Here is a 121,896-nt window from a genome sequence, read left to right as displayed (position 1 = left end):
ATATAATGATATAATAGCTCATATAATATGAAATCAATCTTGTCTTAAACGTCTGAGAGGCATTGCGAGATGGAGGCTGGAAATATGGCTCAGTTCTTAAGGGTTCTGGCCTCTCTTCTAAAGGACCTGGATTTGATTCCTAGCATCCACACGGTGGTTTATAACCACCTAGAACTCCACTTCCAGAGGATCCGACATCCTTTTCTGGCCTTCACGGGCACCAGACATGCATGGTATGTGAACATATACACCAGCAAAATACCCATACATATACTTTTGTTTTTTGAGACGAGGTTTTTCTTTGTATAACCACCCTGGTTTCCTACAGCTCACTCTGTAGACCAGGCGGGCCCCTGAACTCAAGAGACCTGGCTGTCTCTGCCTCCTGAGTCCTAGAATTAAGGCACGCGCCACTACTCCCTGGCATAAAATTTTTAAATAATAATAAAAGAAGACCCGGGGAGGGCAGGTGGGAGAGAGCGAGAATGAGTGTGAGAGTGAAAGAGGGATAGAAATGATAGATAGATAGATAGTCTTAAGTTCAAGTGTATCACTAGTTACTTTGTGTCTCTGTGACGGCACACCCCACAGACAGCTTAAAATAAAGATTTACTTGGGTTTGTGCTTTCAGCAGGTGTAGCCAGCCCATCAGGGCTGGGAAGGCCTGGCAGAGTTCCCAGCAGCTGGATGGTGGTAGCTGAGGCTTGTTCACACTGAGGCCATGGATCAGGAAACAGAGTAATCTTGAACTAGAAGCTGGCATAATGTTTAAGGCCTTGCTTGCTGACCTACCTTTGCCAGCTGGGTCCCACAACCTCCCAAAGTAGTGTCACCAGCCATGGACCAAGTGTTCAAATACAGGAACCTGTGGGGTACCACAACATTACATAATTCAAATAGAGAAACACATACATCAATAAGAGTTTATGGCTAAAATCTGTATCATTTATTTGTTCAACAGTTGAGTTTCTTTTGTGGTTCACGTCATGTCCTTGGCACTGAGAATAAAGATAAATCCTGGCCCTCAAGGAGCTCACAGTCTAGTGGGGTAAACACACAAAAATAAATATAATGCAATGTAACTAGAGTACTACTAGAAAGACAGTGAGCAGAGGAATCTAAATCCTTTGTGAATGTCTGTAGGTGAGAAAAGACCGCCTAGTGGACATTTTCATAAGAGACAAGGTGATGGCTCACAAAAGCTCACGAATTACCCACATCAGAATTACCTAGTACATACATACTAAAATGTAGGTTGTCAGGGCTTTCTGCATACTTCAGTCAGCCGGCCAGCACCCAGGAATTACATCTTTAAGTGCTCTTAAGTGATTCCACTGCATCTCAAGTTGGGAACCAGTGAGATAGAATTTGTTGTGATCTCTGCATTTGAAATGCTGACTTAACTTTTTTCCTGTCTGGTGCTGGGAACCAAACGCAGGGCCTGATACATGCTAGAAACATAGTTCCACCATTGAGCTATTCCGAGCCCCTGTGTTGGTCTTTAATGAAGAACTAAAGAAGAAGGGATCCAGCATGTACTGAATTCTATTGTAGTCTATATAGAAGCTCAAAATAATCCAATGAGGTAGATATTGTCCCCATGTTCAGAAGAAAGGTAAGAATTAGAGTTTAAGTAATTTATCATTAACAAGCTAAGAAAAGTAACGCTGCTATGTGAACCCAATTCAATGAGCTCCAAAGCCCACCTTAGAAACAGTATGCTGGAATCAGGGAATGCATTTACAGACTAACTGCTACGGTTTTCATTTATCTGTTAGATCTCTTTGGTAAAATAAATATTAACAACAGTCAGATGACATCCTTCTTTGGCAAGATGGGATTGAGGGTAAAGCTGGGAGGAGCTATGACATGAACAGCTAGTTCTTTACTTTTTTCATCATCATCTTTTTTTTTACCCACTAGTAGTGGTGTCATGAAAATGTTCTATGACTAAGAACTGGGCCTTTCTAGAGAAAAACAAACATAGCTAGATACCCACAAAAGCAGCCCCACCCAAGGCCGAGTCTCCAGACTTATATCACCCAGAAGCGTGGAAGGCATTTAAGGAAAACTGCAGAGTTGATAGCATTCAAGTTCTTAAAATGTGGACTATTGTGACCATGGCAGGTCTAGAAGCTGCATCAGAAAACACTCAACCTTCAGAGAAACTGAAAGCACAGCACAGCTTCTCCAGGTTAAAGAAACACTATCTGTTTCTCCATCCAGAAAATAATGGGATGGCCAATCCTACTGTCTTAGTTACATTTTACTGTTGTGAAGAGACACCATGACAAGGCATATTTCATAACAGAAAGCATTTAATTGGGGCTTGCTTACAGTTTCAGAGGCTCAGTCCATTATCATCACAGCAGAGAGCATGGTAGCAGGCAGGAATGATACAGGAGAAGTAGCTGAGAGCTACATCCTGACCTGCATGCTGGGAGGGAGGGAGAGAGGAAGAGGGAGAGAGACACACTCTGGACCTGGCACAGGCTTTTAACCTCAAAGCCCCTCCCCCTTCCTCCAAAGCCACACCTCTTAATCTTCCTAATCCTTTCAAATGGTTCTACTCCTTCCTTGGTGACTAAGCATTCAAATATATGAGCCTATGGGAGCCATTCTTATTCAAACCACCATACCTACTTTGAGAAACCCACCCTAAAAAAACCTGTAATGAATAATATATAGACATAAACTGAAACTACTACTTAACTTTCTATTGACCATGTCTGGTGGCATCTAACAACATCAGACTGAGGTTGATTAAAGTGGAGCACATTAGATAAGATGAGGTGTGGTACAGGGACTGGCTACACTGGGAGACACCTGAGGCTGAGTTCATAAGGCTGGTCTGGACCCACCATTCTTTTTCACCAGTGAACCTGGAGCTAGAGAGAGACATGTACTTCTGGTGGAGAATAACTTGCTTATTTGTGGCATTTCAAGAAATCACTGAGCCCCAAGAAGAGTTCTGATAAAATTAGCCCACAGCTGATGCCATCAACAGCACACAGCTGAGTTTCCACTGTTCTGTGAGCAAAGACTGAAAACCAGACTTTCTGCTACATTCTCCACACTCAGTCTGGGAACATGTGCTCTACCACATTTTCATATAACTTTTCAAATCATGCAAATCTGGAATGATCTTCTAAAAAGGTTTTATTTACACTGAACTGATTCATTAGCTTCTCACAGGCAGAGTTCAGGGAGTAGGGCCAAAAGCAACGGTTTAACAGTGTGCAGGCGTTCTATTTGTTTATTATTGCAGGCACTTGTACCTGCAATCGCTGAGTTACACGGAAGGCAACTCTGGAGGGGCAGCCAGAAGTCTTTATTTTGAGGAGAATAGCAAGTTGTGTTGAATCTGGCCAGGATTCTTGGGTTGTTTTTAGCCAGTTCACTGGTGCATGGAAAGAATGCATAAAGCCGACATCTCTTAAGATCCTCAAGCTTATTGCTACAGGTTTAGAAAGACAAAGAACTGGGAGCTATGAAGTCAAAATGGCCAGAATGCAACTTCACTGTTACACTGAAAAAAACCCTGTCAATAGTCTTGCAGATCCCTGAATATTTCTTGTTTAAATGCCCAGAAACACATAAAAGGAACCGTTAGAGTGAGAGGTAATTATCAAAGTATTTGTATACCTTCGTTCTGAATATCAAGTATTAGGGCTCATGCCCATTATCTCTTCTTGTAGTAGCATACATGGTAACTCTTTACAGACTGCGTGTTGCGTTGAACTCTGGAGGTCAAGGGTTTGGGTGGACTTCAGGCTGTCCAGGACTGAGTCAACTCTGCGAAGGGTCAATTCAGATATCTCTAAGTCTTATCCTGGTTCTGGGCACATTTCAGTTCTGCTCCAAGTCCACTTTGTTCCAATTCAGCGATGACAGACATATATTTGAACTCATTTGGTCTGAAGTTAAAGGTTTCTACTATCCCAAAGATCTCCTTCCGATCAGTGGCATAGAAGAGTTGAACCTGATTGGCGATGCACTGTGCCTCAGCAACATTCTGCAAGGCAATGAGAGGAGTGAGGCACCTTCCCACAGAGGACCAAAGCCCTGTGCCTGAGTTCGTGGTGGAGGCGCTGTTCTTAGCTTCTCTGACTCCCTGACTTCTCAAGTCTCGGCTAGACGTTCCTTCCTCATGTAAGCAAGGCATTTTGTACACCTGTCATCCCTTTTTCTTACTTGTCACTTTTGGTCTGTACTCTCTAATTTAAATTCCTCAAAGATACAGACATCGAGGCTTGTTTGTATTTTCCTGTACATAGTGACATGATGTTTGCTAGGTAAGTTAGTTCATATGTTCACAGTTTCTCTTTTTATTTAGTTCTTAAATAGCTATTACATCCATCTGAGGAAGAGGGGAAAAAGCTACCCAGCTCAAAGAATCAATTTGTAAGTACTAAGTTTCTGGCTAATTAGATACCCTTGAATAAAACCTATTATTGATGGTACCCCAGTCAGGAACACAGTATCAAAGCCAGTTGTGATAGTTATAAAATGTCCACATTTTGAGAGGTGTGGTACAGGGACCAGCAATAATACTGAGGGACACCGATGGCTTTGAGTTCATAAGGCTTGTATGGCCACCATTCTTTTTCACCAATGAACTTGAGCTACAGAGTCATACACATACTTGTGTATGTATCACTTTGGTACATATACCTCCTTTGGCGAGTCCAACCTCCATTCTGAGTGTGAGGCTGTACTTAACGAGTTGCTTCTAACAACTGAATCATTAAAGAATATGTCTTGAATCACTTGTCTGGGGAAAGTTATCGTATTAAAAAGACATTCAAGTAGGCCTGCGGAAAAGCCAATGTGTTCAGGAAAAAAATGGACCCTTAAGCTCAGTCAATCTTCAGATGACTACATTCCTACCAACATCCCGACAGCAACCTCATTAGACTGAGCAGGATCACCCAGCTAAGCTGCTTCTGAGTTCTTGTCCCATAGAAACTGTGGGACTCTTTGTTATACAACCATTAATAACCAGTTCCAAGGTACAGAAATTGCACTATCAGGAAATGGGGAACATATTACATGACAGGTGAATATACAGGAGAATGCATGGGCAACATCCTTGGAACCTCATGGAAGAACTGGTTGAGGGCTGGAAAAGGGCCTTGCCTCGGACCTGAGCTTGATCCCTGGAGCCCAAATAAAGATGGAGGGAAGAAACTGACTCCACAGAGCTGTCCTCCGATCTCCACACACGTGATGTGGTTGTAACCTCTCTCCATCATACATGTGTATACACGTGCAATAATAAGTCTGCCCTCTGATCTCCACACAGGTGGTGTAGTTGTAACCTCTCTCCATCATACATGTATATACACGTGCAATAATAAGTCTGTCCTCTGATCTCCACACAGGTGGTGTAGTTGTAACCTCTCCATCATACATGTGTATACACGTGCAATAATAAGTCTGCCCTCTGATCTCCACACAGGTGGTGTAGTTGTAACCTCTCTCCATCATACATGTGTATACAGTGCAATAATAAGTCTGTCCTCTGATCTCCACACACATGTGACGTGGTTGTAACCTCTATCACATACGTGTATACACGTATAATAACAGTAAATAAAATGAAAGGAAAACAAAGAACTGAAATAACTATTGTTTTCTACATATTCTGTAGATCTAGCTGGCCAGAAATATTTATCTATTATTACTCAAACGTGGAAAAAATCACTTGAAAAATGACTGCCTAAAGTATGCTATGTGAATGTGAACTTAACTCAGTGGTAGGACACTTGCCTTAACAAATGCAAGGTCTAAGTTCAACTCTTAGCACTGGAAGAAGAAAAGTATGCTATGCCTAGCTATAGAATGATGTGCTATGGGATAATGCTATTATTGAGACCTTTAACAGACTCTTGTGGGTTCACATAACAACGATGCAGATGAATTTATAAACACCAGAGGCTGTGCTTCTTGTCTCTGTATGCTGCACTTCTTCCTATAAAGCTTTCAGCTAAACCTCTATTTTTTAAATTGGGGCTGGTGAGGTGGCTTGGTGGCTAAGAGCATGTATTACTTTTGCAGAGGACTTGAGTTCAATTTCTAGTATCCATGCTGAGTGGATAACTCTAGCTCTAAGGATATCCAATGAGGGCACTTGCACATACTCATACTCAAACCCACATATATACACATAATTAAAAATAATAAGGTATATCTTTGAAAATTGCATTTTATTATGTGTATATATTAGTAGGTATGCCATGGTTTATCCAGTGAAGGTCAGGAACAAGTTCCAAGAGTTAGTTCTTCTCTTCTACCACGTGGGTCCTGGGGGACTGAACTCAGGCCATTAGGCTTGGTGATGGGTGCCTTTATCTGCTGAGCCAAGTGCACAGGGATCTCACAGTCAATGTGGTTTATACAAGGCAAATGAATATTGTCTGATATGTTGTCAAATGTTATAAAGCCAGAAAAAAAAAGCTAAAAAAGAAAACTCCCAACCTCCAAAATCTTAATGATGCTAAAACTGCATCAGTTTGAGCCTACCAGAGTGAACCAAGAAAATGTTTCTTTCCTCTGACCTCTAGAGTTCACTGAAACATGGTTAGACACCGTGTTTTGCTAAAGACCAAAAAATATAGAACAGTCTGTATGTCCTATTTCTGTTTCTTTGCCATCAACAATGATAACCTCCCTAAATCTCAGTCTGAAACATTTGCACTGTCTATTATTTTTACCTTCCTAGTTCACTGCAAACTCTAACAGCCTGCAGCTGAACTCCACAATTCTTAGTGTGTCTGTCTTCTCACTTCTCCTTTATCCAGCCTTATTCTCTGGCCAACGAGTGTAAGCAAGCGTCTTTTTGTATTCATTCTAAGCTTCTTTGCCCCTCATTACACCACATGGCTGACCAGTTAAATCCGACATCCTCTCTGTGCATGTATTTACACACATTCTCTTTTCCATCTCCCTAGACTATGGTTTATAAACACTTTCTGTAAACATTTTAGGCTCTAGGGGCCATAAAGTCAAACTACTCAACTCTGTTACAGAAATAAAGCAATATTTTTTTTTTATGTATACGATATTCTGTCTGCATGTATGCGTGCAGGCCAGAAGAGGGCACCAGACCTCATTCCAGATGGTTGTGAGCCACCATGTGGTTGCTGGGAATTGAACTCAGGACCTTTGGAAGAGTAGGCAGTGCTCTTAACCGCTGAGCCATCTCTCCAGCCCCAACTAAAGCAATCTTAAGTGATATGTAAGTAAAGCTTCCTTTTTCTTTTTGGCTTGAGACAGGGATTCTTTATGTAGTTCTCAGCTGTCCTGGATCTTGATATTTAGACCCACCTGTCTCTGCCTCCCAAGTGCTGGGATTAAAGGTGTGTATCACCATGGCTGGCATACTATTTCTTTTTGACTCAAATATCTAACTCTATTCTTACATGTTTACTTCAAGCTGATGGCCTTTCTATATATATATATACAATAATGTATCTAATACACAAGCTGCCACTAACCATTCATCTAACTTTCTATACCTATGTCCTCATAACCTAACTTCTTTCAGTTACTATACTCCAGGCAAAGATTAAACCCTCATTTCCAGACTTGTCTATCCAGAATATTACTCCTTTTCCTATATGACCAATATTTTTCCCTACCATATTTTTCCATATATTTACTGGATATTTAAAATAAAATACATCCTTGTTCCCACTTCTTTCCTCCATCTAACACTATTCTTTCCCCTGAAAGCGTTAATGCATACCCTTCCTAATTTTTCTTCCCATCATTCTTAAATTTAATTATGTTTATTTATAGTGTTACCATTCCTCTGAAACTGTTCCTATAAAGGTCACTAAATAGTTTCATGTTTATAAAATCTAGTGCACTTTCAGTCTTTATTTCATTTGCCCTATAAGCAAGTTAGAGTGACCAACTAAACACCCCCTTTTGCTTTTAGAATACTTTATTTTTATTTCCAGGCATTCTACCATCTTAATCTCACTCATATCACAACTGTTTTTTGTTTTGCTTTTTTAAAAAATTTTCTGATGTTTCTTCATCTGTCAAGGACTTAGTTCTTATATATTTTCTCTTCTACATCCTCATTTATTTTCTTGGTATTTCATTCAATCCACAGCTTTAAATACAACCCACATACTAGACCTGGGTCACTTTTTTGAACACCAGGCTCAGGTATCTAACTGTCTACACTACAAAGATAACTAATGGGCATCTCAGACTTAACAGTCTAAAAGTGAGGTCTTCTCAAAACTATTTTTTTCTGCAGCCTTACCTCAATTAATGGTAAATATATATTTATAAATAAGATTCTGGATCAGTGACTTCCGGTTGAGTATGATACAAAAACAGTTTAGGAGGAAGGAAAATGGGAGAAATAAAACTGAGTAGTTTAGGAATAACAGTCAGGGAGGCAGAGTCCCCACTGTGTTCCAGGTTTGGAGTCTACTGTTACTACAAGACAGTAGCTGGCTGAAATCACTTCTGTCTCACTATGTATCTGATAAAGATGAAGAAAAAATATAAGTGGGTGTTGGAATGGAGGAAGAGGCTTTGAAATGCCCAGTCCTCTGAGGGCATTCTAAACAGTCTCTGTCAGACAAATGTCTCTGGTACCTAGATGCACAGGGAAACACAATGGGCATCATTAGTTATGGGTATGTGGTTGATAGTCTCCCTAGCAACACAACTGGGAATGGAAAAGGAGAAAAGGAAATCCAATGGTGAATGTTCCCATGAACAAGGTAGAGGAAGAAAAAGACACAACTATTACTCTAGATTTTGAACTCATCTTACATTTCAGAAGTCAGCTATATGCCCATAACCTTGTTTGAAATCTCCAGGGCCAGATGTGTCTTGGTTTTGGCATTACTGGATTTAAAAAAGCCATAGGTGAAGATAATATGTAACTACATTATGCCCCATAATCAAACACATTCATATTTCCTTAATAAAATATATAGTATTCTGTATTACATGATAATAATGACTATAAATGACCTCACATCAGTTTAAATGAAAATTTAGCTTCAAAAAAATTTAACACAGGGAAAATTTGTGATCAAATGAGGATGTGAAACTATTTTCACCATCAGCCTCTAGCCCAGCTGTTGTAATAAGCTGCGGGGCTGTGTCCAGCCACCCGGCTAACTTTACCTGAAATAATTACACGGAAACTGTATTCTTTTAATCACTGCCTGGCCTATTAGTTTCAGCCTTTTATTGACTAGCTCTTACATATTGATCTAACCCATTTCTAATAATCTGTGTAGCCCACGAGGTGGCTTACCAGGGAAGATCTTAACCTGTTTCTGTCTGGAGCGGGAGAATCATGGTGACTCCTGACTTGGCTTCTTTCTCCTAGAATTCTGTTCTGTTTACTCCACCCACCTAAGGCTTGGCCTATCAAATGGGCCAAGCAGTTTCTTTATTAATTAACCAATGAAAGCAACAGATTAGAAAGAAGTCACTCCCACATCACCCAGCACTCAGCAGGTCTCTGATTCTAAGGCCAGCCTCATCTGCTTAGTGAGATCCAGGACAGCCAGGGCTACATAGTGAGTCCCTGTCTCAAATAAAATAAAACAACCTATTTCTAGGGCCAGTGAGGTAGTTCAGTGGGTTAAGGTGCTTGCTGCAAGTTTGATGACCTGAGTTTGACCCCTGGAACCTGGATGGTGGAAGGAGTAAACGGGCTTCCAGAAATTATTTTTTGACTTTCATACATGCACTTGGCATTTGCCCCATACCCACAATTTATGCGTGCACACACACACACTTAAAAAGTAAAATGAAACAAACTAGCACCAACAAAGGAAACCATCCATTTATCTGTAGCTAACTGTACTTCAACTTAAATGTATACAAGCAAGACAAAATTATTTTCAACCATGAGAAACAAAATACACAAAGGTATCTTTCTCTAATCTAGACCTGAGGCATTGACAAGAGTTAACACCTGCAGAACTACGAGGTAAACCCAAAGAGACAAATGTAGATTCTTACCAGAAATGTGGAATCCATTTCAGCTGTCATCAGCACTATACCCTTTTCTTCCTTAAGTTCAGGATAGTGATATAAAATCAGCTGGCTGGCTGCTGCATCCCCTCGGGTCTACACGGAGAAACACTTATCAAAGCTCAATAAGGTACCACCACAACAAACTGCAGTTTCAAAGCAACAGAGTCTGGAGGAAATTCTAGCTCTTAATAGCCCTCTGGGTAGCTAGTGAATTAGAGGACTGGTATGTATGGGCAAGGTCAGGCCTGCAAAGGCATGGTGAACTGACAGTTTTCACGGTGTTATTTGTGTCTTCAATTGGAAAAGATCTGGCTTTTTTCCCAGAGAATGTTTACGAAGGCAGTGAATCCTTCATTGTGGTCATACATTTAAAAACAAAATGGTACAGGCAGCTACCAAGTCAAGTTCTAAAGAAAGCGATGTGCCTGTGTAATTGCCACTTCTATGGACTAGTGCATTTCATCTACTCCCTGTGGTGGCTCTGAAAACGGAGCTCTTTTACGCTATGGCAAAGCACTGTAGAGTCTGTGAGCCAGATTTTTGCTGTTTTGCTTCGAAATATTATCTGGTTGTGGCAGGAAGGAGACAAAAAAAAAAATAGGAATTGTATAACTTCATGAAGAATGATCAGTGAGGTCACCAGATTTTAAGTCTAGTCTAGGAAGAGAAGCTGAATTTAAAGCCAATGCCTTCATGTAGAATGACAGAAAACAGCTCCCAGGGCTTCATCTCTGAAGCTTCAGCAAGCATCCTTTAATTATTGTACCTAACTATTGCTAAGGCAATCTTAACAGTTCATCCTCTTCTAATATACTAATAATTCTACTTATAAGATAGTAGGATACTATACAACATGCTAATATACAATATACAATAGTATACTATACAATATACTAATAGTTTATTATGAAATACACATGATAATATCATAGACAGACATACACTTCTCAATCCATGTAAGAAAGAAAGCATTAGAGACTGGTAGTTTAAATGAAAATGTCTCCTCAAGGCTTGCTCTGCAGTTGGTGGCACTATTTGGGGAAAGTTATGGAACCTTGAAGAGGTAGAGCCTTGCTGGAGGAAGAACATCTTGGAGGCAGAGGGAGGCCGTGAGAGTTTATAGCTTCACCTATTTCCAGTTTGCTCTGCACTTTATTTCTGTGGATGAAGAGTGATCTCTCAGCTTTTGGCTCTTACCACTTGCTATCATACCTCCCCATCCACTGTGGAGTCTCCCTCTGGAACTGTAAGCCTAAATAAACCCTCTCTTCCATGAGTTGTTTCTAGAATGGTATTTTATCACAGCAACAGAAAGCAAACAAGGACAGAGATACAATTAGAGGATCCTTCTGTATCCCTTTCCAATCCCATTTTAGAGTTAACATCTACTCTGTATTTGGTATATATTTCTCTATAAACTCCTCCCTCCCTCTTCCCTCCCTTCCTTTTTTCACAGATCTATAGGACCTAGCAGAGTTTTCAAGACAATGGTAAATATTTAAGTTTATAGACTTTGGAGTCAGACAACCTGCACTCAACATAGCTTATTAACTTCCCTAAGTTCACTCTCTTCTTTATAAATAAAAATAATAACAGTAATCGATTCATTTGAGGATATTAAATGACAAGTAAAATGTTGGATGTACGTAGGCTTGGGAGAGAAGAAAAAGCATATAGACAGTTATAAAAAGAAGTAAATGGTTTTTAAAAAGGGTAAAGTCTTTAAAGAGAAAGAGTACAGACAGTCACAGATTAAAGGAGTAAAGTAAATATAATAAAATAAATACGAAAAAGTAATAGATTTAAAACAAATAAGCCACGTAAAGATGGAGAATATGCAGAGAGTCTGGATTATGTATATTATTGTGTTTTCTTTGAAGTTTTTGACTGTGAAGACGCTAAGTAACCAACATATATACTTTAAAGGTATCTTGTCTTCAAAATTTGGGTCTAAGGATATGTTGCTTTAGAAAAGAGGTTCTTCTTTTGTTTACACAGAAGATGAGAACCTGTGGATTGCTTCTAGTCTAATATGGTTTGATGGACCAAGACACCCTGAAAAGTTTCCGTGAACACCCCCCAAAAATTACTTTGCCCAACTGCTGACTGAGATGAAACTAGCACACAGGACATACCATGAAAGACCTGATTAACAGTGCCCCCATTCAGCAGGAAGTAGTCTAGAGAACTACGCCCAAATTCTCAAATATTGTTTATAAATAAACAATATTTGCTATATGTTTAATATGCAATAAAGATTTGCATTGGTATGGATCTTGGTTTACTGATACAAATTTAAGATCAATTTTGTTATACTGTGTATTGATGTGGGAGTGTCATATATCAATCTGTTGATTTCATTGGTTAAGCAATAAAGAAAACTGCTTGGCCCTGATAGGTTAAAACATAGGTGGGAGGAGTAAACAGAACAGAATGCTGGGAGGAAGAGGAACTGAGCTCAGACTCAACAGCTCTGCTCTCTGGAGCAGAGACGCCATGCTCCCCTCTCCCGGGTAGACGTGATAGCTCTGCTCTCTGAGGCACACGCGATGAAGCTCCAACCCAGGATGGACGTAGGCTAGAATCTTCCTGGTAAGCGCACCTAGCGGTGCTACACAGATGATTAGAAATGGGCTAAATTAATATGTGAGAATTAAGAGGCTAGATAGAAATGAATACAGTTTGTGTGTTGTTATTTCGGGCATAAGCTAGCAGGAGGCTGGGGTGCTGGGGACGCAGCCCCGCCGCTCCTATTACTACAGTGTATATATATTATATATATGTATATATACATATTTCTGCTCTTGATTAAGGTATTATGTTTGTACAGCTCATTAAAAAATGTAATGTATAATTAAGAAATATAGGTTAATAGTCAGTCATCTATAATAGTCAAGCTTGTAGTCATGCTAGTTAGATTTTCTAGATGTACAGAGATGTATTGCAGATGGATAAGCATTCTTCAAACCTTTCAAAGATTAGAGAATATGGCACTTAAAATGTTTAAGAATTTAGGACTTTTCATGACAATAAGACACATCTGCTCCTGGTAACACCAATCTTCATCAAGAGGAAGATAGGCATCGAAGAGGCTTCTTATAGAGTTGGTTAGCCATTTGGGCAAGAAACTGCTCTTGCCTGGACTGCTTTATGAACTGGACATGCAGGACCTGCAGAGAAATGACTGTTGAACTTGCCTAAAGGTGATACCATCCTTCAGGGTTCCTGCTTCTTGAAAGAGTCTGCTACATATTCTGTAGGACACAGAAAAATGTGACTGACAAACTACCAATATAGGCAGAACTGTCTTTGAAATTTCCTGCTTTGTGGAAAAGTCTGCTGGATACTATGAGCCTGTAGACTGAAGATGGATGCCCCAATGGTACAGAAGAACTTTGGGTGACTGTCCAGGCAGTGAGATGTCTCTGTCATTTCTAGAGTTTTGGAAGTTGCTTACAATGCATGTCCTGTTTACTTAGGTAATATTATATCCTTCTGTGGTCTTTGATGAAGTTGAAGAATTGATAGTTATAATTTTTCTTAGTTATGATAAAAGATGAGTAGAAATAAATATTGTAACTTTATTTATTATGTATACAATATTCTTTGTATGTATGTGCCTGCAGGCCAGAAGAGGGCACCAGACCTCATTGCAGATGGTTGTGAGCCACCATGTGGTTGCTGGGAGTTGAACTCAGGACTTTGGAGGAGCAGGCAATGCTCTTAACCACTGAGCCATCTCTCCAGCCCTGTAACTGTAATTCTTGCTTGATACCTGTTGTTATATGTAATTTTACTATGTTAAAGTTAAAACCTTCCTTTTTCATTTAAACAGAAAAGGGGAGGTGATATGGGATTCTCCTCTGTATGCTGTGAATACCATCAGTGAAAAAAGAAACTGTTGATAGAGCAGAACTAAGGTAGGCAGGGAAAACTAAACTGAATGCTGGGAGAAAAGAGTCAGAGTCAGAGAGAAGCTATGTACCCCATTGGATACAGATGCTGGAACTTTACCTGGTAAGCCCCAGCCTCATGGCAATACACAGATGAATAGAAATGGGTTAAATTGATATGTAAGAGTTAGCCAATGAGAAGCTAGAGCTAATGGGCCAAGCAGTGATTTAATTAATACAGTTTCCGTGTAATTATTTCGGGTCTGAGCTGTGAGCAGCCGGGAAACGAACAAGCAGCCTCTTCCAACACATTGTATAATATCTATCAAATGTTAACACAGTATATACTCAACAATTTATCAGACAAAAATATAAAAATTTCTCCTTATTCTATTCTGTGTCATCTGCCTTAACACTAAAGTCAAAACAATATATGATTTTTTTTATCAGCTGTGAACTCCAAATATAGAATGTCAATCCTAGTTACTGTGAACGAAAATACTGACTTCTTTTTGAAAGAGCTTTAAGTATATTTTGAGCTTATTTTTTTTTTACTATAATAAGCAATTTGGGAATAAAACAAAGAAAAGAAAGCAAATAAACTAATATTTATGAAATGAAAGCTATTCACCTAACAGTGTGGTTAATAAAACACAGGTAAGACATGGAGCCTTCCTCAAAGGGTGTACATCTGGGTTAAGAAGATAACATTTTAACTCATCCATGTCTATTCAGTATGCAAATGCAAGAGATGCCATAGAGTTCTAGGGAGAAGACAAAAGACAACAGTGAAGTGGGAGAAAAGTATACGGACTTCAAATTTCTGGTATTAAGTGAGGCCTAGAAAACTAGCCTAACTTGTCAACATATGACAGCTCATCAGTGCACAGCAAGTACTGCTGAAGTCAGAAGATACTGTACTCCAGCCCTGGGAAGGCTTCTAGTGCCTCCTGTGTTGTGTAGGGCATACATGACCTACCTGAATATTTATAAGAGCAGTGAAGTGGAGTTCAGTACCCGTCCACTGTCCTACAAAGAACTCATAACCATCTCTTCTTGGTAGTGCACAAAGGAACTGTGGGAAACAGAAAAACAAGCAGACAGATGGACAAATGAAGTCATTTTCAATGTCTAATCACTTGTACCACTCTATTTCTTCAATGTCTGGCTTTTTAATTTTTCCTACCTTCCTTTTTTCCCTTCCTTCCTTCCTTCCTTCCTTCCTTCCTTCCTTCCTTCCTTCCTTCCTTCCTTCCTTCCTTCCTTCCTTCCTTTATCCCTTCTCCTCCTCCTTCATTCCTTCTTTTCTCTGCCTTTTTTTTTTTTTTTTTTTGTAAAAGCCAATGTTTCAAATATCCCAGGCTGGCCTCAAACTTCCATACAGCCAAGCAAGACCTGATTCCTAATTCTCCTGCCTCTATCTCTCAAGTACTTAGATTAAGCATGTGCTATCACACCCAGTCTATAGGGTGCTGGGGATTGAAGCTGGGGTTCTGTGCATGCTAGGTGAAGAAACCTGCCAACTGACTTATATCCCCATCCCATAATGCTTGGCTTTAAGAACATTTTTTAAATTATGAAATTAATTATGTGATAGTATAACAAACATACACATTTCTCATTCTACCTTTCTCAAACCTATCTAAGAAGAAAAGCATTAGAGATGAAATTTGAGGAGAGCTGACATTAAGTGATATTGCTGTCCAACACGCAAAAATTATAATATACATATACATATATACATACATACATACATATATATATATATATATATATCCAGTTTACTTGGGTATTTTTTTTTCTGCAAGTAATGTTTGGAAAAAACCCTAGCAACCATTGCTGACAAGTTGGCTGTCACATCAGCTATCCATTCCCTTTCCCTGGAGCCTTCTGGTGGTTCACTACTTCAGCAACAAATAATCATTTGGTTTTGGCACATACTATCAGAATAGCATGGGCAAAACTGTAAAGAGAAATTCTAATACAGGAACCTGAAGGAGGCAGCAAAGATTAAAGTCTAGTATCATTCATTTTTGTTGTTGTTTTGTTTTTCAAGATAAGGTTTCTCTGTAGCTTTGCTGCCTGTCCTGGAACTCATTCTGTAAACCAGGCTGGCCTCAAACTTAGAGAGATCTGCTTGCCTCTGCCTCCCGAGTGCTGGGATTAAAGGTGTGCACCACCCTTGCCTGGCTCATTCATTCATTTATTGAGGCAGGGTCTCTCTATATCCCTAGCAGGCCTGGAATTTGCTATATAGACCAGGCTGAATGGAATTAAAGGCACTGGGCTCTTAGGTGCCTTTTCCTATGGACGTACACTGAGAGATTAAGATCCAAATCAGAAAGGCCTAATGTGGTAGAGAGCTAAAACGCCATTTATAAGGATGAAAATATCACTTATCAAACAAATGACATGTGAGGACCTCTGTTCATAGAGCATTATATCATGAGGACTGGTTTGAAGCCAACTATTTGGCAGCATTTATAAACAATTCTACATGGTTACCACAGACTTACTGTTGGGCAGGACTGAGCCCGGTTCCAGATCAAATCAAACTTCTCTTTCTGGAAATTAGAAAAGAATAAAATTAACTCACAAATAGGAAAACATGAAAAGTCATGATCAACTGAGTTTTCCAAGGCTGAATTCTAGAACTCTATTATGGCTGAAACAGGCTTTTAAGTTCTATCATTTACAAATCATCCTATGACAAAAAGCAGGAAAAACCAGATGCATGCTTTGCTGCTCATTGCTACAAATTCCATGTGAAGATGAAGTGCTTCATGCTTCAAAGTCTCCACGGAACCGGCTGAATCCAAGAGAGACTTGTGAAAGCCTGTTCAAACAATGAGTTGGAACGAAAGATCTAAAACATAACGACAAGTACAGACTTTAGACTATGGAGTTCATGAAGGCAAGAGTATATAAGCGTAGGAAGTTAAAAAACAAAGGATAGGGATTTCTTCATAACCAAAAGGTCTGGCTTTTCCTTCTGTGTGCATTTTCCTCCTTATCTTACACATAAGCAAGTTGAAAATATAACTGTTCTTCAGTGTACTTTAAGGCTAGCCTCGAACTCACAGAGACCTATCTCTCAAGCACTGGGATTAAAGGTATGCACCACCATGCCTGGTGTAGAGTAAGATTTAATTTTAACTGGAGAAGATAGCTGTATCCTTTCTTAGTCATAGACCTTAAGGGTAAGGCAATGGCCAGTGATCATCTCTAAAGACAATTTCAACAAGGTAAAACCAAGAAAATGCCACTTGCTAAGGGGAAAACTGGAGAAAGGCCAGGAGGGAGCTCCAGGTCAGCTCAGGCATCTGCCGTTTCCAGACAAGAATGCTGGAGGCAGTGTCTTGAATACCAGCAGTTTGGTTGGAAAATGAGAAGGAAATAAAATGTATCTGGAAACCACTCAGAAACATGTACTTACACTAGCCTCCCTGGTCAGAGACTTGGAAACATTTCTGAACCAGAAGGAGGGAAAGCAAAAGTCATAAATATACCACATGGAACATCCAATCTCTGGTGCTCAGGGCATAATAAAAACTCTTAGAGCTGTAAAGTGTAAGTTCTCAAGATGTCATAAACACAGGAAAAGTACAGGCAACTGCCCGAGAGGGCTAGAGCGCTGACCTTCATGCTGTAATACTTCTACTTCCCCTTCAATTTACTTACAGGAATAACTGCGTAGACCGTGTCTTTTGCTGAAAAATACTGCTGCCAAATCTGTAATAAATAAATAAATACATAACTAATCTGTGACATATGGGTAATCTTTCCTTGTATGCCAAGGAATAGTGATAGCTTTCACTGGTCGAGGATTATTCTATCTGATAACAGGGAGGAAAACACACTGTAATGTTTTTACAACTAGTACATGATTATAACAAATTTAATAACACATGCTCTTCTGAATGATTAAACTGTTACTCTTTAAAAATACCTAAGATTCAGTTTTTAAAAACGTATATGTTTGTGTATACAGCACTATTTAGAAGCCCTTGGGTTCCCTGAAGCTGGAGTTAAAGGCAGTTGTGAGCCAGCTGATGTGGGTGCTGGAAGCTGAACTCAGGTCTCTGGAAGAGCAGAAAGTGCTCTTCACTTGTGAGTTATCTTTCCAAGCCCCAAACTGTACCTCTTAATAACTCTGGGGGCTGGAGAGATGGCCCAGTTAACAGCATCTACTGTTCTTGAAGAGAACCTGAGTTTGGTTCTTAGCATCCATCAGGCAACTTATGACTACCTGTAATTCCAGTGTCAGGAGACCAATGGGATCCCAACCCTCTGGCCTCTGCAGGCTCCTGCACTCATGTGTACATACCCCCAGACAAGCAGACAACTGAAAACAATAAAAAGGCCTGGAAAGATGGCTCAGCAGTTAAGAGCACTGGTTGTTCTTGCAGAAAACCTGGGTTCAATTCCTACTGCTTTTATGGCAGCTAACAACCATCTGTAACCTCAGTTCCAGGGGATCTGACACTCTTTTGGCCTCCACAGGTACTGCATGCAGATGGTGCACAGATCTACATGCAGGCAAAACACCTATTCACATAAAAAATAGTAATAAGATTAAAAAAATAACAAACTCTTGTCAAAGAAATTGCCTCTAGATTTCTGAAGTAATCGTTCTCAGGATAGATCTTGTTGGTGATAGGTTTTTAGTAGGTTCTTTATCCCTTCCCAAACCCACACCTCCCGAGTCAACTGTGGGCCTTCTCAGGGAGCAAGGATATGACCCTTTCAGAGTTTAGGGTCTATAGTCAACGGCCTGGGAGGCAAATGGTAGCCCTGATAATTTACTAGCTATTCTACCTTGGGTAAATCACTGAAACTTCTTAAATAATATCAATAAAACAGCAGTGATGCCAACCTCTCAGGGTTGTTATGAAGACTGACTGAACCAATAGAACCCCGAGACTGGCAGAATAGACACTAAAAATCACACCAGCTTTTATTGCTATATTTAGGCAGCTCTTAAAATTTTGCTTCCAGAAAGTGCTACATATCAGGAAGAGATAAAAGTCTGCTGGGTCTGACTAGACTACAGAGCGGCCACAAGTCCTACCCTTCCTCCTGGCATCAAAGAAGGCAGTGGGTATAGCTGACTTTCATGATGCAAATACCTAAAAGTAGTGAATAGGTTTACATAGTGTAAAATTAGAGAACAGAGAAAAGGAAAAAAATAAATCCAGTTTTATAAACCTAGATGAGTTATTCTGGTGTCTAAGAAATACGTTTTTACGATGTATTATACAGACATCGTAGCCATGCACTATTCCCCTTCAGCACATCATACGCACGTTTGCCTGTACTTTTCACTCCTATTGACTTTATTATCCCCCATGCCTTTTCACATTACTGGTTTTCACTGGAAAGCTTTCATTTTCCCATCTCTCATTTTCTTCTCCACCAATTCTTCCTAACATTCAAGGCTAAGTTTATATGCTCCCTCCCCCGCCATGTAATATTCCTTCATTTCGTCAGTCAGAAGTTTTCTTATGAAATGTTTGCACCTCATATCTCTCTAATGATTGTGCTGGCTAGTTCTGTGTCAACTTGACAGAAGAAAGTCATTTGGAAGAGAGAGCCTCAGTTGAGAAAATGCTCCCACCAGACTGGCTTGTGGACAAAGCTATGGTGCATTTATGTATATGACTCTTGTGCCTGCATATATGTATGTCACTGTATTTGTGCTAGGTTCCTAAGAAGTCAGAAGATTGTTGGATCCTCTGGAACTGGAGTTATAGATGGTTGTGAGACACCATGTGGATGCTGGAAATCAAACCTGGGTCTTCTACAAGAGCAGTAAGTGCTCTTAACTGCTGAGCCAACCCCCCAACATTTTCTTAATTTTCTTCGTGATTGATATGGAAGGATCCAGCCTATTGTGGATCTTGCCATCTGTCAGTAAAAAAAAAAAAAAAAAAACAACAAAAAACAAAACAAAAAAACCAACCAAAACCAAAACAAACCAAAACAAAATAAAAACAAACAACCAACAAAAAAAACCAGGCTGAGCGAGGAAGTAAGCAACCCAACAGTATTAGATGATTGTGATGCTGGGGTATAGCATGGGAGCAGAGAACTTGGTTAGCATGCATGAGGTCTTGGTTCAATTCCCAGAACTGCTGGAGGATTGAAGCAGGGCTTGCAAGGGGAGGGAATTTGATTTATACTTTTCCGCTTGTTACTTCCTTTTTGACTGAGAAATTTGAATATAGGTATATATAATAGAAAATAGGCATATAAATCAAACATTTACTGATAATAAATCATAAAGAAACATTCAAAATAATTCTCACATACGTATAATTGTATACTATTGAGAGGGGTATGCTTATTTTTAAACAAATAACTGAATCTTGGCTGGAATTTGATATTATAGGATATAAAGAATCTTCAGTATGCTTCTGGTTATATTTTAAATTTAAAATTGCCAATGTTGAGAACACTGCTTTGCATAAATATTCATTTTTTAACCCCATGTCTTTAAATTGAGAATAACAGCACGTATTTCCTAGGGTGGACATTTAACGAAGAAATACCAGTGAAGCAATAAGCATATGACTGCCTATTTATTATTCTTTTAGTACTATGCTGTTAATCAGCACATACACTTAAAATATGACTCTTGGAAGTATAAAGAATGCTCAAATAGTTTCATACAGGCTAGAGAGAAAAAAACCTATAGGTATAAAAAAAAAATGTAACAAACACCAGGCAGTGGTGGTACATGCCTTTAATCCCAGCATTTGGGAGGCAGAGGCAGGTGGATCTCTAAGTTTGAGGCCAGCCTGATCTACAGAGTGAGTTCCAGGACAGCCAGGGTTACACAGTGAAACCTGTCTCAAGAAGAAAAAAAACCCCAACAAACAAACAAACAACAACAACAAAACAAGCCATGCAAATCAAGGTACACAGAATGACGAAGAGGCAGGAGAGATCATGAGTGCTTCCAGGGTGAAGGTTCAGGAAGCTTCTAGAGAAGGTCCTTAGGACACAATGCTAAGGAAGTGAACACAGGGTTAGGGGAGTGGTTGTCACTGGACACCTGCAAACAAGCTCCCAACATAGTAATTTTTCATTTATTTTAAAACATAGCTATAGCACTTACTCTGTGCCAGGATTTGTTCTGAGTGCTTCACAAAAGTTAACTCTTAATTTTCAAATGGCTCAAGAAGTAGGTGTCCAGTAGTTATCACTTTATAGTGGGGAAACCGAGGCCCCCCAAAATTAACTTGTCTAGTCAAATAAGTGACAAAGCTAGGACTTAAAATGGCAGCTCATTTGGAAAGTCTCCGCTTTCACCAGCACACTATCTTCTCTGCAAGGCAAGCAGAACCTTAAGCACACTCAGCTACGAGAAGGTAAAGTGGGCGCAGGGAAGGTGACTTGCAGGGCAGCTCTGCTCACCACTATCCATCAGCACCGCCCCAGGGAGCCTGTTTGGAAAGGCAGTGCAGTGATCCAGGTATAGAGTTCTGATGATTTAAATAGTACATCGGCAACAGGAAGAAAAAACAAAGGGCAAGCCTAAGTTGACTAGACATGAAAGCATCTGGGATAGAAAATGGTGTCAGAAAAACGTGTGACCTTTTCTGTTCTCAGACTTGCTCAGAGCACATACTTCCAGGGAGTATACCTACTCATTTTCATTCATTACCTGTTTTATTTCCTCTGCAGTTTTGTCTTTCACCATATCAATGTTAAAGATTGAACTGAGAGTCTTGAAAGAAAAAAATAGCAATTAATATTTACAATTAACAACAACCCCAGCTTAATTCTGTCTAAAGCCTTGTAGAAAAGAATGTCAGCAGTGAAGTAGATTTTAGTAGGTACAGAATAAGCATCTGACACTCACATGCTCCGAGAATGTGAATCTCTGCTCCCACACAGACCTTCACAGTTCTATTCCTGGGGAGTAGCTATTAGGTCATCAAGTGCTCCCCAAATGCTTGTCTCACCAGTGAGTCCTGCAGCACTTTGCAGCTGGTGAGAAAGAAGAAACCCTGGCTGTTCTACCAGGAAGCTCCTTATCTGCTCGATAAAGGGCAGGCTACAAATAGTGTTTTGATTTTGAAAGTTCCTTTCTATAGAAAGGAGAGCACTCATTTCTTTCCATTTCTGGTAGCCTCCTTGGACTCACACTGAAGCTAGGGGTCATGTCAAGGACACAAAAATCTAGAAGTATTTCTCATCTCTACTGTTGGAAAAAAAAATCACCTTATACAAAAAAATCACTGAGCACAATAAATATGTTCAAATTTGCAGTCTCTTATTATAGATGTCCCATATGACTTCAGACTTGGATTTCGGTATTTAATTAGAAACCTACCTTGTCCTTAGTGAATCCTTTGCTCACAGGCTGTTTCCCTGAGGCATCTGTCTGAAATACATGATGAGACAGGCTATTAAACTATCTTTCATCATAAAAAAGGAAAAAAAAAGAAAACCAAGTCACAGAAGTACTCAATCTCATTAAGTAATTCTGTACCTAAGAATTCACTTCTATCCACTCTTTATAACACCGTACATACTATTCTAAGAGTTATTGTTTATAGATAATTTTCCTTCCACTAAGATCCTGAGATGCAAAGATGAGAAAGGGGTTGTTAGTAATCACTGAATCCCAGTACGAAAGTTCATTCTAATCCATGGGTTCCTTCCCATTTCTTTTTGGGCTTTCTATGCTTGGCCCTCTGACCTATTCCACACCAGCCATAGATCAGGTGGGAAATAGAGAGATGTATTTTCTAAAACTAATTATTTCTGATAGCATTTCTTGTGGTAGGTGTCGTCAACATTCTAGAGTTCTGCTGAGTTCTCACTCTCTCTATTAATTCAGCTTCTGGTGATGGCTAATAGTCCCTGTTACACTGACTGGACTGAAAGGTGCCCAGGGACTTGCAGAGCACACCCCTGGTCAGTGTGATGGCATTTCCTGAGATGATGAGGTCATGAGGACTCTGACCTGATGAATGGATTAATCTTCTGTCGGATTCATTGTATTATGAAATTGGGAAGTGATGAAGGATGGCTAACCTGAGGAAGTATGTCACTAGGGGCATGTCCTTAGAGGCCCTACCTTATCCTGGTCTCTTCTCATAGTCCCCTCTCTCTGATTCCTGAGCCCACATCTAGTTGACACGATGTGCTGACATGTTTGAAACCATGTCCTCATTAATTCACCCATCATTCTGTCACAGAAACTTGGTAACAACTAACACAGCCGGAAACGACTGAAAGTGGCCCAACCTGGCTGAAGTCGCTCCTGAATTTGTTCCATGCATCTCCCAGCTTGGAAGTTTTCAAATTATAGGTTGTAAAATCAATTCGGTGGATTGTCATCAGAATTATTCAGAAAATGAAACTAAGAATGGGCTCCCCAGGCATGATGGCTCACACCTGCAACACCTGCGATCTGAGCACATGGGAGGCCGAGGTGGGGAGGGCCCAGGTGAGACTGGTCTACAGGGTGAGAGCCAGCCTAAAAATAGAATAGGAATGTATTACATATCACAAGAGTGCTGTCCCATAAAAAATGTGTATGTTATACATGTGTATTCTAAGTAGCAGTGTAAATGTATTTCCTGGTGTGGGTTATGGTCAAAGAGTTTGGAAAGCCTTGTCCTGGGTAATTATAGACACAGCATTCCATGTGCTTTCTCCAGCGTTGACCGCTCAAGGGTCCCAATGGCTAATAATACATTAAGTTCTGATGATACTAGTTCACTCGATCTTTAGCATGATTTTGTGAGACAGGTGTTAATGATAGTATTTCTAATTCACAAATAGGCAGAACCGAGGCAGAGAGAAGTCACACAATCTGTCTATAATTACCGAGCTGGTAGCTAAAGGCTGTGATTGAGCCCCTGGCATTTGCTACCAGACCTGTCTTCTCAGCAGGGAAGTCATCTACCTCACTTCTTATACTCAATTGCCTCTGCAGTCATGTGTACATATTCACATGCACACACACCTACATACAGAAAAAAAAAACAAAACAAAACCAAAAAACAAAAAAAAAACTTGCTGGGTGTGGTGGTGTACGACTTTATTCCCAGCTACCAGAAAGCAGACACAAGAGAATCTATGAGTTCAAAGTCAGCCTTGTCTACATGGCAAGTTCCAGGCCAGATTGACAGTGAGACCCTGTCTTTAAACTCCGGACCTCTACTGTAAACACTTCCCTGCTCCCTATAGCCCAGTGCCATGTGTACCTTGATTTGATCACTAGACTGCATTCCTTGTGAGCAGAGGCCATCCTTTCATTCCTCTACATTCCATCATGACTACAGGATCTTGCCCAGAAAGAACAGAACATGCATTTATTGATGAAGATCAGATGTTCAGGTTACTACCATCTCACCCATCAATGAGATCACTTCAAGGGTAAGGGCTGAGAGGAATGCTAGTAAACTTATAACACACAAAAGGACCAGGCAGGCCTTACCTTCTGCTCCACACGTCTGATAAACTCACTTTGTTTGGAGTGCCCCACTGGTTGCTTTCGAAACTCACTGCGCTTCTCCAGGCGGGACTCAAAGGCAGCTGGGTCGGACCTGCCCAAAAGGAAATCAAAGGATTTTGAAATAACAAAGCATCATAGATCACATCCACAAAGACAGGACACAGGCATTATGAAGGTTTGCTTTCAGTTGTTAAGAACTGGGCATAAACCTGGAAGTCAAGAAAATGGAAAGCAAAGCCAGCTCATCAACCATTAAGCCTCAACATTTTTTATCTCTTGCAGATTATTCCCAGGTGATGCATGGGTTAGTTTCAGATACTTAAACATTGTAGATACTTATACTACTCAAGATAGAAAGAATACACCTTCACAGTCAAGACATATAGGGTACCCTCTCTTCCATTTGGATGTGACACCAAATGTCACTCTTTTCATTACTATGTAGATGGGCTGACCTTTTTCTTTCTGTCTGGAAGGACTAGGTAAGTGTGGCTAGCAGTCACAGATGTACCTGAGCTTGCCACAGTGGGGCACCCTGGGCAGAAGAACTCTTCCTAGGCTCCAGGGAAATATAGAAAATAACTAAGACACTGTCCTTACTTGAAACTTACTATCTAGTTGCAGAGACGTAAATATGTACATGAGCACTACTGATCATTAAAACAAAAAAGTGCACAAACAGCCCTAAATGACCGAGGTGGTTTCATGACTGTACTTTCGACTGTGTTGTTCTCCTATTTGGAGCACATCCCACCCTGCCCCTCCCTCCATTATCTGTGAGCTAGACCTAGACCATACTATTCGAAGTCTTGGTACTACATCAGGCGAGAGAGACTAGCAGGAGCTAGGGTGTGAAAGCTTTATGTGAACACTAAGCTGTTTGGACACAGCACAGAATTCAATGGGCCATGTTCTGGAGTATCAGTAGGTATAATTGTTGATGGGAATGACCTAGAGAAAGGAAAGAAATCATTATGGGCTCTTGAGTAAGTGTGAATGGAACCGCTAAGTATTCAGAGTGCGTGCAGACATCTCTTTGAAGATGCTGGTGGGTAAAAGATCAGAGAGAAACGGGTGGGGAGAACTGTGGGTCAAAAAACTATTTGAAAATAACAAATATTTGAAAATATCTAATGTTTGAAGGACAGTAAAAGTACCCATTCATTTGTTTCATCATTGCTTCAAAATGTGTGACAGATCATGATGTTCATGTAAAGGGGACGGGAGGAGGGTTCCAAGACTAGAAGGGGTGAACGCTAGTTAGTTAGAGGATGATGTTGTACACGTGAAGAAGAAGAAATTAAGGGAGTGGGACTAAAATGAGACAAAATGCAGAGAGTTTACAGTCCTTTCAAATTGCCTTCTGACACCACCAAACTCTCTCTCAAAGCCCCTTTCCATTTCGACCTTCAACTCATCCACCCGGAACTAGGCACCCACTATACCTATCTTAACAGCCATGACCCTACCCCATTTTTCCCCCTCAGTGCTGGGGATGCAATTCAAGGCCCTGTGCATCCTAAGCAAGTGCTCTTCCGCTCTAGGTTTTACCTTCTGGAAGCTGAAGCATTAGGAACCCTGGTTTGCGTCAGGCAAACCATAAGCAACTGTGTGACCTCCAGCAAGCCTTCACTTCTCTCCAGACCCTCTACATTTCCTTAGTGAACGGGTTCAATGGGCGATCCAAAAACTAGTCTTTGCAGCACTTTTCCCACTCCCAGTCTCCTCTCCGCTCAGCCAGGGACATCAGCTTGGAGCCTGGGAATCTGATCTCTTGGCCAGGTGTCTGCTCTGATTCAACATGTGACCTTGAGCAAACCAAGAGCCTTTTCTGAGGGCTTCATTTTCACATTTCTACAGAGGGGACAACTCTCTCGGAGCTGTCTTCCTCAAAGGGCTTTAATTAGAGTTCACGGGAGCGTTCTGAGAACCAAGCACAAGGACAACTGTGGGAAGATCCAAAGGCGCTGCAGAGACCAGCGATGTGACCTTAGGCAAGGGACCTGGCCTCTCTGAACTAGGAAACAAACTATTGGTATAGTGGGGACATTACAAGCCCACCAAGGAGGGTAGTTTAGTAGTAGATGACGGAAGCTCTCTGCCCGCGCGCCGCGAGTGCCCACCCCCAACGCCCCGCCGGTCAGTACCGCACCTGCGCAGCTGCTGGATCTTGTCCCGGTAGCGGTCGTAGAAGGGGTTAGCTTCCAACTCGCTGACCCCGCTGCCGTCTGCTCCCCCAGAGGGCAGGCCGGAGCCCCGGCGTACCGGGAACACGCGCAGCTGCGCTGGTGACACGAGCCCCAACCCCAGGGCGCGGCTGCGAACTGCACACAGACCCCGGTAGAGGCCGGCCACCTGCAGGACTGCGGGGCACGCTCCACCCGCAGCAGACACCACGGCCGCCATGGCCGCCCGCGCCTCCCCCTCCTCCTCCTCTGGGGCGTCAGCCTCGGCCCCCGGCCCGCGCGCCTGCTCCATCGCCTTCAAGGTCCGTGACGCCCGTGTTCCGCCACCGAGGTTCCGCGAGCGCAAGGTTCCGGGTGCCGGAGTGGAGAAGGGACAGCGACGCTAGGGGCTGGTGGTTCTCCTCTCTGCCCACCAGCTCTGTGGGTGTAGTGGTGCGTCTCCTCCTAGGAGTCTGCCGGGATTCACGTCCTTCCTCCCAGGACCAGCAGCCTCTGCGCCAAGCTTCTAGAAAACTGGCTTGGATCTTCGGGTTCTCTCTGGATTTGTCCCTTTTCTAAATTTACTTGGCTCTAGCTGTTAATAGTTCCTTTAGCAGCAGAGGATGTTTGAACATCACAGCTGAAGCTTCTCTTTTTTGGTTTCTATTTGCAGAAGGTCCCATTGGCCTCATACCCTATGAAGTAGGCACTACCCTCATTTTACAGACGGGGATGCTAAATTGGCTGTAACTCATTAAAGCATGAATTCCACCTAAGAGCTGAACTCTTTTTAAAACGCAGTGTCTCTGAAGTCTGGTTCCTTCTGTTTCTGGCATGTAATTAAACTACTCTCAGAGACGCTAGGCATTGTCCTTGACAAATCTTTATTCAGGCTCTGTTTTCATCCTTAGAATGTGTTGGTTCTCCCACTTCCACCCAACTAAAATGTCGCCATAGTCTTCTCCTGTTGAACAAGATGTGAGCTTGGGGACAATGACCTCATCTCCGTTTCACCTGCTGCCATCACGAGTGTACCCTATGTGAGGGCAGTCACATGGAAGTCCTTATCTGGGCCTCGGTTGATAGGAACTCTTCCTGTGGCAGGAGCAGAGCCTCCAAACTTCAATGCAGCCTGCTGTTAGACATGAGACGCCCAGTGCTGGGACATCGCAGTGTGATTATGAAAGTCTCGCTTTGCTGCTCTGCATCTGGCTCTGGATTCCTGGCTCAAATAAGGCAACCACTGCCTTCCTCCTCATCTAGAACTCCGTTCACATCTCAGCACCTCAGAGAGACTTCTCTTGATGAACCTCTCCACCACTGAAAAAAGTATGTGCGTCGGGGTTGGGGAGACAATTGTGTGGCAGGTAGAAGACAATTTTGAGGACAGTTTTCTCTCCTTCCTCCTTTCCATGGTTTCCAGGGATCCAGCACAGGTCACCAGGCTCACATGGCAAGTGCATTTAACTGTTGAGCCATATCACTCCCATTTCCCTTTAGAGTATTTTTACTTGACTTCACCCTGTTACCGCCCTCTCCTTTTTATAGAAGTTATCGCTAAAACTTTAGACCTATGGTGGTCTGAGGGAGGACTACCCCATAGACTCAGGTTTCTGAACACTTGTTCCCCTGTTGGGGAGGCTGTGAACCTTTAGGAGGCAGAGCCTTGCTGGTGGAAGTGTATCACAGCGGGCAGGCTTTGAGAGTTTGTAGGTTTGCCCCAATTCCAGTTACTGCATTCTGCTTCCTGCATTTGGATAAGGATGTGATCTTTCAGCTTCTTGCCCCATCCTCCTGCTGCCATGCTGCCTCTGGCATTACAGACCCTCTTTCTGGAACTCTAAGCCAAAAAGATCCTTGTTCTATAAATTGCCTCAGTCATGGTATCTTTTTTTATTTTTGTTTTTAATTTCTCCTATGGGCTTGATGTTAACACTAAAATAGATTCTGATTTTGACTCTTAATACAGTACATTGTTACACACATTTACATAATATTTGCAGAATCTCTCTTTACTAATTTTTTCATGCTGGCTGTGACCTGAAGGAAATTTCTTTTTAATTTTTTTATTAAAAAAGAAAACAAACTATCTTCTTTCATTTTGCATACAAATCCCAGTTCCCACTCCCTCCCTTCCTCCCATTCCCTTCACCCTCTTCCCCACCCTCACCCCCACCTCATCCACTCCTCAGAGAGGGTAATTTTTTTATTAGAGCAACAGAAAAGTAACTAATGCAAGCACGATGCTTACATAAATCCATGGAGTTTACGTTTTAGTGGGGGAAGGATAAGTGACAATGCTCGTATGTAGAAAAAACAAAGGGCGAGGAGAGACAACAAGGGGATTGCCCAAGCACAAGATCTGAGTGAGTGAGGAGACAGAGGCAGAGATGAGGCCCATGGGTGGCTTTGGAGGCTGTGGCTAACTGGCATTTATCCGAGCGAGATGGGAAATTGCCATAGGCTTTGAGCAGAGGAGTAACATGGCCTCCTTTCAAAGGGTCATCCTGATGGTGGAATTTGCTCCAGTATGTGGAGCAAATATGGAAACTTCTAAGGGTGAGTAATTTTCCTACTCTAAAACCAAGAGTAAGTATAACTCAATTGAAAGGTAAGGAAGGACGGCAACCAGGCTGTTGGGGATGTGACTCTAAAGTTCCAAGGTGTGTTCCAGGCTGGAGGTATGAAGTTGTGAATTATCGTGGTGTTTGTGTTCTTTAATGTTAGAAATGCGGATACGTTCCCTGAGGAGGGAATGTAGGTAGAATGCTAAGGGTTGAGCCCTGGAGCATGCTAACACTTAGAGACCAAGAGAAAAGGAAAGCACCAACAAGGAGGCGGAAAAGTGGGGGCAATAGGTAGAACAGAACTCTGTAAACAGTGCTGCTCTGGTTTGAATCTGAAATGACCTCAACGAGCTCAAAATACCACCTGGTGGCACTATTTTGGGAGGGAGGCTGTGGAAACTGTGAAGAGGTTGGCCAGAAGGTCGCAAAGGGCAGGACTTTGAAGGTTATGGCTCAGACCTGGGCTCTGGCCCTGCACTGAGCTTGCCGTTTGCTGTGATGTGAGCGCCATATGAGCAGCGGTCTTCTATCACACGTTCCCCTGTGGCTGTGTCTTCTGCCACATGTTCCTCTGTGGCTGTGTCTTCTATCACACGTTCCTCTGTGGCTGTGTCTTCTATCACACGTTCCCCTGTGGCTGTGTCTTCTGCCACACGTTCCTCTGTGGCTGTGTCTTCTGCCACATGTTCCTCTGCGGCTGTGTCTTCTACCACACATTCCTCTGCGGCTGTGTCTTCTGCCACACGTTCCTCTGCGGCTGTGTCTTCTACCACATGTTCCTCTGTGGCTGTGTCTTCTACCACATGTTCCTCTGTGGCTGTGTCTTCTGCCACACGTTCCTCTGTGGCTGTGTCTTCTGCCACACGTTCCTCTGCGGCTGTGTCTTCTACCACATGTTCCTCTGTGGCTGTGTCTTCTACCACACGTTCCCCTGTGGCTGTGTCTTCTGCCACACGTTCCTCTACGGCTGTGTCTTCTGCCACACGTTCCTCTACGGCTGTGTCTTCTGCCACATGTTCCTCTGCGGCTGTGTCTTCTGCCACACGTTCCTCTGTGGCTGTGTCTTCTGCCACACGTTCCTTCACGCTCCCCTGTGGCTGCATCTTCTACCACACGTTCCTCTGGAGTTGGGTCTTCTACCACATGTTCCTCCGAGGTGGGGATGTTCTGCCCATCCACATGGGATCAGGCAACTATGGACTGAACCCTCTGAACCAGGAGCTAAATGAAACCCTTCCTCTTTACATGGTTTCTGTCTGGTATTTAGGTCAGGGAAATACAAAAGCAACCAAGAGTGTCTCAAGGCACAATGGGGGCTATAATGAGAAAAACTAAATGGTAAGAATTCAAGTTAGGACAGGTTGGTATATCCTTCTGTAGGTTGATTTAGGCTTAACTCGCAAGGGCTTTCTAACTGAGCTGCCCATAAATAGATCAAGCTACCTTACAAAGTGATAAGCAAGGCCCTGGCTTCAATAAATTCTGGGAGATTGGTTGCTGGGTAGGTGAGCCTTGGCCTCCTCAGGGCTCAGGCAACCTGAAGGGAGTTGGACTAGACAACTCTAATGCTCTTCTGGGAAGAGAAGCTACTTATTATACTGCAGAGGATTAGGGGGGTACTCAGTGGGAAAATGAGAAGCATGAGCAAGACTCCCAAGGTGGTGTGTGTGTGTGTGTGTGTGTGTGTGTGTGTGTAGGGGAGGGGCTCTGTTGGGCTGGCCAGAAGGGAATGGAGTGTGAAGGACAAGGAGGGAGGTTAGGCTGGAGAAGGATGGAGGAGATTCCTGCAGGGCCCAAGACACTTGCCAGCACTTGTTGAAGAAATGAAACATAAATAAAAGAGACTGTAGGAGCCAAAGGAGGTGCTGACTACTTGGTTCCCTTGAGCCAGTTTTCTTCTGACAACTTCGCCCAAGATTTGTTGAGGGCAGGCATGCCCAGTGTTCTGTGTGCTCTCTGTCACAATCGGCATTGGGGAAGGTATCCAGAGATGTTTCCTTAATCACCAACCACGTGGTTAGCTCCTTGAGAGTGCCAGGGCCCTTTCCTGGGGGCTAGTTCTACTGGTTCACTGCAAGGGTGAGGGCAGACAACTCTCCTGGTGGCTCGGTCTTTGGTAGAAGCAGTAGGTAATGTTTATGAGATGCCACTGGATGGGTTCCTCCCGTCCATTAACAGGACTACTCCACAAACATGGCCCCTGGAATGCTCGGTGGACAGAACCCGGTGACCTTTCCTTTAGAGAACAATGAGGCCTGGGCCTTCTGAGGACTCCTATTGGTGGAGAGAATTTCTTCTCCCCAGAGCGATAGGCTGGACGCTAAGGCTGACCTTCATGGATTCCTAAAAGGAGGACCTGAGCTTCCCTGGCAGTAAGTAAGAGACCTCTAGTCCCTGCCCCTCACTTTGTGCCCTTAACATGGGGGACAAATAGGGAAAATATTTTGCATGGACAAAGGAGTAGTGGCTGCTTGGGGTGCTAAGCAATTAGATGGTAATCTTTCCTAGAAACATAGGACTCCTGAGATGCCGACTTAGCTCTTACGATTTCTAGACCTAGTGTTTCTTATCTGTAAATAGCTAAAATGGTCCTTTAAGTAACTTGGAAGTCTAGCAAGAGAATGAGGAGGGAGGGAAGGAGTTGAGAGAGTAATGGTGATGAGGGCAAGAGAGGCATGAGGCCTTACTTGAGCACATTGGATTTCTTTCTCACTGCCTTAGTGTGGATCTCCTTGTGCGTTGGATTCCTGGGGCTGTGTTCCTCGCTAGTAGGCAGCTGCATACTCTTTCTGCATTGGAAGAAGAACTTGCAGAGAGAAGAACACGCCCAGCAGTGGGTGGAAGTGATGAGAGCTGCCATGTTCACCTACAGCCCACTGTTGTACTGGATAAACAAGCGGCGTCACCATGGCATGAACACAGCCATTAATACTGGCCCTCCCTTTGCTGGCACCAAGACCGAGACCGAAGTTCAGAATTCAGATTCTTTATGGGAGCTGGAGATCTCTGAAGGTGGGAACTGTATTGTGCAAGACAGTAGTCCTAGAGGTGAAGCCGCTGGTCCCTTGCAACATGCTTTGGTGGTTCCAAAGCAGCCCCAGCCTTCAACAATGCCACAGCCTCGGACTGACTCCCCAATCCCATTACCCATTTTTCAAGAGGTGCCCTTTGCCCTGCCCCTCCGCAACCTGCCTCCCATGCTGAACCACTCTGTCTCCTACCCTTTGACCAACTACCCTGAGAAGAAAGTTCATTTCTGTTCCCTCCCCATACTGGCCCATGGAACAAACTGTTTTAATGCCAAGCCCTTTGCTTCAGAACTGTAGTCTCTTCTCATTGAGGCTCCTTTTTGGTAGAAAGCAGAAATAACCTCAAGGAGTTGGTATTGGCAAAGAGGTTAGAGCCATCTGGACATCACATCAATAAATTCTTTTTTTTAAAAGTCTAAGTCTCTCCCCTGTCTCATTAGTTCCTAGAAGGACAATGTCTTTAGCATGTGACTATAGCACTTTGCAAATCAATCTGGTCACGAGTTTCATTGTTGCATGTTCCGGGAACTGAATGAAGGTTAGCATTTGGGAGACATGCTGAACCAATACTTGTGGCTGGACTCAATATCCCTCCAGCCAGTATTCAAGCCCAAACGAGTGCTAGGCTCTGACCTAGGCAGGCCTCCAGACACTACTGCTCAGCAGGGTGGGAAGCACAGGGGCTATAAGAGGACATTGTTGGAGGCTGTGGTGACCCATGCTGGCTACGTCATAGGCCTAACAAATGCCATGACAGTATAGCTGGACTGTTATTTGCCATGTATTGATTCTTAGCTGGCTGTCTTTGTCCTGTATTTCTAATATCCCCAAGCACGGTGCCAACCAGCTGCTATTCAGATCCTCCTGTCAGGAGATGCAGACTCGGGTTCTCCGTGCATATGCCTTCACTGTTGCATGGCTAGCTCTCCAGTTCACATTTTTCTGGCATCTAACTTCCTAGTAATTCTACCAACCATACCCCACGGTGTATTTGCTTAGCCATGTCTTGTTAGAACACTGATTAAAAGCATTAGTGTGTGGAGGTTGTCATTAATTGACAGACTGGTTGGTCAGCACATCTTCTAGAATTACACCTAGTTTGTATCTTATCCTTTCTTTCCTCCTCTTCTCCCATCTTCTTTTTTTGAGATGGGGGTTCACTATATTCCAGGCTGGCTTGCGTAGGTAGGCTACCCTTAAACTCCTGCTCCTCCTGCCTCAGTTTTCTGAGTGCTGGATTTCAGGTTTGCATCCTCATACTTGGCTTAATTGCTTATATCTTTCTTTAAATTTTTCTTTAATTTTATGTGTATGGATGTTTTGTCTTCATGTATGTCTATGCGCATGGAAGCTAGAAGAGGACATTAGATCTCCTAGAACTGGAGTTACAGACAATTGTGGACCTCTATGTGGGCGCTGGGAATTGAATCTGGGTCCTCTGGAAAACCAACCAGTGCTCTTAACCACTAAGCCACTTCTATAGCACCATTTATATCTTTCCTAAAGATAAACATGGCTCCTCAGAAGTTAAGATCCGTTACATGGGAATGTTATACTATCTTCTGCAAACAACCCTTAAAAGACTGATGATTAACACTACCTATAACACTACCAGTTCTAGGATTAGGAGTGGCTCAGCCACAGAACAGGAATTTCTCCTTTTCATCCCCTGCTCCCCCCGACCCCAGCACTGGGGATTAAACATGGATTTGTGGATGCCTGGCAAGAGCTCTATCACTGAACTATGTATTCCCAGACACCCTTCCACTAGGGAAATGAGCCAAAGCCATGTTTGTGAACGGTGAGTGGAAGGTCTTCAGATTTTGTGTGTGTATGGTAAGGGAGAGAAGAGGCTTCCCAGAACTTGGTAAACATGTACTTACTTTTTTTGTGTGTATATAAAAGTCCCAGTCCTGTCAACACAAACTCTCTAGCAATGGGTTTTAGGCCCTTATCTTTCTTTTTTACTTCCTCCAATCCAATGGAACTTTTTTTTTTTAAACCACGTTCTTTGAATAGAATCTGAAAACATAAACAGGTCCACGTGGAGCTTCGGTTGGACACCAGTGCAGCCTCAGTCCTTGCCCCACCTTGCGCTCCCTCTCATCCTGAATCTGCCCAAAGCCTGAGCTCTGCAGCCTTCACTACTCAGGTCAAACACTGTAATCCTTTCACGTCTTCTTTGAAAAACAAAAAAGGCAAAGAAAAACCCAACAATGAATTTCATTAGGGTTGCTTACCAGTGGCTACACTAATTACTTAACAAAAATAAATGTCCCATCCAGGACAACCATGAACTGCATTTAAGTCCTCAGGGAGGGGTGGGGCCTCATGAGCTCCTTTCCTGACCTATGACCGGATGTTGGCAGGTCCAGTCTTGTGTAGGTGATCATAACTACAGTGGGTCTGAGAGCACAAAGCCACATCAAGTTCAATGTTAGTATTCTATCCCCTGCCCTACTTATTCCAGCTCGTGTATTCCGTCTACCCCTTCTACAATGGGCCCTGAGCCTGGAGAGGACATATGTCTCAATTATGGATGGACATTCAACCCTCACTTTGGGTGGTTCCCAGCCAGAGGCTTTTAGTTGGGCTTACGATACTAGTCCTGAATTCCCTGTTGTCACGTGGGCACATCTTGCCTGGCGGTCGGTAGCACGGTACACAGGATCCACAGCTGACTGCTGATGGCTTTTCTCTCCTGCAGCCTGGAGAGACCTCCATGCATTAGGAGGGCTACCTATCCATCAGGAAGGAAGCTTCCTGTCCAATTCCAACTTGATTTCTGTCCCGTGAACAGAGTATGTGGTGTCTTCAGCAAAGGAGTATTGCAGGCGGGTCCCACAAAGGGGTCTGGCAGATAGCCAACAGCAGAGACAATTCTTGCAGGGTTTTTTTTTTTTTTTTTTTTTTGCCTCAGGAACCTTCTTGACAAAACATGGTAATTCCTAAGGCAGAGTCTTGAATACTGTCTTGTGATACTAATAGCTTTTGATTTTAAGCGGAGGCAGAAAGCAGTTCACAAAAATTGGGATTAGGAAAGCAGGGAAGATTTTAGTCAGACACAGTGAGAGAAAGGAAATGTTTTATTTAAATTAAAATGGCTATACTGATAGGAAGTCAGTAAAGCTCAAATGAAGTCATGGAAACCTTGAATCCACTCCCTAAACAGAACCAAAATTGCTTATACATTGCCAAAATAGCTCCATTAATATAAAGTAGATTTACATTTCTTAATATGAGAAAACAACAAGGTAGGTTAGGTTCATATAACAAACAATACATGCTCTCTCCAGTCTCAGGAATACCCAAATGTATTCTGGCTTGACTATGAGAGAAGGGACCACATCTCGATGGCTGGTAAGCAAGCCAATGAGGTGTGCAGCAAACAAAAGCTGTCACTAGAAACAACTCAACAGGCCATTATGAGTGTGAGCCTATCACAGTCAAAATCTTCAACTGTGACCGCGGGCACCAGAGAGGGAGGCTGATAGGGCTGTGTCTAGAAACGACAAAAGAGAAGGCTACGCAGGAAGGGGAAAGAGCCGGCAGTGAAATGCGACTGTCCACTCCTCAGCTCTTTCGCATCAGACTCATTCTCAAGTGCCAAGCATTGTTCTGCTCCTTAAATGCCACTGCAGTCATCTCTAAGCTAGGTCCTTTTTTTGAGACAAGATCTCACTGTGTAACCCAGACTGGACTAGAACTCATTATTTTTCTGCCTCAGCCTCCCAAGGGCTGGAGTTATAGGCATGTACTACCATGAATAGCTTGAGGAAGATTATTCAGCAAATATAATGCTGGATGGTACACAGCAATGGAGCGAAGGGCCAGGGAGCAATGCTTGAAGAAACTAAGGTGGTAAGCACTCAAGAGCTGCTGATTGGCAAGGCCACAGGATTTAAACCCAAAGCCAAACTCACCGCCACCATCCGGTTCTTCTCCTAGAGGTGATCTGTGGCTGGTGAAGCCTGACTAACACAAGGCACCGATGCACAAGTTAACAGTATACAAATGAAAACCCCAGTCTGCACTGAGTGATAGGTGTCTGGGGCTCCTAAGCCAGTGAGCCTCTCCAATTTTTAGCAAAGGAGGATAAGATGCCTACCTCCACCTAGGAGATCTGGTAATGCCTCAGGCAGGATGAGTTATCATAGGCCAGAGGACAGTTATGGATACCTCTGGCCAACTTGGTAGGGTAGGGGAGGAGATAATGCATGGCTCAGGGGTAATGCTGGCAGACAAGCTTGAAGGAAGAAGAATAGAAGAAAGACCAAGAAACAAACCCTGCTTCCCCCCTGAAAGCATATACCACAAAGAGTTAAGGTGTCTTGAAAGTATCTGCCTACAAATAAAAACTTAAAACTAAAAAGGACAAGCTACATTACCCTCAGTATATATCATATAAATCAGTTCTCAAAAAAAAAAATACCTTCCAGGTACAGACATACTATTTATGTTACAATATATACAAATATAGCAGAATAATTCAATTTATTGCTAGAACTTTATTTGGTTATTACAAAATCTGTAAGGGTATATACCTATATATTAAAAAGAGGGGAGTACAGAAGGCAGCCAGAAGAGCAAGAGTTACCTTCGAGTTACTAAAGTGCCAGGTTAATGTTGAAGTGTATTTTCAACCTTTCCAAGAAAGTGACAGCATAGATGGGCAAGGCAAACGTTAAGGCAAAAACTTTAAAGAGGAAGAAACGTGCGATAAGAAGACAAATGCACAGGAAAACTTTATCTTGCCTTCACTGAGTTTTAATATGTCTAGGGAAAAGAAGCCAACACCAAGATGAATAGTATGTAAAGGAAATAAAATACAAAACCAAACCAAACCAAACTCAAACATCTTTAAAGGTTTAAGGGTACTAGACTATCCACAGCTGACAGGGCAACTGGAACACAATTACACAGGAATGATCAGTACTAAAGAGGCCTGCAGCACCGCAGCTTCTCCAGTGTTTCCCTGACTGGCTGCGGTGAAGCGAGGTTCTGTGTGGTCTTCCTCTCATGGTGCCGAGAGGCACCTAAGAACAACACCGGAAGTGCTCTCAACATATAGTGACATTGGTGACCTTCTAGTCAGACCTGTTGTGACTTGCCCACAAAGTATGCAAAGGAGGAAGCATTGTACTTGTTTTTTAGATCTGGAAAAACTGCCAACATCACCAGGAGGCCCCTGCTCCAAGCCTGCTTGGCACTGAGGCATCCTCTGGACAGAAAACCTACAGCTGCTTCTGAGTGGACAACCGTGAGCAGAGCATGGGATTTCACATTTCATTGGACTGCATTTGCCTTTCAGTGTCCTGCCAAGAAATAAAGCAAGTTCTTGGGTAGCTCAGAGGTAAAATTCCAGAGGGTGTTGTTTCCCGAGTCAAAACTCAGAGCTGTTCTCTAATGCTCTGGATAACTAATTTGATATAGTGACCAAGGACATGAGCCTTTGCCTTCCAGACTGGAGATGGTGCCACAGGTAGGCAGTTAGAACTTTAAGGTAGTCTTGAGTGTGTTGGTAGAGAAGACAAAATCTAGTTTGCTTGAGGGGAAAACATAATTCCCCACCGAATAACCTTTATGCTCATAAACCTTGAGAGATAATTAAAAATGAGGAAATCTCAACAAGACTTCTCTGGTGTTTATGTTAGGAATAGGAGCAATGACCTAGAATCTGATTTTCCTGCACCTGAAGCTGGCACCCTCTGCACAGCTTCCACTCAGTGAACTGATGCCCCAGCTCCCTGACCAAACAAACCCGATGGTGGCACCAAGGCCTTTGAGGGTTACCTGAAAGAGATGTGAACAGTTTCAGCCACCACCCAGAGCAGACTGTCAATCACACACAAATCATTTGTTCATCCGGTTCAAAGCCCTTCTTCCGACTCCCTATACAATATGCACAATCTTTCATTTTGTGTATTTATAAACAGAAAAGACTCATCTTTCAAAGAAAAGACATATTCTGAGGCTCCATAAAGTGCAGCTAATTTAAGGCAGATTCATATGAAATATAAACAGTGACTTATTATCTCTATATATACACTTTCCAACTTTAAAAGATAAAGTCTCTTCCCCTCAAAAACAGGAAAGAGATAGAGGGCTTTATTATTTTTCTCCTGGCAACTTTTAAGTTACAAGATATTTCTGGCTTCAGGAAATCATAGATTTCCAAACATCATAAGTAAATTTTTTTAAAAAAATAACTTTTTTAAATAGCATTTTCAAACAAGTTAAAAGGTGGCAATGTGTCTGCTACAATAGTGTGAAGGGCTGGAAGGCTGATGGATAAGTCAAGAGGTTTTTTCTTTTAGGTAAGTAGATTTTAGGTAGTCCAGGGTACACATCCATTTCAAAATATGCCTGTCAGTACTAGATACCTAAAGCTGCTCTTAGCTCTTGGAAGGAGTATCTCCCATCTCCACTGGAATCAAAGGCTCTCAAGCTCTCTGGTCTTGGCATGCCAGAACCTAGGGAACTCCAGATTTCTTGATAGGTCAGCATCCCATCCACCGTATCTTGACCAGCCTTGTGGAATAAATCCTGAAGGTCTGTTAAACAGGAATTAAAAAGCAGACATTAGATGTTTGTGCACACAGTTAAAAGTAGCTTCAGCTATCTCCAAAGCATTAAAAGAAAAGCTACTTTGCCAGGTGTGGTGTCAAATACATTTAATGGTAGCATTTGGGAGTGGGTGGGTAGAGGCAGGCAGATCTCTTTGGACTTGAGAATAGCCTACATAGTAAGTCAGGCCAGCCAAAGCTACATGGTGAGATCTTATCACCGTACAAACCTTTCCCCTACAAAACAAAATAGTTCTCCCAACTTTGCTTCAAAAAATGTTCTTTGGGGCTGGAGAGATGGATCAGAGTCAAGTTTCCCATTAGGTCCAGGGGAGCAAATGTCCTCTTTTAGCCTCCAGGTGCACCCCCTCCAATAACTAACAGTCAGTTTCCGTCCTCTTCTCCCCCTCATACATACACACCAGAACCAGTTGCAGATTTTGACTACAAAAGATAAGATTTTAAATCAGAATGACCAGGAGGGAAGATGACTCAGTGGTTAAAGTGCTTGGCATCATGCAAGAAGACCAGAGTTTGGATACCCAGAATAGAGGCAAGTGCTATGAGGGCATGATGGACTTTCTGTATTCCAGCCTCGAAAAATGGTCACAGGATCCCCAGAGCAAGCTGGTTATGGAGACTGGCACTACCGACCAGCTCTGGGTTTGGCAACAATAAATGATTTTTAAACATTTAGTGACCAAATGTTAAATAAGAGTCATATGCTTAATAAGTCTGAGGTGTTTTGGGGAGTGTTAGTCTGCAGGACACAATTGTACTGACACATAACATGCACACTTTGTGTGGATGTGCTGTGTTAGTCTGCAGGACACAATTGTACTGACACATAACATGTACACTTTGTGTGGATGTGCTGTGTTAGTCTGCAGGACACAATTGTACTGACACATAACATGTACACTTTGTGTGGATGTGCTGTGTTAGTCTGCAGGACACAATTGTACTGACACATAACGTGCACACTTTGTGTGGATGTGCTGTGTTAGTCTGCAGGACACAATTGACACATAACGTGTACACTTTGTGTGGATGTGCTGTGTTAGTCTGCAGGACACAATTGACACATAACGTGTACACTTTGTGTGGATGTGCTGTGTTAGTCTGCAGGACACAATTGTACTGACACATAACATGCACACTTTGTGTGGATGTGCTGTGTTAGTCTGCAGGACACAATTGACACATAACATGCACACTTTGTGTGGATGTGCTGTGTTAGTCTGCAGGACACAATTGACACATAACATGCACACTTTGTGTGGATGTGCTGTGTTAGTCTGCAGGACACAATTGACACATAACATGCACACTTTGTGTGGATGTGCTGTGTTAGTCTGCAGGACACAATTGACACATAACATGCACACTTTGTGTGGATGTGCTGTGTTAGTCTGCAGGACACAATTGACACATAACATGCACACTTTGCAGTGCATGTGTCCTTGTGCCACACACCACCAAATGCTGCACTTTGCTTTGGATTTGAGACTATTGTATGCTGTGAACTGCAGTGTTTTTATTGTATATAACCAAGTTTTCTCTTCTTATAGAAACATAATGGTTTGTAGAAAACAAAGGCTTTTAATGTTTTCTTGCCGTTATTCTTTAGCATGTATCAAATCAGTACATCTTTTGATTGTGTTGTGTTAGAATGTTTGATTTTTAAAATTGCTATTTGAGTTGCTGACTTGAGTTTCCAATTTCTGAAATGGTCCTAAAGATACTTTTGCTATATTGTACTACATATTTATGTGAGCTGCATTCTCAGTACTGCTGATTATAAAATACAAAGATCAACCAACTTTGAAAAACACTGAAGTGTATCAAATATGGTTGGGCACAAATTTTCATATTACCTAGTAGGGTTCTTTCTACTATGTAGCATTGTCTTTCTGGATCCAGAAATTGAGTAGCTCAAGAATCAGGGACTTGAGAGGGAAATAAACACAGGAGGGAGGAGGGTAAAATTGGTAAAGATATCTGAAAAAGTCAAAAGGAATCATACATACTATTAACTACTTACCTAAACAAACCCTATAATATACATATGTCTTGTGTAAATATACATATATAGTTTGAATGAAATTTTCTCATCTGGGCTGATAATGCTCTCTCCAAAAGCCAAAGACCACCCAGAAAAACCTCAACATCAGGCATAAGAAGTTCTCTTTTGGTTGGTCGAGTTAGAGAGCTGATGGTTACTGCCAAGGTATCCATGCCACTACTGCGCTCTTGAGGTTCTTGTGCCGTGCTGGTCATCATTGTGTTTCGTAGGCATCATAGCAGGGTAGCACTCTTGGTTGCTTCCTTCCCAAAACATATGGGCTACTGCCACTGCCCTTGGTTGCCCTCCCCCACCAGAGGTGGATGGTGGTAGTCCACATTGCTGAAAACATTGTGCACTTCAGGTGCAGACTTCAGAGGCCCTTGAGGTGGAACTGACCCAAAAGCCTCCTTCCTAAGGATTAGCTTTTTTGGTACCAGAGGTACCGATTAAGCTTCCAAAGGAAGGAAGCAACCAAGAGTGCTACCCTGCTATGATGCCTACGAAACACAATGATGACCAGCACGGCACAAGAACCTCAAGAGCGCAGTAGTGGCATGGATACCTTGGCAGTAACCATCAGCTCTCTAACTCGACTTAATAATACCTGCTTAAGTTAGGAGGGAAATTATGCCTAGTATTGGAAACTTAGTCAACTACCTAGACCTAGTAAAGTCACGGACTTTGGAGGAGAAACTCTAACCAGCATAATTCCTAACAATACTCTAAAAATGTTTGTCCTTATATCTACAGGTAAGGGTAGTAGAAATTTCCTTTATCAAGGATAGTTCTCTTGGCAACAAGCAGAAAACATTAGTGAAAACTGCAACCAATAAAAATGCAGAGTTGTGGAGCCCAGTCCCAGTGGGTACAAAACAACTCCCATATCTAAGGCTCAGGGAACACTGCAGAAGACACACCCATAAAGCCTTTTTTTTTCTTCTGGTTTTTCGAGACAGGGTTTCTCTGTAGCTTTGGAACCTTGGAACCTGTCCTGGAACTAGCTGTTGTAAACCAGGCTGGCCTCGAACTCACAGAGATCCGCCTGCCTCTGCCTCTTGAGTTCTGGGATTAAAGGTGTGAACCACCGCCCGGCTTTATAAAGTGTTACCAATAGACATGCTTAAATATGAACTGAACAGGATAACAACAATAGACATGCCAAAGTGGATGGGGAAAGCCCACGAAGCTTCAACCATACAAAAGAACTCCAGGCAACCAGGGAGTGCAAAGAGTAGGAGAAATAAACTTTCCAGGGACGAGCATACCAATTGGTTATTTTAGACCAAATGGTCACTCCTGAAAACACATACATATGAGTAACATTATACAGACTGAACAGGTTATATTTAGAAACACACACACACACACACACACATGCATGCAACAATTAATGAAAAAAAGAGGCCATAAAGTTGAAAGAGAGCAAGGAGGGAAATATGGGAGGTTTTGGAGGAAGGAAAGAAAGGGAGGAGTTGATGTAATTATAATCCAAAAATAAAAGAAATTAAAAAAAGGAGGGACTCAGGATCACAAACTGCTTTATGACCACTAGCACAGTCACCATCAAGAAACGTAGGGAAAGTGGATTGATTCATTATACATGGCTACTGGTAGACACATTTTCAACAATGGTTTGGCAGTTCAAGAATTATGTGACCTAGATGCTGAAAAAGCCTTTGACAAAATACAACAATCCTTCATGATAAAAGACTTGGAGAGAGCAGAGATATAAGGGACACACCTAAACATAATAATGACGATATACAGCAAGCCAACAGCCAATATCAAACTAAGTGGAGAGAAACTCCCAGCGATCCCAATGAAATCAGGAACAAGACATAGTTTATTCACTCTCTCCAAATCTATTCAATATAGTACTTGAAGTTCTAGCTAGAGTAATAAAAAAACAAAAGGAGATCAAGGGGATACAAATTGGAAAAGAAGAAGTCAAACTCTCACTATTTGCTGATAATATGATAGTTTACATAAGCGACCCCAAAAATTCTATCAAGGAACTTCTACAACTCATAAACACCTTCAGTAATGTAGCAGGATACAAGATTAACTAAAAAAAAAATCAGTAGCCCTCCTGTACACAGATGATAAATGGGCTGAGAAAGAAATCAGAGAAACATCACCCTTCACAATAGCTACTAATAGCATAAAATATCTTGGAGTAACTCTAACTAAACAAGTGGAAGACCTGTATGATGAGAACTTTAAATCTTTAAAGAAAGAAATTGAAGAAGATACCACAAAGTGGAAAGATCTCCCATGCTCTTGGGTAGGTAGAATTAACATAGTAAAAATGACAATCTTACAAAAAGCAATCTATAGATTCAATGCAATCCCAGAGAACCTAGACAACAAAGAGAACCCTAAGAGAGACATACACAGATCTAAACTACATGGGACGTAGAAAAAGACAAGATCTCCTGAATAAATTGGGACCATGGGGACCATGGGAGAGGGAAGAAAGGGAGGGGAGAAGTAGGGAGGAGAGTAGAGAAAAATATATAGCTCAATAAAAACAATAAAAACTAAAACAAACAAAAAACCAGAATGGTTAATTAGGACAAGTCAACATTTAAACAATCATTCTGGCTGATACATTATTCTATAGAACACATTTTCTATAGAAAACAGTAATTTCCTTCTTTTTTTTAATTTTTTAATTTTTTTAAGAGATGGGGTCTCGCTATGTTGGCCAGGCTGGAGTGCAGGTCCCAGGTGCGACCCCACTACTGATCAGCACGGGAGTTTTGACCTGAAAACAGTCATTTCTTGACTCAAAATGAAGAGGTTTGCTTTTGAATGTGATTGCTGTGTAAAGGCAATGATAAGTCACTGTGTTCCTCACAGACACCTGAGGACAGACAACTCATCAGAGCAGCTGAGCAGGTGACTGTGGGAATGATCAGGAGGCAGACTGTCTATACCTTGTTCATATAGAACTTACTTCGTTTAATGAATTCCCTGCTTTTCTCTTAGATTATTCTTTAAGACATCTGTTTTCTACTGGCCACTCTTATGAGTAAGTCCAAACTCTAGGAGTCACTGGTGTTTAAACATTTGTAGCATGCTGGAGGACATTATATCATATACATTTGTACTTAAAAGTATTATTTATGATGAAAATGTTAAATATGTGTTTTAATTGACAAATTGTATGATAAAATTTAAAATTATACCTATGAATAAAACATCAATTTAATTAAAACAAAATAAAGAATTATATGACCTAGCAATTTTATTCCTAGGCACTGAGTCAGGAGAAAAACATGTTTCTATAAAACTTATGCACTCATGTTCACAGCAGCATCAGTAATTGCACAAAAGTGGAAACAGCTCAACTATCTGGACGGATGAACCACACGTGAATACACCATAATGGACTATTACTCAGTCATAGGAAGTACTGCTTCATGCCACAACATGAAAAGAGCGCTCTGATGAAAGGGGCATACACGAGGCCATATATTGTATGATTCCACGTCTACGAATGAAACAACCCAAATACATAAATCCAAAGAGACAGTGCTTGCTAGGAACCAGAAGGTGGTAACTGGAGAACAATTTAAATATTTCTCTTACTTATTGATTTTCTATTTGTATGTGTGTATATGTATACGTATACACGGCAAAGCACACACGGAGAGCAGAGGACAACCCGTGGAAGTGGGTTTTCTTTTCCCCACCATGCGGATCCAACTTAAATGGCCAGAATTGATGCCAAGTATTGAAGCATCTGGCAGGTCTCGGGAGGAAGAGCTGAGTGTGAGGCTTCATTCTGGGGTGATGGAAACGCTATGGTATTCGACAGCGGTGACGGCTAAATAGCCTCGAGAATTACTAAGGCCCACAGATGATACAGTTTAAAAAAGAACCACAGGACTCTCTGTCTGCCTCTGTATTTATTTTTTGTTGGTTGATGCCACTAGTCAATTTGTGTTTAAAAAAATAACTAAGGTATCAGTTTCCAACAAAAGCCTTTAACATTTACAAAGGATCTGAGCCAGGTGTGATAGTGTATGCTGTAACCCAGAGTTCAAGACCAACCTTAGGTATATAGAGTGTTGAGGTCAACCTGGGCTACATGAGACTCTGTCCCAAAACAGACAGACAAAACCAAAAATAAACAAACAAACAAACAAACAAATAAAGTAAACCAACAAAAAATCCAAAAGGGGTTTAGAGGGATTGCTCAGTGGTCGGGAGTGTACTACTCTTCCAGAGGACCAGAGTTCAGTTTGCAGCATCCTTGTTGGGTGGCTCACAAATGCCTGCAGCTCCAGCGCCAGGAAGATCTTATGCCTCTGGACTTGGAGAGAGTACACACCATTAGGAATTGTGTAAAAATAAATAATGGAAAAATTTAGAAGTAAAAAAGAAAAAGGACTCGATTGAGTTCTTATGCTTACTTCATAATACTGAAGAAGTGAAGGTTTCTGGGCTGTGTTTCTTTAAAAGCCTTCCTGAATATTTTCCTTTAGTTATTCAAGATCACACTTGGACCCCACAGGCCTCTTGCCATTTGGTACTGGGGAGGAATGAAAATGTGCCAAAGGGAGGAGGAGCAGTTTCTGTGCAAGACCTGCTCCACCGAGGATTTCCTACAAACTTCCGACTGGCCCTCTCACTGCTGCCATAGGCCGGCAGTGCAGCTGGTGAGGCCTCAGAGGCTCCTGATCTACAGAGTGAGTTCCAGGATAGCAAGGGCTATTACACAGAGAATCTCACAAAACACAGAACAAAAAATGACTTATTTAACTTTATTGTATGTGCACTGGTGTGAAGGTGTAAGATCCTCTGGAACTGGAGTTACAGACAGTTGTGAGCTACCATGTGGGTGCTGGGAATTGAACCCTCGTCTTCCAGAAGAGCAGCCAGTGCTCTTAACCACTGAGCCATCTCTCAGCCCCAGAAATTCTTTTTGTTTTGTTTTGTTTTTTTTTTTTTTGTTTTTTCGAGACAGGGTTTCTCTGTGGTTTTGGAGCCTGTCCTGGAACTAGCTCTTGTAGACCAGGCTGGTCTCGAACTCACAGAGATCCGCCTGCCTCTGCCTCCCGAGTGCTGGGATTAAAGGCGTGCGCCACCACCGCCCGGCCCCAGAAATTCTTTTTAAAAGAGAGTAAATACAATGACTGCCCTTACTCGCCAGAAGACAAAGGAAAACCACCAGAGGCAGGGGAAAAGAAGAGCATTTAAGCGTTAATGAATTGCAGCACGTAAGCAACTCATTCATTCAGTCACACAATCATGTCTACCAGGCTCTGAGCTGCAGGTTAGGGAGTGAAGAGGACAGATACTTTACTCATGGAAGCTAAATTTTGTTTCTTCCCAGGGAATTTCCATAGAGTAGCATATGCAAAGTAGGAACAAACAAAACAAACCATAATGTATAGGAAGTGCCTACTCCAGACCTGGGACACAATGCACAGGGCACCTAAGGCAAAGTGAAGAGCCAGTGGAAGTATGTGACCAGAACTGGGTGATTTCCAGCCGGCCCAAGAACCGCAGGAGGCCTCAACCTTACAACGAAGAGTAGAAGGCCTTACTGGAAAGAAGCAAACGTCATCCTGTGAAACTCAGCATTTTATGGGTATTTATTTTGCTCATTGCCCTCCTAGAGGGTCATGAAAACAGTCAACTCTGACTTGTTTTGCTAATCTCACAGAATTGTTTTGGCTTTTTTCTGTTCTCTGCATTAGACAACATATCCACGAGCAAAGAAAAGACTTTCTTTGGAGACACACTCTTACTATATATAGCACAGGCTGGCCTCAATTTCTTTATCTTTGTGCCTCAGACCCCTGAGTGCTGGGATTAGAGGTGTGTGCCACTGTGTCTGGTTCAGACTGTATCTTACAGTGTATCCCCATTCTTTGACGGAACGCCTTAAAACACACTGAAAGACACTATGGAGGCTTTGGAGACAGCCTCAGTTTGAATTCTGTCTCAAGCAATCATCTACTGATCAGATTTCTGTAGCTGGCCCAATAATGTTGGCTGTAAAATGTGTGTAATATGTTCCTGTGTCCCATGTCACGTGTGAAGATCAGAGGACAACTCCGGAGTCATCTCTCTGCTCCACCTTAGTTGGTGCTGGGGCTTGCACTTAGGTCACCAGGCTACAAATGCTGTTACCCACTGAGCCATCTCTCTGATCCCTGTTCACCATTTTTGTTTTTGAGAAAGTATTTCTCACTAGCTTGGAACTCAACAAGTAGGTTAGGCTGGCCGGACACTGAGCCCCTAGGATCCGCTGTCTCCACATCCCCAGTGCTGGAATCAGAAGAGTGTGTGCCACCACACCTGTTTGTTGTTTTTTTTACACGAGTTCTGGGGACTGAACTCAGTCTTTACCACTCTCTGAGCCATCTCTCCAGTCCATTAGATAGGCTTTTGTTTTTAAACAAGAAACCATTAAAAAGCTATAACAGTTACAGTGTTGAACATTTCCATCATTAATGTTACCTTTGATACTAGAAATCCCTGGTAGGGAGATAGGTTTTAGCTGGGTCTCAATTTGATCTCCAAGAACGTGTGAAAATTTTGGCAGCGTTGATGGATCTGATGTGAAGTTGTGTACTTGCTCTGCAACAAACATACACACTTTTATTACAATCAATTCTAACACCAAATTAAACTAGTATTGAAGACCACCTTTTAGGACAACAGTACACATATCCAACTTCAGAGTAGCTGAGAGTTAAAGGCGTGGACTGAGGGACGTTTGTGGACAAGTCAGGAGGAATCAGTATTACATTAAGGTCTGAATCAGAACCCGTGCACCAGGTTGCATAGCCCTAATCTGAAATGCCCTCAAATTCAAAGCTTTCAGAGTACAGACACAGGCGGGAAATTCCACACGACTTCATGTGATGGTCACAGTCAATTAAAGGTGACCTAAAAATACAAATAAAATTAACACCAGGCCACATGTATATGGATAATGCATATATGAAATATGAATGATTTTTTTCAAGATGGTTTTTCTGGGTAGCCTTGGCTGTCCTGGAACTCACTCTATAGACCAGAACTAACAGAGATCTGCTTGCCTCTGTCTCTCGAGTACTGGGAATAAAGGCGTGCACCACCACTGTCGAGCATCAAAGATTTGTGTATTTAGACTTGAATACTAACTCAAAGAAAACCTGCTAATACCCTCCAAAAAGGAAAGAACCCCAAATTGATAATACTTTAGGCCTCATAAGTAATAATAAGGATATTATTGGAGCCGGGCGGTGGTGGCGCACGCCTTTAATCCCAGCACTCGGGAGGCAGAGGCAGGCGGATCTCTGTGAGTTCAAGACCAGCCCGGTCTACAAGAGCTAGTTCCAGGACAGGCTCCAAAACTACAGAGAAACCCTGTCTCGAAAAACCAAAAAAAAAAAAAAAAAGGTATTATTGGATAAGGAATACTCAAGCTATAGTACAGCTGCCATCATTTAAGCTAGATGCTAAGACTTTAGTTGGATAAGTCTTTTGACTTCTTGGGAAACAGGCTGTTAAGTCTGATATAGGGGCCTGAGCCATGTTACCATAAGATAATGTTAGGGGAAGGCCTTCAATGTACTTCTGTTTCTCACAGGAGAGAATCCGAGGGAATCTATCCTACGTCTCCAAAGCTGAAGAATGCTTGAGGCAGGGAGTTTAAAGCCAATACTGTCTAATACCGTGTTCTATCCTCACAGGGCCTAAATCAGTAGATGGTTAATTAATGCATCTGATAATATTGATTGTGTCCTTACCTACAGCCAAGTGGCCTATAAATGGAATAATTCCATCATTACATGTTAATGACTTTCAGGAGGACTAATATTTATTTTTAAGTAAATTTTAATGCACTCACAATAACAGAAACATAACATTTAGGGCTGGTTTAATATAAGCTATGACAGTAACATTTTTGCCTATAATTGGATGCAGACAGCATGGAGAAGTCTATTTCCAGCTAAACATTACCCGTTCTCCCCTTAATAGACTGGAGTACAAATCAAGTACAAAATGGGCTTTTGCTAAATGAAAGTGAAGTGCATCAGCCTCATCTCTGTGCGCTCAGGCATCACTCACTCGCTTTCATCAGTGCTGGCGGACACCGTCCCTACTCCCTGTGTGGGAGGCAGGCAGGCTGCCCAAGCCTGCGTGAAATATTCAGAAGCCAGCTGGCTGCTCACCTTCCTCTGCAGTCTCTGGAGGCCTGTTGCTTCCAGGTTTGTTTGTGAGAGCACTGATCAGCTGCAGTTTTTCTCGCAGCTTGGACACCTGAGAATTTGAATTATCTTCTTTCTGCCCAAAACAAAGATCAGAGAGGTTTAAGGTAGAAGTGACTCCTACCTGGAGACTCCGCTGTATTCCCAGAACACATTTTGCATGGAGAGTCTGGCCTTTACCAGGGTCCCTCTAAAGTCAATAATGGACGGGCAACTACTGGGCTGTCTTTGGGGCAGCACTGATGAGTGTGTAGCTGGATTTATGCTAGACCATTAAGGACACATTATGTTCTCCACGATCTGTTTCACCATGAACATCCCATTGATAGGGGAAGGCATGCACGTGTCAGCAGAAAAGAAAGATTTTCTTCTTTCAGTAAAGAAAATGTGCCCTTTCTCAGGTGCCCATGCTGCACCTGCTTCCTAGATGATGGGGACACTGTTTCCTGGAGCTATTTTACACTAACTAAAAAATGGCCTCAGATATCACCTTATGACCATGCCATCTGAAGCAAAACTTTAAAAAAAAGGCAGAGGAACTCAGTCAAACCACAAGCTTTTACAGGATCCAGCCAATGCCCCTACTGTAAAGATCCAGCTGGTGGCAGGAACTGTCAGAGACAAGAAAAAGAGTTGGGATAGTTCTAATTTAACTGTTACCAGAGTTTGCCTTCTTCCCAGCTATTTCTAGAATGGCATATAAAAAAACAGATTAATCGCAAAGAGAGAAGCCTGCTTTTCCTGTGGCTAGTGTCTGCTTACTGCATGAAAAGGCCTGGTCCTCTGTTTAGGAGTACCACTGCATCCCATTTCTCACACATCCCTTTCCTATCTTTACTCCTACCCTACTAGCTACTGTGCAGTGGATACTTAGCTTATTTAGGGAGATACAATAGGGACATATGAATGAAACTAGATGCTAAATGCTTACTGCCAGGAGAAAATGAGTCTGGCTAGGATGCTTTGATGAACTAACAATGAAGAAACTGATCAAGTGGCATAAGACGCAAAGGATCTAAAAGTAAAGCGGAGAGATTTAGGCAGAAATGCAGCGTGTCCTGACCTGACTGTTAAAGTGTGACTTACTATGGAAATCATGATGTGGGATGTCCTTCTGTACACTGTGTCCTGACCTGACTGTTAAAGTGTGACTTACTATGGAAATCATGATGTGAGATGTCCTTCTGTACATGTGTTGCTTTTATTGGTTGATGAATAAAGCTGTTTTGACCAATGGCTAAGCAGGGTAAAGTCAGGTGGGAAATCCGAACAAAGATATAGAAAGTAGGCGGAGCCAAAGAGACGCCATGTAGCTGCTGAAGGAGACAGACACTGCATCCTTACCAGTAAGCCACAACCTAATGCTGATGATATACAGATTAGTAAAAATGGGTTAATTTAAGAAGTAAGAGTTATTTAATAAGAAGCCTAAGCTAATAGGCCAAGCAGTGTTGTAATTAATATACTTTCTGTGTTACTATTGGGAAACAAGTGAGTAGTCTCTGCCTACAAATTGCATGCCAACTGTGAGGCAACTACATCCACATAAAAGCTGAGAGAGCTTGGGATGGAAATTCTAGACACAAAAGAACAGAATTAAGCACAGCTTCTTTGTAGCCGCAATTTTTTCAGATAGGCTCTGTTTGCTGGCAGCAAGCAGAGGCGCAGCTCCTCTAAGAGAAGGCTTCCTGACTCAGCATTAGCAATAAAAACTGCACGGCTTCCCACTCTTAGCATGAACTCTGTCTCCTTAATGAGGTCCTGCATTTAAATGGGGTTTGTAAGCATCATGCTACAACCTGCTTAATGATAACATAGACGTGCTGCGTCCCTGGAGCTGGGGCAATGAGCACAGCTTGCAGGAAGAGGCAGTGAACGTACTTCCACCATATTAAAAGGCCAAGAGAGGCAGAACCAGCATCCAGGACTGCCGTGATCACACTGCTTACCATTTTAAAATGTTACTTGTCAGAAAAGGATTTCAGATACATAACAGGACAAATTCAGACATAAAAGACCTCTAAATGAGACACAGTGTGTTTAAAAAATGTACATAGGTTTGAGAGAGAGAGGAAAAAGTATATTATATAGACAGTTATAAAAAGAAGTAAATAGTTTTAAAAAATGAAACAAAGTCTTTACAGTGACAGCAAAAGTAATATAAAAAGATTAAAGGAATAAAAAAATAAGCCACATTAAGATGGAATATATAGTCTGGATTATGCATATTATTGTATTTTCTTTGAATTTTTGGCTGCAGAAAGTTATATGATTGTGGGGGCTGCTAAATTAAACCAACACATATATTTTAAAAGTATCTTGACTTGGAAATTTGAGTCTGAAGAATATGTTGCTTTGGAAAAGAGGCTCTGCTTTTGTTTCTACAAAGGATGGGAACCTGTGGATTCCATCCAAACTAATGTGGTTTGATGGAACAAGACCCTCCTGACAGGTCTCCATGAACCCTAAAAATACTTCTCCCAACAAAGAACAGGAAGCAGTTTGGAGAGAACAACTCCCAAATTCCCAAAATTACTGTTTATAAATGTTTGTTTTCATTTAAAGGGGGTTGATTATAAGTGATTAATGTTCAGAGTCAATTTCTAAAAAAAAAGTGGGGAGATATAGAGATGAATACTTTGCATTGGTATGGATCTTGTCTATTGATACAAATTTAAGGTTGATTTGTTACACTGTGTTTATGTATTTTTGCTCTTGTTTAAGGTATTCTGTTTATGTAGCTCATTTAAAATGTATATTTAAAAATACAGAATAATAGATAGTTATCTGTAATAATCAAAATGGTAGTCATGTTAGTCAGGTTTTCTGGATGTACAGAGACATATTTCAAATGGATAGGCATTCTTCATATCTTTCAAATACCTATATAATATGGCATTTAAAATGTTTTAAGAATTTAGACTTTTTTTCAACAGTGAGACATGTCTGCTTCTGGCAGCACCAATTACTTCAGAGCGGTTGATAGGCATTGAAAAAACTCATTATGGAATTTGTCTTCAATGTGACAAGGCTAGCCATTTGGGTAAGAAACTGCTCTTGCCTGGACTTATTTATGGCATGCTGTATGAACTGGACATGCAGGACTCAAAGAAAAGTGACTGCTAAACATTACAAAAGATGGGATGGTCCTTCAGGGTTCCAGACTCACAGAAGAAACTGCTAGACACTCTTCTGCAGAATACAGAAGAAAGTGACTGATGAACTGCCAAGATAGGCGAAACAGCCTTTCAAATTTCCTGCTTCATGAAAAAAGTTTGCCAAGTACTATGGGCCTGTAGGTTGAAAAAATTGAGTGACCACCCAGGCAGCAAGATGTCCCTGCCAATTCTAGAACTTTGGAAGTTGCTTACAATGCACTTCCTGTTTACTTGGGTAATATTATACCCTTCTAGGGTCTTTGATGGAGTTGAAAAATAGACAGTTATAATTATAGTTTTCCTTAGTTATGATAAAAGATAAATTAGATATGAAACTTTAGACTCACAAAGATAGGATATTATTTTCCTTAATTTGACAAATGTATATGGACTAAATATTATAACTGTAATTCATGCTTGATACCTGTTTTGTTATATGTAATTTTACTATGTTAAAGTTAAAACCTTCCTTTTTATTTAGATAGAAAAGGGGAGACGATGTGGGATGTCCTTCTGTATGTGTTGCTTTTATTAGTTGATGAATAAAGCTGTTTTGGCCAATGGTTTAGTAGAGCAAGATAGGCAGGAAATCTGAACAGAAATACATATACAAAGAGTAGGAGGAGTCATGGAGATGCCACATAGCTGCTGAAGGAGACAGATGCTAGAACCTTACTGGTAGGCTACAGCCTCGGGGTGATACATAGATTAATAAATGGGTTGATTTAAGATGTAAGAGTTAATTAATAAGAAGCCCAGGCTAATAGGCCAAGTAGTGTTGTAATTAACATAGTTTCTGTGTGATTATTTGGATCTGAGCAGTCAGGAAATGAGCTAGCAGTCTCCATCTACACCTTAAGTTTACACATCCCTATCTTTACTCCTACCCTACTAACTACTATGCAGTGGATACTTAGCTTATTTAGGGAGATACAATAGGGACATATGAATGAAACTAGATGCTAAATGCTTTGATGAACTAATATGAAGAGACTGACCAAATAGCATGAAGTTATCAGACGCAAAGGATCTAAAAGTAAAGCAGAGAGATTTAGGCAGAAATGCAGTACTGTGTTCTGACCTGACTGTTAAAGTGTGACTTACTATGGAAATCACTACTAATTTCTAATAGTAACCATCTGTTATTTTGTGTGTGTGTTTAACCTTTAAATATGGCTCTTACAATCTTCTTGTCATTCTCTAAGTGAGGTTTGAAAAATGCATGGAAACAGTTTAAAAACTTAACAAAAGCCCAGCTTATAATGCATCAAAATCTTAAATATACACAACTTTATCTAGATAATTGCCAAGGATAAAACCGCTAGCTAAAATCACTAAGGATGAAAAAGTAGATAGAAAGCTTTCCATCAAAAGCTTCCATAAGATGACCAGCCAAGTTCATCTCCTCTGAACTCACACACTGTGTGCACCTCAGATGACGCTGTAGTCACTCACTCTTCCTGCTTTCCCTTCACCTCAGCAGGTCTTAAAAGGCCCACGAAAGTGTTGAGAATACAATCTAAATGTGAAATGAGTTTTAAGCTGGACACCATTTTTAGATTATCTATGCCTCTGTCCCTTACCATTGGTTTAGATAACTGTGCTAATTAATTTTTGTCAAGTAGATAGAAACTAGAGTTTCCTGGGAAGAGGGAACCTCAGCTGAGGAACTGCCTCCGTTAGACTGGCCTGTGAACAGTATACAGGGCATTTTCTTAATTGCTAATTGAGGAAGGAGAGCCCAACCCATTGAAGGTGGTGAAATCCCTAGGCAGGTGGGCCTGAACTGTATAGAAAAGGAGCTGAGCAAGCCAGAGGAAACAAGCCAGGAAGTGGTGTTCCTCTGCAGTTTCTGCTTCAAGCTCTTGCTTTGGCTTCCCTTGATAATGGACTGTAATCCATATGATGTAATACACCTTCCTCCTGTGTTGTTTTCAATCATGGTCACAGTAATAAAGCAGACTAGGATAATGACTGTCTTAGCTTAAAAGCTGTTTCCTTAGGAAAGCCCACCTGATCCCTACGCTTTCCCATGCTGCAGTACTTACTTGACTTGTGATTAAGAATCTGTTCAGTTCTGTGGGCTGTCCCACAAAAGGGGCCACATATCTGCCTTACTCACTGTGGCCATCCCAGCTCCCAGTAAAGTGCTGAGCACAAGGTAGGTGCCTGATGTCCTATTCATTCACTCACTAATATCCCAATGTACTAACCGCTCTGCCCTGGAATTTATCACAGGAGAAACGCTCCTCTTAGAGGGAACAGCTTACAGATTCTGATGCATTTGTTTTACTTTATGGGAGCTTCCTGTTTACTGTTATACTCTGGGCCTTTACAGACTCAATTCTGTTGCTCACAAAAGACTCCCTTTTCAGAGTGGCAGCCCTATTACTCATCTTAGAGGGTAACGAAAAGAGAAGAAAAGGTTAAGGAGAAACATTAAAACTTGAATGACATAAAATACTTTTGTGTGTTTGTATGGTGTATATATGTGTTCATATGAGTATGTGCATGCACACGTGTGTGTGCATAGGCAGAGGCTGATAATCATCAGTCACTGAACCTAGAGCTTGCCATTTTGAGTAGGGTAGCTGGCCAATGAGCTCCAGGAATCTGTCTGTCTCTGTTCCCCCCAGAACTAATGGGTTTCAGATTCATGCCACTGTGCCAGCTTTTATGTGGGTGCTGGGGGTCTGAACTCAGGCCTTCATGCTTGTATGGCAGGCACTTTATCAACTGAGCCATCTCTCCAACCCTGACACTTAACACTTCTTAAACAAATTGGTCAAGTTTATTGAAAGGATCGGAACCACTTTAAACGTAGACGGCAAAGGAGTAGGAGAACAGAAGAGAATGAAGACGGGCACAAGAAGACAGAGCGGAAATAGAGGCTTCCAAACATTTTAGTCACAAACTTTAAAACTGAAGTATAAAGGCAACAGAACTTCTGCCCAGATCCAGGCTTGGTCTGTTGCTATTGGAAGAAATAGCAGGACAGATGGCTACTGTTACCAACTATCTTTGCTGGATTAAAAATAAGAAGGGGGTTGGGGTGGTAAGTTTTCACAGTAAGCCTTGAAAACCCTGCAAGGCACATTATTCATCAAATCATTCAAAGTTCTCAGCTCCTACTTAGCTTAGCTGAGTTCAAAAGGGCTTTAAGAACTAGGACTCCTTTAATCTTCACAGCTTTGTAGTAAATTACACACTCTTGTAAAGCAGGCTGGCCAGGCGGAGGGGGACAGGTCTCCCTACCCCACCTTTCAAAGCCATACTCGGGCAGCTTGCCAAAGCTCGCTGTGGCAGAGCCAGCTCAAGCATTCCTTACCCTGTGCCAGGGCTCGACTTTACATGTGGGTTAGCTTCCAGCTTTGGCGGTTACTTGAATTTACACTATAGTTTCCTGGATTTGGTTTCCATCAAAAAAAAGTATCATGTCTTTGCTCTATTGTACTTTTAAAAGTGAGACCTATCACTGTTAACGAAACGATCCACATGAATCACATACAGATGAAAAACAAACACACTCTTTTCATGAGTATGAAAAGCAGTGACCCTCAGAGCCAGCAAGTGGGCACCACCACCACCTGGCCTGACTTCACCTCTTAAAAAATGTTTTAATTAGCAAATATTAGTTCTACATCATGATGGGTTTCATTCTATTTTTACCCATATACATAATATATTTATCAGCATCACCTCCATCCACTCCCCCATTAGCCCTTCTGTGTTCCTCCCACGCCTGCTAATCTCCTCCTCCCATCTAATTCCCCTTTCCTCTCATGTTTTTCCTGTGTGACCCAATTGGTTTCATTAGGGTTTGTTTATAGAAGCAAATTCATCTGTTTTAAATGATTTTCCTAATATTATATGCAAAAGGCTTCCTCTAATATGCAGACAGGAGCAGGATGAATCTGAAAGCCAAGTTCAAGGTTAAAAAAAATGGCACAAGATTGTTATATCTACCACTTTTACTACTTCTAACACCTGAAGAGAAGAGAAAAGAAAGGAAAGGGAAGGAAGGAAAAAGACTTCCTTTGGAAAAACATCAAGTTTCCCTACCTGATGGGCCATTGGCAACATTGTAAAAGACTTCATTCCTGCCAACAAGTTGTAGTAAGTTGAATGATTACACTGGCCCTCGATCTCACCCCTTTCAGACACACATGTCCTGTGCACTTCAGAGAGCTATTATACGGATTTAAGCAGACATAAGCACAAAACAAATGTATAGCCTCTTAAGTATGCCAGACACTGCTCACACAAGGAGGGGGGATATCATCTATGTACAGACAATGCACACCAACACAGAGCATGCCAAGCAGATCTGAAAAGGCTTACCATGCTGGAGGTCAGGTTTGCTCTTTTTTCTGCCTTGCTCAGTGCAACCACATCACTTTCTACCAGGCTGAGTCTCTGTGTCAGGCTACTGAGTGTCTCGTTCATCCCCTCGAATTTAAGGTCACTCTGTCTCTGGTATCCCACTACAGTACTGTTGATCTCTTCTAAGGAGTTTTGAAGGTACAGGATATCCTAGGGTGGAAATAAACAAATTTGGGATCCCAAATACTGCAGCTAGACAAGCAGGACAGGAGCAATGCAGCAACCGTTATTTGCATCAAGGAGTAAGGAACTTTTCCTGGCTGCGGAACTGCCTGAAACTGCTTTGCTCTTTCTTCTATCAACAGTTATGCCCTCTCTTGCACTGCTTGGCCTCAGCTAGGCAGGAAGGGGAAGAAGAGAAGTGACTGCAAACTCCCAGTCCAATCCCTCAAAGCGGTGAGTTTGGGAATTAATTTCCTGATGTTTACCTCACTTGCTGGCAGGAGAGCATATTGGGTTATTAACTGAAGTCCCATTAACTTAATTGGTCAGAACAAAACTACCTTAGGAACAATACCAATTACTGAATTGGCTCATGTAACAAAAGCACAGCAAGTAGTGCATTATTTAGTACAAGATTCAATTATTTTTATTGACATCGTCTAGTACTGATTGCTACTTAAAAAGGAATGATGACTATAGGTTTTGAAGGACATTAAACTCAGGACAGAAATTCTTCTTAGAGAAGCTTTCCTTTATTTTCTTTAATGTGATTCTGAACCCAGTATCCCTGCCTCTTCCTCTCCAGCCTTTTCTCTTTAGACTTCAGAAAACACCAGTTTCAAGGATATGTTTCTCAACATTCTTACCAGAGTTTTCTATGGCTCAAACCAGCCATCATTTTGGATTTTGCCTAGATTGCTATTTGCATATGTCTTTTCTGCTCAGTTCTCAGACAGGAGGGTGATGTATGAGGCACTGTATGCTAAGCCCACATTCCTCAGACTGCCTCTATAGCCCACCCAAGCAAAAGTACCTGTTTTGAACTTTCACTGTGGGTTTTATTGTCAAGTTCTGATGTAGCTGAAGATGATGGCATGATTTGGTTGCTTCCATTGGTCTCCTTTAAGAAATGTTAATACATATGAAAGTTAGTACATAGACAACAATTAACTACTAGGTTACTTAACCATCTTAGATGGTCCCCGAACAGTCTTGCCTCCCTAGGATGTAGCCATGGATTAATCTACAGTAGTTCCCCAAAGCTTATATTATGAGCCATATGAAAGGAGTCATGGCTATCATGGACTTTTGAGAGTGTTCAGCCTGAAGCAGAGGCTGGATAGCAGCACCCAGATTACTCCAGGAACCTGAGCTCCTCCTATTATGCCTCTCAGTTTCCTACTGGGATGAATTCTTTTGAAACTCCTCTCTCCTCTCCCCATTACCTGTAGCACAGCCAGTGAATGTGCACACGACTGCTTTCCTTTAACACACGCTGATGTCTGTGTCAGAGGTTGACTTGTCCCTCTCCTCCCCGCTGCTCTCGTCTCTCTTTGCAGACACTTAAGTATAACATGCTTAGATATATTTTCACCCTTTACTGGGGAAAAACTATAAAGCTGATTCTTTTGCAGCCCACAACTATGGTTTAGTACAGTGTGCTAGTAGGAAGATCACTATTGGCAGTCATGGGAAGTTAAAAGATGCTGATCCAATTACAATGATGTAATTGGCAAAACAGTGTTCCTTAAAATCTGAACTCCTAGGTATTTATTAACCTTGCTTTCATACAAATTGAAGGTAAAATTAAAAAGAAAAAGATGTAACATCCATGGTTCTAGGAAGCAGAAGGTATACAATTAGGAAAAAGTATTTTACGAAATGGGTCATTACTTGAGAGCACGTGCAAGATAAAGGAAATGGTGAGTTATGTCTTTATTACCATGGGTCACAGAGGTCCTCAGTTACCATATTTACCAAAGACCTAGTTTTCAATCCTATTTACCTTCACGGTTTGACGTACAGATGGCAGACCAATGAGTACACATTGCTTGTTGGAGAGTTTTTGTTTTGTTTTGTTTTTGTTTTTTTAAAGCAGGCAGAATAGGATCTGCTTAGTTCATTGGGATCATGACTCTGACACAGGAAACGGTGAGCAGGTGCATGGTGCCTTTCTCTCATGTTAACAGATCTTACCATACTGCTCTGCAGTGATTCCAAGGTTTTCTTGTGTTCATCCACAGTTTTCTGTATCGCCTCCACAGCCAGATGGACACTGTTTAAAGTATTGCCAATGGAAGCTACGCTCTGAATAGAAAAAGAAATGTAGGAATATCAGTTTTCCCTTTTAAGAGCTTTACTAGTAAGTATAACAGACATGCAATACATTCACATATTCAAAATGCATAATAAATCTGTGAAACTATTTCCATAATAGAAGCAATAGACATTACCCAACCTCAATTTCTTCATGCCTCTATGTAACTTCCCAAGACAACCATTTATATTCACTTTCTGTTATTATATATCAGTTTGTATTTTCTAGAACTTTACATAAATAAATACATACTTTAAAAAGCTTTTTTTTAGTTTGTCTTCTTTTACTAAGTGCAACTGAGATTCATTTATGTCTAAGCTGCTCAGCATGTTACATGCCATTGTATGGTTTTTATCAACTTGTTTATTAACCAATTAATGGATGTTTAGCTATTTTCAGGATTCAACTATTACAAATAAAGCTGTGATAAACATTCATGTGGAAGTCTACATGCAGACTTGTGCCCTCATCTCCTTTTATACTTTCTCGTTGTCACAATACACAGATCCACAGCTGTGCAGATCTGTCTTAACTTACAAACTATCTTTTAAAATGGTTGTGTCATTTTACAGTCTCATTAGTGGTTTAAAAGGGTTCCCACTGCTCCATACATCCACAAATACAGGTGATGTTAATTTAAAAAATTTTTCATTCTAATGGCAGTGTAGTGGTATGCTATGATTTTAGTTTACACTAAAGCACTAATTAAATATAAATCAGTATTTTAATTCTTCCAACTATAGTCAAACTATGAATTCCATGTAATTTATACTGAAACAATTAGCAAAGACAGACACATTTGTTCTTTCTATGAATAGTTTCCCATATATAAAAATCAAGCCATTTTCTCAATTAAGAAAATCCACAGTCTTCCCTAAATAAAATACATTTTCCTAAAAAAGTATTTATAACAGTCAAATACTGGAAAAGGAACACTAAAAGAATAATCTGGGACTCACAGACAATATGCCTACCCCTAAACTATGTATGATAAACACCCTGCAGGCAAGCAGATAACCAGTCAAGGTTGTTGACTGTCAACAGTCACAAGCATTAAGCGACGACTTTTGAGCAAAATTGGGTGGTATGATTTTTTTGGCTCTAGGAAACCTACCTGGCAGTAGAATTCTGTCAGCAATGACTGTAGTTAGGCAACTACTTAGTGTTAAGAATATTTCTTAAGACGAGCCTCTCTGTCGACGCAAATAATTCCAATCAGACCAAATAAAAGATGCCCATGTTTAATGCAGCGCTCCCGGGTGGCACCAGGAAAGCATGGCAGAGGAAGAGAGAGAAGGGCAGACCACACAAAACCCGGAGACCACGTGTTCATCTCTGGGGGGCAGTTTAAGTAGCCTGCGGGAGTGGTCTTGACCTTCCCTGGGGAGGAGTCACCCTTTGGCAGGCTTTCTTGGAGGTGGAGTTTGGACTAAAGGCAACTCTCAGGGGAGGGGCTTGAAATGGAGTTCTTGCCCAGTATTCCAAAGATGGGTGCCAGGGGCTGGGATAAGGTTTCCAACTATAATATTCCAGGCTCTGTATAAAGGGGTGTTAGGAAGCTGGGGTGATGCTTTTGACCAAACACTTATTTTGCTCATATTAGTCCTAAAGAACCCAAGTATGCAGAGGGCATGGTTCAGAAGTCATCTTTAAAATAAATTAAGAAATTATGCACATTTGTATGAGTATATGTGTGGGTATGTGCATGTGAACGCAAGTGCCCATGGAGGTCAAAAGATGTTATTGCATCCTCTGGAGCTAGAGGTACAGGAACCAAACTCTGGGCCTTGGCAAGAGCGGTATGTGCTCTTAACCGATGATCTATCTCTTCAGTTGCCATGAGTTACTTTTTAAAAAAATCCAAAAGAATGTTATTATTTGGTTATTTGGTGGGTTTTATCCTTTTATTAAGACATACTGACGATTTACAATGTGACAACAGTACTTTTAACCAAAGTTATTGTATTGTTTTGAGGTGGTCTCATATAGCCCATGCTTGCCATATAGCAAAGGATGACTTTGAAGGACGATCTTCCTGCCTCTACCTTCCACATGCTGGGATTATAGGCCTGTATCACCACAACTGGTTTTATGAGGTGCTGAGGATCAAATCTAGGGCTTTGTGCATGCTAGGCAAGCACTCACCCAACAGAGCTGCATCCCCAGCCTCCAAGGTAACAATTTTTTTTGTTTTTGTTTTTTGAGACAGGGTTTCTCTGTGGTTTTGGAGCCTGTCCTGGAACTAGCTCTTGGAGACCAGGCTGGTCTCGAACTCACAGAGATCCGCCTGCCTCTGCCTCCCGAGTGCTGGGATTAAAGGAGTGTGCCAACACCGCCGGGCCCAAAGTAACATTTTAAAATTACACTGAAACAAGAATTCAAGGAAACAGGAGTTGGTAACATTTTCAATATTTAAAAAAATCACATAGCATAAATGAAAGCTAGCTAGGTTTTTGTTGTTATTGTTTTGTTGTTTCGTTTTTTGCTAGCTAGGTTTTGGAGATAAACTATAATTTCGAAACTGAAATATAGTTTAAAATAAAAGCAGAACCCAGCAGGATTTGCAAAGAGATAACGTTTGGGGTAGTCTCTAAGTTACTATGCTACATAAACACTGTTGTTGCAAAAAGCTGCCAGACACTCAAAGACACCTACTGTTAGAGAATCCTCACTGGCTGGCTGGGCCTGTCAGGACACAGGAAGATAGTGAGCTCTTGTTCGGGGGTTGTTTTTTAGGAAAGCAGCTGACAGATCACGTAAATCCTAGAATGAAACTCTGAAACTAGTATTCCTACCAACTGCAAAGTGCCTGGTACACACTGGAGAAAGCTCCACAAGTGTTTATTGAATTATCAAGAGCAAGAACAAGCCAGTTTCCTTTTCTGATGTAAGTCTGCCAAGTTGCTTCTGTAAGACTACAGAGGCCTGCTTTTTCCTTCTCGGTCCTTGGGAACGATGGCAAGAATCTGCTTCATTAAAGTTGCCTCAATCTTTTTAATTTAAATGTTGAGAACAGATGGCCATACTAATGAGTAGCAAATTATAGGGACTGAGCACACAGTGCTGCGGCTGCAAAACATCAAGTCTTATTTCTGTTTGTGGTTTAGCAATTTTTCACTTTGTGTAACAATCTAGGTATTTATGGACCGAGTCTGGCATATGATTGAATCAAACATCACAGGCTACTTTTTAAAAAGCCAAGGACCCTAGATTTAAAAGAGTCCACAGCTCAAGGGCTCTTATTTCTAAAACCCTTCTTTCATTTTTTGTTATGGCGGGACGCTCTTGTGTTCAATTGGAAACCATGTTCTCCCTTCCAACCTCTCTCCACTCTTCGCACTCAGCTCCAGGCATTCCTGAGTCTCATCCTCTGGATCCCACTTGTCTGCTGTTAACTGCACACCAGGGCTCATAAACAAACAGAGATTATCAACTGCTATGTGCACAGGCACTGAGGTCTATGGTGTACATACAAGTGACTGTTTAGGATGTCTACAAACACCTTTAGAAAATAATACCAAACTGTTTCCAAAGTATTTTTTTTCTCAAATTATCCCCACCAGTGTTTAAAAGTGCCCTTTGTCACATAACTGCTCCTTAATTTCTAACTTCTGCAGTTCATCCTAGATCATCTTTAAACAGCAAAACAAAACAAACAACTCAACTCCTTCCCAATCACGGAAAAGTTGGTGTTTAGAGCAACTCTCATCCGTGACTGGTCGGGGCTCCTGAAGACAGTGTAACGACAAACTGAAAAGCAAACTGCTACCTGCTAACATGGTGGTCCCAGCAGAGCAACTCGAGAACACACACAGACAAAGGGTGATAAACTGTAGAAACCATAAAGTAACCTGTTGAAAATTAAAGTCCCAACTAGCAAAGCTGATTTGAGCCCCACAGGACACAATGGCATACTTCACACTGCTCTTTTGGAGCAGCTGATGTCAAATGCCAGGTTTTCAAAGTGAACTCCTAATTCCAGCATTAGGTAGTGTCCAAACATAGCACTTACCTTCTGAAGTCCCTCTACAGTGCTAGGCAGGCTAAGTAAGTCTGCAGCCGACTTGACATTGGCTTTCAGGTGGTTTACCGCAGAACTCAACAGAGAAATCTGAAAAGGATTAATAAACAAAGAAAACAGAATTTGTAGAGTATGCGCTTCCTTCACAAGCTCTATGCTCACAATGTCAAGGTCCCTGTCAGCTCTCGGGAGCAGAGGAACTATGGTGCTTTGGGAAGAGCTGAAAATCAGGAAGCAGGAGGCAGAGCCATGTGCCATTCTTTACCTTGGTCCTAGCAGCTACAGGGCCCAAACTCTTAAATAACTCAAAAGAGGCGGTGATTACCATACAATCCTTCAAGAGTTGAACAGGAAAAAACTGATGATCAAGGACCACTTCAAAACTTCACTTTGGTAAAAGAGAACACCTATTTAACTGAACTTTTGTTCCTGTCCGAGTGGGAACATATATTATAAAGTAAAAGCCCATCATCACAAAATATAGTCCACAGGAACTGTATCCTGACAACTTGAATAGCACTTTCAACTACTCAGGGACTTGGTTTTGGTTTAATAATGTGATTAATATTTCAAACTCAATAGCTCAACCAAAGCATTACTTTGCACCCTGAAGGAGCTCAATAAATACCCACTGACTCACTGAAAGATGCAATGAATGTATTAAAACAGGAATTGAATCAAAATAAAATGTGGCTTCCTTTCTACTGGTAGGATTTAAGTATCTGGACTCCTATCTGAATGGGGTCTGGGGGAACCTGTGAAACATGCAATTTCAGGCTCTGAGTTCACATTCTAGTAAGTCCTGCAGTGTGACTCAAAACACTCTTCAAAGAGTCTTGGTGCCAGACTGCTTTCTTATTCTAAATTTTAGGATGAGAATAAAGGTCTACCAATAATTGTAACAAAGAGTAGCTTCATAAACACCCAACTTTCTGGGTTCTTGTGACAGGCCAAGCAGTGGTGGCACCAGAGGATGTCACAGCAGGGCCAGATTCCTTTTCATTCCTTCAACAAGTTCTTGGCATTTGCTTTGTGCTGACACCTTAGCTGCAACCCTAGGGATTCAGCCAGAACATTCTGCTAAGCTGCTTCACAATTCCTGACACACAGAGACTGAGATAATGAAGGGTTACTGTGTTAGGCCACTAAGTTTGAGGATTAAATGTAACCCAGCAACAGATGATCAATATAGGTCACAAGAGTTAAATGACATGTGACTAGCGCTCGGTACAGCTACCTGACACAAATGATCAAGCCAGCGGCATTTCTTTAGGAGGGAAATTGAGTGCTTACCCATGTCATCCTCCCTAAGAGTTCTCAAACACACGGATCACTCACTAATGTGCTAACTCTATCCATTCCAAAACAAAAAGGTGAGACACCTCAGCCCACATGAGAAATACTTTTAGAAAGCTATAAACCTCATAGAGTGGCAATTGCATCAGGAAGGATTTTTTTGTTGTGTTTTTGCCATTCCTTTAAGAAGCTATGGACAATACTGAGTCGTCAGAGAACACAAGCAAACAGGCATTCTCGTGCATCGTACATGGGAATGTGAACCGGAAAGGGATTGTTCTGAAGGAATAGCCCTCAAAACCTGAAATGTTTACATATTTTGTTCAGTGCCTTCATTTATAGAAACCCATTCTGAAGATTACTTGTGCACAAGTCTTTATTTGAACCAGCGGATGTGTAGATATATTCATGAACAAAGAATGCCGTAGTACAGCACATGCCGCATCTCTCCTTATTCACATGCAGACTTGATATATAACCCATAAGCTGATTCATATTCAAAGCTATGATCATTTTACAAGTACATATGAGGTGCAGACACTACTACCGACACGAGACAACTATGTATAAATGTGAAGGGAAGGGACTACTCTCCTAGGTATGTTTTACAATTATTCTACATGCCCTATTATGTAATATCTTTCAGACACTAGTGAAGAAACTCCTTTCACTGACAACTGGCCAGATCCCAAAGGGATAACACACTGCGCTCTAGGTGATCTGGGCAGAAACTATTCTGTCCAACATCTTGAAGCTACGGCAGAGCTAGTCACAAGTATCCTAGGAACATAATGGTCTCAGAGAAGGCAGTGTGGCTGCTGGAAGCTGCCATTTCACTTAACACTAGAGAACTAATGAAAGCCAACCCAGGAGGACTAGGTTAGGTCGTCGTCTCTCTGCGTCACAAACACTGTAGGTCTAGGCTCTGGAGCGCCCGCTGCATCCCTGAGGGAGTGTGCTCTGGAGAGCTTACTGCCAACTCTGCAGTTGCTAGTCACATAAACAGTGTTTTTCTCATTTAAAGAACTGGATCACCGGCTCAGTTATACACCCCAGAACCCCCCTCTACAGCAGAGACAAACTGTGTGGGAAACTACAGTAAACGTACATGTACAATGGGACTGGAGAGACAAGGGGTACTCTCCCATTGTCTCTGACCTCAAACAGATACATTAGAGACTGTGAGATTGGATTCAAGCATTACAGAACAAACATCACATTTTACAATCTGAAGACCTAAAAACTGAGTTACAGGAAAAAAAAATCACATTCTAACCAAAAAATGAGTTATGACTTCTATGCATATTATATGATTTTTTAAATCAGCAAAAATAAAAATAGCCATCGTAGACTATTTGCTTAACATAAATTTTATGCTCCAAAAGCAGAAATGCTATTTTTTCTTTAGGGTTAAACTTAATGTTCTTTAAATAGAGAGAAAAAAGTTGAGAAAACAGATTACAAATGATAAAATGATTATGAGTAAGAACTCCCTACAGTGAGTTCTGTCCTAGAATTCACTGTGTAGTCTAGGTTGGCCTTAAACTCAAGAGATCCTCTTGCCTCTGTCTCCAAATCGCTGCAATTGAAGATGTGCCCCTGGCCCTACTAATTCCCATAAAAATGGGAGGAAAACACATTTCCAAGAGTTAAGTATTTCAGTGCTAGACTGCTACACAGCTGTGACCTTGGGTAAGCTCTTTTACCTCTTTTGAATCTCAATTTTTGTTTTCTTTCCACTAACCTCCACCCTGAGACAGGGTCTCTCTGTGAAACAGCCCTGGCTGTCCTGGAACTCACTCTGTAGACCAGGCTGACCTCAAACTCAGAGATGTGCCTACCTCTGCTTCCCGAGTTCTGGGATCAAAGGCATGAATCACGAGCATCCAGCAAGTTTCAATTTTCTTATTTGCAAACTGGGGTTAACACTTTTTACATCATGTGACTTAGGACATAGAGAAAGGAGCTCATACATGCAGTACAGCCAACAGAGTGGCCTGCACAAAGAAAACATTTAATGTATAACAGTTATTACCATCAGCACCCAAATTTTCATCACTATGCCTGAGGCTGACTACAGAGTACAATTTCTTTTTTTTTTTTTTATTTTATTGAGCTCTACGTTTTTCTCTGTTCCCCTCCCTGCCTCTCCCCTCCCTTTCAACCCTCTCTCAAGGTCCCCATGCTCCAAATTTACTCAGGATATCTTGTCTTTTTCTACTTCCCATGTAGATTAGATCTATGTATGTCTCTCTTAGGGTCCTCATTGTTGTCTAAGTTCTCTGGGATTGTGATTTGTGGACTGCTTTTCTTTGCTTTGTTTAAAAACCACTTATGAGTGAGTACATGTGATAATTGTCTTTCTGGGTCTGAGTTACCTCACAGAGTACAATTCCTAATGCAATTAGATGCATATGCAGTCGACCAGCACACAAGTGCTTAAAAGAGAGCAGCAGGAGCTAAGAAGGGCACCTAAGGTCCTCGACAGTGCTTGTTGATTTACGTTATCTCTGGCTTCTTTCTGTGCCCAACTAGGGCTATAAGGAAGGACTAAAATTTCCTCCATACGCAGTCTTTTCACTTATCTATCCTTTTATAAATGCAGCCCATTCTTGTTAGTGGGTACTTATCTTCTGAAAAGCTACAGCCAATGCTGAGTTAGTGAATGCTAAGCCACTGTTTCTAGGTGTGGGGGCTTGGTTCCTGTGAGCTCCTCGGTCACGTTTTTAGTAACTTATCAATATAATACATAACCTTGTTTAACACGTGTTCCTGTTTAAACATCTTAATGATACTGCTGACTTATTAACACTGAACACACAGCTAACAGCACTGAAAGCGATGCCTAAAAGAAGCCTACCTAACGGTGAAATCAACAACAAAGGCCACAAAAATGTGAAAAGTGACAAGAAATATACCACAGAACCCAACCTGCTTACAGCACGAGAACAGAACAATAAGGCAGGGCGCTGCCTTGCTCCCCTCCGGCTGTCAGTGTCTGGGGGTGGCTCAAAGTTGTTGCTGCTGTGCATACATCAGTGGATGACCAAAAAAGCCTCATACTTAGAGATTTTGAGGTTACAAATAGATTTTAACATGTAGATAAAATGATAAAGATCAGCTGTTCTGTCCTACTGAGTGGAGCTGCCTCTTTCTCCACCTGGTCCACTGTTCCCTTCAGGGCTTAGCCTAGTGTTTCTGGGAAAGCTGATCCCAGTCTGGGTTGGACATTCATGTAAGTATGCCCTCAGCATTTGAAGCATATGCTTCGTGTCAAACTGTTTACTTTCCTATCTTCTAATTGTCTGTACGATCACTGGGGTAAGGAATTGTATCTTTTTTGATTCTAAACCTATTATAGTCTGAATGTTGTTGCTCTCTTAATAGTTTCATGTTTAAAATCTCCAAGGTGGGGGCAGTAAGAGGTGGGGCCCTCCAGGTACAATAGGGGAGGGCTCTACCCTCACGAAGAACCCAGTGATGCTTCTTTGCCCTTCTGCATGAAGCAGATAATGAGCCTTCACCAGAGACCAAATCTGCTGACATCCTGATCCTGGACTCTTGGACCTCCTATTGTTCCTATTGTTTATAAGTTACCTAGTCTAAAGCATTTCGCTAGAGCAGTCTGAGAAGACTAAGACGGAGCCAAAGGTCCGACTCCATAAAAGCAGCTCTGTGAACATTTGTTCTCCACAGTATGGGAGGCCCTTATACTGCCAGGAGGAGTGGGCATGATATCAGAGGCTTCATGAATCAAACAGAAGTATAAATGAAGTTTCACGTACTAGCTTAAAAACTTTCAAGGTAAAGTTGGATTTTAACTTTCCCAACCAGATGGCCTTCTTTCCCCAGCCCAAATTAACCTCAACTTACTTGGTGTTAGGAATAGTTCTTGTTAAGCGAAAGAATAGATTTTCTTGTTGTTTAAGTAACTTTCAATTGTTTAAAAATGCCACTAGAAGCACCTGAATTGACAATTACCATTAGCTATAGAAACACGACTGACTATTACTTTTACTTTTATTCCTACTTTGCCGCAGGACAAATGCTGCTGATTTGACTAGAGCACAGGACGGGCAGCGGTGACTTTAGAAAAGCCCTCAGTCTGCTGGGCTAAACAACCTTCAGCTCTGCTCCACCCGCATCCATCCTCTGGGTCTAGGCTAGCAGAGGACTCCTCTGCACTAGGTTGCTTTTATAAATCAACCCAGCATCTTGCAAAGCTTGGGGCTACCCATCTGCAAAGCATTTCAGTCTGACCTTCCCCAGTTCCACACACAAAGCCCTAACGCTTCTTACACCAGCCAAGCATGGGTTTTCTCCCTGAGCAGTCCTAGAACGCCAGTGTGTGTGGAGGGGATGGGAAATAGACAGCTGATGTTGGTCTCGTCATGCAAAGCAATCTCACGTGGAACCCACAGAGTGCCCAGGAGAAATGTTCATTCTCTCAGAGCCTCAGTGCTTCTCTCACCTGACGTCATCTCTGCCCATACTGCGAAGGTGCTGTGTGAGTGCAGGGCCACAGCTGACTCTAGTCTTTGTGTATGAAAGGAACGAATATCTGCTTTTCTTAACTGCTGAGAATAAATGATAACTAGTAAATAGCAGTTGTTACCACCCATCGATTATTTCCTGTGTGATTAAAAATAAGATAAAATAGAGGCAGAGGTAGTGGCTCATATAATCTTAGCACTCAGGCCAGCACGGTGTACACAATGAAACTCTGTCTCAAAACCAAAACCAAAATAAAACCCCCAAATAGGAATGAGCAGCAAGTACAATGCCATAAGGCACTGAACATTTTCCAGGTGAGCCACTGCTTTCAGAACATTTCATTTTAGCTACTAATGGTGCTTTAGTCTACTTCCTGTGGCCACTGTTAAATACCACAGAGTGGGCGACTTACAAATGGGCTTGTGTAGCTCAATGAAGAACACATGACTGCATCTGATGAGGGTGTTTTTGCTTCACCACAGCACAGTGGAGAGCTTCACGTGCATGCGATAAGAACAAACACGTGTGATAGCACGGGCTTCTCTTTTTCTTCTAGGACCATTCTGTGGTAACTGCTAATTACTCACGAAAGGCTAAACTTCCATATACACTTGACACGTGAACTGGAAGACACATTCAAACCCCAGCATCTTGTCATGCATGTTTACTGGGCAAGGTAGACATTCTTACTGTGGGTTCCAGGCAGAAGCCACTTTCCTAGACAGAGTTTCAGTCTTCAACACTAACTATCCTTCTCCCAAAATGTGGCTGAAAGATGTAACTTGATAAATATTTACAGGTCCTTTTATTCTAACAGGGCTTCCTACTGGCTCATTCTAGTACTCTGTGGACTCCATCCTCAAAAGAATGTTCTCTCAATCCCAACAAAGATGACAAACCTAATTTTAGGTATGTTGCATGTATATCACTCATTTGGTACTTGAGTTTTCTTCTCAGTGACCATATTTTTTCCCAACTAAACTAAAAACAATAACAATAAGCCAAATTAAAACAGCAACAGACAAGTCAACCCAAAACCCAGACCTGAGAATGGGGCTAAGATCCCAGCGGAGTAACTCTAACTGTGAGAATCGTGGTCAGCATCCTTAGACTAAACAATGATCCTCTGGTAGAATCCTTCTTTTGGAACAGTGCCTACCGAGCTATGCACAACTTTGAGGAAAGTTTGTCTAGACTTGCTTGTCTGGCCAAAGCATTTACCCGACTCTATGGCTGTTTCTAAGCTAGTCTAGCTGACTGTGAGCTGTTGTAGATCTGACTTCCCGCCTACAACGTTACAAGCCAGTGCTAAACCTCTAAGTGTGTAAGCTCTCTGAAACAAAATGCATCTACTAACAGTACGTGATCCCCTTTCCCTGGTAATTAGATGGTACTTCTTATTTGATACCTACGCTACTCTGTAGAAGAAACTGGCTCAAGTACTTATAACTCCCTCGGTAATGCTCTACCTCTGTAGAACTCCGTGCATGTGTAAGAAGAATTAACATTTAAATACTTGGTAAATGCATTTTAAATTTTGGTAAATAATTACTATTTTAACATGTTCTGCTTACAGCAGGCAAACTTGAATTTAAGAAGACAAAACCTGAATTTATAAATATATACTAAATGCCAATAACAGCTTACACAGGAATAAAGTCACACTTTTGCTACCTGTTTGTTCATTTCTGTGATGTTGATCCAGACTCTGCTCAAGCCCAGCTCCCCAGATTCAATCTTCTCAAGTTGTTTTTGTTTGCTGAGAAGTTCCTCATTAAGTTTGGGGATTTCCTGGAATGAGCTTTTCTGATTAGATTCCACTGAAAGAAAAATAAGAACAATTTTAAATAAATATCACATTCCCTCTGGTCCCAAGATGACAGAGAGAAAAGGATCAGAGGGCGGGAAGAAGAGACATTAGTGAGATCACAAAATGCAAATTCTGAGATGATAATGACTTAACTCAGTTACCTAACTACAATGGAAAAAGAAAAGGGAGGCCAGAGATATGCTGTTATTTACATACATGTGTGTGTGTGTGTGTGTGTTTAATTTTATTTATTTATTTGGTTTTTTGAGACAAGGTTTCTCTGTAGCTTTGGCGCCTGTCCTGGAACTTGCTCTGTAGACCAGGCTGGCCGCGAGCTCATAGAGATCCGCCTGCCTCTGCCTCCTGAGTGCAGGGATTAAAGGCGTGTGCCACCACCGCCTGGCATAAATGTGTATTTTTAACACTTGTAATACTAAACCTTAAGTTATGTTACTTGGCTCAATGACAGAACTCTTGTTTGGCATGTGCGAGGCACTGGGTTCTATCTCCTGGACCACAAAACAACAAGGACAACGAAGACAGGTGTCCAAAAACTATAACAAAAACCATGAGCAGAAAGGGTTAGATGATTTCAACTCTACAACTTATTATTATTTTGAGTAAAATACTCAATTTCTTTTAAGCTTAATTATCTGGAGTAGTGTATAAGATCCCCTTTCCAAGAGTGTTAGAAGGACGTGAGAATGGCTGGAAAGCATTAACACAACTGGACAGGCATACAGTAGGTGATAAATGAATGTTAAGTCTGACCAGTTTCCAGATTAGTCATTTACGACTTACAACTCCTACCCGTGGATGCTCAAGGTCATTAGAAACTACATCTCTAAATGTTTATTTTCTTCTACTTTCAGCTGGCGACTGTCAGGTGGTATTCAGATACCGATATGAGAGCTAAGGTTTTTATTTTTTTCATAAATAGCAGTGTTTTCATAAACGAACCCAAAAGCTCCAGAAGAAAGGAAGACAAACACGTTAGATGACGCGGAGGGGGACATTAGGGCTTGTGAAACAGCAACTCCTGTGTGGTTAAGGGATTCGAAGCCTGAGGCAGAGGCAAAAGTGCGTTCTCGTCTTTCTTTAAAAAGCATTTTTCCTCTTAATGGAAAATAAAATATTGATAATGGCTGTTCCTCCAGAATAAAACCTATATCATTTTTCTTCAGGTCACAGACTTCTTGATTAGTTACAATATATATATTTTAAAACCAAACACTGGATACAGGGCCAATATAAAATCATTCATTAAAACGAGAGCTCCATGCCTTGTGAAGTCTGTTCTGTATGTGCATTCAGAATATCATCTTAGGCACTCAGGAAGCACCTGTTACCTAAATTAGCCTGGTCTTTGCTGGCCTCCCAACCACATTTCTCAGTTCTCTACCCCCCTGTTCAGTCCAACAAAGAAAACTCACAAAGTAAAACACCAAGACAGCAAGCATACTTAACAGCAACACAACCCCACGGAAACTGAGGACAGTGGTCACATCCCTTCCCTTTAAGCAAGCCCCCTGTGGAACAACTCAGAATAATGAAATTAGGTATTTTCATTTATTTTTTAGAAGTAGCTGCCAAAGGACTGCATTCTAAATAACAGACTTCCCTAAGTGCTTTTAGTGCGGCATTTGATTTACACGTTTGCAGAACATATCCATCTTGGGCGGTAAGAATGTTTCATTGCTCATTCTAACTAATGCAGCTCTGTGTCACTGAATTGCTTATCCGGTTTCCGCTGGGTTGTAAAGAAGAGCCCATCCCACAAATGCCTTCCATGCTCAGGAGGGAGAGTCTCTCTTTCCTAAAGTCTCTATGCAATAAATAGAATTTAGAGGTGGAAGAAGTAAGGCAAAGACATAAATAATCCGAGTTACAACTATCAGCTAATGAACACATAAAGCTGCCAAGACCGAGTCTTGGATCCTGAGGAGTCTATGAGCCAAGAGGGGCTCATAATCATTATCTGATGTGGGCTTTTTAGGAGAGACAGGCCAAGTTAGGCACTTCTGTTACGTAAATGGAAGCATGGCAAACAAACAACTCGTGATTACTTATTCATGTTCTTTCACCATGGAAAGCAACTCATTTAAAATTTAATATGTGGAATCTCAAAAGAATTCACCTAGTTCTTATTTTTTCATTTTTTTATGATTAGGAAATGGAAATTTCTACATATACTCTTCAAACACAACATAGACAATGTCAATAGTAATGTTTTGTATTCATACAATACCCTTATAATTTGCAATAAATTTTTGTTAATTATCATCAAATGACATGTTACTGAGCCTTTACTGTGTGCCAGCTCTGTACTCGACACTATCTAATACAAAAGACTTTAAAGTTCTCAGTCTAGAGGTGAAGGGAGGATTACTATAAATGTTGACAGATACGATCACAGAGTAATGACCAAAGTGCTCTGGTGGCAGAAATACATCTGTGTGTCACAGGTAAGAAAATATAGGCTCAGATAGACAGTGATTTAATTTAATTTACAGTGTTGTAATTTTACGGTGAGTAACGAGAAGCAGTCAAACCACGCGCTCACAGGACCAATCCTCTTCTGGTATGCTCAAGATGTTGGGGGCACATCTTTGTGCCTGTAGTCACACAAAAGCATCTAACATGTTGTACAAAAGATCGAGTCACTACATTCCCTGCACGATCAAAAAAGAGGATGCCTGACATACAGGTACTTTCCTTCTCTTCCAAGTTCTTTTCCTTTTCTCTAATGTTTCATCACTGACAAAGAGGAAGCACTGGAGATAGAATTTTGCTTTGGATAACTGTGGAAGTCTTTTGAAATAACTCTTTCTGGAAAAAGGAATACTGAATTAAGTTTCAAGGCCAGGGGCTGGGGAGATAGTTTAGTGGTTAAAAGCACTGGCTGCTCTTCCAGAAGACCTGCATTCTGTTCAGTTACAAGCAAGCTCACAACAGCCTGTAACTCTGGCTCTGGGGGATCTGACAGTCTTCTGGCCTCTATGGCACTGCATGTGTGGTATGCAGACCATGCAGGTAAAATATTCACACATTAAAAATGCATGGCTCAAAGAAAAAAAGTGTTTCAAGGACTCCAGGATCAAGCTATTCCTTGACAGCAAAGAGAAGGTAAGCAAGCCATCTGCTTTGCTTTCTGTTCAGGTACTTTCTCAACATTCCTGCTCTTTGCAGCTTCCTTGGATAAAAAACAAGGGGCTCTGATTTCTCAAAAGGCAGTAAAGTTAAGCAAACAGTTGGTCTTATCTGAGTCAGTGAGCTCCACTGTTTTGTTGAATTAAGAAGAAAAAGAACTTACTGAGATGTGTTTAAAGTAGAAGCATACTTTTAAAAATATAATTATTCAATGTAGTAGAATTAGTCTATCTAGTTAAAATAACTGTACCTTCTTTAAAACAAACAAACAAACAAGCAAACAAACTAGTGAGCAGTTGGGCAGTGGTGGCGCAGACCTTTAATCCAGGCACTCAGAAGGCAGAGGCAGGTGCATCTCTGGAGTTCAAGGCAGCCTGGTCTACAGAGTGAGCTCCAGGACAGTGTGGGCTGTTATACAGAGAAAAACCTGTCTTGAAAAACCAAAACCAAAACCAAAATACAAAAACAAAAGAAATAAAACACAAGCACACATACACACCTAGCGAGGAATCAGCCCATAGCAGTCCAGCTTATGGCACGACTATGCCAGACCCCAGTCTTCCCTACTTCTGGAAGTCCTTGTTTATCTTCCCTTCTCGTTCTTGTGTGTGCTTGTGGTGGTGGTGTTCTTGCGTCATAGCATGCATGTGGAGGTAAGAGTGTACCTCACGAGAGTAGTTCTCTCCTTCCACCACCAGAGAATGAACTCAGGTCATCAGGCTTGGTGGTAAGCACCCTTACCCACTAAACAATCTCACTGACTACTGGCATTTCCACTGTGGCAAATCAAAGCCAACAAAACAACTGGATTGACAATTCCAGTTTTACTGCTTTACTCGGCTGGCTACTATATGCAGTTTGGGATCCAGGAAAATCTTCCTCAATGATAGGAAGCTGACCCCCAACAGTCCAGGCATATGGAGTCACATCACCTGAAAGCACTACTTTTAGGGGCTAGCACTAACAAATGCTTGGCAAATATTTAAGTGACTATCAGGTCTACTCTATGTCTCACATTTTACAAACAAAGAGATCCATGGCAAGCCCAGCTAAGGTATAAGTTACCTTGGTTTCCTGTAAATACAGAATAGCTGCAGAAAGGAATCTCCAGAGGGCAGAGCTGAGCAATGTATGAAATGTAAACACATAATCACTGTGTGATCAAAGCAAGGTGTGGCACAAGCCTAGGTCAACTAATCATTGAGAACTGATGGGGCAGAAAGGTGTGTCAGTGTCACGAACAGTTCAACACGGTTTCCAAGTTATGATTATTATTTACATACAAAGAAAATACAGGCTTAAAAATATCTGCGATATTGCAAAAACAATAAAACACACTGAGAAACTCTACAGAATGATTCAAAGTACATATATAGGTCAGGATGATTCTGGCAAAGGATTGTGGGCTTAGTCAATCGCATCCCTAAACCAGAAATTCAGAAGGAAATCACAGTGGATATTAAAACATTTAAAAAAGCATCATCATGAGAGACACCAACAACACTCCGAGGAGTAACTGTCCCTAGGTCAAGTTCAAAGCTCAAATGGCTGTCAGTCAAGAGAAGCCGAGTGAAGGAAAGCAGGAGGATGTGATTTCTAGGCTTAATATGGCTTTCCCAGGCTTAGGAGGCAAAGTAAGGGCTCAAATTCCGGTTCTGGAGCCAGAGTTCTTTGAGGAGCTTGTGGTCAGTTTCCTGGTGTGCCTATTGCTATTGAGGTCTGTGATTAAGCTGAAACTCGTTCCTTAGCTTAGAAAATCAACTCTTGAAATCTAGAACCAAAAATCAGACTGTTGTTAAAAGGAGAAAATTTGTTAAGTTAAACCTGGTTGAAACCACTCCGCAAACACAGAAAAAGCAGTTTGTATATATAAAACTGGACTTCATCATTAGAACATAGGACGTTTTCTAACTTGAAAAGTCTCTTAACCAAAAACCTCATTCATGAGACAAATACATGTCTCATTGATGAGTTGTGTTGTACTCAAGGTAAGGACCGTTAAGATTACTATACTTTTTTGTGAATGTGTAATGCACTTCAAAGGATCAAAAGAGTTTCCTAAAACTTTAAAATGGTGACATGCATGGTATCTGAGTTTTTTCCCTTTGCAACAGATGTCATAAACAAGCATCCTATGGGAAGAAGTCTACTGGCTAACTATTCGTTTTTGCTTTGTGCTTGAATACCACACACACACACACACACACAAATAATCAGCTTTTCCAACATCTACTGAACTTTTCATAGACTACTGATCCAAGCTGTACAGAAGGGATTTGTGGGCCCTTGTAGACATTCGTAAAGCTTTCATAGGCCCCGGAAGAATAATGTAGTAAGCAGGCTATACATATGGATTTGGGCATAAAGGGCAAGAGGACCTGGTAAACACTAAATTGCTAAACAAGCTACTTAATTGTTCTAAGCTTGTTTTTTTTTTTTTTGTTTGTTTTGTTTTCCAAGACAGGGTTTTTCTGTGTAGCCTTGGCTATCCTGGCTTCTTTAGTAGACTAGGCTGGCCTTGAATTCACAGTGATCTGCCTGCCTCTGCCTCCCAAGTGCTCTGGGATTAAAGGTGTACACCACCATGCCCAGTTCTTTTTTTTGTTTTTAACTTTTTATCGCATATTCATTCATTCATTCATTCACTTAGTGTGTGTATGTGGGTGGGAGGATGAGTACATGCCACAGTGTGTCTGCGGAAGTCAGAGGACAACTTGCAAGAGTCAGTGCTCTCCTTCCAGCACACTTGATCCCTGAGACTGAACTCAGGTGATTAGGTTCAGTAGCAAGTGCCTACACCTGTGGAGCCATCTTACCTACCTAGCTTCTATTTTTTTCTTTTTTCCTTTTAGAACACAAACAGTAATACTCATCTTTACCAGCATGTGTATGGAGATAGATAGATAGATAGATAGATGATAGATAGATAGATAGATAGAACGCAAAAACAATGCCCACATCAGAGGACTGTTTAGGGGGATGGTTCACTTGTGACTTGGCACAAGCAGACAGTCCACAAATGGTGGCTCTCACAGTGACTGCTGTCCAGTCCCATGTCCTTACAGTGTTTCGAAAGAGGAAGTCATCTGACAGATGCTTCCACATTTCAGTCAACAGGTCCTGTGAGGTAGAAGGAAACAGCTCAGTGTTTCATCAGCCGCACCATAATGGAAGCTCAGGCTATAGGTGGGGTCTAAACAAGGCTCTGGGCTCCTGGTCTACAGGTCTTCTTCCTCTTTGCACGGAGTTGACTACAATGTCGTAATTTCAGACTCTGGATGGCACATAGCATGGAATTTGTTCACAGATTGAAAAACAAAATAAGTGTTACTACAGTTGAGCTGACAGTTCAGGAAGTCTATAGAAGAAAATGGGTGATTGCCTCCCAAAATGGGCAAATTCCTCATTCAGCATGGACCAATTTTTGCTAAAACTTGAAAACCACTTGGCCACTTACTTGTTCTAAATTTTTCCTTGAGGGCATCCAGATCCTCCTTGAGAGCCACCTGCATCCACACCAAGCCGACACAGGCCACAACACAGGCCGCGAGGATGACAAAAGCACAGAGGGGATAGCAGATCTTGCAGCATCGTAAGTAGTCTCCCCTGTCACCAGAATACATTCAGCGTGAGCGAGAACGCCGTTGTGAGACCAGCTTTACTGGCGACAGTATGTGTTGCTGTGCGACTATCTTCTCTAACAAGTAACCAGGAGATTTACCAGGGGACACAGGATAATACATTCATATCTAATAGCAGGAGGTTGAAAATGACTGAATAATATGACCTATGGAAAGTCTTATTGGGTACAAAGGTTTCAAACCACACAGGGAACAAGGAGTTCCCATGGCTCATGGGAAGTATCTGCGGGCTCTGGATCACGGCTGTCAATTCTGGAGGGAGGTCTTTGGTATTGAACTCAGTTTGGAAAGTCTGAAAAGGCCTGGAAGGTTGAGGTAGAAGGATTGCAAGTTCTATGAGAGCTTGAGCAAGTTAGTAAAATCCTGCTTTGTAAAACTGTGGGGGGAGTTTGCTTGGTGGTAGAGAATGTACTTTTCTACTGCACATGAGAATCTAGCTCAGTCCTTAGTACTAAGGAAAAGAAAGATGCTGGGTGGTGGTGGTGCATGCTTTTAATCCCAGCACTTGGGAGGCAGAGGAAGGTGGATCTCTGAGTTCAAGGCCAGCCTGGTCCACGGAGCTAGTTCTAGGACAGCCAGAACTGTAGGGTTGTTACACGTATTACACAGAGAAACCCTGCCTTGAGAAAACAAAACAAAACAAAAAGAGAGGATGGAAAGAAGGGTAAAAATGAGTGTCTATGTAATTCTATCCTTGCACTGTAATTTGCCTATCTCTTTCTCAAACACGTGCGCATTTACTCCAGGACACCTTGTTTCATTTATTAAAACTTCATCAACTTTTGACCAAATTTTACAGCAAATGGAAGGAAGGAAACAAGACCTGTTGGGTTAAGTGGATACCTGATATTCTTTAGCCTGTTGCCTTAGGAAGACAGAAATAGAAACATGCTAGATTTCACACCAAACTTCTCCTAGCCTTCAGGCCTAAACTAACCCCGCAGGGTATCAGATGACCTTCACAACACAACACAAACCCAAAGGTCCTTAACTACTCTCTGACAAAGGTAAGGAAATCAAAGTCTTAACAAAAAGACACAGCGATTATGAAAAAAGACAGAGATTTGAACACACTAAAAGACCAGAACCTTTTGGCACCCAGGCCCTCTTCCTAACATTTGTTTCCATATCCCAACAGAACCCCCTTTTCTTTCAGTCTGGTCTCTGACAGGAGCCCAAACACTGGGGTTTCCTTTAGCTGGCTCACAAGTCCCAAATCCTCAAAGCTCATTTGTTTAGTGGTTGGTTTGGGGAAACACTGCCTTTTGTTTTTCTGGTACCCTCATCCTCCATACTTGTAAGGTTCACACTGTCTACAGTATGCCCCTCACCATATTCTCCCATCACCAATAAATATCAAACTCATTAAGAAAATACGAAATAATTATTGGTCTTAAGATCCCTTGACCTACTTTTTAAAAGTGCTTCACCTCCAGGGCCTCTCTTCCCTGTCCATTAGTAACCTTTTACTCCTTCTTGGGCTACAGGGCCCATTCCCCAAGTTCACACTTCCACCCTGGATTTGGAGATCTTGCGAGACATTAGATTTGAACTTGCCTTCTCCAACACCTTTTCTCCCTTACCGCTTTCCCAAGGACGCTCCTCTCCTCATCCATTTGCAAAGCTTAGTGTAGGAGACTTTTTGCCCATCTCAGCCTTCACCAACCACCCTTCCACTCACTTGACAAAACGCGAGCGATTTCCAATCGCTCCGAACTCCTCTTCTTCCTCCGAGCTGGTCTCTGACTCTGAGTCAGGGGGTTCAGTGCGAAGCAGGCGGTGGCTGCTTGGGCCTTTCTTGGGCTTCTTTCTCCGACTGTCGCCAGCCAGGCCGATCAGCGCATTGAGCTCTTTGCGTTTTTTCATCTTTTTGTGCGGGGTGAGTGGAGCGCCCACTCCTGAGCTGCCAGGTTCGTACCCGACGCCCAACTCTCTCGCTGCCTTGGAACTGCCTTCCAGGGTTGGAAATCTTGGGCCAGAGCCCCCTGATCACTCCCACCCAGAGGTGGGACTGACCAGATCTACTGGGGGCTGGTGAATGGAGCCCAGAAGAAACTGGACACAGATGAATTGGGGGGGGGGAGTTACATAGAGATGGCCAAGGAACTGGTGGTCAAACGGATAAATTCCTGACAAAAGGAAAATAAAACAAAACAACCCGCTGAGTCAAGAACAAGACTCTTAGCCCTGTAGGCAGCCAGTATTTCTAGGAGTACTCCAGAAGCTGAGAAAAGATACACAAAACTAAGGTACTCTGGCTCTCTGGGACAAGATTTCCAAGGCAGAGAGAAAATAAACTTGTTCTCGAATGGGAGGACAGAAGACTTTGCAGAGCAGGCAGTGGGTACCCGCTAATCCGTGGCTGGAGAGGTGGCGACAGGAGGACACTGACACTGCCTGGGCGCCTAAAAAACTCCCAGGCCAGGAAGCCGGCTGGGATTAGGGATGATCACCTTTCTGTGACTTCTGTCCTGAGTTTGAAAGACCGGCGAAAGAGGAGCCGGAGCCTGGGTAAACTCCAGCCCTGCTGCCGGGCCTTGAGGGGCGCGATGTTGAGGGGAGACCACCGCTCGGCCAGCCTGGAGTGCTCTGAGGGTGAGGTGTTCCCCCGCCGGCGACTTCCGCAACTCACACACGCCGCGGCCAGCCCAGCCGCACCTCCGGCCCCTGCTCCGGCCGCGGCTGCTCTGGACGCGCAGGCGGTGGCGGCGGCGGCGGCCGCAGGCTGCAGACCCGGGCCATCGCTCCAGCCCCAGCGCACTTCCCCTTTGGCAGCGGCCCCGGGCACAGCCTCCCAGTAAACCGCACCCCCATTGGGCGCTCCTGGTGACGTCAATCCGGAGGGCGAGAGCGGTGCTGGGGAGGTGGAGAGTTAAAGGGGCCGCGGCTCTGGCCTGGGTTGGGTCTGGTGTCAGGTCGGATAGATCCCGCCCCCTGGACCCGGGACCGCGGGAGTCCGCAGCTCCTTCAGCCGAGGCGAGGCGGAGTTTTGCCTGCCGAGGGGCAGGGACGGGGACTGACTCCCGACGCTCTGTCAGCTGAAAAGTTCTTCAGAGGCTCCACCCCTCTTAGGCTGTCTAGGCTTGCAGTTTTAATGGCCCAGCTGAATAATTCATTCATCCGTTCATGCATCTATCAATAAATGTTTATTGAGAGTGACATTTCAAGCCTGTTCTAGTTCTGGGGATGCTGCAATAGACAGAATAACCAACGTCTTTGTGTTCCTTGTATAAAATTGCCAGTTTTAGCAAATAAAACACAGACTACTAGTAAAGTTAGAATACCAGAATACCAGATAAACAGCTATTTTTTTTTTCGAGACAGGGTTTCTCTGTGGCTTTGGAGCCTGTCCTGGAACTCCCTTTGTAGACCAGGCTGGTCTCGAACTCACAGAGATCCGCCTGCCTCTGCCTCCCAAGTGCTGGGATTAAAGGCATACGCCACCATCGCCCGGCTGTTTTTGTTTTTGTGTGTGTGTGTTTTTTTTTGAGAGGCTTTCCACATAGTCCGGGCTGTTTTAGAACTAGCTGTATAGTCCAGGCCAGCCTTAAATTTGCCTTCGCCTCTTGAGTGCTGGCTGGGATTAAAGGTGTGCATTGCCGTGCCTGGATTAGCTATTTTTAAATTATAAGAGCCCTCCAATATCTATGACAACCTCAGTTTAAAAAATAATTGATCTGGGCGGTGGTGGCACACACACCCTTTAATCCCAGCACTTTAACTTTGACAAAGTTATGTAATTTATTTACTAATATCTCATTGAGAAAGACATAGAGCCTATGGTGCTGGCTTGAAACCAGTTTTAGGGGGTTCGAATCCTTCCTTTCTTATTTTACTTTAACGAAGGTTGGCTCTTCAAATGTATGATATGGTGGGGACAACCGTGAAGTCGTTCTAAATTTGTGGAAGCGTGTTCCACATTAAGTACTTCTCATTTAGAAGCAAAGGCTTCTCAAATTATGAAAATTATAATTAGAACTGCTGTTAGTGAGATAAAGGATCCTATAGATGAGACTGTATTTCATGTTGTGTAAGCATCTGGGTAGTCGGAATAACGTCGTGGTATGCCTGATAGACCAAGGAAATGTTGTGGGAAAAATGTCATGTTTACCCCTATGAATATAATGACGAAGTGGGTTTTAGCTCACATATCATCTAGTGTATACCCTGTAAATAGTGGGAATCAGTGTACAAATCCGGCCATAATAGCAAAGACAGCACCTATGGAAAGAACATAGTGGAAGTGAGCAACTACATAATATGTGTCGTGAAGGACAATGTCTAGGGAAGAGTTGGATAACACAATACCTGTCAGCCCTCCTACTGTAAATAGGAAAATAAATCCTAGCGCTCATAGTATTGCAGGGGATCATTTGGTATTACCCCCATGTAGGGTTGCTAATCAGCTAAAGACTTTTACTCCTGTTGGGATTGCAATAATTATTGTGGCCGATGTAAAGTAAGCTCATGTCTACGTCAAGTCCTACTGTGAACATATGGTGGGCTCAGACGATAAATCCTAGGAACCCAATAGATATCATAGCTCAGACCATACCCATGTATCCGAATGGTTCTTTTTTACCTGAGTAGTAGGTTACGATATGGGAGAGGATACCAAAGCCAGGGAGAATACGAATATATACCTCTGGGTGTCCAAAGAATCAGAACAGGTGTTGGTAGAGGATGGGGTCACCTCCTCCAGCTGGGTCGAAGAAAGTGGTATTCAGATTATGGTCTGTAAGAAGTATTGTAATTCCTGCGGCTAGGAAAAGGTAGGGAAAAGAGAAGGACAGCAGTGATTAGGACTGATCAGACAAATAAAGGGGTTTGATATTGTGTTATAGCTGGTGGTTTCATATTGATGATTGTAGTAATGAAGTTAATTGCCCCAAGGATTGAGGACACACCTGCTAAGTGTAATGAAAAAATGGTTAGGTCAACTGATGCCCCAGCATGTGCTAAATTGCCGGCTAATGGAGGGTAAACAGTTCAGCCTGTTCCTGCTCCGGCTTCTACTATTGATGATGCCAGTAAGAGGAGAAATGATGGGGGTAAAAGTCAGAAACTTATATTATTTATTCGGGGAAATGCTATATCTGGTGCTCCGATTATAAGTGGGACAAGTCAGTTGCCGAAGCCACCAATTATCATTGGCATAACTATGAAGAAGATTATTACGAACGCGTGGGCTGTGACGATTACGTTATAGATTTGGTCATCGCCTAATAGGGCGCCTGGTTGACCAAGTTCTGCTCGAATTAGGATGCTAAGGGCTGTCCCTACTATCCCTGCTCAGGCCCCAAATAGTAGGTATAGGGTCCCGATGTCTTTATGATTGGTAGGGAATAATCAGCGGTTAATGAACATAGGTAAAATGGCTGAGTAAAGCATTAGACTGTAAATCTAAGCACAGAGGACAAAGCCTCTTTTTACCAAGCCTTAAGGTGATGATCACATCGAATTGCAAATTCGAAGGTGTAAAGAACTGAATCTACTAAGGCTTCTCCCGCCCCCTTTCTGATAGGTGGGAGAAGTAGATTGAAGCCATATTAGGGTGTTTAGCTGTTAACTAAAAGTTTATAGGTTTGAGTCCTATCAATCTAGTAGAGGATTTAGCTTAATTAAAGCAATTGATTTGCACTCATTAGATGTAAGATGTAGTCTTGCAGTCCTTATCAGAAGTTAAACTTTGTGCTTAGGGCTTTGAAGGCTCCTGGACTAACTATCCTAAACTTCTGCTATAGAAGTAAGGGAGATAGGGCAAGTATCAGTGTGCTAATGATTATTATTGGTGATAACATGTTGTTGCTTTTTGTATGGTCTTGGTGAATATATATTTTGGAGTTGTTATTGCTTGGGAAGGTGGTTAGTGAGGTTGAATAAATTAGTCGTGTGTAAAAGAATAAATTGATTAGGGCGGCTATTGCTATTAATGTGGCTAAAGATAAGTTATTGTTTTTTATGAGTTCAGTGATAATAGCTCATTTAGGTAGAAATCCTGTGAGCGGTGGCAGTCCTCCTGTTGATAATAAAATTAATGAGATTATAGGTAGGGCTATTGGTATTTTATTTCATATAAGTGACATGGAAGTGATTGATGTAAATGAGTGGGCATGGAAGATAAAAAATATGGGGACAGTTATAATGATGTAGATTAGGAGATTTGGGGTTGTTAGTGATGGGTTGTACGGTAAAATAGAGACTATTCATCCTATGTGGGCGATGGATGAGTAGGCTAAGATTTTTCGTGTTTGTGTCTGGTTAAGTCCATTTCTTGCTCCAATCAATACTGAAATAATGGCTGATAAGATCAGTAGATTGGGGTTAACTAGGTCATAGCATTGGAACAGGATGGATAGTGGGGCCATTTTTTGTCATGTAAGAAGAATAAGTCCTACGTTAAGTTTGATACCCTGTGTGACTTCTGGAAGTCGTGAGTGAAAGGGGGCTAAGCCTAGCTTGATTGCTAGGGAGATAAAAGTTATTGTCATGATGGTGTTGTTGGTTTCTGGTTGGAATGTCCATAGTCCTAGCTGTTTGAAGTTTAGAAGGATGGAGAGGAGGAGGATTATTGAGGCGGTTGCTTGTGTGAGGAAGTATTTAGTTGCTGCTTCAGTGGAGCAGGGGTTGGAGTTGTTGATTATGAGTGGAATAAGGGCTAGCCAGTTTATCTCTAGCCCAATTCATATAACAAATAGATTGGAGCTCCATATGGTAATTATTGGCCCTGTTATGATAGTTAAGTAAATAATTGTGTGATTGGATTAATTAGTACGGGAAGGGTTTAAACCAACATTTTCGGGGTATGGGCCCGATAGCTTTATTAGCTGACCTTACTTTTAGAACGGGGTGTAATGGGTAGCAAGGAGAATTTTGGATTCTCAAGTATAGATTCAATTCCTGTTGTTCTAGAAATAAGAGGGTTTAAACTTCTATGATTTACTCTATCAAAGTAACTCTTTTTTCAGACATATTTCTAGGTGTAGGGTGGAATGCTTGCTATGAAAATTGGGGTGGAGATATGTCATATGCAGAAGCTAGAGTTAAGGGTAGGAAGTTTTTTCATAGGAGGTGCATTAGTTGGTCGTATCGGAATCGTGGCTAGGAGGCTCGGATTCATAGGAAAAGGGTTGTTAATACTAGGGTTTTTAATATGAATTTTATGGTGTAGAGTTCTGGGTTGACAAAATCATGGAATGGGCCTATAAATACAATTGTTGAAAGGGCATTCATTAGGATAATATTTATGTACTCGGCTATGAAAAATAGGGCGAAAGGTCTGGCTGCAGAGGAAGGCCGATCTCTGGGTTCAAGGCTAGCCTGGTCTACAGAGTGAGTTCCGGGACAGCCAGGACTAACATAGAGAAACCCTGTCTCGAAAAAAAAATCAATAAGCAATTCTTTTTTATTTATTTATGTATTTATCTGAAATTCAAGTTCAATATTTTATCTGCCTATTCACTCCAGCTTGTATTCCAGCATGAAACAACAGTAGGCACGCACATTACATGTTAGAAGTCAACGAGTATGATGAGGGAAATGGAAAAGGAGTGCTTTTTATTTATTTTTTAATAAAGGGCTCTTGGGGCAGAGGTCTTCAGGAAGTGAGAGAGTGAGCGATACAGTGGTTTCAGGAAGGCACAATCAGAAAGATATGGTTCGAGACCAGCCTGGTCTACAAGAGCTAGTTCCAGGACAGGCTCCAAAGCTACAGAGAAACCCTGTCTCGAAAAAAACAAAAATGAAAACAAAACAAAACCCCAAACAAACAGAAAGATATGGTTTGGCAAAAAGAGTGTTAGGAAATGAAGTTAGAGAGACATCAGGGTTTTCTTACAGGAGTTTGAGAAATCATTGAGGAACAAACTCTGATTTTTCAGTTTATAAAAGATGGCTCTGGCTACTATGTGGAAAAATGGAGGAGGAGGAGGAGGAGGAGGAGGAGGAGGAGGAGGAGGAAGAGGAGGAGGAGGAGGAAGAGGAGGAGGAGGAGGAAGAGGAGGAAGAGGAAGAAGCAGAGCACCAGCAGATGGGCAGGAGAAAGAGAAGGACCCAGGAGTTTCTCCATCCTGGCTAGAGATGAAGAGGTTAGATGGGGGTGAGAGGGTGGTGGAGTGGGGAGGCTGTGGGAGTGGGGGGTGGGGAGGCTGGGTGTGTGGAGAGGGTGGTGGAGTGGGGAGAGTGGGGGTGAGAGGGTGGTGGAGTAGGGAGGGTGGGGGTGAGGGGTGGAGGAGTGAGGAGGCTGGGTGTGTGGAGAGGGTGGTGGAGTGGGGAGAGTGGAGAGTGGGGAGGGTGGAGAGTGGGAAGGAGGTTTGGGGGTTGGCAACAGTGGGGATGGCTAGTATTCTGTATGTTTCTTGAAGACAGAGCTAGGATATTTTTTGGTGGATTAGATGAAAGGGATTGAAAAAAAATGGGTGGGAGGAACCATGGGTGACTCTGGAGGCTTGCTATGGTGCAATGGAAAGAACCTTGTCATTTGTTGAGAGGGAGAAGTCAAGCTGATATCCACATTTGGAATCCAGTAGACTGCTTGATCTTTCCATAGGGAATTCTGGGCAGGAACTGTGGCCTGAAATATGAGCTAGAAACTCATCAGACGTCAATGATATTTATGACATAGTGCTTTGAGCTACCTGGAAGAAAATGGCAATCGTACTACCCTTGCCAGAAGATTCTCGCCTACAGCTTAGATGTGTGTCTTGATTTGTCTTTAATTGTTTAACCCAGCTATATGCACCTAATTACAACCACCCAATAGATATGTGTGGCAAGTTTACATAAGTGAACAGGGTTGCACGGATCTGGGGCTTTGCGATCATGCGATCTGGGGTAAAATCCTGCCTGTAATAGCGGCTCTGTCCAGATGGCGGTTGCTCGACTTTCCTGGGCTGTACCCCCACTCTGTATCTGAAATAAGCATCGACTTCACAGGGTAGTTGGCAAGAGATGGTGACTGGTGACTGTGGTGATGCTTTTGTGGTACGGACGCTCCATTTTATTGTTCGTCTTTGTCTAGAGCTGCTCTGACCAAGTATAGCAGCTAGTATCCATATATGCCAAAGGTACAGGCAAATGGACTTCTTAGCTCTGTTAAAATGAAGTGAAAACATTCCATTTGTTCCCTTGTCATCACCGGCTCATTGTCTAGTAGCTGTATGTGGCCAGTGGCTATAGGAAAGCACAGGCTCATCTCATTCTACCATCATAAACAGTTTTACGGGTCAGTTCTTCCCTGGTGATTCCCTGATGGACTGGAAATGGACAGATGGGCTTACCAACTTCATGAACCGTTTCATAGACACATCCTACCTATGGTCACCAGAGGTAAGCGAGGTACCGCTTCAGGGTAGAGGGCTTACATCCTTAGATGTAAGATGTCACCTCCTTACGGAGGGAACTGTGACTGAGGATCTCAGGACAATGGGACAGAGCCAAGGATGTTCTGGTGGAGTCGGTCCTTCTGCTGAGTCTGCTTTTGGTTTCTCTGCCTGTTTGCTCTTCTGTCTATCTCTGTTCTGGAGTCCACGCCTCTGTGTTGGGCAAACATCCTCCAGGATCCTGAGTCACCATCTAAACACGGCATGCCTGCTAGTTCTTTTTTCCGGAGCACTGGGCTACTTCTCTGATCACTTTCCTCAGAGATGGGACCCTCATGTCCAGCGATCAAGCCAACAACCTCAGAACCAGGGCTCCTGTCCTGAGTGGTCCATGCTGCCCTGCTTCACTACACTAGGACTTTGCAGTGACCGTTTCTCCTTTAGGGATGCTCATTCTGTCACCCCAATCCTCTGGATCCCTGTTGGCTGATTTAAAACTTGTCTGAAAAGCCATGTGTGTGGTGGTGGTGATGGTGCCACTGCTGTTCTGAGGCCTCAACATTCTTGTCTGTAAAATGGAATCACTAATATTTCTTGCCCAGTCTTCAGCTTTAGGGCTCTCTTGATGAAGCAGCAGCATAAAAATGCTTTATATGCCATGATGTGTCATGTAGGGTGGGTGACTGTTATCTGCCACATGTTTCTGGCAGTTCTGGGCTGGGGGACGAGGGGCAAGATCATTGTGGTCAAAATCACAGCCTGTGTAAGTGGTGAATCCGTCCACACCTGAGAGCCATGCTACCTTGGAAGACTCCTCAGAGGGAATCTTTTTCATTTGGGAAAGGCGAGAGTGGGCAGCGTGCCCAGGATCCTGGTCACAAGCTGGATGCAGGTCTCCTGATTCCTGGGCTGAAGCTCTTCAAGATCTTAGAATCCTCTTCCCAAGACCTAAGTCTCCATCTGAATGCTGCCACTGGCAGCTGTGTGATCTTAGACAAATCTCTAAGCCTCTCTGAGCCTCAGTATCTATTTCTGTCAAGTGGTTTTAATTAATAACACTCACAATTAGCTACATAAGTTATGAGGAATAAAACATTTTTATTTCAGGCTTTAGTTTTAAAAAATGGAGACAAGCTTTCCTCTTCCTGTAGCTTTTCTCGCGCCGTCAAGCTGTTTATTGCTCTCTGTTTAGTGCTGTCGTCCTGGTGATGTGACTCAGGCACAGAGTGTGGACAGTTACAGGACTCTGTCCTGTGCTTCGGCAGACACACCTTCCCTTTCTCTCCCTCTCCCTACACCGAGGCCCCACAGGAGTAGAAGGAAGGAGTGTCTGGGGAGCAGGGAAGGTCTATCTCAGAGGGAGAAGTTTGAAAGTGATAAAAGTCAGCTCTTTGTGCGAGCCAAGGCTTTAAATAACCCTGTGCACACACAAAGCACAGTCAGGGATACAGTAATTCCTAGATGGTCACACGGAACACTAAGCCCCAGAGGTAAGGTCCTCTGTGTGCCTGTGCTGGTCACACACTCATCAAGCAGGTCTTGATGGTACCTAGCCCACAGGGTAGCTGTGCCAAAGTCATATGTCTGGTACATTATAAATGTCCACAAACATCAGCTGCTCCGTTAATGTGAATATAAATTATTAAATATATTGTCCATTCATCAAATGTGATTTGGATGACACTTCCATTGTGGGGATACATCTCTGTTTACCTAACATAAAGAGAAACTGCCTATGGCTGCAAAATCCCTGTTGGCGTTATCTTTCCTGATGCTTTGCTATGGACGTAGTGGGAGGAAGCACTAGAGAGGAACATGTTTGAGTAGTTAGGTATTAGTCCTCACAGTAAGTGAATCTTCCTTACATAAGCATCTTATCTTTGATCTACGATGCAAATAAGACTTGTCAGGGGGCACACACACAACAAATCAGTGGTTGCCTCTGAAGCCTGACTTTTTGCACCTGGTACAACAGAGATTGTTGCCTGGCACCTTTGTCTGCAGCTCATCTAAAAATATACCAGCAGCTGAAGCCTCTTACCTCTCCTAGGATGGCCTCAACCCCCTCTCATCTTTTTCCCCTTCTGTGCCAACAGCTGCATCCTCTGCCCAGATGATGGGCCTAAGGACAATGGGAAGGGGAAGGACTGAATGGTAGGAAAGTGACCAAGCACTAAGCTAAACAAAGGCTTCTCCCATGGACCCCAGGCAGCTGGAAGCAGCAGCTGGTTCCCAGCATTATTGTGTGCCTGCAGGAGGACTGCCCTACTTCTTTGAATTGCTGCAAGCTTCTGGGCCTCTTTTCAGCATTAGCTATGGTCTCTCCATCTATGAACTGTGTCTTTGGCATCTAGAGCAGAGTCCAGTTGGGGAATCTCAGGGGCTGCTTGCTGAAGTGAGAAACTGGAGTAGGTGAGACTAAACAATGTCCAGGTGTTGTTGTTGATCTTAAAGGTCTCATCGTCCTGTGGACCAACACATCTTGCTCCGAGTGAGCTTCTCCTTGTTTGCATGGTCTTAGGAGCTGCCCTGAGGACACTGGTGCCCTGCATGTGCTCTAAGGAAGCACATAAGGTCCCAGCCTCACAATCTCAGGGTGCATACCTCAGGAAGGTTTAGAGAGTGTGTGTGGACAGCAAACCTGTCTTGGCTAGGCTTACTTTAGGATGAGTATATAATTCTGGGAGAAAAGAACCCGTATCAAGGCATCCATCCAGCCTGCCTGGCCTTCACACCTGGCTTGTCCCCTGGGACTTGGGACCACAGATGGCAAGCAGCACTGGGTGCTCATCTCAATGACCTTAGGCACATTCCTCTTCCGCTTAGAGCCTGTTATCTCATCTGTGTGTTGGAACAAGCAAAGTTCTTTTCCTGGTAGTGTCTGTGGCAAGAATTTAATTGAAGTGGTAGGCATGAAAGCCCCTCCCTCCATGGGGGGGGGGTTGCTAGCTACAGTTAGTGATCTGGGAAGGAGGGAGGCAGACTTCTGCGGAATCTCATTTGAACCAGGGAACTTGGCACAAGCTAGAGAAAGGGGAAGTAGGTAGAAAGGGAGGGCTCTTTTAACTGAGGAAGGTCCTGACACTGTGTGTGTTTGTGTGTGACAGTGAATGGTGGGGGACCACCTGGGCTCCTGAGTTCTTTTCTGAGGGAACTGCACTGATTCTGGGAGTCTAAGCCCCAGTTCTCTGTCATAAATAACATCCTCTCTTGAGGAGACTTGAGTCAGGGAGGCAGGAATGCAGTCCTCTGCTGCCCTCTGCTGCTCTTCTAGGCAACTGCACATCTCCGATTAAAATAATTCCTATCCACTTGCAGTGAAAACTCTCTCAGTGGGTCTACCACATGGGAAAAGGCTCCTGCTGCTTAAGGCTCCTGGTGTGGCGTGGTACAGTGTGGGGTGGTGGCAGCGGCAGCAGTGTGTGTGTGTGTGTGTGTGTGTGTGTGCGCGCGCGCATGTGTGTGAAAGAGAGACATATTCACCAAAAACAGAGGTATGAACAACACTGTGATATGAAATACAGGAAGATAGGGATGGCATCAGGAAATTTTTCAAATGGTAGCTTTTATTCTTTATTCATTAATCACTTTATATATTCTGAACTCTAATCTTCCTTCTGATCTACAAAGAGAAAAATCACACAAGATCCTTGCCTATGTGGTGCATATATTCCAACAAAGAAAAATAATTATTAAATGAGATGGATAAATACATAAGTGGTAGATGATGAGAAGTAGAGAAAAACGAAGCAGAAAAGGAGGACAGTGAGTATTGCCAGGAAGACTGCAAAGCCTGAGGCAACATTTGAATCAAGATCCAAGGGAGAGGAAGCTTAGCTTCTGACACTATTGAACAACAGGTGCAGGGTTTTCAGTCTTGCAAAAATAAGTAGGAATAACTGGAAAACACACCAAACAGCCATCTAGACATTGGGCAAGAGTTAGCATAGGAATGTGGTATCCAGGGGAGGAATGAAGTAACCATGGTAAGAGCTGTGTGCTCATTCACAATGCTGGGTGTCCAATACAATGGTAACATGAACTCTAAGGAATATGGAAGACATAACCTACAGTTCTGAGAAATGCTGTGTGGTGTTTTACTCTTTTGGCCTTTTGAGGGGATCACCACCCAGCTCCCAAATAAATCACACACAGAAGCTTATTCTTAGTCATGAATGCCCAGCCTTCCCTTGGCTTATTTCTTGCCAGCTTTTCTTAAGTTATCCAGACTACCTTTTGCCTCTGGGATTTTATCTTTCTCCATTTCTGTACACCTTTCTTTACTTCTTTTTCCATGATTTGCTGTGCAGCTGGGAGCCTGGTCCCTGATGCCCTCCTCCTCTTGCTCTCTTGTGCCTCCTCCTGCCTCACTCCTCCTTTTAAATATTCTCTCTGCCTGCCAAGACCTGCCCATCCTTTCTCATGTCTTGCTATTGGCCATTCAGCTCTTTATTAAGACCATCCGATGTTTTAGACAGACAATCACAGCTTCACAGAGTTAAACAAATGCAACATAAACAAAAGTCATACCTCCTCCTTCTAAATATTCTCTCTGCCTGCCAAGACCTGCCCATCCTTTCTCATGTCTTGCTATTGGCCATTCAGCTCTTAACTAAGACCATCCGATGTTTTAGACAGACAATCACAGCTTCACAGAGTTAAACAAATGCAGCATAAACAAAAGTCATACACCTTAAGGCAATATTCTCCGAGAGAGAAAAATCATGCCACAGAAATAGAGATCAAGGGTAAAGTGCTTATTGTGCAAACATGAGGAGGAACTGAGTTCAGATCCCTGGCATCCATGCAAATAGCTGGGCATGGTAGCATGATTTTTCTCTCTTGGGGAAAGCTTTGCCCTGAACTAAACTATGTATGAACAGAAGCTATCCATAATGTTGGAAATAAGGGAGGGGGTGTCCTAATGGGCCTTCACTTCTGTCTTAGTTAGCAGACAGAAAAAACACCATGACCATGACAACTCTTATAAAAGAAAATATTTAATTGAGGTGGCAGCTTACAGTTTCATAGATTCGGTCCATTATCATCACTGTGGGGAGCATGGCAGTGCAGGCAGATGGAGTGCTGAAGAAGTAACCAAGTGTTCTACATCTTGCAGGCATCAGAAAGTGGTCTGAGTGTTACACCAAGTGAAGCTTGAGCAAAGGAGACCTCAAAGCTCATCCCTACAGTGACACACTTCCCCCTACAAGGCCACACCTATTCCAACAAAGCTACACCTCCTAATAGTGCCATTCCACTTGGGTGCCATTTTCTTTCTTTCTTTCTTTCTTTCTTTCTTTCTTTCTTTCTTTCTTTCTTTCTTTCTTTCTTTTTTTTGGTTTTTCGAGACAGGGTTTTTTTGTAGCTTTGGAGCCTGTCCTGGAACTAGCTCTGTAGACCAGGCTGGTCTCGAACTCACAGAGATCCGCCTGCCTCTGCCTCCCGAGTGCTGAGATTAAAGGCGTGCGCCACCATAGCCCAGCTGCCATTTTCTTTCAAATCACCACAGCTATCAAGCTAGGGGCATCGGGAACAAGTTTCTAATGATAGAATTGGGGTCAGATTGTCAATTATTACTAGCTGACATGCTTTTCTTGATAGGATTGGTTGATGACAAGAGGTGATGATTAATTCCTTGTACCCATTTTTGCCCTTAATCTCCTGATATAAAAAACTATTGATGAGTGACTGGTATGTACCCTAAAGATTTAAAGTAGAGCTGACTGATTCCTTTTCATATATAAAAGTTTAGGTTTGTGATTCCTTTAAGATTCCTTATGAGATTATCTTTCAAGATAAGTAATAAAGTAATTGGCCTTTTCTTTGTAACTGCAAAGTGCAGCCGGCTAGTAAAAGATCTGGCCAAGAATTTACCCACACAGTTGATCTTTAATGAGTTGCTTGCATATGAATGTACATTGAGTTCTTATGATAATTTGTTTTTCATCTGTAATATATAATATGTTAATCATGTAAGAGATATGGAAAACATGCTGATTTTTTTTTACCATTTGTTTTGTATTAATAGTAATTATTCACTTGAAAAACAGAATGTAACCACATTGTAATTTTTTTATTGCCTGAAAGATTTCTCTGGGGTATATAAGCTGTAAGGGAAAGAATAAAGATGGAGTTAAAATGGATTAGAAGGAAAACATCAAGAGAGGCAGAAGGGCCATTTCTGGATAGAGATAAGAATATAGAATGGAGGATATAAAAGAATAACAAAGAAAAGGTTTGAAGGAAACCATCAAGAGAGTGTGTGTCTTTTTCCCTAATCCCCTCAGATAGAAAAATCTTAGTATACTCCAACACCATGGATTCCTATTGAGCCCTGTGCTGCTGGAGGCTGGCCTCCAAGACAGCAACAGATTAGAGTATGGAGTGCCTGCAGACAGGCCAGGAGGTCAAGGAAGAAGCAAGAGAAAGCGTAGGTTAGGTAAGGTAAAAGGGTTTTTGATCTGGAATGTTCCCTATTCCCAGGGCTTCTCCAGAGTCAAAGTGGAGGGACCTGTCCTTGGTGCTGATGTATAAACCCCAAACCTGCAATTGTGTTTTCCGTCTCAGGACTGGCAATCCAGCATCACTATTGATGATGACGAGTTGCCCAGAGACTTTAGGACCTGGTAACACGGTTTAGAGACTTGGGGGGTTTGTAGTGATCTCACTTCTTTGCATATTCTCCATTCATAGTTATTTGGATGGAGTTCAGCTAGTCAGAGGGACTGAGAAAGGGAACAGGGGGGTGCGGTGGGGCAGGGAGGGCTCAGACATAGTCACTTTCCTAGGCTTCAACTATTACTATGGGTGGTTACTTAGTCTTATTTCTCACGATGCTTAGTTCCCATTCAGATCAGCAGTGATTCTCAGCCACCCATAGGCTCAAACTGACATTTTGTCATGGTATGTGAACACCTGTTTTTGGGATGCCTTCCTTAGATCCTCCAAGGTTGATTAAGTGTCTTTTCTTATTTCCTCTAATTGACACTATGAACAAAACTAGCTAATCTTTAGTCTTGGCTCTTGAAGTATCTCCACTGGTGCTTACATAGATCTCTTCCTTTGACCTCCCTCATCTCTCCTCCCATTCCTTTCTCCGGTCTCTTCCTTTCCTTTCCTTTCCTTTCCTTTCCTTTCCTTTCCTTTCCTTTCCTTTCCTTTCCTTTCCTTTCCTTTCCTTTCCTTTCCTTTTCCTCCTCTTCACCCTCAAACACACACACACACACACACACACACACACACACACACACACACTCACATCACTTCAACCAAATCCAACAATTACTATCAACCATAATTTATGTTTGAGCATTCAGTACCTTTCCCTATGGCAAACACCATCCTAAAGTTTGCACCTGCAATTTCTTTCATTTAAAAATAAATACCTAGTATTTTTGAGTTTTAGATGCTAGTGATGTTTATTAAAAGATCATCTTGTTGTATGCAGTATTCTGTGACTCACATTTTTATTTCAGAATGCTAGCAATATTGATTAAGTTGTTACGTTCATTCACTTTTTCTGAAATGTAGACAGTATTCTTTTATGTAAACGCATCACTATTTTCTTGTCAATGGACACTGATGATGTTGTTGTCACTACTTTGTTACTGTAAGTAGACCAGCTAAAGTATGATTGTACATGCTCCCTGGTACACATATCCTTTAAGAAGGTATGATTTTATTAATTCTTTGAGAATTTTATACCTACACACAATGTATTCCTTTCTCTAACTCCTCCTGGATCTATCCCTTACCATCCACCTGCCTTTCAACTTCATGAATCCCTTAAACTTAAAAAAAATTGTTGTGCTCTATATAAATGAATGGGGAGCCACCTACAGGGGCATGGTCTACCCACCAGGACCACATCTATTAAAAAAGACAGACCCTCCATCCCCTAAAAGCCATCAGCTACCAATAGTTCCTTACTAGCAGCCAGGGCTCATGAACCCTCCTGCCTCCATGCTGGAATGATGACTGACTTGATCTTGTACAGACCTTACACAGGCAACCACAACTTTTGTGAGTTAATGAGGGCATTGGTCTTGTCACGTCTCTAAATTCTCTTTAATCCTAGTTATTCTTAAGCTCTAGCTTTTGCAATCTTTCTGCCCCCTTTTATATGATGTTTCCTGAGCCTTGGTGGTAGAGAGTGTGTGTCCTACTTGTGGCTGAGCATGCCCTAGGTACGTACTCCTGTCCTTTTATGGCATTCCTACAATAACCAGCCTCCACTACAGAAGCTTCTCTGATGATGTCTGAGAATTGCACTTACCTATGGGTATGGAGATACAAACCAGAGCATGAAACAATGTCCATTTAGCAAATTAACAGTAGCAGGGTCACCCCTCGCGTCTATGAGTTTCCAATTCATGGATTCTTGGACGTGTTTACAGTAGCAGGCATTCATTCCCTCTTGTAGAGTGGGTCTTAAATCCAAACAGAGAGTTATTCCTATTACATTCATGCTACTATTGCACCTATGGGCATGTCTTGCTAGGCCAGTTCTTACTGTAACACACAGGGTTTACAGCTGGCTGAAAATGCTGGTGACTTTTCTCTCATGGTAGCCTACATAGCACTTCTGATACTATGAAAGCTAGCTAGCCATGAGGAGACTTCCTGATCGGTGCCACTCTGAGAGGATATGGAACCTTTAGGAGGTACAGCCTTGCTGGAGAAAGGGCATCACAGAGGTGGTTTTGGGGGGCTATAGCATCATCCCATTTCCTGCTTGCGGTCACTGCTACCTTTCTGCAGTGGAAGATGTGATCTCTCAGCTCCTGCTCTGGCTGGCTGCTGCCGTGACTCCCCCAGTGCAGTGGAAGATGTGATCTCTCAGCTCCTGCTCTGGCTGGCTGCTGCCATGACTCCCCCAGTGCAGTGGAAGATGTGATCTCTCAGCTCCTGCTCTGGCTGGCTGCTGCCGTGACTCCCCCAGTGTTGTGGACTCTTCCTCTGTAACCTTAAGACAAAACAAATGATTTCTTTCTTTTTTTTCAAATGATTTCTTTTATATGATGCTTTTGGCCCTGATATTTCATCACAGCAAGAGAAAAGACTTTAATACAGAGAAAAATATGAAAGATTACATCTGAGTTCAAATCCAAGCTCTGTTTCTTTCTGGCTATGTAATATTTGGTAAGTTGCTTAACTTCATTGAGTCTTGGTTTGCTCATTTACAAAGGAAACAATGGTTGTATCTATCTTGTGTTAAGAAGAGAACTAAAGGAAACAACCTATGCAAAGTGCACAGTACAGTGTTCAATAGGTACTTCTTATTATTCTCAAATGTTCACTCTGGGTCAAGATTTACTGCATACCATAGACTTAGAGGCAGTTACTCTGTGTTTTCAAAGAACTTGTGGGCTACTAAAAAAGACTGTCAGTAGTCGGACAAAAGCTGTACAGTATCAGCAGGGCTATGAAGGAAGTGTAAGGGTTGGAGAGCAAAAAAGAGAATTTTTAGCCCTAATAGGTGAAGAAATGTTCAGAAATAAATTATAATAGTGAGAAAAAAGAAGCTGTAAGTTTGTGCACACAATTTTTGCCTACATAAAGTGAAATAAAACAAAAACCTATATAAAGATTATTAAAATTATTAGCAGAGTATAGCAATGTAATGTAGATATAAGGTTAATAGACAAACATCATTGTATTTCCATATATCAGCAACAAAATCTTACTACTGAAAGCAGTATTTAAGTCAGGGACTGCGACAAAGCCCATAATCCCCGTGCTAGGGAGACTAAGGCAAAAAATTATGAGCCCCAGACCAGACTAGGCTATATAGTAAGATCCTGTCAAAATAAAGGAAGGGAGGAAGGGACAGAGGTGATAGGAAGAGAGGGAGGATGGGAGGGAGAGAAGGAGGAAGACATATTTCCTCCCATTCTGTGTACTGTCTCTCCACTCCACTGTTTCCTTTGTCATACAAAATCTATTTAATTTCATGCATCCTATTTGTCATACATATGAGGAATGAAAGCAGAGGGAGATTAGGGGAAGAGAGGAGACTGTCAGAGATAGGGCGGGGAGATTTAAAGGGAAGAATGGGAAAGGGATGAATAAATACAGTCAAAGTACGTTATATACTTGGAAGAAATTGTCTGTATAAAATTCAACAGGGTGTAAAATGAAAATACACTCATAAAATATTAAAATTAAAAGAAAAATAGGGAAAGAAGCAGGGAATAATATCTAAAAGAGGCCATCTGTAGCAGGAAGTCAATTACTGTCACCCCCAACTCAAAATGTTCTTACATCTCAACAACTAAAACCACCACAGGCTGAAAGTGTGAGCAGTCTAAAATGCACAACACACCTAGCCTACTGAGTGCCCTGGTCTAGCAATAAAGTACACCACAGACTTTAACACTTGTGATCCCGTAGCTGACAGGAGCTGGAGCTTACTGTCACTCCCTGCTATCGATAGAGAACATCAGACCACACAACACACAAATCCTGGATGTGATCTACACTAGATGGACATCACTCTCCCAAACATCTGAAATTCAAATTGAAGGACTTGCTTTTAAAAACAGCTAGCCTGTACTTTTAAAAAGATATTATTGGGGGCTGGAGGGATCACTCAGTAGATATTTTTCTCTGTATTAATGTCTTTTCTCTTGCTGTGATGCCTTTCTCCAGCAAGGCTGTGCCTTCTAAGGGCTCCATAGCCTCTCAAACAGCACCACCTAGTGGGGGACCGAGTATTCAAACACAAGGGCCTGCATGGGACGTTCTCATTTAAACTGGTGCAGCCAGAATTCTTCACTGCTTTGCAGTGAGTTAATGAGTGGATAGATGGGAGGAAGTGCGGGCCACCTCTAAGAGCTTCAGGAAGATCTCCTGGGATCTCTCATTTCCAGAGAGATTTGATGCAAGGTTACCAGCTCTGAATATCTCAGGAAGTCCTTCTAGTTGTCATGCAAACTAGGGTACCATTTTGCATTCTGTTTTTGAGAACAGTACTCTTCTAGGTATTTGGAGTCCAGCTGATGACCACATGGAGGTCAGTTATAGGAAAGCCTTCCCATTTCAGGCAGCTTAGGAGGTGTGAGTTAAGATTTTTCCTGGTTTCAGGAGTGACAGGCAGCTCTGATTCTCCAGGGATCTATTCTCCCACAGACCCCAGCTACAGATTTGGATTTGAACTTGGGTTTAACTCTGTGTCCTTGCTGGAGGTGAAGGGCTTGTGGAGCAGAAAGAAGGATTATGATAAGAGGTACAATGATTGTGCACCTGCAGGTCTTCCTGGAGGTGGCCTTTGCTTTTGAGGGGCTGAAAACCTGGGAACCCTGAAACAGGCTGGTAAATAGTGTTGTTTGATGTTTTATTTTTTTTTTACTTTAGAGGGGCCCACCACCCAGCTCTCAAATAAATCACACACAGAGGCTTATTTTTAGTTATGAATGTCTGGCCTTAGCTTGGCTTTTTTTTTTGACAGTTTTTCTTAACCTAAATTATCCCAACTACCTTTTGCCTCTGGGCTTTAATCTTTATCTCCGTTTATTTTTCTTTACTTCTTTCTCCATGACTTGCTGTGTAGCTGGGTGACTGGCTCCTGATGGCCTCCTCTCTTGCTCCTTGTTCTCTTGCTCATTTTCTTCCTCATTTCTCCTTCTATTTATCCTCTCTGTCTGCCAGCCCTGCCTATCCTTGCTCTTGCTTTGCTATTGACTGTTCAGCTCCTTATTAGACCAAGAGGTGTTTTAGACAGGCAAAGAATCACAGTTTCACAAAGTTAAACAAATACAGCATAAAAAAGCAATACACCTTAAACTAATATTTCCCAACAAAACAGAAGAGCTTTCCTTGACTTCTCTGGGCACACACAGTCTCCATTCTGCCCGAGTACCTTCGTGAAGTGTGACTCTCCTCTTCCACTGCATTGGAGCTACTCAAGTGCAGGGCCAAGTTGTCAGATCTTCCTGAACTTTCACACACAGTACCCAGAATGGTGGGAGAAGGAGCATCAAAAGCACTTGACCTCGAGTATTTGAGGTTAGCTTAGGATTTGTAAAGTGTCCCATAGGCATCATCATTTGGGAGTCACAACATCTCTGGAATTGTTATTCCATCTGTCTGCTAAGCAGACAGGCCCAGAGAGGCAAAGGGCTGCACGAAACTTTATACTGCTGCTGGGTAGCCGGAGCTACATGTGCTACACCACATCTACCTCACTGGGGGATTTCGGTAGCCAGCAGAGAGATGATGCCTGGCTTTAGCATCTTGCAACTCTTTCCCCAGTGGTGCCTACTCCTTTTGGTCAGCAGATGGAAGCACTGAAACGTGGAAACTTCTGGTGTAGCCTTGTTTAGGTTCTTCCTTACTGAATGTGAGCAGAACTCCAGCCGTGTGTTTTAGGCAGGTAACAAATGATACATTTACTGAACACAGTGTATCCGAGTCATAATCACACGTATCACACATAGCCTGGCTTAGGTTCCTCCTTACTGGATGGGATCAGAACTTCAAAGGAGTTTTAGGCAGATCATTAATAACCCATTTACTGAATACAGTGTATTCAAGTCATAATTACATGTATCAGTTTAAACTTTTTAACAACTTTGCCTGGCAGGGTGTTTTAGAGAGTGTCAGTTGCCTGTGACTTTGGAGTTAGCATATGATTAGCCTGGGATTTGAACCAGGTTTTCTGATTCTCAAGGATTATTTCTGCCTTAGTAGACCCAGAACAAATGTTAAGTGACTTCATGGCACAGAATATGCCTGAAGCCTGAGATCTGCAGCCTTCAGTTCCTTAGAACAAAAATTGGAATTCTTTCATATCTTCAATTTTAAAAAAATTCATGACCCAGTGAGTTTTATCAGTGTTGATTACAAGACCACGGCTGAAAGATTGCTTACAGGAGCATGGGTACCTTACCAACGGCTGAAGAAAATCTCACCCCCTCATCAATTGTTAATTACATACAACTCCTCAGGGAGGGCCAGGACACCATGAATCCCTTTCCCTTCTAAGCCCTGTGTTGACAGGCCCAATCTTACGTAGTTGTTCTGTAGGTAGTCACAGCTGTTGTGAGGTCAGGACCAGATGCAGTGTTCCACATTGATTCTTTGCCCATTATATTTTTTTCTCCTGCGTTGTTCCCTGATCCTTGGGTGGGTGGAGGTTGATGTGAATGTTTCCTTCCTGGCTCAGTATTCATTCAATAGAAATTTGTCATCTGTACTTTGTTATGAGTCTCTGCAGTCACCCCTGAAGACTGCAGGAAGAAGCTCTCTGACAAAAGCCGACAGCTGCATTCCTCCACAGACATGAATAACACAGTTATTTGAAGCGAATTTGGTAGGCACATCCTGTCCATTTCGCCAAAAATCAGCTATTGCTTCCCCAGTAAATCATATGACTTCCTCAGCCAAGAGGTTTTGACCCAGTTTAGGGCATCATAGCTCAGGAATTTTGTTTTATCTTTGTTTTTAGATCTGACTGCCTATTAGTTACTTTAAAAAACTTATTTTTTATTGAAAATTTTTTCTTACAATGTATTATGACCATGCTTTTCCCCTTCCCCAATTCCTCCCAAATCCTCCCTACCTCCCTACTCAACTCCATGCCACCCTCTAAAAAACAAACAAAAGCAACCATTTACAAATAAGAAACACTCCCCCCCCCCATGGCAGAAATATAAAAACATAAAACAAAATATATGAGCCAAAGATCAGTGAGATAAAAAAATGCCCAAAGACAACAAAATAAGACAAAGTCTCCAAAGATACTGTTGAGTTTGTCTTGTGTTGCTCATCAATGCTGGGCATGAGGCCAACTCTGAAGTGCGATTAGTACAGCCAGGGAGACTCCCCTGGGGAAAACTGATATCTTCCCTCTGCCCTTGAGTATCAGTTGTAGATATCTATTTGGTTAGGCTTAGGATCCTAATCCGCTTCTCGCTCTCAGGGCTGGGACCTTATCTGGCCTGAACTTGTGCAGGTCCTGTGTGTGCTGCCACAGGATCTATGAATTCATGTGTATCAATTGTGTTGTGTCTGGAAGACAATGTTTCCAGGAGTTATCTGTCATCTCTGGCTCTTACAATCTTTCTGCCTCTTCTGCTTAGACTCTTCAGCCCTTAGCCGAGAGATTTAATGAAGCTATCCATTTATCAGAGTGCTCCAAAGTCTCTCACTCTTAGAGACTTTTCTTGACTGGACTCAGACTTAGAAGTAGATGCTCTCAACGAGGACAGCCTATGTCTCTCCACAATCTGTTCCTGGTATTTTCTCTGACTTTCGCCATTCCCTTTGCCAAACGTTTAACATTTTCAGTGGCTTTCTTCTTGTTTTTCTTAGTGTAGTTTCTTCAGAGCAACACATTAACATTTGTGTTGCAGAATCTGTAGCATCACAAGATGCTGGATCCTGGGGACTTTCATCCTGGGCTTCTCACCTTTTTTGTTTAAGGCTTTCTGAAATACATTGGTGGACATCATCTTCTTTAGAGAGATTGAAAAGATTTAGGATTCTTCTAGCTCTTCTGATCTCCAGCTGCTGAGATACAGCAGTATATGTCAGTCTAGCAATATCCTTCATACATATATATTACACACACACACACACACACACACACACACACACACACACACACACAGAGAGAGAGAGAGAGAGAGAGAGAGAGAGAGAGAGAGAGAATTGAGAAGACTAAAATCAGCATTAGCCATGCATCCACGAACAGACTTGGTGTCCTCTCTCCAGTCTTCTGCAACAAAAAACTTCCTTACTCAACAGCAGGCTCACCTTGCTTCATGGGAAAACCTTATATGTCCTTCCCACGGATTCAGACCACACAGCCATATCACCCTTCATCCAGAGAATCAGCAGCTACTTCTGTGGCCGTGCACTTCTTATAGAAAGTACAAAGCTTGCTTTTTGTCATCCACTTGAAAGTGTTTCTGATGACTGGTGGCTGGGAAGGAGATATTCCTCTTATCTTGACATAGCAGATCGCCTAGGAGGCACTACAAAAAAGTGGTTCAGGAGTTTTGATCACTGGAGAAACCATTACTCATCCTGGGTCTGTTTGGCAGAACTCCAACCAGTTTTCAAATCAGTTCTAGAGAACATTTTAAGCCTGGAAGTTGCCTGCCTGTGTCTGCAGGGATGAACTCTGGGGCATCATACACATTTGTAGACTTAGAGTAAGCATCTGTGCACCAGTGGAAACCCAAACTCTGCAGAGTTTGATGCCCTGGGATAATCATTCATGGCACAGGGCAGAAAGTAATGTCTAAGTGGTGTCAGGCAAGCAAAGCGACATTCATGACAGGGTTTCCTCAAGGCGTCTTGTTCTGACGTCACTGTGCCCTTTGGTTCTCAAAGACAGTCTCCTGAGATCTGTTTCAGTGCACGGTCGGGGAAAACCAGCACGCCTCTCTCCACCTCTATCTTTTTCAGCACTCTTTCTACCAAGAGTTGAGGTCCAGGGCTAGAGCAATGGCCCAGAGCTTTAGAGCACTGGCTATGCTTCCAGAGGACTTGGTTTCAGTTCCAGCATCCACATCGTGGCTCACAATCCATCTGGAACTCCAGGTCCAGGGGATCTGACATTGTATTCTGATCTCCAAGGTCACCAGGCATTCACATAGTGCACATAAATACATAAAGGCAAAACTCTCATATATAAAATGATTAATTATTTGGGTTTGAGATACTCTTTGGAATTTGCAGTAAACACAAGGAAAGCGCAGATGCTGCTGCTAGGTTAGGAGACTATGCTGCCACGAAGGGCATATGATGAAGGGCATACCATGTTAGGATCTCTGTCACTGGATACTTGGATTTTTAGTCTAGTTGCCATGTGATGAGGAAGGCTAGCTTAAACAGAGAAGACAGGTATAGGTCCTCCTGCAGCAGAGGTCTCAGCGGGACATGTATGCAGTGGTGTATGAGTGAGCAAGCCTTTCAGAGGACTCTATTCCCAGCCACCATCTAACTGCCATTTCTCTATGGCCTGGGACTGCTGTCTTCTCTATTGCTCAACAACAACAACAACAGCAGCAGCAGCAATAACAACAACATCACATACATGGAGAGAGAGAGAGAGAGAGAGAGAGAGAGAGAGAGAGAGAGAGAGAGAGAGAGAGAGAGAGGAGTTATTGTTCCCCTTTAGTCTGACAAAGCATTTCCAATACTAGATAAGTGTGTGGTCAGCAGTAGGGGATCTGGAATCATGGAATAGGGTTACAGCAAAGACCAGAACAGATAGGAACTTTAACTCATGTGCATGAGAATTTACAGACAAGCCATACCATGGGGGAATTCCTTATAGGTCTTGTCTCGGGTGCTTTGGGTAGTGTCTTGGGCTTCTCTTCCTATCCTGCCATACATTTAGTTGTATTTATTCTTAATTTTAGTGTATAGAGCCATAAAAGGTTAGATTCTTACCCATCAACTCTGGCTACAAGTCAGAAAGTGAGGTTTCTCCACATTCAAACAGACGTTCTTTTCCCAACTCTCTTCCTCCAGGCAGCAGAAACAAACTGCAAACTCCCCAAGGTCTCCATACTTCTTGCCAGGTGTTGTAACCTGTGAGAGAAGCTTGAGTACAATGTTACAGACTCAATGACTTTTCTTTTCTTTTTTTGAGACAGGGTCTCATGTACCCCATGCTAGCCACTGATTTATTATATAGCCAAGGACACTCTTGCTGAGACTAGGGAGGTGCACAATCACCCCTGGTTTGTATAGTTCTGGAGGTGGAATGTTAAGCAAGCACCCTGCCAACTGAGCTATACTCTCAGCCCCCAGACTAGGGTGTTTTTAAAGAACAGAAATGTATTTTTCATAGTTCCAGATGGTTAGAAGCTCAAGATAGAGACATTATCAAGTTCAGCATCTGGTGAGTTCTTACGTGGTGGGAAGGTGAGGGAGCTCTCTGAGCTTCCTTTCATAAAGGTTTCTGTGTTGTTATCCCACTCCTAAAGCCCCAAATCTGAATACTACCACATTGCTGACAAGGTTTCAACCTATGAATTTGGAAAACACAAACAGTAAGTTATAATGACTCGAGTCAACTTCTAAGAGTCTCAGCACTGAAACTGGGATTCAAGTGTCTGTGAGGGATCATCAAACTGTACATGGCTCTATTTCATCCTTAGCTTTCAGTTCATGGAGGTGGCTGTTTCTTCATTGCTCAGTTCCAAGCACGAGGACTCTCCCAATCTGACTCTCTCCCAGATACCTCAGAATCCACGTGGGAGCACGGAGCACACTGCGAATTCTCTGCTATAGAATGTAAAGGTGATGTAAAGAATGTTTCTTTTGAACTTAATGGATTTTTGTCTCTTCCTTCTTTTTCCTCTCCTCTGCGGTGTATTAAGTTCTGTTCTGGTCTTTACTGTGGGAAAGTGCTTTCACTGTTCCATGTATTTCTCCAAATCTGATATTTGGGCTTATGCTCCAAATCTTCAGGCTTAGACTTTTGAATCCTCAAATCGAGAACTTCATTCACTTTGATGGCAAAGCCCTGCAGGACGAGCCCCCAGGGAGGGGCTGTGATGGTGAAGAGGGAAGTAAACACCACAGCTCATTGTTTGCTCCGTTCTCAGCTAGTCTGTGGCCAACGTAACTTCATCTCTAAATTCTTTCTCTTATTTTGTTCTCTAACTGAAAGAATGTTCTCATCTTAAGAACAAGGCCATTGTCTTCGTAAGCCAGCTGGATAAGATTGCAGATTAGAATACCATTTTCCTTTCTGCTATGTATTTACTAAGCTGTGCAATCAGAACTATGGTGTACACAAACCCTTAGGAATGTTAGAACAGGGACTGTAGAGAGGCTGGTTAGGTGCACGGTAGTAGAAGGCATCTTGATGGGACTGCTGTCTTAGGTGGGGAGAGTGTTCTAGTTTCAGGCTATTCTGGGTCTTCTCCAGGTGAGAAGGATTTACAGGGTACAGGAGAAGAGGGAGGGCACCAAGTTGGCTCTCAGGAATCAGCTTGTGGCAGGCCTGAGAAGCAAAGGGCTTGGCTCTTATCCCAAGGGCATGAGGAGTGAGCCCATCAGAAAATTCTAGGCTGGGTAATTTGCCTGGCTCTCTCTCCAGGTATTTGTTCATTCCATTTCCCTCACATGAAGTGCCTACTTTTTTTTTGTTTGTTTTGTTTTTGTTTTTCGAGACAGGGTTTCTTTGTGGCTTTGGAGCCTGTCCTGGAACTAACTCTGTAGACTAGGCTGGTCTCGAACTCACAGAGATCTGCCTGCCTCTGCCTCCCGAGTGCTGGGAAGTGCCTACTTTTCTTCCTTATGTGGGAAGAATTTCTGGCTTTGCTGGGCCTAGCACTCAGTCTCCTTTCTTGCTACCCATGTATTGCTCTGTATTTTCACTACGACCACCCCAAACTTGCAGGCTCTCAAGTACTTTTTTCTCTGTTTTACCTCTGAGCCTTCATTCTTGCTGTCTGTCTCTTTTCTTGGGAGGGAGCATCTTCCTGCTGCCTTCCCCCTTCTGGCTATCTCTCCCTACTTTTGCAGGTTTCCACTCTGTAGCCCTGTCCCCAAATCAAATCCACAGGCCCAACCACATTCTTTCTCTTTGTGCTTCCCTGTCCTGTCTCAAGTGTCCCCAGGCTGACCTTTGAACTGCAGGCTTAATTCCCTATTCTCGACCTGCCTGGGATGGTAGTTTAGCTGCTCCTTTGCTTGATTGCTGTGAGCAGGTGGGTGGAGTTGGTAGTCCTGGGGCCCTGAAGTGGATTTCCAACTCAAGGTTCAGGACATGTGTAATGTAATAAGATTAGCATGTATATAATTGGACAGTTACAAGCGAAGGGATGGACTCTGGGAGGGACGCAAGCTTCATTCTAACTTCTAAAGGCGTAGTTTCTGTCTCAGAGTCAGACGACCTGAGAACTATCCTAGGACCGATCCTGATTTGCTGTGTGGTCTTGACAAGCTCCCCCTCTTCTTTTGAACCCTGTTTTTCTACTGTAGAGCTGTTGCCTCAGTTCCTGGTTACTTGTGTTATCTGTGACTGCTTCTAGGTGGCCCTGCTTTCATCTCTCTCATCAGGACAGCTTCCCCATTGCCCAAGGCCTGCCAACTTCTCAGAGAAGGTTCTAGTGTCCCCTCTGTCCCCCTCAGAACATGCTTCACCTCTGCTGAGCTTTCACGCCGCTACTACACCTGGACATAGCCAGCGTTGCACTGTAGCTCACACTCCACATGCATGTTTGGATCCTTTTCATCTCATCCCCCATTCTGCGCTGGGTTTTGTTAATTATTATTGTTTAAATATGTACTTTATTTGTGTGTGTGTGTACCAGAGTGCAGGAGCCTGCAGAGGTCAGAAGAGGCTTCAGATTCCGTGATGCTGCAATTTCAGGTGGTTGAGAGCTGCCGGGGAATGCTGGGAACTAAAGCCAGGTCCTCTGCAAGAGTAGCAAGTAACCTTAACCATTGGGCCACCTCTCCAGCCCCAGATTTTGTTTATTATCTTTTACTTTTGAAAAGTTTCACCAGATTTGAGTCAGGTGACTTTTCCCGGGACAGGGCTGTAGATGAAGCAAGGAAACAGAGGTGCTCAGAAAGCTCTTGAAGCTTTTGGAAACTTGACTAAGCCTCAGTATTGCCCATTTACCCGGCAGCCAGAGGACTGGGTCAGGGCTCACAGGTGATTACACACACAGCAACTTAGCTGCCTGCTAGATCTCAAACAGGGGCAATGTATTGGGTGTGGATACCACAAATTTATTTATTAATTTTGGGAAATACTTGAGAGCGGAAAAGAAGAAGCAAGTGACAGATGACAACAGTCAAGAGACAAAGTTATCCTGTCTCCCACTGAATCCCCTTTCTCTTTCTTTAGCTCTAGAGTGGGTAATTCATCTTTCCATAAAGTTCTGACTGTAAGAGTTGTGCCTTCCTTAAGTGGATATGCCTGATTTCTCCAACCAGCATGATTTAGACTAAGCCATGTGGATTTAAGTGATCTGAAGATTGGCCACCCAGGCATGTGGATAGAGCTGGGAAGGGAGTGGAGTACCCAAAGGGGACCTTGTGTCCCCTGGGATGCTCATTAGTTGCTAGAAATGGAAAGGCACCTGGCATTTTGGGAAATGGGCAAAACCACATCCCTGGGCTGGGGAAGAACTTCACAGAAGAATATTTTGTGATGCAATCTCAGGTGCTCTAGTTAATAATTTTATTTTAAGTCAGGGTTTCCCTTTGTAGCCCTGGCTGGCCTAAACTGGTCCGAAACTCATAGATATCCATTTGCTTCTGTCTTCTGAGGGCTGGGATTAAAGATATGAACTGCTCTCAAATTAATAATTTTGAAAACACTCCTAATCCTTTTTTTGTATTTTGCTTTTAGTTTATCATTAAAACCAACTGTTTCTTTCCCCCTAATATTTAGTATGTACCTTCTCAAAATCCTTTATTCTTTACCACAAATCTGTTCTAAGCTCCTTCCCCCCAATTTCAGATCAAGGTGTCCCTGTTCCTGTTTGAGAAAAACCCTTCACATGTGCTATAGACTCCGCCTCCCCTTCCTTTCTTCAACTGTGCCATTAGTTGTCCCCCTTCTATGATCCATTTCATCTTCTCTCCAGTCTATACTCTTGTCCAAGTCTCTTACGAGTCCCTGAAACACCCTTGCCCGACACCACATTCCTTTCACCCACATCTCTGCATCTTACTGCTTATCTACAGTTCTTTAAGATATTTTCTGTAATCTGATTTGTCTTTTTGTTCCAATATCCTCCACTTAGTTCCATTGCTCTCCAAGACTGATGACTTTTTTGACTATAATACAATTGCATCATCCCTTCCCTTTCTTCCCTCCAAACACTGCTTATACCCCCTTTCAAATTCATGGTTTCTTCTTTTATTAATTGTTGTTACGTAACACACACACACACACACACACATATATATATATATATACATATATATGTTCCTAAATACATAAATATATTCTGGCCATTCTGTGCATTTATATTTGTATGTTTTCAGGGCTGACTAATTGGGATTGGATAACCGATTGTTGTTTAATTCTAAAGGTGCGGTAGTGGTATGTATATCTTGGTGGTAACCAAAAGCTCTCTAGTTGGATTTAAGACCCACTGAACAAGAGGGAAATCATGCCCTGTACTGGAAACCTAGCTAACTACCCAGGGCTAGTGACGTCATGGATCTTGAAGGAGAACCCATAACCACCACTTTACTAACCTGGCACAATACTTAAATATTCTAAATATTTGTTCTTCACACACAGATAAGCATAATTTTCATCCAGAATCAAGACAACTTCTATTTGTGCCAGACAAGAACCATTGTGGAAAACCACAACTAAAGCGCAGAGTTGTGGAGCCCAGGCCTAATGGATACACCTACAAAACAGCTCCCACTCCTAAGGCTCAGGGATCATTGCAGCAGACTGGGTGGAAAGATTGCAAACTTGCAAACGACAGAGGACCAGGGAGTTTGCTGTGAGACGACATCTCTTAGGAATGTCAAAATCACACCCCCAAAGTCTCACCCATGTGACTTCTTAAACATAATCTGAATAAGAACAACACCAACAGACAGGCCAAATGGATGGGGAAAAGCCCCTGAGGCCTCGAGTCTGCACAAAGAACTACAGGCAGCTAAGGAATGTTGAGAGTGGGGAGGACCTCTATATCATGAGCTCTAGGGATATTTTTCATCCTGGCAGATTTCTTGGTGGCTCTGTACCTAATTTTCTTCTTTCATTTAAATAATATTTATTGTGTGTTGGGGATATAGCAAGCAATTGGAGAAGGAAGTTATGTTCCCACCTCTCTTGAATTTAAAATTCTAGTCAGGGAGACAGATATTGAGCCATCCAGGAGAATATGCTGTTTTGGCAAAATGTGAGAAACCTTGTTTAGGCCTTTAAAACAGCTAAATCCAGTTATGTTTAGGAACCCATAGGAAGTTTCATGGCGGAAGTGCTGTTTACAATGTCAGATCGCTAGGGCTTAACAAAGACAGGAATAAGGATTCCTGGCTGAGGAAAGATCTTGGGGTAAGGTCTGAAGCCAGGTGGGAGCAGGTGCCCTGGGAGACCTTCAGAGCGGATGGTGGCAGAGCCTGGGAGAGTGGAGTGGGCAGATGAGGCTGAGGGGGAGCAGAGCATGAGGCTACCACTCCTTGTCCTCAATGCTCAGAAACATTTTTTTTTTTTTTCAGCAGAGGAGTGATGTGATTAACCAGCTTTCTGGAAATACTATTGGATAAAGTAAAGACAACATCTCTGAGGGAGGCAAGCATGGATTTGGAAGGACCCATTAGGAAGACCACTGCAGTAGCTCTGCAAATAGGACATGTGTGCACTTAGAAAGAAGGAAATGGTTTTGCGAGCTCTATGGGAAGCCCAATATATGGACTGTGTTAACCCCGGATTTAGAGAAAATCCACACTCTACTCCGAGGAAATGATTGGAGAACAGGGCCGTGTGCTGGTTAGTTTTATGTCAATTTGACATAAGCTAGAGTTATTTTGGAAGAAGAAGGTGATGCGGGAGTCCCCTCTGTGTGCTGTGATTACTATTAATGAATAAAGAAACTGCCTTGGCCTGTTGATAGGGCAGAATTTTGGTGAGCGGGGAGGACTGGACTGGATGCTGGGAGAAAGAAGGGCAGAGTAAGAGAGACACCATGGATCCGCCACCGGAGATGTGCTGAAACTTTGATGGTGGGCCACAACCTCGTGGTGATATACATATTAGTAGAAATGGGTTAAATTAAGATGTAAGAGTTAACCAATAAGAAGCTAGAGCTAATAGGTCAAGCAGCAATTTAATTAATATAGTTTCTGTGTGATTGTTTTGGGTCTAAACTAGCCGGGCGGCTGGGAAGAACCAGTGACCTCTCCTCCTACAGAAGTAACCTCATTTGACAAAATGGCCCCACAGGAATCTTGATTGATGATTTTTGTGGGAGGGCATAGCTCACTTTGAGCAGTACCACCAGTTGGAGGATGGTCCTGGGTGCTATAAGAAAGTAGGCTGAGCAAGTCAGTAAGCTGCACTCTTCCATGGCCTCTTCATCAGCTTCTGCCCCCAGGTTCCTGCTCTGCTTGAGTTCCTGCCCTGACTTCACTCAGTGATGGGGTGTGATCCAAGAGCTGGAAATGGAAATAGACCACTTTTCCTCCCCAAGTTGCTCATGGCCATGGTGTTTTACCACAGCAGCATAAACTGTAACTAAGACAGGACATTTCCTGAGATGTGGTGGGCAAGTTTACATGGAATTTGGTTGGGGGAAAGTATGTTGACAAGTGGACTTTGTGATATTGCTGGGGAGTTGCATGCATAGGGTTTGGAAGAGCGGCTCAGGTGGGAGATATAAACTTGACAATTATTGGAATACTAACGGGAATGAGGAATTGCCTCTAGATAGAAGGCAGAGGGAAAGGGCAGGAGTTCTGAGACCAAACCTTGAGACTACCAATATTTAATGACCTTGAAGGGTCATCTTTTTTTTCCTCAGAAAAGGTTATTTTTATGGTGGTCCTCAGTCATTATTGTCTCCAGGAATCAATATACTTGTTTAGTTTATGCCACATAGTACCAGGTCCATAGGTGTCTGTCTGACAGAATACATCAGAAATGGTGATACGCCACATCTGAGACAAACAAAGACATCGTGGCTTTCTCTTGGTTGTTCTTTCTTGTGATTTTTTCCCCCCTTGGACCATCTCTAGTCTGTGACTATGCTGTGAAGATCCCTAAAGAGGATGCCAGAAGTTAGGACTCTTCATGAAGTCTCCTGCTGACAGCCTCCTTGTACAGAGATTGGAAGTAGATCCTCCAGTCCTTTCAGAGAGTGGCACACTCAGCCAACAACGTGTGGACAGCTTTGTTAGAGACCTCAAGCTAAACGTCACTTCAACTGCTCTAATTGTGTCCTTTTTTTTGTTTCTAGCTGTTGGGTTTGAGGAGAATGTGTTCAATGTGTTATACAGCCACAGATTACTTCAGAGAAAGAGACCAGGGAACAAACTAAAAGGAATAGCAAGAGAGGTAGGATGACTCCCTGCTGCTTCTGGAGGGAGAGGTTACATACTGGTTAATACTTTATGTCAACTTGACAGGAGCTTGGGCAGCCCAGAAACTGGGTCAGAGTTTATTTTGTGTTTGTCAGTGAGGGTGTTTCTAGGTGAGATTAACATTTGAATCAGGAGACTCAATAAAGCCGGGTGGTGAGTCAGTTGGCTGAAGTAAAACAGAAAGGTGGACTAGGAATTGAGCCTTTCCCTTGACCTTTGGTTTTGAGCTGCTCTCGAGCTCCTTAAAAACATAGACATGAAAAGGATGATTAATTCTGGCGAGGATGTGAAGAGGTCACTACTGGGGAAGTTAAGAAACAGAATGAAAACAAGTGGGGTGAACCAGAGTATCACCAACAGTCGACGATTACGTTTGTTGAATACTCACTGTTCTAGGAAGTGCTGTAGACAGTGCATATTTTCATGTATACATAAACAATAATCTCAATGTCTATGTAACTTTCCGGGAGAAAACAGGAAATGTATCTTGGAAATGCACTTTTTGAGAACAAGTTTTGTTTTAACACACCTGCTCTCTCTCTCGCTGTCTCTCTCTCTCTCTCTCTCTCTCTCTCTCTCTCTCTCTCTCTCTCTCTCTCACACACACACACACACACACACACTCTGACATAAACAAATCTTTAAAAAGTAAAATTGTAGGTAATTTAAAATGTATCAGATAGAGCTGATATAGACAAGGATTCCTACAACTGGGATCGCCAATATTTTGATTACATAAGAAAAACTTTCTTACTTGGCTTATGTACATGCCTCGGGCTATGGCAAATATATAAGCATCCCTAGTTTTCCCTCTAACTAGATCTAGTTATGACTCTAAGTTAGATTTCTCAAAGTAAGGTCCATAGGTTGATGAATCAGCATCTTTGTTAGGAACAGATTTTTGCTTCCAATTGCAAAAAAGAACTGTTACCCTGGTAACAAGGAAGAAAACAAATAGAGAAATCGTGTTTTTCTATGATGTTTTGGAAAAAACAACAAGGAAGTTTTCATTAACCGAGTTTAAGAGAGAGCAAGGAAGAAGGGGGTCCTTAATAAAAACGGAGAGAGTCACACCTGAGAGAAGTGCCTGGTTTTCTGTCTGGATCCAAACCTAACAGCTGACCTGACCCAAGAAGAAATTTTTTTTTTCCAGAGAAGAAGCTAAATCACCTGACCCCTTTAGTAAATGTGTATTGGAATGAGTTGTTATCGGGGCATAACCAGAATCAGCCTGAAACTGTATAGCATAGTTATACCTCCTTCCACTCTTGTCGCCTGGAGTGTGTACAGCAGAAGCAGAGTGGGTACCTTCTGCATACATTGGTGTGTTTTCATCGCCATTCGAGGAGTCTTTGATCCTTCCAGTTTTGAATTCAAAGTCAAATCCCCAAAGTCCACTCCCATTTAAAATACTGTGAACACTCAAGAGATGGTTCCTGAAAGATATTGGAGCTTAGGCTAGTAAGAGGGACTCAGGATAATTAAAATTACAGCCCAATGCTAGCAAGATGGCCCAGTAGATAAAGGCACCTGCTGCCCAAGTCTGATGACCTGGATTCCACCCCCAGAACCCACATAACAGTGGAAAAAAATGACTCCACAAAGCTTGTCTCCTAACATCTATATACACACTGTAATGTAAACAACTCACACACACACACACACACACACACACACACACATACACACACACATACTCATGACTCACACACACCACAGCATAATAGTTTAAAAAAAATCACAGCTCAGTTCAAATGAAACACCCAAAAATGAGTGTTCAGCTTTTCACTCTAACACAGAAGAAGGCTTCCACTTTTTGAAAACAAATCATTATCATATTTTAGTCTTATCTATCCCCTTATATACTTTGTCTAGAGCACAATAAAAATATTGCAAGACATTTGGAGAAACACAGACTTGTGCCTGGCTGCCACCAAGACTAGCCAAATCTGAATGTGTACAAGTACTGCTTGGGAAAGATTGCAGCAATGGATGGTTAGCCTGTGACAGAAAAGAAAGAAAATAGCAGAAAGGAGAGAGTCCAGCTGAGGTTGTCCTCAACATAAAAGATTTTGGAAGGGGAAATTACTTAGGGAAGGCAGTAAAAAGGACTGCTAGTTTAAAAGGAGACAAAATGGAAGCTAAGGTTAGTAGCGTATTCTGCATTTTTTACAAGACATCTTCCCCCTTTGTCAAATAGGAGCGACGGAAGGCCATGCTCCCCTCTCCAGGGCAGATGCCATGAAGCAAGCTGCCAGGTCAGACATGAAAATTTTCCCTATGCGCGATCCAGATGTGCACGCCAGATGTGCGATTCAGATGTTCTTTCCAGATGTTCAAGCCAGGTGCGCAATACAGATGGTCATTACAGATGTGCGATCCAGATGTGCGATCCAGATGTTCGATCCAGATGTGCGATCCAGATGTTCAATCCAGATGTTCATTCCAGGTGCGCGATACAGATGGTCATTACAGATGTGCGATCCAGATGTGCGATCCAGATGTGCGATCCAGATGTTCGATCCAGATGTGCGATCCAGATGTTCGATCCAGATGTGCGATCCAGATGTTCGATCCAGATGTGCGATCCAGATGTTCGATCCAGATGTGCGATCCAGATGTTCATTCCAGATGTGCGATCCAGATGTTCGATCCAGATGTGCGATCCAGATGTTCATTCCAGATGTGTGATCCAGATGTGTGATCCAGATGTGCATTCCAGATGTGCGATTCAGATGTTCTTTCCAGATGTGCGATCCAGATGTGCGATCCAGATGTGCGATCCAGATGTGCGATCCAGATGTGCGATCGAGATGTTCATTCCAGATGTGCGATCCAGATGTTCATTCCAGATGTTCATTCCAGATGTGCGATCCAGATGTGCGATCCAGATGTTCATTCCAGATGTGCGATCCAGATGTTCATTCCAGATGTGCATTCCAGATGTGCGATCCAGATGTGCGATCCAGATGTTCATTCCAGATGTGCGTTCCAGATGTTCATTCCAGATGTGCGATCCAGATGTGCGATCCAGATGTTCGATCCAGATGTGCGATCCCGATGTTCGATCCAGATGTGCGATCCAGATGTGCGATCCAGATGTGCGATCCAGATGTGCGATCGAGATGTTCATTCCAGATGTGCGATCCAGATGTTCATTCCAGATGTTCATTCCAGATGTGCGATCCTGATGTGCGATCCAGATGTACATTCCAGATGTGCGATCCAGATGTGCGATCCAGATGTTCATTCCAGATGTGCATTCCAGATGTGCGATCCAGATGTGCGATCCAGATGTTCATTCCAGATGTGCGTTCCAGATGTTCATTCCAGATGTGCGATCCAGATGTGCGATCCAGATGTTCGATCCAGATGTGCGATCCCGATGTTCGATCCAGATGTGCGATCCAGATGTGCGATCCAGATGTGCGATCGAGATGTTCATTCCAGATGTGCGATCCAGATGTGTGATCCAGATGTGCATTCCAGATGTGCGATCCAGATGTTCTTTCCAGATGTGCGATCCAGATGTGCGATCCAGATGTTTATTCCAGATGTGCGATCCAGATGTTCGATTCAGATGTGCGATCCAGATGTTCATTCCAGATGTGCGATCCAGATGTGTGATCCAGATGTGCATTCCAGATGTGCGATCCAGATGTTCTTTCCAGATGTGCGATCCAGATGTTCAATCCAGATGTTCATTCCAGATGTGCGATCCAGATGTTCATTCCAGATATGCTATCCAGATGTTCGATCCAGATGTTCATTCCAGATGTGCGATCCAGATGTGCAATCCGGATGCTCATTCCAGATGTGCGATTCAGATGTGCAATCCAGATGTTCGTTCCTACCCTCCCCCACCCTCTCCAGTCCTAAGAGAGGGCAGGGTACCCTGCCCTGTGGGAAGTCCAAAGTCTTCCCCACTCCATCCAGGCTTAAGGAAGGTGAGCATCCAAATAGAATAGGATCCCCAAAAGCCAGTACATGCAGTAGAGACAAGTCCCAGTGCCATTATCATTGGCTTCTCAGTCTGCGTCAATTTTAAGTCACATTCAGAGTTTAATCCCATACTCGTTCAGTCCCATGGATTTGGTGAGCTCCCATTAGCTCAGGCACACTGTCCCAGTGGGTGGACCAACCTCTTATGGTCCTGACTTCCTTGCTCATATTCTCCCTCCTTCTGCTCTTCCACTGGACCTTGGGAGCTCAGTTCAGTGCTCTGATGTGGGTTTCTGTTTCTATCTCCATCTGTCACCAGATGAAGGTTCTATCGTGATATTCAAGATAGTCATCAGTCTGACTATGGGGCAAGGCCAGTTCAGGCTTCCTATCCTCCACTGCCAAAGGACCTAGCTGGGGACATCCCCGTGAACACCTGGGAACCCCTCTAGAGTCAAGCCTCTTGACAACCCCAAAATGGCTCCCTTAATTAAGATATCTTCTTCCCTACTCCTCTATCCGTCTTTCCTCCATCTCAACCATCCCACTCCCCCAAGCTCTTCCCAACCCTCCCCTTCTCCCTTCTCTCTCCCCGCCTCCCCTTCTCTCCACCCCCAACCCCATGCTCCCAACTTTTGCCTGGCTATCTTGTCTGCTGCCAATTTCCAGGAGAATCTATGTATGTTTTTCTTTGAGTTCACCTTATTACTTAGCTTCTTTAGGATTACGAACTATGGGCTCAAAGTCCTTTGTTTATGGCTAGAATCCACTAATGAGTGAGTATATACCATATTTACATTTTTGGGTCTAGGTTATCTCATTCAGGATAGTGTTTTCTATTTCTATCCATTTGCATGCAATATTCAAGATGTCATTTTTTTCCTGCTGAGTAATACTCTAATGTGCCACACTTTCTTTAACCATTCTTCCATTGAGGGGCATCTAGGTTGTTTCCAGGTTCTGGCTATTACAAACAATGCTGCTATGAACAGGAGACTACTTCTTACATGTAACCCCAGTAGCACAGACAATAAGAGCAACAATGAATAAATGGGACCCCCTGAAACTGAGAAGCTTCTGTAAAGCAAAGGACACTGTCATTAAGATAAAAAGGCAACCTACTTAATGGGAGAAGATCTTCACCAACCCCACCTCAGACAAAGGTCTGATCTCCAAAATATATAAAGAACTCAAGAAACTAGACATTAAAATTCTAAATAACCCAATTAAAAATGGGGTGCTGAACTGAACAGAGAATTCTCAATAGAAGAATTTCAAATAACCAAGACATACTTAAGGAAATGTTCAACTTCCTTAGCTATTAGGGAAATGCAAATCAAAACAACTTTGAGATACCATCTTACACCTGTCAGAATGACTAAAATCAAAAACATCAATGATAACCTATGCTGGAGAGGATGTGGAGTAAGAGGAACACTCATCCATAGCTGGTGGGAATGCAAACTTGTGCAACCACTTTGGAAATCAGTGTGGCGGTTTCTCAGAAAATTGGCAGTTGGCCGGGCGGTGGTGGCGCACGCCTTTAATCCCAGCACTTGGGAGGCAGAGGCAGGCGGATCTCTGTGAGTTCGAGACCAGCCTGGTCTACAAGAGCTAGTTCCAGGACAGGCTCCAAAACCACAGAGAAACCCTGTCTCGAAAAATCAAAAAAAAAAAAAAAAAAGAAAAGAAAAAAAAAAAGAAAAAAAAAAGAAAATTGGGAGTCAACCTAGCACAGGATCCAGTAATACCACTCTTGGGAATATACCCAAGAGATGCCCAATCATACTAAGCAATTCTTAACATCTGCTTTTCCCTTTATGGTTTCACATTCTTCTACAAGTTTTAAAGATTTAAAAATTTATTTGCATTTTGTATATTATATGAGACAAAGATCTAGCATTCCCTGTTTTTATGTGGACAATCAATAGATGTTGATTTATTTGTAGTTTCTTCTTCTTCTTCTTCTTCTTCTTCTTCTTCTTCTTCTTCTTCTTCTTCTTCTTCTTCTTCTTCCTCTTCCTCTTCCTCTTCCTCTTCCTCTTCCTCTTCCTCTTCCTCTTCCTCTTCCTCTTCCTCTTCCTCTTCCTCTTCCTCTTCTTCTTCTTCTTCTTCTTCTTCTTCTTCTTCTTCTTCTTCTTCTTCTTCTTCTTCTTCTTATCTTTCTCCTCCTCCTCCTCCTCCTCCTCCTCCTCCTCCTCCTTCTCCTTTTTCTTCTTCCTCTCCTTCTCCTCTTCTGGCTATACTTAGCCCTCGATTCTTCTATGAAGATTGGGGATCAACTTGTTGAGTCCCATTCTTGTTGAGATTTAGTTAAAATTATAGATATTATAGATTATTTAGGGAGAAATGCTGTCTTTGTGACACCAAGACATCTCCTCAGGGACTTTGTCACATTTCTCCATGTTTAACCTGTCTGTACCACAGTGTCTACAAAGATGAGGGTTAGGTTTCCTTCTTTAAGGGGCAAATGGATTTTGTGAGAATCCACAGGGCTTAAGTTGCAATTATGAGCAGATGTTTTGCAATTTTGACAGGTTAAGGCCAATCAGTTTTTCTAGCATTTATCCCTGAGATAAAAATTCATTAGCTGGGCGGTGGTGGCACACGCCTTTAATCCCAGCACTCGGGAGGCAGAGGCAGGTGGATCTCTGTGAGTTCGAGGCCAGCCTGGTCTACAAGAGCCAGTTCCAGGACAGGAACCAAAAGCTACGGAGAAACCCTGTCTCGAAAAATTAAAAAAAAATTTATTAGCAATGGGCTACCACTACCACTTCTGCTAATACATTTCCTAGGTATTTTCTCTCTCTGTCTCTCTCTGTCTCTCTCTGTCTCTCTCTGTCTCTCTCTGTCTCTCTCTGTCTCTCTCTGTCTCTCTCTCTCTCTCTCTCTCTCTCTCTCTCTCTCTCTCTCTCTCTCATTTTTTGAGACAGGGTTTCTCTGTGCAACAGCCCTGGATGTCCTGGAACTTACTTTGTAGACCAGGCTGGCCACGAACTCACAGAGATCCACCTGTCTCTGCCTCCAAAGTTCTGGGATTAAAGGTGTTCACCACCGCTACCTGGTTGGCATTTTTCTCTTGATTTAATATAATACTGCATGTAGAAGAATCCAAATAGATCCATATTTATTACCCTGCACAAACTTAACTCCAAATGGATGAAAGATGTCGCCCTTAATCCAGATAAAATTACTTAACTTGACAGAAGAGAAAGTGGGGAATATCCTTGAACTCATTGGCACAGGAGAAGAATTTCTGAACAGAACACTATCATCACTGGTGTTAGGATGAACAATTCAAAAATGGGACCTCATGAAACTGAGAAGCTTCTGAACAGAAAGGACACCATCATTCAAGCAAAGCAGAAGCCTAGAGAATGGGAAAAGATTTTTATCCACACATCTGACAGAATGCTAATATCTAGTACATATAAGGAACTCAACAAATGAGATATGAAGAAAAAAAATCCAATTAAAAATGGGCTACATATATAAACAGAGAATTCTCAAAAGAGAACTCAAATAGCTGAGAAACACTTTAAGAAATGTTCAACATTCTTAGCTGTCATAAAAATGAAAATCAAAACTACTTTGAGATTTCATTTTACACCCACCAGAATGGATAAGATCAACAAAACAAGTGTGACTCATGCTGGCAAGGATACGGAGTGGGCGGAACACTCATTTGTTGCTTGTGGGAATGCAAATTTGTACAGTCACTATGGAAATTAGCATGGCAGTTCCTCATAAAGATCGGAGTCTGTCAACAGCAAAATCCAGCTATACCTCTTGATCAACATGATATTCTCAACCCAAGCTCCAGGCAGTTTGGGTGGGTGGTGTTCCTATTGAGGAGATAACTAGAAAGAGCAAGAAGGAGGAGCTGCAGGAGCTTCTGGAAGGGTCCACGGGGCTTGGATCCCCTACCACGTGAATATTTAGTTTCCAAGATACCTAGAGCAGAAGCTCACGGGAGTCTATTTGGGAGTAAGCTAATGAACACAAGGCAGAGACGCCGTTGCCGCTGTCACTGAGCCAGGTTGCAGGCTCAGAGTTGAGGCAAGCTGTAGAGGTGAGGTGTGGAGGAGGCTGAAGGTGTGAAAGGCAGGTGAACAAACAGGTGGGTGAGTTCTTTCTCTTCTGGAAGATAACACTCTCTCAAACATATCTTTCGTAAGTGTGACTAACTTGATTTCTAAAGCTTAGATAGAAGGAAGTTAACTTGATCTTATAGGAACAATGCAACCTGAAAATTTAAATTATATGTTATAGAAAATTAGCCAAATGCTGGCAATGAATGACAAGGGAACTAATGACAACTCTACTCCTTTTTAGATTTCTGCTTTTTGTTTTTGTCTCAAAATCTCTATCTTTTTGCCTAATTTCTGGTGTAAGTTGTTGATTTTCTTGTCACAACTTTCACATGTTTATTTGGATACACATTGATGTTATTAATTATTTTAACATAGGCCTTTTACTTCCCTGTCTAGAATTCCAATCATTTTAATGTCTCTACATTTAGCTAGTAGAGAGTTATGAACTTTTGGAGGATCTGTGTCTCCTTGCTTTTTTACATTTCTTACAATTTTTTAAAGTTTTTTTGAGATATAGTTTTACAATATAGCTAAGGCTGGCTCCAAACTTGTGATTTGCCTACCTTAGCCTCCTTAATGCTGGGATTACAGGCAAATGCTACCAGTCCAGGCTTTTTCTTATTTCTATGTTGCAATTTGCACACCTATTGGAATGTAAATCTCTTGTATTTTATACAGATTATTTCTAGTTTTCAGCCTACCCTTCAGAGCTCAATACCCAATACTTCTTAAAAAGTAGAAAACTAAGCCGCATGGTGGTGGCATATACCTTTAATCCCAGCAGCACTGGGGAGGCGGAAGCAGGTGGATCTCTGTGAGTTTGAGATTAGCCTGGTCTACATATTGAGTTCCAAGACAGGTTCCATAGCTACACACAGAAACTCCATCTCAAAAAACCAAAAAGAGAGAAAACTACCATAATAGCAACAACATAAAAAATTACCTATAGAAACACAGTTAAAATTAATTAAAGACAACTTCCATACTACTAATAACAATGAAAAAAGTGATTATAACATAAACCATGAAGTTAAAAATTAACAATGGTAGAAGTAGCAGTAAAAAAGTGAAGTAAACAGTGAGTTGGAGAAAAGAAGAAATATGGCTAAATAAAAGAAACAAGAAAAGGAAAAGAATATGAGGAAGAAGTATAACAAGAGATAAAAATCTGAGTATGAAATAAAAATATATAAAATTAGATGAAGGTAAGAATAGAAATGAAAAGTCTAGGTGTAAAATATATTAAAATGGCTATAAAACAACAATAAAAATGAAGTAAAGATAAATAAATTAAAAAAAACCAACCCCACAGCTTTCTTCTTCATGCTCCTGCTAAATGATGTGATCTTTCAGCTCAGCTTCCGCCACCATACATGACACTTGGCTGTCATGTCTCCTACCATGGTGGACTCTTATTCTTCTGGAACTGTAAGACCAAACAAATGACTTCTATACGTTGTTTTGGACAGGGTGTCTTATCATGGGAATAGAAATAAAAAAACCAAAATGAAACGAAACCAATGCAAAAGTTAGTAACAGATAGTGGTCCCTTGCTGTGAAGAAACTCACTATGTCATTCTTTTGTGGAATTTGGGCATTTTTGGAACTCTGGACTAGAAAAATAGGTGAATACTGTATGCAGAACTCAAGAGGCTGTTCCAGTAGACTTTGGGTCTCACTAAATTTGCTGCACAATGTTTTCTCTTTGCAAGGCCTTTACAGCAAAGTTTTAATTATTAAAAAACAGTACTAAAATGCTAAAGACTAGGGGCCTAGTTCATCTAAATTCATTTTGCATTATGACATGGCCATGAGCCTCTGTGATGGTTTGAACAAGAAATGGTCAGGATCTCTGGGGTTGCCCGCGGCTCATGTAATGGAACACAGTGGATTGGTTCTGCCCTTGGTTGAGTGTGAACTAATAAGCACAGCCAGGCAATGAAAGAATGGAGAAAAGTTCATTACCTGCCTCAGATAACGCCATCATCTCCCAGACCATGTGTTCCTTGATGAAAAAGATACAGGAATTTTACACAGAGAACCAAAACGTGTTTACACAGAAAAGAACTTGAGGTGGGTCCATTCTCAAACATACTCATTTTGCCCAGCATTCTCAGGTTACGATCACAGCTCGAAGGAAGGATGATGAACACAGTCCTGTGTATCTGTAGCTCAAGGTCCTGGTGCATATGTTTGAAAGGTGAAAATGGTGAACAGGGACACTTTTGAACATGCTTAGTTTGTATCATAAAAACTGCAGAAAGAAGTATTTTGGGGAACACTTAGGTTGTTTTGAAAAGATAGCTGTCAGGGAAATATCTGGGCTTGTTCAGCTTCTTTAGCCAAAGAAGTTTTAGATGAAATCAAAGGAATTAAAGAAAATGTGCATTAATATAAGAGTTTGCCTCAAAGGGTGCGTGCCTCATTTAACTGCTGACGTTGGGACTCCTAGTCTGTTTCCCTCAGGACTGCGGCCCTGTTCGGGTTCACCTTGTGGTTGTAGCTTCAGGGGTTGCTGATCCCGAGGAAACTGCAGTGGGGGCTGCAGTTGTAGCTTTGGGTTGCTGACCCTGAGGAAACCGCAGTAGGGGCTGCAGACTGTCTCCTCCGTTCCTCCTCACTGTGTTCTGTTTCTTTGTAGAGGTCCTGTCATCTCTTTCTGACTCCTGATGTCCTTCTCTTTCTTTCCTCAGACTGTGAACTCTCCTTGTCAATCCTGACTTCTCATTCAGGGAGCCGCATGCAGGAACCTTCTAATCAGCCACCTCACCCCAGGGTGATGGGTAGACTTTCTGAAGTGATGAGAATACTGCTAATATTGAAAGTTTTGGTGAAACTATTAATGATGATGATATTATGTCCGGTCATTACAAGTTTCAAACTTTTATTCTTTGGCAATTACATGTGTGTATACAGTGTACCTCGATTATATATATTTCCTTCCCCAGACCTCCCAATGTCTCCCTTTCATTTTCATATTCTCTTCTTTCTTATAACCCATGGGTACAATTAGTGATACCCACATGCACATGGGTGTGGGACCATTGGATGGAGCATGGACTACCTATCAGTAGCCACATCCCTGAAGAAAATTGATTTCCTCCAGCAGCCTGTTGGGAGCTCCTCACCTAAAAGTGGGACCTCATAAGCTCCTATATCATCTATTTTGAAATCTTGACTGCTTGCACTGTGATGGTATAGCATGGTTAACAAAGCTGTTGTGAGTTTGTGAGTAAAAGGGCTGGACCATGTCCAGAAAGCGGCATTTTGTCTTGTCACAGGCC

At 42.3% G+C, this 121,896-nt stretch overlaps 3 protein-coding genes across 4 annotated transcripts; 1 reads left to right on the top strand and 2 right to left on the bottom strand.

The window, feature by feature from the left end:
* Window positions 1-923: 923 nt before the first annotated feature.
* Window positions 924-26,906, bottom strand: Atpaf1 (ATP synthase mitochondrial F1 complex assembly factor 1). Its single transcript, XM_075945825.1, has 9 exons — window positions 26,549-26,906; window positions 24,379-24,487; window positions 22,261-22,311; window positions 21,589-21,651; window positions 17,601-17,651; window positions 16,436-16,483; window positions 14,899-14,994; window positions 10,012-10,119; window positions 924-4,015 (listed from the first exon to the last, which is right to left on the bottom strand). The coding sequence occupies exons 1-9, from the start codon at window positions 26,872-26,874 to the stop codon at window positions 3,821-3,823; spliced, it is 1,047 nt and encodes a 348-aa protein (XP_075801940.1). The 5' UTR covers window positions 26,875-26,906; the 3' UTR covers window positions 924-3,820.
* A 222-nt stretch (window positions 26,907-27,128) lies between these two features.
* Tex38 (testis expressed 38) lies at window positions 27,129-32,536 on the top strand. Of its 2 annotated transcripts, none has more exons than XM_075945826.1 (2): window positions 27,129-27,890; window positions 31,850-32,536. In XM_075945826.1, the coding sequence occupies exons 1-2, from the start codon at window positions 27,866-27,868 to the stop codon at window positions 32,452-32,454; spliced, it is 630 nt and encodes a 209-aa protein (XP_075801941.1). In that variant the 5' UTR covers window positions 27,129-27,865; the 3' UTR covers window positions 32,455-32,536. The 2 variants fall into 2 exon arrangements, with proteins under 2 accessions (XP_075801941.1, XP_075801942.1); XM_075945827.1 differs by lacking the exon at window positions 27,129-27,890 and adding an exon at window positions 31,147-31,500.
* Window positions 32,537-35,225: 2,689 nt separating this feature from the next.
* On the bottom strand, window positions 35,226-79,954 carry Efcab14 (EF-hand calcium binding domain 14). Its single transcript, XM_075944812.1, has 10 exons — window positions 78,902-79,954; window positions 77,037-77,185; window positions 70,294-70,439; window positions 62,821-62,919; window positions 58,688-58,798; window positions 57,525-57,611; window positions 56,507-56,698; window positions 48,972-49,083; window positions 47,269-47,388; window positions 35,226-38,711 (listed from the first exon to the last, which is right to left on the bottom strand). The coding sequence occupies exons 1-10, from the start codon at window positions 79,084-79,086 to the stop codon at window positions 38,533-38,535; spliced, it is 1,380 nt and encodes a 459-aa protein (XP_075800927.1). The 5' UTR covers window positions 79,087-79,954; the 3' UTR covers window positions 35,226-38,532.
* Between the last annotated feature and the right edge of the window lie 41,942 nt (window positions 79,955-121,896).

This window comes from Microtus pennsylvanicus, chromosome 13 (genome assembly GCF_037038515.1).
Source record: "Microtus pennsylvanicus isolate mMicPen1 chromosome 13, mMicPen1.hap1, whole genome shotgun sequence".
NCBI classification, from domain to species: Eukaryota; Metazoa; Chordata; class Mammalia; order Rodentia; family Cricetidae; genus Microtus; species Microtus pennsylvanicus.
Note: the sequence above shows the minus strand (reverse complement) of the source record. Positions and strands in the feature narration are given on the sequence as shown.

Excerpts from the sequence above, each read along its gene's own strand:
- Atpaf1 (XM_075945825.1), bottom strand. The coding sequence starts at position 26,874 with ATGGAGCAGGCGCGCGGGCCGGGGGCCGAGGCTGACGCCCCAGAGGAG. Across the intron at positions 22,312-24,378 it reads TCAGACGTGTGGAGCAGAAG|ACAGATGCCTCAGGGAAACA; the intron begins GTAAGGCCTGCC and ends CATGTATTTCAG. Across the intron at positions 14,995-16,435 it reads GGGCTCAGTCCTGCCCAACA|TTCCTTTGTGCACTACCAAG; the intron begins GTAAGTCTGTGG and ends TGTTTCCCACAG.
- Tex38 (XM_075945826.1), top strand. The coding sequence starts at position 27,866 with ATGAACCTCTCCACCACTGAAAAAA. Across the intron at positions 27,891-31,849 it reads CCTCTCCACCACTGAAAAAA|TGTGGATCTCCTTGTGCGTT; the intron begins GTATGTGCGTCG and ends TCACTGCCTTAG.
- Efcab14 (XM_075944812.1), bottom strand. The coding sequence starts at position 79,086 with ATGAAAAAACGCAAAGAGCTCAATGCGCTGATCGGCCTGGCTGGCGAC. Across the intron at positions 62,920-70,293 it reads TCACAGAAATGAACAAACAG|ATTTCTCTGTTGAGTTCTGC; the intron begins GTAGCAAAAGTG and ends AATCCTTTTCAG. Across the intron at positions 38,712-47,268 it reads AGGGATTTCTAGTATCAAAG|ACCTTCAGGATTTATTCCAC; the intron begins GTAACATTAATG and ends CCTGTTTAACAG.